This window comes from Balaenoptera musculus, chromosome 1 (genome assembly GCF_009873245.2).
Source record: "Balaenoptera musculus isolate JJ_BM4_2016_0621 chromosome 1, mBalMus1.pri.v3, whole genome shotgun sequence".
Taxonomy (NCBI): domain Eukaryota; kingdom Metazoa; phylum Chordata; class Mammalia; order Artiodactyla; family Balaenopteridae; genus Balaenoptera; species Balaenoptera musculus.
This window is the reverse complement of record NC_045785.1, coordinates 101,894,562-102,016,457: the sequence shown is the minus strand read 5'-3', so window position 1 is coordinate 102,016,457 and position 121,896 is coordinate 101,894,562. Positions and strand designations below refer to the sequence as shown.

The 121,896-nt window shown below is 44.9% G+C and overlaps 1 protein-coding gene across 4 annotated transcripts; it reads right to left on the bottom strand.

Moving 5' to 3' along the window:
* Positions 1 to 520: 520 nt before the first annotated feature.
* On the bottom strand, positions 521 to 48,879 carry VANGL1 (VANGL planar cell polarity protein 1). 4 transcript variants are annotated; one of them, XM_036825762.1, is made up of 9 exons: positions 48,752 to 48,791; positions 48,094 to 48,160; positions 39,469 to 39,675; positions 31,073 to 31,205; positions 26,721 to 27,328; positions 7,629 to 7,762; positions 6,046 to 6,178; positions 4,616 to 4,850; positions 521 to 821 (listed from the first exon to the last, which is right to left on the bottom strand). In XM_036825762.1, exons 3-9 carry the CDS (start codon positions 39,537 to 39,539, stop codon positions 561 to 563), a joined length of 1,575 nt encoding a protein of 524 aa, XP_036681657.1. In that variant the 5' UTR covers positions 39,540 to 39,675; positions 48,094 to 48,160; positions 48,752 to 48,791; the 3' UTR covers positions 521 to 560. The 4 variants fall into 4 exon arrangements, with proteins under 4 accessions (XP_036681657.1, XP_036681646.1, XP_036681666.1 ...); XM_036825751.1 differs by lacking the exon at positions 48,094 to 48,160 and having other exon boundaries at positions 48,752 to 48,879; XM_036825771.1 differs by lacking the exons at positions 48,094 to 48,160; positions 48,752 to 48,791 and adding an exon at positions 47,781 to 47,896.
* Positions 48,880 to 121,896: the final 73,017 nt, after the last annotated feature.

Sequence of the window (121,896 nt, the reverse complement as noted above, 5' to 3'; positions counted from 1 at the left end):
AAACTGACAGTACACGTTTGTCGTTGTGATCTTTCTCTGCAGAACCTAAGGCAACACAGAACAAAGATGAAGGCAGGCGTTTCGTGAACAGCCCGTGGCTCCCGTGGTGCCGGATGTTTACATATACAAACACGTGTGGACACGTCCTGTCTGGTTCCTTGAAACAGGACAAAGACATGTCCTCAGAGGCCCACGAGTGGGATGGCCTGAAGCCAGGGCAGGGCTGGGTGCTGGACGAAAGGCAGGGACGAGTTGTAAGGCGAGGTTCCCAAGACCCTCCAGCTCCGCTTTGGTTTGCAGCTGTCACAGAAACGCCAGGGAACGGCTTCTCGAGACGTCCCATCCCCAAGTCAGATGTCATCAGTCACTTTCTTCCAGGACGGACATCTTCTGCTTCCTTCCAAATAAAGTGCAGATGGTCAAAGGACCCTGGTCTCTCACCTGCCAGTTCAGTCAGCAATGAAGAATAATAAAAACAAAGATGCCCCTCTGGTATACATATATATCTCTCTATATATTCTTTTTTTTTTTTTTTTAATAAAGCCACAAATACAGAACTTTTAAACCGACGTCTCAGACTGTAAGCGAAGGACAAATTTGTGAGACTTGGGGTCTATGAACTCTTCCGAGAGCATGATGAACGGGATTTTCTTCACATTGACTACGAGGCTGAAGTCCAAGCATTTGAGGACAAAAACGAGTCCATCCCGCAGCCCGCTGGTCACGGCCTCATCACTGACAAGCCGCCACTGCATGGCGAGCCAGCGCTCCCGGTCGTACTGCAGCGTGGGGCCCGTGCTGAGGTACCGCTCGAGGAAGGCCTGCAAGGACAAGCGGAGATGCTGTTAGGGAGGGAGCACCCGCTCCAGGCCGTGCTGCTGGGGGCTGCCTGCTCTCACTCCTGGGAAATCATGTCCTCCCAACAAACCAGGACGGCCCCGCAGGTCACACCCAATTCCATCAGGCCTGCCCAACGGAGTCCTTGCTGGGGAGGGGAGGCTCCCCCACTTCCTCACTCTCCAACCAGAGGCTGCCAACGGTGGTAAGCACAGAGGCGAGGAAGGTGGGGTGGCTGGTACCCACGTCTGCCCAGAAGCCGTGGCTGAGGCACCAGCCGCCTTTAAGGGCCCGGGTCCCACGGCCCATGCCACGGCTTGTACCTGTTCATAGGTCGGCCTCCTCCCATCCCGAGAGCTCCTCGGGGCAAGTGTCAGGCACGGAAGAGCACTCTGGGAACGTGAGCGGGGATATACCCCGCACACACAAAAACACAGGGACACACAGGGATATACCTGCACACACAAAAACGCATGCTCTGCCCTTACTGCTGTGTGCCTCTGGGTGAGCCGTTTAACCTCTCTGTGGATGGAGGGCATGACAGTGCTAATGCACAGGGCTGCCGTGAGGACGGAGTGGCTGACTCTAACCATCTCACGGTGCCGGGCTGTTCTATGGTGGATGGAGTGTGCGCGTGGCAAGTCCAGGGGATGGCCGGGCCCCACGTCCACCTCCCTCTTTCTCGGCTCCAGCAGGGCTGAGCTCCGTGGGTTCCTCGACGTTCCCCTCGACGTGTGCTGTTCCTCCTGCTGAATGTCGGCCTTCAGCAAACTCCTCCTGGCCCTTTAAATCTTCTCACACCACTCCCTGAACCTCTCAGACAGGGGAACATGTCCTCCTTTAAGTGCCTATAATCATGGGCATGACTGCCGGGTGACATTTTGCTTTCTGAACAATTACTGCCAACTTGCTTGTCTGAGGCCTACACTAAACTATACTCTCCTGGAAGGCAGGAACTATTTTTTAAATTTGGATTTTCCATGTGCCTGGCATATGCTGGCGGGCTCAACAGCATGTGTATTGCATCAATAAATACATCCATTTAGCTTTGAGAAAGAAGAAGAAAAAACGAACCAGGGATCCAGGTAGAAAATATTAGGATAAAACATTCTGGTCCTAAACACAGGTCACAGATGGTTTCTAAGTGGTATCCTCTTCCATCCACACCTCACTGCTGCTGCCAGGTACATTAGTTCTCATCTATAAGCATATATTCTAAGGCAGAAGGGAGAGTTGTGCCTCTACTACAACACACACGCATATAAAAATAACTCCTATGTAGGAATTTCCTGGCAGCCCAATGGTTAGGACTCAGCGCTTTCACTGCTGGGGCCCAGGTTCAATCCCTGGTCGGGGAATTAAGACCCTGCAAGCCACGTGGCACGGTCAAAAAAAAAACCAAAAACCGACTCTTATGAATCATAAGGAAAAGAAACAGCTCAACAGTTAGAGAAATGAAATTAATAAGACAATTTATAAAATAGAAAATTAAGATATGAAAAGATGTTCTATCACATTAATAGTTAAAGAAATATGACTTCAAATAATAAAAATATATTTCCTTCCTCTTAGATGGGCAATGATCAGAAAGAATGATAACACCCAATGCTGGCAAGGGTAAGGGGGAAATAAACGGTCTCATATCCTAAAGGCAAAAGTGTAACACCCCTTAGAAGGACAATTAAGCAGGATCTGTACCTTTGATCCAGCTGTTCCTCTACTAGAAATTTATCCTTCAGAAATACTTGCATAAATGCACAGACATATGTAAAAAAGAGATATTCACTGCAACGCTGTTTAGACCAGGGGTTGGCAAACTTTTCTTTAAATGTAAATAATTTTGGTGTTGCAAAGGCGCACACTGTCACAACTACTCAACTCTGCTGTAGTAGAGAGAAGGCAGCCGTAGACAATCTGTAAACAAAAGGGTGGAGCTGTGTCCCAATAAAACTCGATTAACAAAAACCACCAACCCCTAGTTTAGACTAATGAAAGATCTTAACCCAAATGTGCATCAGTAGGCAATCCATTAAACAAACCATGGTATTCAGTGGAATAAGACGCAGCTATTACAGGGAATGAGTCAGATCTGTATGACGGAGATTGGGAAGTACTGACATGGAAAGATAGCCAAGAGACAGCTTTAAGTGAAAAAAGCAAGTTTCCAAACTTTACCTATAAGGTATGAGATCCCATTTCTGTTTTTTTTTTTTTTAAAATCCATTTCTGCTTTAAAAACACACACACACAAACACCTGAAAGAATATACCCCTAACTCTTTATATCAGTAAGAACCGTCTGGGGTAGGGGAATGAAAACTTCGCTTTGTACATTATACTTTTCCTTAATGTTTGGATTTTTATACAAAGATTATTAGTTTTAATTCAGAAAAGTATACTTTTTTTAAATGAAAAAGAAAGCAACCAGGAAACTTAAAAAAAAGAAAAAAACCTTGAAAAAAGGAAAACCACCACTTCCATTCTATGTGGTACGAGCTATCACTTTGCACATGCAGACATATTGTACTCACTTGCAACCACAGTGTTCAAAGTTTTTTGCATTCTGTTTTTTGTAACTTAATATTCTAACAAAGATTCTTCCATGTTTTAACAGGTGAAATACCGTAATATATAAGCCACTGTTCCATTTTTAAGTTATTTCCAGTTTGGAGTTAATACAGATAATTTTGCAAAAATCACCTGCATATATATTCATGAGTATAGTTGACTGTGCTGAGTACTTTTTCTAGGAGAGGGATTAGTGAGTCAAAGAATATGGGAAACGTTATGGCTTCTTACTGAATATTTCCATATTGCTTTTCTAAGGATCGTTACCGGTTAGTGACAATGCAACCAGCAGTTGTATATTTACAAGGCAATGTATGAACACAGGTCCTTATACTAATAACATCACTACCAAGTGTTATGTGTGTACTATATGCAAGCTCATTTACTTTCTACCACACGATTTACATGTCATGCTGCCATATTTAATATAATTCTCATACAACAATCCTATCAGGTAGATACTATTATTATCCCCATTTTATAAAAGAGGAAACAAGTGAAGAGTAACTTAGGCAAAGTCACAAACCAATTAGGTGGTGGAGCCAGGATTTGACCCCACTTCTGTTTGAAGAGAGGTCCTTTGCTGAACCCTTCCTCTACTTTGCCTCCTTGGCCACAGCCCTCTATTAGATGCATGGTTGGTTCTTGTAACAGCCCCAAAAGTGTGCTCACGTCATAATCCAAAAGAGCATTCAGTAAAACTAACCCCCTAAGCGCCAAAACACCAAAGTGATGGCACGTTTTCTATTGTTGATAATAATGGCTATTTATCTGGTCCTTATATTATGACAGACGCTGTTTTAAGCACTTCACAGGAATGGACTCTCTTAGTTCTCATGACAACCCAATGAGGTAGATATTAGTATTATCCCCAATTTACAGACTAGCAAACTGAGGCACAGATCCATTAGGCTCTTGGCCCAAGGTTTCCCACTAGTTGGTGGAGATGCCAGGTTAGAGTGAGTCAACTTGGCCCCAGAATCCGCAGAGTAACCTGAACTACTACCTGGACTGTCTCTAAGTGAAAGTCTTTCCTCTGCTTGAATCTAGAGGCCTTCAAAGGCACATTTTAAAAACGACTGTACCGAAACAACATAAAATAAGTGAGAATCATTAATTCTTATTAGTTGGTGCTTTAGAGAAGCCTTTGATTTTATCATTCCTGGTAATACCCTAAAATGGGACTTTCCAAGCTTGGTGACAAGTCACACCTTTGGGGTCATGCTGTTGGTGATGCAGAAGGCCAGGTGCTGCAGGATGCTCTCCATGCTGTGGTAGTGCTGTTGCCGGGTGGTGCGCAGGTACTTCTGCAGAGCCCGGGCCATGGAGGGGAAGATGGCCTGGGCGGCCTCCCTGGGGTCCATCACCTCCCCTGGGGCTTTCTGCTGCTCCTCAGCCTGGAGACGCTGGATGTGGATGAAGGCCTCCTCCACTGCAACCACCAGCCTGCAGGCGATGCAACACAGCAATCAGGACCGTGGTGCAGGGCTCGAGAACAGAGTCACACTGAACGTGGGATGACTCCTCCCAGTCTGCCACCAGCTCAGCCAAGGCTCCAGTCCTTAGCTGTCACTCCAGATGGTAGGGAGAGGAGGGGAGGGGAAAGGAAGGCAAAGGCAAAAATAATACGTGGGATGGGGGCTCCAGGGTGAGGAGGAAGGAGGCTGGGAGTCAGAGGTGACTTCTGTTCTCAATTCTGCCACTAATTTACTTGGGAGACTCACTTCAGTCCCTTTCATCTTTACAATGAAGGGTTAGATGAAAAGAGTTTTAAGGCCCCTCAAACTCTGGCTACAAAAGGCTCTGCTTGCACTGAGAGATGGCTGGTGGTGGAGAAGCAGCCTTACAGAGAGCCAGGGCTGTATCCCCGGATCCAGCCGCCCATACCAGCAGCCCCTGGGAGAAAAGAAGGAAGGGGCCCAGCACACATGATGAAAACCATCTTTGTCCACTTTGGCTAACGTGATCAGATCTTGAAAATCAGCAAGAGCCTGGGGATACAGGGCGGGCCACTCAAAGTGCGGGCTGAGGGCCAGCAGCTTCATCATCAGCTGGGAATTTTAAAGAAATGCAAATTCTTGGGTGGGCCCCACTCTAGACCTACTGAGAAAAGTTAAGTATCCGTTGCGGGTAGGGCCCCGGAACCTGAGATCTGTGTTTTAACAAGTCCTCCTGGTGATGCTTTTGAATGCTAAAGTTTGAGAAACACTGGAGCAAGATTCCCTCCAAAGGCCCAAGCAGGTCATGTTTATAAACTGAAATTTCATTCTGGTTAAAAAAAAAAAGTCTTACAGAGAACAGACTGTGGGTTGCCAAGGGGGAGGGGGCTGGGGGAGGGAAGGACTGGGAGTTTGGGATTAGCAGATGCAAGCTGTTATACATAGGATGGATAAACAACAAGGTCTTACTGTATAGCACAGGGAACTGTATTCAATATCCTGTGATAAACCATAATGGAAAAGAATACGAAAAAGAATGTATGTATATGTATAACTGAGTCACTTTGCTGTACAGTAGACATGAGCACAACACTGTAAATCAACTACACTTCAATAAAATAAATTTAAAAAAAAGAGAATTAGTATGCGATTCAAAAGAAAAGTGTTACAGGCATGCTAGTGTTGGGGGGTGGGCAGTGTACCTTGCTCTCCGCTTCTTCACTCGCCGTTCATGTTCCGCCTCCTCATAATACAGCTCGTTGTGGCTCGAGTCCCTGCGCCGAGCAGCTGCGGCGATCATTGCCCGGGACTGACCAGTGGCGTTATTACTGGGGCCTTGGGGAAAAGGGCGATGGAGGAAGGACAGTTTTAATGCCTTGGGGCTGCGAAACAGAGCAGAAATCTAGTCCACACTCTGTCAGCACCGTCCGCCCATCCCCTGTGAAGCACATACACAAATCCCAAAAGTAACTTCCCAGAAGGGTGAACAGGACCCCTGCTCTGCATTCAAAATGCTCACAAGAAGAAGGAAATCTCCCAAAACCCCAACTTGATGAGTGGAAATGGAAAAAGAACTCCGAAGGAGATGAAGAATGCTTGACGATTAAAATGCTGGCCAAAAATAGCACAGACTGTGCTGAAGATGTTACTTACCATCTGTTACATAAAGTTCCATTTTGGCCATAAGGGCAGCTGGAACATGCATTTCAGCGACAAGACAATGGGAGAGAATGAGAGGGATAGGGGGAACAGGACAGAGGAAAAGGAGAGTCAATGGCCACAGAGACATTGACCACACACGTGCTGGAGTGTCATGGTAGCCACAACTTTTACAGAAAATACCCATGCTTGGGGTCTTGCAAAATGTCATGTTTATTAATACACACCTAGAACTCCTGGTCTCGTTCCCCTGACCACGGACTGTCTTAACTTTTCAGAAGGACGAGGCAGATCGTGTGCTTTCTTATGCAGCATCTACTTAATGGCCTGGCTTGCTAGTGGGATTCTGCACTAGGTTTGTGAAATTTACCAATCCTTTAGGATTCACAAGCAAGTGCACATCTCATAGAGCCAAAAACAAAAAAAGGGGGAGGATATTGTCACTAAAACTGACACTGCATATAAATCACTCAACTTAACAACATGATCCTCTTCTAGGCTTTGCAAAGCTCTTGCCCTGACCCAGGGTACCTGGCAAGAAATGACACCGTGTCCTGTTTCTTGCACTTAACCATCTGATAGCCTGAAACACAGCTCTGATGTCTCCAGCCTGGCCTCTGGCCTCCAGCCACTCACTCAACTCTAGTTCTCAGCCAGGACTGACAAATGCCTGTAAGAATCTCGCCAGAGGCCTGAATTATAGTCTTCATGGATTGAGGTAGCTGAATCTTTGGTAATTTATCCAAATTTTGAAAAGCAGCCTTCTTTTCCTATGAGCTTTCAATGTAAGATGTTCACCACAGGAGGCAGGAAACCCACATCACTACTGTTTCATGTAGTTTTCATAAAATCCTCAAATGAATGAATCTCCCACATATGCAGACTATCAATCAACATTTCTCTAAACATATCTTTGTCAGAAAAAAAAAAAAAAAAAAGGAAAGGAAAGAAAGGAAGAAAAGACAAAAGAAAAAGAAAAAAAGGAAAAATTGTTCTGAAATGAGAACGTACCATAAAGGCAGACCCTGAGAGGGGTAGAACCAAATGGAACATACAGTTTAGTCTAAGTACTGGGTTGGTCAACTGCTCCCTGCACCCACCAGAGACACCACTTCAAGGCACGTACCATCTACGTTGTAGACTTTCAGCCCGGCCATGTGCTTGGCTGCTCGGAATTTGGAGGCTGTTAGGAGGTTGGGGTTATAGATGGTGAAATCTTTATAGTAATTTTCCAGAACCACCAATGCTGCTCGCTGGATACTGAGAAAAGAAGGCAAAATTAATGCAGTTTTTCCAAGCAGGTCCTATGTGAAAAAAAAATCCTCTTTTGGGAGTCAGGTAAAATAACAGATCACCAAGGATAACCGCACATAGAAGGCTCCTGGGTTTCACCACATCTTTTGTCTCCAGGACAAGAATTTAAAGATGAAACTTAAGTCCCATCGTTCAGTGGCTTCTGTGCCTTCTCCCAGGCTACATCATTAGCCGCATCCCATCTAGCCAATAGGCGAGAAAGGAATGTTACACCTTCTCATTTAGATTTGCTTAGGCTACACAGAACGTTCCTCATTTTCTCAGTTTACAGAAGAGCAAACTGAGGACCCCCAAAAAGGTCAAGGACTTACAGATGGCTGCAGAGCTACTGAGTGAAACAACAAAGTGTAGATTCAAGTTTGTCAGGTCCTAGAGCAGTGTTTCGACCTACACCTCATTGCCCCTGATGGAAGGAATGTAGGGTTTTCAGTTTTCTGTAGGTCAAAACAACACCCACACAGGGCAGAGTGCACTGGAAAAATACTGGCTGCAAACACTGGTTAATCCTGATTCCTACTCTTCGCTCCATCCATCCCAGGCCAGCGAAAACTCCCTCTTTCAGAGGAAACAAGACCCTTTTCCCTGAGCCCCCTGAGGCCTCAGCTGAGACCTCACTCTTCCTTGGTCTACAAGGCCTCCTGTTCCATGGGTTGCTGTCCCCAGTCCTCCGCAGGGGTGTGTGAAGAGGACCCTGCTTGCCAGTGTCCTGCGATCTCTAACCTGTTGCCAGCTTGGCCCCTCTGAGAGCAGCAGAGGAGCAGAGAAGAGGTAGCAGGGTGGGTGAAGGGGGCACCCATACTCAGTATCGGTCGCAAAAGAACATGTTCTTGGACACAGATACAGGACGCTCACCACTTCAAAGAGTGACCTGTAATAATACAGCCAGGGATTTTACATACCTCATCTCATGTGACCCTCACAATCATTCAAGGGAAGAAAACCAAGGCTCATAAATCTATGACCTGCAAACAGGACACATCTACCAAACAGCAGAGCTGGAACTCCAATCTGCTCCTTCTCCCAGATGTGTGGCCACTGTCGGACAGTGTACGTATGCACTGACCTCTCCAGGTCTCTTAGATGTTCACCAACCACCAGTGTGTTAAACTCCACACAGTTATTTGTATCTTGCCCTTTATATTTTTCTTCCTGTTTCCCTGCTAAGTAGGTGAGCTTGTAAGGATTATTTACAATAGCCTGGGCACCAGGATAGGGCTGCCTTCAATTCCTGGATGACCACACTGCCTTCTACAGCTCTGTGAGTGGCTCAGGGTTCCTCACACCAAGACAAGACAGCCCCTAACCTATCAGCTTGACACTCTGCCAACCCACTCCTCAGATCCCCTTGGGGCTGTGCCTCCAGCGTTTAACATGGAGTCAAAAAACAATCTAGAAGTCAATCAGCTCATCTCCTTGAGAGCAGAGTCCTGGCAATGCTTTCTTACTCATATCCCCACAGTGCCCCGATCCGTGATCTGCATTCAGTTGGGGCTTAGTATCAACCTAGATATGCACACTCATGCGGGGCTGGGGAAATCTGGGAAGACCAACTTCCAATAACAGAAGTATAAGATTCCTAAGAGCAAATCCACATTCAAAAGCCCTAGTCATTTAGTCTTCCAGTCGCCCACTCACCACTCTCATATTTAAGAACCTATGTCAGCCAAGCTCTGGGAATGCAAAGATAGGGTGGGAGGAGCTTCTCCTGGCCGGCGTATGTGGAACAGAAGCTCTGTGACCACCAACTGGAATACACAGGGGCTGAGGAAGCACAGAGGAGGGCTTCTAACCACCTGGGACTTGGGTAGGCATAAGAGCAACTTCCTGAGGAAGTGAAGTGGCCCTTGAGTTGAGGTTTGTGTGTCACAGACCTTTGTGCAGAAGTCCCCTTGGCTTCCACAGACACCCCTGCCCAGTGGATCCCCGGCTCAGCATGGCCGGCCTCCTCTCTGTCCCTCTGTCTGTGACATTCTCCCACGGGCGGGGCACGTGCCGCTTCTCTACCTCCTGCTCCATCCTGAGGCTGACGGCGGCCTCTGCCTGCTCACCGATCACACACGAACACTCCCTCCTATGCACCTCTACCCGCCTGCCCAGGCACTGCTTTTCCGAAGTCTCTGGGCTTCTTGCAGATGAGGAGCCCCTTTACACAGCAGTAGGTCTGTTCATGTGCACAGACTTGCCGCACACAGGCTACTTCATCCCAGGCTCCTGTGCTGACAGGGACACATCTCAAGGGGCCTGGATTCCAGCAGAGAAGTATTTCCCTGATCAAGATTTAAAACTTAAAAAGGCAACTCAGAGGTTATCCTCAGGCCCGTCTTCAAAGCAAACCCTCTTGTGGTTGTGGGGTTTGGCTTTTCTGTTCAGCCAGCCCACAAGGAGGGGGCCCAGGGCATCACACTACCTCAGCCGGGGCCTGCAAGGCAGAGAGAGAACGGCTGGACCGGAGCCTGGTGGCCCTGTTTCCCAACCTCTCTGCTCCCAAAACCACCATACTGCCCGGATAAGGGGTGTCTGTCGACACCCAGCTCTGGCAGGGGCCTTGCTCTCCAAACTGGGCAAGTCCACAATCAGCATTACGCCAGAGCCCTGGGCGGCCTGGGGAGGGCTCAGGGACTGGACACGAGCCTCCCCAGGCTCAGGAGCCTTTGCTCAGAAAACCAAACAAGGGGGAGAGCTCAGGTGATGTTTTCTTCCTCCAGCCCCGTCTCAACAGAGAGGCACCAGAAAGCCCCAGAATCAGCTGTGGACCTGCCCGCCTCCACAGGCTGACAAGCTAACACGGGAGCTAAAAAAAAAAAAAAAAAAAAAGTTGAGATTTGGATTGAAATCCAATCTGCCTTTCTTCACCTTTTTGAAGAGAGCAGACTATGTAATATACGATGTAAGTCATGTTGGTGAGTCAGGGTGATCACCAGCCTGAAGTAAGTACTGGGCTGTGCCTCGTGTGTATCAGAGGGGAGGTGTCAGAGCCCTTAGGAGGCAGGGGCTCCTCCTGGTGCCCACGCTGCAGTCACCTTGAGTACACACAGCCGTTTTTTCTCATTCTTCACCATGTTCTCCCTCACTACTGGCTACCGAAGTCATTCCTAGCTGCTGTCAACCTAGCTGCCTCAGGCAATGCTCCTCTGTTCTTGTACATCTTCAACCTCGGTATAAATAGAGAAAATGGGCTTTGCCGCACCGGAGTGAGGAGCTCTGCTCGGGCTAAGTGATATCCGCTCCAGTACAGCAGTCCGATGTCGATTTCAACCCCAAGTCTAAGGGCTTTCTCATTTCTGTTCTGGCTCCTGATTCATGCTCTGGACTGGTTGAGTTTGTTAGATAACTTCAGGATAAAAGAAATCTACGACTACTCTATCATTTGGCATCCACTGAGGGGACACCCTGCAGGGCACCCTAGCATCAGCCTAAGTTACGGTCCCACAATGCCAGGATGCAGGAGCAGCCCTATCCTCAGCCAGGGTTGGGGTTCAGAAGCCCCCTGCCTCTGCTCCTTGGTGTCTTCCAAATATGGCATCTCACAGGGCCAAAGCAGGGCTGATTTCTTTCAGGAAGCCTTTTCCAACCCTCCGGTCCCCACTGACCTGTCAGGGGAGTCACACGGGCGAGGCTCGCTCTCCAACAAGCCCCGGGAAAGTCCCCCACGCACAGGGACACCTGCGGTGGCTTCCCCACGGGGCACGGTACTCGTTGGCTCAACCTGCACATTTAGGAAACCCTAGTAACTGCCACAGGTATAGGATCAGTTCTGAGCATGTATAAAACCATGGAGTTTCAGAGGCAGAGGGGCCTCAGAGATGAACAAAAGCAAACCCTTCAACTAGCCCCAGTCTCCGGACCAGACTGCCTCTGGGTAAGGAGGGAGGCAAGAAAAACCGAGCTGGTGAGAAATTTGCTGCCTCTCTTATGACTACCACAGTCATAGACAAAAGACAGTAACCTGACTAAATGATCCTCACGCAGAAACCCCATATACAGGCAGGCAGAGCCTGATGTCCAGCCTGATTGTGGACATGGCCACACCAAAAACCCATGGCAAGGCACACTTTCCCAAGATACGGAACTCTGAGCTCAATAATTACTGTGTTCCAATACACCCTCCCAGGGAAATACCCCTTTTCACAGACCACATATATTTGTGGAAAACAGCGCATGGATACGCATAGCTTGTAACAGAAATTCACTTGAGACCTGCACATAAAAACACCAGTATAGGAATCCCAGATATGCCTAGAAAAGGACAACATGGATGACGGACTAGCCATGATCAGGACCAGAAGAAGTTGATGCTGTTCCCAGTGGGAAAGTAACCCCCCTCAACTCTACTTGGTCCGAACTTGAGCTCGTGGATGAGACAGGGCAGCAATGGATCAGCACAAATGTCTGAGGGAATTCAACAGCCACGGCTGAATCTGAAACTCACCCTTGACCATGTTGCCTTACGGGTCTATTTTCTTTTCAGGACAAAGAGGGTGCAATGTGAAATGCTATGTCTAATCAGCTACAAAACATCTTCCAGTGTTAGTGACAACTGTCATACAAAACTGCCATGGCAATGGAGGAGAGGGTTCACCCTCGTGCTACATTTCTAAAACACATTTGGAGAGAAGCACCTCCGAACACAGTTCAAATTTTAGTGCATAAAACTCTGAAAGACATGTTTTTGAAAAATAAATTCTGAAAAACAAAACCAAACTAATGCCCTACGTATCTGTACCTCCGCAGCCTCCCCACTCTCTCTGACAGTGGGTTTAGGATGCAGACTGTAAATGGTGCAGGCTCAGGGCCCAGAGAGCATGACCCTTGACTCTTCCATTTATTCTTTGACCTTGAACGAGTTAACTCATTTCTCCAAAGCTCAGATTCTTCATCTGTAAGATGAGAATATAACAACACAGAAAACCCTGCTATAACACGGTAAGTGGGCTCCAAAAGAGTCGACTGTATAAATGTATTACTAAAAGGTTAATGCAGTGACTTGGGCCAGCCTGGTGCAGGTAGCTGGTCAGAAAATCTAGTGACAGACTGCAAGACCCAAATATACAGGTTTGGGCTGAGGTCTGGAGTCACCCGTGGTAGTTGTCTCATGAGCTTAAATGTCAATGGGGACAATTCCAAATTCAATGACTTTCTGAGACTTCAACAGTTGGCACTGAGGCCAGGAAAAATACTGGAGACTCAGGAGTCCACCCTCCACTTTCCTATTTCCCAAGGAGAAGCTGCCTGCTTGGTTTAGGTTTTTGTTAAAGATTAAATGAGATAATATATTTTAAAGTGCCTGACCCAAAGCAAATGGCTTATGAATGGTAGCACCGTGAGCTTACACATCCATGTTTGGGGAGGCCAATCTGTCCCCTATGTGCACCTGCACTGCCCTCCCCACCAAGGGCCACCACGAGGGCACTACTACAGGAAATGAGCCAGGACCATTGCTTTCTTTAGGGACTTAGACCATAAAGTCATGCTACTCTCTGTGTTTATGCAGTATTTGCTGCCAACTCTCAGCCTCCTGAAAAAACAAAACTTTAGCTACCGAGAGGCATCTGTGGTACAAAAAGTAGAAAAAGCACTGCCTTGGAGTCAGAAGGCCTGGATTCCAGATCTGATCCTGCTATTCTGTAAACCATATAAGTTACTTCCCCTTTCTGGGCCTGTCTCTTGGCTGGTGATAGAGAGGGAATACCAACTACTGCATTTGGTTGTTGAGAAGAACAAATGAAATACTGCCAGTGAAAACATTTATAAACTTACAGGATTATACAAATATAAAATAGTATCATATTACTAACGAGTCTGAGCATTTTGTAGCAAGGGATGGGGTTGGTTGTTGGCTAAACTATTCACACAGTTCCTGGACATAAAAGCATGACCCAATCTCCACTTATATATATATATATATATATTTTTTTTTTTTTTTTTTTTTTCATTTATTTATTTTATTTTTGGCTGCGTTGGGTCTTCGTTGCTGCGCACGGGCTCTTCTCTGGTTGCGGCAAGCAGGGGCTACTCTTCGTTGCGGTGTGCAGGCTTCTCACTGGGTGGCTTCTCTTGTTGCAGAGCACGGGCTCTAGGTGCACGGGCTTCAGTAGTTGTGGCACACAGGCTCAGTAGTTGTGGCTCGTGGGCTCTAGAGCACAGGCTCAGTAGTTGTGGTGTGTGGGCTCAGTAATTGTGGCTCACGGGCCCAGTTGCTCCGCGGCATGCGGGATCTTCCCAGACCAGGGCTTGAACCCGAGTCCCCTGCATTGGCAGGCGGATTCTTAACCACTGCGCCACCACGGAAGTCCCTCCACTTATATAAATCAGAAAATTTTTGAAATGAAGAGAGTTTTAGCGTTCACCCAAGCAGAGACTCAAGAATTGAAGAAATCAGAGTCCATCCAGTCCCAACACGCAATCCAAGCACCAACTCTTTAAAACACCCCAGAAATCATTCAGCCTCTGCTTGAAAAGAAAATGTGCTCTCACTTTGTACTGAAATGACCTTATTTTAAGTTCTACCCATCGGTCCACCCACAGCTTCCTTCCGCACCCAAGCCCCTCCTTCTTGTGAAAGCCCATCATATACTTGAAGAAAACAACTGTGGACATAACCCTCCTCCCTTTTAACCTTCCCATTTTGCAGATAAGGGCCCTGAGGCCTAAAAAAGCATGTGCACACCACCCCGCGCCCCCCATACAGAGTTGTCTATTTCCTATTCATTCACTTTCCTCGGATCTGATTGTGGCTTCTGCAATTAAACTAGCACATGCTATTAAAATCAGAAATATTAAGGCTGTAAGAGCTCACCCAGTCAGAGGCCTCACACTCTGCAGCTTTAAGTTCTCCCAGAGCAGGGAGAAAAGGTGAGATAGGGCCAGGTGGGGAAGCCTTGTTCAGGTTTTAGCCACTTCTTTTCAAATGTTAATTGCTCCCTTGAGCTCTGTCAACAAAAACAGCTTTCCCACTGTGTGAAAAATGAGCAAGCATTTCCTACATGCCAAAGCCCCCACATAAACACTAGCTAGCTGCCTTTATTCTGACTGCCTGGGTATGTGCTGACAGGAAAGCTCTGGGGAGACAGTGTGCTGGTCATAGAGTGAAATCTGCAAAGGCCCCCCTTCAGGGTTAGTGTTCATTATCCTGCCAGTCAACTAAGGATGCTAACATTCAGAAAGATTCTAATGACCAGCCTTGACCACTCCATCCAAAGGCAAGTAGGAATTATGAGCACCTGCTAAGTCCTGCTACGTCCCAAGTGCTGGGATGGATGTGAACGACACCTCAAGGGGCTCACACTCCCGTCGGTGACAACCACCCAAACAGGTAAGTACAGTTGAGTGACTTGGGGGCCAAGACAGAGCATGTGAGTGGGGGTGGGGAGTTTCAGGTGAAGATCCACAGAGGAGGCAAAGCTGAGTCTCAAAAGATGAATAATGGTCACATCACATGGACGACAGCCTATAAAGCCAATTCCAGGCAGAGGAAGCAACGCAGGCAGAAACAGGCTGGTGTTCAACAATCCACCTAAATGGCTACAACAAGAGCAATGGGGTCACGGTGCTGAGTCCTAGGACAGCTCTGAGAAACCTGATGGGGTGGGTTGAAGAGCATCTCCCCAAAATCCGCATCTACCCAGAAACTCAGAATGTGACCTCATTGGTCTTTGCAGATGTAATTACAATTAGTTAATAAGATGAGGTCATACTGGTGTCTGTATAAGAAGAAAACAGGACACACAGAGAAGGCCGTGTGATGACGGAGCTGAGATGGGAGGGATGCAGCTACAAGCCAAGGAGCACCAAGGATTGCTGGCAGTGACCAGAAGCGAGGAGGAGCAAGGGAGGGCTCTTCCCTGGTGCAGAGGGAACACGGCCCTACCAACACCTACATTTCGGACTTCTAACCTTCAAAACTCAGAGAGAAAATTGGTTCAAGTCACTCAGTTTGTGGTCCTTTGCCAGCAGCTGTAGGAAGAGAATACACTTGCATTTAGGGAAAGCAGGATGGAGGCAGGTAGAGGGCAAGGCTGAGCTAAGGTTAGGTGGCCGAGGCGCTGCATGAATGGCAAAGGGGAGAGGGTGAGGAGAGAGGACGAGGGAGGGAAAGGTCGGTGGGGGCGTGGGGGGGGGTAGCAGAGAGGGTGAGCCAGCTGAGAAGACCCAGAGGACAACGGCCGTAAAGGGGCCTGGGTACCACGGCTCTTTAAGGCATGCCTACCCGGTAGGTGAACTTTAGGCTGGAACCCAGGTCTCTGAGACAACTCTAAAATGCAGGCTCCAAAATGAAAGTTGACTCAGCTTCTTGGGAAAATTCCCACCCTGGGAGACAGCTTGATGCCCTCGCTTTCACCTGACTGCTACTTCTCCCCGGGACAGTCAACAAGGGTTACATCTTCCTGAATGTGTGGGTTTCATGCTCCCTGGACTTGGAGATAAACTGACTTTGTGACTGAGAGTCAGGAGCATTTGCAGTAACATTCGTGTGAGTCCTGGAGACACACATATAATTAGCCCCTGAATGTTGCTGCCACCTCCTCTGCTGGGAAGCAGACACACGAGTGTTCACAACTCCTGGCCCTCCTGTCCTTCAATTAAAATGTTTGTCTTACAGCTGCATTGGGGGCAGTAGCTTACACAAGTCCCACACAGACAACAGGCAGTGATCACCTGGGAACTTGAGAACAGGGAGCGGCAAAAACTGGAATCGGTTCCTGTCTACTGACAGGTCTGAGTTAGGATGCAGGAAGATCTGGGAGAAAGGCAGGATGTTCTGGGACCTTCTCATGACAGAGCGGGGGGGACACACGTGGCTGCCTGAGATCTTGAGATGCGAGGCCCATCCTGAGAAAGGACAGTGGCCAGCGTCCCTGTCCTGCTGGGGAGGCCCATGGAGGCCCTTCTCCAGGCCACATGGATCCTCCAGTGACCCAGGCGTGCCGGTTCCTCAGCTTCAGCGACCAAGTTCTCTGAATTGAGATTCGAAAACTGGCAGGTGTCCCTGGACGAGGCTTTGAACACCAGCTGCGGACAAGCGCTGCAGGGGATCCCCATTGAAAGATAGCAAACTGAGACCAGAAGCCGCATAGTCCTACGGGGGAAGGAGGTGAAATGTGCTGTCTAGCGGGGCACACAGGGCACTTCTCCAAGCCCTTCACTGTCCCGCTTTAAGTTCCTGCTAAGAAAGTGTAACCTGGGAAACACCCTCTCTAATAAAACAAGCAAAGTCTGGGAGGAGACAGTCTGTGAGCACAGAAGTGGCCAACAGCTACATGCAACGCCCTGGTCCTCCTGGTCGCAGCAACTAAACAACGAGACGTGTGTCATTCCTCTAGGCTGCAACACGGAGAGACCACCGGGCGGTTCTGAGTGTGCTGACAGCACTGATGAGAAAGCCCCCACCTAGGGGATGATCCAGTCAGAGCTGGCTGTCCCGTAACAGAAAGATGCTGGCAGACCGCTTGCACTGGGGGGACCTACGAGTTGTGCTTCCCCTCAAGTGGCAGGTTTGGCTACGGCCACATCTGCCCAGAGAGCTCACAGCCCACTTCCAGGCCAGAGCAAAGGCCCCTCCCACAGGATCCAACCTGGGCTGCACCTGCCAGGCCTGCCATGGGAAATCAGCCTTCCAAGCTTTAAATCACTGAGCTAAATCACACCAGATAAACATCGAAGACGACCACCTGTTCTGGGTGCCTTGAAAAGCAGATTTAGATCGGGACCAAGAGCAGCTCCAGACCCACCCAAGATGCTCGGCTGGCCTGCCCTTATCCAGCCTCACATCCTCCTGACACGGGTACCTCTGGTCCTGGGAAGAACCGCAGGCACCCAAATAGAAAGGTCTGGAGGCCAAGGGCAACCAGTCTAGCCAATGGATCTCTGCTCACAGAGACCAAGCGAGGCCAATACGGAGCAGGACAGAGAAAGGGGACCCTGTTCACTTGCCCTCTTGAGTGTTAGCGTACCACACACACTGAACCAAATCACACCCATCAATCTGTGGCGGAGCGTGCAGAAAGCCAGGCAGGCCGAGGGGCGAGTCCTCGGGAAAACGGACCACACACCACTCCAGTGCGGATCCACCACCCGCCGCCAGGGGCTGGGGGTGGGGATGGGACCATGGAAACCAGGTTCACGCCCAGGGCTCCGTCCCCTTACTCTCCGCCTCAGAGCGAGGATCTGTGGGCAGACGCCGTGCGAGGGCAGCCTTCCCAGCTGTGGCTGCTGCCAGTAGGCAGCTCAGCAAACACAGGCCCGCAGTGTCCGGCACCTTCCACTCTCATTAAAGCCACTTTTAACAGGCACCACGGGGCCAAACCACAAACGGCAGCTCTGAGCCCGCCTTCGAAATTCTCCCACAGCAGAGCAGAGCGTGAGCGAAAATCTGCACACGCTACTCTTTAGCTCTTACTCGTTTTCATCCTTTGTTTCCTTAGGGAGTGGGGGTGGGGACTGCTAATATCTTTACTGAAAAGCAGCTACGCAAGAAGGCACATTTCCAAAACTGAGACTGCATGGGCAACCACGATCATAAAAAACATGAACCAAGACCTTTGGCGGTCATTTTAAAACACGCCCTCACTTCACAGGCGATGGAGCCAGGCCCGGGACAGTTGGTGCTGGTGCTGAACGTGGGAGGGAGGGGCCCACAGCCCAGCGTGACGGCCAAGCCTCATCAGTGGGGTAATCACCAGCTTTGATATCATTTGACCCAGAATCACAGACGCAAGATTTCCAGTGGAGCTGGATATATCCCGGCGTTACTGGAGTAACCTTAACCTCCCCAGGAGACTCTCCTTTTCTCACTTCTAACTAGAAAACCAAAGTGCCATGAGAGAAACAAGGCCCCCACTCAAGCTGGGAAGATGCAGGCGTGAGCTGGAAGAGAGGACAATAGGAGCTCTGTTTCAAGGGGTTAAGCTCTGCTCATTGATCCGTGGTTCCCTGGGGCTTTAGGGTCAAAGGTCACCAGGGCGCCTAACGTTCCTGTCTTAGCTCGGGCTGCCATAACAAAATACCAGAGACCGAGTGGTTTAAACAACAGAAGCGTCTTTTCCTACAGTTCTGGAGCCTAGAAGTCCAAGCTCAAGGTCCGGCCAATTCAGTTTCTGCTGAGGACTCTCTCCCCTGGCTTGCAGATGACTGCCTTCTCACTGTGCCCTCACATGGTATTTCCCCAGTCTGCGTGCACCAGGGGAGAGAGCGTGCAGGCAAGCTCTCTGGTGTCTCTCCTTCTAAGGCCACTAATTTTAGAAGATCTATGAACTCCCTTAACCTTATTTACTTCTTTAGAGGTCCTATATCCAAACATAGCCACACTGGGGGTTTAGAGCTTCAACCAATGAATTTGGGGGTAACGTTCCACCTCTGGTTCCCCCAAAATTCATGTCCTTCCTGCAAAACACATTCATTCCATCTCCACAGCCCCCAGTCTCTTAACTCATTCCAGCATCAACTCTCAGCCTAAAGTCCAAAGTCTCATCTGAATATCATCTAAATCAGATATGGGTGAGACTTGAGGCAAAATTCCTCTCCAGCTTCACAGTGAACCTGTGAAACCACACAAGTTATGTGCTTACAAAATTTCACGGTGGAGCAGGCACAGGATAGACATTGCCATTCCAAAAGGGGGAGACTGGAAAGAAGGAGGGAGTAATGGGTCCGAAGCAAGTCCAAAACCTAGCAAGGCAAATTCCATCAGATTTTTTTTTTTTTTTTTTTTTTGGCTGCGTTGGGTCTTCGCTGCTGCGTGAGGGCTTTTCTCTAGTTGCAGCGAGCGGGGGCTACTCTTCAGTGTGGCGCACGGGCTTCTCATTGCGGTGGGTTCTCTTGTTGCAGAGCACGGGCTCTAGGCACACAGGCTTCAGTAGTTGTGGTGCACAGGCTCAGCAGTTGTGGCACAAGGGCTTAGTTACTCCACGGCATGTGGGATCCTCCCGGGCCAGGGATCAAACCCGTGTCCCCTGCGTCGGCAAGTGGATTCTTAACCACTGCGCCACCAGGGAAGTCCCTACATAGATCTTAACGCTTGAGAATAATCCTCTTTGGTTCAACACTTTGCCCTTGGGGCTCACTGGGGTGGCAACATCACCCTCCTAAGGCTCTGTGGGGTGGCCCTGCCGATGGAGCTGTCTGCACTGGGCACCTGGCCCACTGAAATCCAGGCAGGGGACCATCCTCTGAAACCAATGGGGAAGCAGCCTTGCCCCTGGCCCTGTGGTAGGAGTGATGAATCCGAATCACCTTTGGAGTCATTCTTCTCTTTTCTTGAAGGATAATGCATGTTCATAGCATTCCCTCATTCCATCCCACTTTCTGTTTCCTTTAGTCCCAGCTGACAGTGCTTCTACTGGTATAATCCCATCTTTATTCCTGGGTTCTGCTGAGATGGCTGAGTCCATCCCTGATTCACACCCATATACTAATCTGCTTATCAAATGGCTGTCAGCCACCCCCTTGGTGTTCTCTTTAGTATATGCGTCATCATTTTTTTTGCAACATGGATAGGCTGAGAATTTTCCAAATCTTCAAGTTCTGGTTACCGTTTGCTTAACAATTCCTCCTTCAGTTCATCTCTTTCCTCCCATTTTACTATAAGCAATAAGGAGGATCCAAGCTGTACCTTCAATGCTTTGCTTAGAAATCTCCTCCGCTAAATATCCAATCTCATTGCTTCTAAGTTCTACCTCCCACGAAAACACTAAAACATGAACATAATCCCGCCAAGTTCTTTGCCATTTTATTACAAAGATCACCTTTTCTCCATCATCCAATAACATGTTCCTTGTTTCCTCATTTCTAGCTATGAATCTTTCAAGGAACACATTCAGTCTGTATTAGTTCCTTTTCAACACAATGCTACAATCATACATGATCATAAATTTCCACTGTTTGAAAAGCAATCCAAGAATCATTTCTTCTAAAGCATGGGTGGTTCTGTGATCAGTAACCAGAACTTTGATTAAATGGTCCACGGTCAGTGCCAATTTGTAAGATACTTTTAGTCTCAATGAATGAAGCATTGAGTTAAAAAACCTGCTGGCTGAATTAGGTACAATGGAGCTTCGGCAATATGAATATCTTACAGAATGGGTCACTGTGAATAGACAAGTTTCCCAGAGGACTGAGACGAGAGTTAAATCTGCTTTTGTGGTTTCTGTCCTTGCTGATGACTACCAGCGATCACCCTCCATTGATGTTCATGTACCTCCTTATAGCAGCTCTTTCCCTGACTTGAAATATGTTACTTCTGGATTCTCGGAGATCTCAAAGTCAATAATTAAATTTTTGAGAACTATAAGAATACGCAGGCTCTGAGAGTGAGGGTCTGAGGTTGTTGTGGGAGCCTGCCACACAGTGAACCCCAATGAACCAACGCTTCCAATATCCCCCACCTGGTGCAGTCTTTGCCCCTTAAATCTGGGCTGGGGCTCTGACTTGCTCTAAGAAGAGGACGCAGTGCAAGTAGTACTGGGCGAGTTCCAGGCCTAAGCCTTAAAAGAGAGCTTAGAGAGCTCTGCTTGTGTGTTCTTAGGAGCCCTGAGAAGTTGTCTAGCTACACTAATGAAGACACTACTCCCCCAGAGGGAAGGCCCTCTGGGGAAGGAGAGAACCACAGAATACCCTGGACAAGAAAGCAGCAAAATCCCAGTGGATTCACCACATGACTGCAATTACACAGGGACCACTGGCCAGAGCAGCCAAAGAACCTCCCAGCTGAGCCCAGCCCACAGAACTATGAAAGAAGATAATAATGTTGACCTAACTACTAAGTTTTGGGGTGGTTTTAACAGCCATAGATAAAAGAGGTCTTCTTTGGCAGGGGTTCCCAACCCCCAGGCCACGGACCGGTAGCGGTCCTCGGCCTGTTAGGAACCGGGCCACACAGCAGGAGGTGAGCAGCGGACCAGCGAGCAAAACTTCATCTGTCGCTCCCCATCACTCCTATTACCGCCTGACCCGCCCCCCACCCCCCCCCCCCACCCCGCTCATATCCGTGGAAAAATTGTCTTCCATGAAACCGGTCGCTGGTGCCAAAAAGGTTGGGGACTGCTATTCTTCAGGACATATGACAAACAGAAAGTTAAAAATGTTTGACCAGGGGACTTCCCTGGTGGCACCGTGGTTAAGAATCCGCCTGCCAATGCAGGGGACACAGGTTCGAGCCCTGGTCCAGGAAGATCCCAAATGCCACAGAGCAACTCAGCCCGTGCGCCACAACTACTGAGCCTGCGCTCTAGAGCCCGCGAGCCACAACTACTGAGCCCACGCACCACAACTACTGAAGCCTGTGTGCCTAGAGCCCATGCTCCACAAGAGAAGCCACCGTAATGGGAAGCCCCTGCACCACAACAAAGAGTAGCCCCCGCTCACCGCAACTGGAGAAAGCCCACGTGCAGCAATGAAGACCCAACGCAGCCAAAAATAAATTAAAAAAAAAAAAAGAAAAAAAAAGTTTGACCAGACAAAGGTTCAAACCTACTTACTACTGTGGTTATAAGGCAGAGGCTTTGTTTGCTGAGCGACTGAATAAAAGAACCAATGGAGCTAAGGAATGACCGTAGAGTGGGAGCCAGCCATCTCTGACAATCCTCTTCACACCCTCCTTTCCAGCCCTGAAGCTATGATTTAAATGAGATAGAATAAGGTGTACAAAAATATCTAGCACCCAGCCTGGTTCATGGTAAGCACTCAAAAAATGCTTACAAGTCCATTCATGCGTTCTTAAAGCAGTGACGTGAACATGAACACATCTGTTCAGGGGCACCACGGTGAAACAGTTAAGATCATTCTGGAACCAGCCTGGGCTCAGATCCTGGCTCCCACAATTACAAACTGTGTGGCCATAGACAACCTGCATAACTCCTCCAAGCCTCAGTTTCCTCACCTGAAAATGAGGGTAACAGTGCCTACCTCACAGGATTGCTGTGACGATTCAATGAGTTACATGTTAAGAGCTTAGAAGGTACCTGGCACATGTTAAGGTCTATGTCAGTGTTAACTGGTAAGGTTTCCATTGTTGTTGCTTTGTTCTGCATCTTGGATTCAGTCAGTCAATTACACTGGCTGCTATGCTCCAATATTTACAGGATTTACCTTTAAAGATTTCAAAACTGAGAAATCATTAATGAGGACCATTAAAAGTCATTTTAAGTCTCTTTTTTCTTCTGGGTTTCTCCCCAGATACAGTCAGATCAAAACCTAGTGTTTGCGCTCTTGCTCTAAGCAGGAATCGCACCAGCTCCTAGGGCACAGTGATAATCGTCCCTGCTCTGAGGCCATGAGGGCCAGGACCACAGGGCATCATCCCCAGGGCCTGACACACAGTAGATGCTCAATAAATATTTATTACAGTCTGCAGAAGCATTTTTCTTTATTGCTGATTAATTAAAATATACACATTAAAAAAAAAAAACAAAAAACCTAGTGTTTGGTGAAATCCTGGAAAAGTCAGCAACTCATTGCGAGAACTTGGCCAAGAAAAGTGACACGTGAGGTATGTGTGGAGAATTACGAACCCAATGTGCCAAGACCCCAGGATGCTGCGGAGAACACGGGGACAGAGTGTGAGGCACAGGAAGGCGCTGGTTCCTTGCGGTCTCAAGCAGGTCCCTGAACCTATGGCTCGGGGCCCTCAATTGTAAAGGGGCGACACCACTACAGCACCTGCCCCCACCCCTGACAGCAGCGAGGAGGGGAAAGGGAGACATCCCGAAGAGCCCTGGTAATCCCTACGGCACTGGGCAAAGGTTAGGATGTATCTTAATCTACTTTGGGGTCTCACTTTGTACAACTGGAACCTGTTACATTTCTGAAAGTTTTCAAATAAGCCCAGACCCCCGTTCCTGCCAACAAGCAAGGCCCCTGCAAGTACCTTTTATGAGAGCTAAGGAGAAGCATATTTTAAGACACTAAAGAATAGACATTTTTCTGACTATTCTCAAAAATAGCTCAGTTGACTTTATAAAATCACCTTTGAAAACCAAACAACAAAAGAACTCGCCATCGCTCTGCATCCCAGCCCAGTAGGTCGCTGCTCCGGGGAGGGCCTTACATAACAGGAGAGCAGACTGGCCTGATTCCGGGCAGGTCTGGGGATGACCTGCTATTCTGATCCCCGGGACCTGCTTTGTGTCTATTCCGATTCCCCCTTCCCTCCTGTTTCGACACTTTACAAAAGGGCTTAGAAGTTCTATTTCTGGCCCAGTGACTCTTCCAGCCACCGATGGGTTTAGACCAGATTTAGCCCAAGGCTCGGCGGGTGACAGGCCCATGGGGACCAGCAAGGAGAGGCGGATGCCGAGCCCGCCCCAGATCTCGCAGCCTGGCTGTCGCATGGGTGGCCGGCCCCGCCCGAGGGTTCTGGGAGTAAAAGACACCTCTCCTTCCCTGGCCATCTTTCCACCCCACAGCCAGGGTCTCCATGTGAGGGGCAAGAGGGGCCTTATGAAGGCAGGAGAGGAGGAAAACAAATGGCCCTGCAGAGGGGCCGGAAGGAAGATACGGGGCCACCCCCGGGCCGCCTTCCGTCTCCCTGGGGAGCTGGGGTGAGCGGCTTCAGGGATAGCAGGTAAGGACTAGGCAGCTGTTTGGTCATGGTGAGGGCAACCCCGAGGGGTCCGCGGCAAGCCCTGGGCCGCACGGCACCGTGGGCCCTGCGTCTCCTGCCCAGGTCTACCCCTGGCTGGCGCGGCCATGTGGTGAGGAACCGGGACCACCCACAATTTTCTGCACATACCGTGGCACACTGCCCTGGGGCTGTTTTGTGTGTCCCCTCCCCGCCTCCACCCTGATCCAGCACGCAGAGCTAGCAGTCCTAGAGGGAGGAGGGACGTGGGAGCCCACGGAGGGAGTCAGCCCCACTGCCTACCTAAAGCGGGAAGACTCCCTTCCCCTTTCCACCTCCGCAGGTGGGATTCACACAACTAGGGCTGAGCCAATACACAAAACCACGGCAGGCCTCACAACGGGCCAGGGTATTAGCTACTTACATTTACAGAGTCCCAAATGTCACTCATCTCTCTGTGACCACAGCTGGATTTCTCTCCACCCTCCTGACCTTTAGCAAAACCTGTCCAGTCCTGAGATCGATGTGTGGCCGGGCTTTATCTCTGTCACTGCCTGAAGTCCCCCCCTGCCCCGTCCTCCTGTGTTCCCGTTGCCCATTCCAAGGCCTGTGTCTGCAACTGTGCACTGCACAGTGTGGCACTGGTCCCCCTCCAAGGAATTCCAGGATAGAGCTTTGGAGGCAGGCACCCTCTGTCTCTGGAGCCCCCCAGGTCCGGGCTCTGTAGGCAGCAGACGTTTAATACAAGTCTGCTGGTCATTCTCCGATGTAAAATATGGGGAAAGAAAGCTGCCTGAGATGAATAAGCAGCAGAGATTTACTTGCCTTCAGAGCCCCTCTGGCATCTGCAAAGGACTCAATACACCTGATTTCGCTGCGTAGAGCCTGGGAATCAGACACCGATTCCCTCCAAGGATCGGTCAAAGTGGCACAGGCCTTGAATGCGAAACCACCCCAGTCCTCAGGCGGTACATCTGAGCCAGAGGAATGAAAGAAGATTCGTGCCAACACCGAGATGGTTTGGCAGGATCACGGACTCCAAACCGGGGTTGGGCCACCTCCCCGGGGCCCCAGCCAAAAATATGGCAAAGCCCATTCATTGTTCTGATCTCCACTAAGGTGCCCTTGCCATCTTGGCTGCTTTGCAGTATCACAGCAGTAACAGCTACAACCAACAAAGTGCTTACCATACGCCAAGCAGGTTACACACGTCGACACACGTGTTGATGCAGAGGAGGGAGGAGAGCCCTAGGAGAGGACAATGTCACACATCCCAGGTCATTCTCTCATCCGGTAACCATCTGAGTGCCAACCATGTGCTATGCTCTAGGCCAGGCACTGAGGATGCAAAGAAGAGTAAGACACAGCACCTGTCCTCAGGGAGCCCACAGTTTGTGGAAGAAAACATAGAAAAATAGGCCAATGACGCCACGTGAGAGATGCCATAATGGGGGCATTAACTTAGGTCTGGCTTCATGGCATCTAGTGGATCCTAAACAAAGCTAGTCATGTTCTTTTGTATAAATTACTTAAATTCCCTAAACCCCCATCTCCTCATCTGTAATATAGGGATTAATAGTACCCACACCAAAGAGTTCTGTGAAGACAATCTATACAAAGTGCTTACCTCGGGGTAAATAAAAACAAAATAAAATAAATAATGATGATCACTCTTTTAGTTAATGACAAAATAATTAGATTTTATGCACAGATTTAACATATGACATCTTAATGTATTTCTAACTTCTTCTCATGTGCATACATTTTTAAAACACTCAACTCTTCCAAATTTGTACTTGATTCTTTACTGGAGGATCACTAAGGTGACCATATAATTTATTGCCCAAACCAGGACACTTGTGAGAGTGGGGAGAAAAGGAATGATTAATAATTCCACTGGGACAATGGGGTAAACCAGATGTACCATTATGAACAAAATGGAACCGCTGATTACTCTATCGTTCACAGGCCAATTTCCGGAGCAAGGTCAGCAGCCATCACTAGGCTTCCTTTCTCCATCATTTTTAAGAGCTGCCAACAACTTTGGAAATAGGCCCAACAAAACTCCAAGCTGGAAGAGAGCCAGTACCTGTGCCACACCATCTAGAAATCAGGAAAGTCAATGCACATGAACAACCCCACCTCCACCCTGCCATACACACAGACACACACACAGACACACACACACACACACACACACACACACACACACACCTCCTCCCAAAACCTGAAAAAAAGAGTCAGAGCCCGGTCCTGGCTCTTGGCACCTGCCGTCACCCCTCACTTGTTGAAGACTAGCCGTCTTCTAGCAAGACATCAGTGGTCCTTCCGCCCCTAGACGATCCCCCTCACCTGAGGTGTCCAAAGCTGTAGAAGCGGGACTCGCCATCAGTGGAGCGGACCACCTGCAGCGTGAACATGGGCTGCAGCTGTCTGAGCTCCAGCAGGACAACGGCCAGGTAGTGGATGAAGAGGAGGGCGTCCACGAGGGAGACGGCGTATTGCACGATGCCCTGGTAATTTCGGTCCCGAGAGTCCAAAATGCGGACCCCGTAAAAAAGCCAATAGGAAACCACGAAGAGGAAGATGAGGACCAACAAGAGGGCACGGAACACGAAGATCCGCGGCACGTCAGCTCTCTGCTTACGGAAGAACAGCGCCCAGGTCCCAATGAGCAGGATGAGGAGCTTGAATGCCATGGAGATGAAGAGTCCCTCGCAGATGGTGCCGCAAGGCTCCAGCTCCTCCCGCCACAGGATGGGGGGCAGCAGGATGAAGGCGATGGGGGTGAGGAAGACCAGGAGTCCGAGCACCGTGGCGACGGTGAGGCCCAGGTAGCGCCTGCAGTCCAGCCCCACGCTGTCCTCCATGTCCTTGCTGATGCGGGCGATGTCCTCCTGCGAGATGCTGTGCTCCGACGTGCCCGTGATGGCCGTGGTGGTCTCCCCCCAGTTGTCATCCTGACAGGGAGAGGACAGTGAGGGTGAAGAGCCACATGGCAGGTCACGTGTAAAAGCCACAAAGCCCGCGGAGGCACGGGGGACAGGGAGGGCCCACCTCCTTCAACCAACCCACATGCGTGGGCTTCCTGGGAAATGGAGGCTTAGCTCTTTAAATAGAGGAAATTTTTTAACTTTAACAATTTTCATTGAAATTTTTCAAAATGTACTATATATTTACCTTTTCAAACAGAGAAAACATAATTTGACCTGTTTGTGTGTTTGGGTGATTCGTGACTACAACAGTGATTATCGTCCACTGTGTTGGCATCCCTGAGAGGCTCGGGGACAGACAATCCTGCTGTTAGACTAACGTGTGCGAGCTCACCTACCGCCTAAGGAGAGAACCCTCTGCATTTCCTTCCTGATTCATGGCTGGGCGATAAAGGCTTACTTTAAAGCCCAACCCCTGAGTGGGGAGTATTACTATGCCCTCCAGGAGCTCTGAGGAGGGAAGATCGTGCACAGGAGGGAAACTTACATGGCTACATACAAATCAAAAGCCACCTGTAGTTGGTACACACATCTTTTAAAACTCCATGATGTTTTCAATAAGTATCAAGCACTCTGACAACATTTCTCATTGAACAAGCTAAGCAGATGCAAGCAAGTATCTCTGGCCAGGACAGCTCAAAAATTCCTCCCTAAACACATGTTCTCAGGGCAAACTAAACATCCAGAGCATAAAAATACTGAGATTACTAAAATGTATGCCTTTTACTTTCTTGCTTTCACTGTCTCACTTTCTCTTGCTTTTTAAAGTCTGAGGTAGTTTGGAGTGATTGTCTCTTCATTTAACATGATTCAGTTGCCAGGGTTTTAAACAATTTCGCTACTTCTCTAGGAACTAGGATGTCGTTCCAAAGCAACAACAGAGCAAGAAGACAATGAAAAGCCACATTGGGTCCAAAGAGGTTTTTGCCTCAGAAATTTGTGTATATGATTTAACTTGGAAAAAACAGTCAGCCATGGTGGTAAGTTGGGTGCAATTAATGCGTAAGATACCAATTTAGAAAAATCTAAGTTAATAGCTGAATCAGCAAGATAGAGATCTCACAGCCAAACAATAACCTCAAATCTAGTAACAATCAAAAAAATTATGATTCATGAAATGTATAAGTTATGGCAAGAAATAGTGTTGGCGGCAGGGAAGGTCTGGACCTGCGAACAATAGTTCTTCAACTTGGAAAGTTACAAGTATCAAGTACTATGAGGGAAGTTACTAGTTAAGATAACAGCCAGAAGCAACCGCTACTCTCTCACTGCTGGTGGAAGTTTAAAATGGTACAATCACTCTTGAAAACTGGTCTGGTAGTTTCATATAAATGTAGATTTACACTTAACCGTATGGCCCAGCAATTCTACTCCCAGATTTTTACCCCAAATAAATGAAAACATATGTCCACAAAAAGATGTGAACCAGAATGTTCTTAACATCTTTATTTTCATGCCAAAAACGACGCAACCCAAATGTCTATCCACCATGAGAATGGATAACAAATTGTGGTATATTCATACACTAGAACACTACTCAGCAAAAATAAAAAAGAATGAATTGCTGAAACACAGCAAAACATGGATGAATCTCAAAGTTATTATGCCGAGTGAAAAAAGTCCAAAACAAAAGAATATGATTCCAATTATATTAAATTCTAAAACAGGCAAAACTAATCTACAGTGATAGAAATCAAAGCAGGGCTTGCCTTAGAGGGGTTTGGGGGGCAGGGGTTGACTGGGAAGCATAAGAGAACTTTCAAGAGTGAAAGAAATATATCTCAATAGGAGTGTGGGTTATATGGGTTTATTCAGCTATTACAACTTTTCAAACTGTACACTTAAGATCTGTTTATTTCTCTGTGTGAATTTACTTCAATTTTGAAAAAGAAAAAAACACAAGCACAAGAAGAAACAGCCACACATCCAAAGATGGACAACTTGCTTTAACATAAGGTGAGTTTACAGATTAGTAAAGTTACTTTGTAACACTCTTAGTGAAGGCAAATATTGGATTCCATGTTTTGTATTGGGCCTAATATTCAGTTGATGACCGGTGTTGAAATAATGATCACTAGTATTGTGGTCATTTTGTTACGTAGCTGATTTAGCTACTCACACTTTTTCCTGCCAAAGAGTTGCTAACTAAATCCCCTGCCCATTTTAAGAATATGTGCACATCTGTGCCTAAAAAATGAAGATGTCCAAGAATCTTCCCAAGACTGAGGTTCTTAGAAGAGAAAGGATCTTAGATCTTCTATCTCAATCCCCTGGATTTTCAATGAAGAGACAGAGGCCCACAAAGGTTGTGAATGCCCAAAGTCAAGTCACATAGCTGCTGAGAAATACAGCCTCCAAATGCCCACTTCAATGCTTTTCCCTGGTGTAAACACCAACAGCTTCCTAATGTAGCTTCCTAGTGAGCTACAAGATGTAGAGAAGATGACAGACGAAAATGCCTTCACAGTGGGCCACCAGCACCTCTGAATTCACATCCAGGAGGAAACTGACCCCTGCAGCACTTAAGGGTGGTCCAGTCTTAGGATTGGCTCCATCCATCCAACCATTCCTCTGGCCCTCTGGCTCTCCATCCCTATGACTGTCCCAGAGCCAAGGCAGGCTGTGCAATAGTAAGGACTAAAGACATTTACTTACCACTGAACAAACCCCACATTCAACCACAACTGTAGCTTTGGCTTCTAAGAGCATGTTGCATGCTCTGAAGAATTCCAATTTCAGTCCATATATCTGCTTATAAATGCACATCTGTCTGTACCCATAGGTACACACAGATACATGCTTATCTATATCTTTACAGTTGTGTGGGCACACATCAGTTTATTTGGGGCCAAGGCTAGACATGCATATACTTCAAGGGGCTGTGCAAACATGTTTCTGAGTATAGCTCAGATGTTTATTCAAATCAAGTAGACTGTGAGACAGTTGGGACCCAGAGAGAAGAACGCACACAATGTTTTAAAAAAATTAATAAATAGTCCATATTTTAAAATTGGATGATTTCACATAAAATCCTAACTTCCAGCTTTTCTTAAATATTGCAAGACCCAGGAATACTGAATTCCTGCATTCCTGCTGTTTCCTTGACAGAGGAAATGCATTCTCCAGGTGCCAGATTCCATCACTCCACGCCACAGCCATGACACTGACATGCCACACAGATTGCTATTTACTCCCAAGCTAGCCTGATATATTTTTGCCTCTTCTGTGTAACCCAGGGTCTATTTCACTCACCTATGTTTCCCTAGCAGGCATCTAAGTGTACAGCTCCAGGTTTAGTGAGGCTTCGTCTGGGCTGTCTTAACCTCTCAGCTCTTCTTCCTAACGTGACTTAGGGTCTCTGGAGAGTGAGTTTCCTTCTCTCTTACACTGCTCTACTTTGGAGTGAGTCTCAGCCTGCAGCCTGCAACTTTCCCTTCTCTGCTCTGTCGTCAGCCTTGCTGGCTTCTTTTCAACACCATTCAAAGCAGGCCAACCAATCACACTTCAGAAGAATCCTCAAGCTAGCCAACGGTAGGTCAGGCTGTCCTTAGACCAACAAGAAACCACAGGATATAGATAAACTAATTAACATGCTAGAAAAATAAAGATAAAAACCCAAGAGAACCTATTACAACAAGACTTAGGAAAACATTTACAGAAAAGAGGCTTGATCAAGTGCCAGCGTACTTACAGACTGCCTTTGATCCTTACCTGAGCTTCTTCCGTCCGAGTAGAATCATTTGCCAACAGGGGCTCTCCGGTGGGAGCCTGAATGGTGACAGATTTTTCTGACCCTCTGCCATCTTTATTCCGGGGTGATTTGTGCCTCTCTCTATTTCTTTCCCTGAAAAAAAATAATGAAAGATAATCAGCTAGCACATTTATGCCATGTTAATTAACCCTCGTCAAAACGTTATAGGACTTCCTTGGTGGTGCAGTGGTTAAGAATCTACCCACCAACGCAGGGGACACTGGTTCAAGCCCTGGTCCGGGAAGATCTCACATACCGCTGAGCAACTAAGCCCGTGCGCCACAACTACTGAGACTGCGTGCCACAACTACTGAAGCCCGCACACCTAGAGCCCGTGCTCTGCAACAACAGAAGCCACCGCAATGAAAAGCCTACGCACTGCAACAAAGTGTAGCCCTGCTCGCTGCAACTAGAGAAAGCCCATGCGCAGCAACAAAGACCCAACGCAGCCAAAAATTAAGTTAACTAATTAAATTAAAAAAATATATTGTTAAAAAAAAACATGTTATAAATTTCATTTTGAATTTAAGAAACTTCTACACACACACACACAGTGTCAACACCCACCCATCCCACCCCCCGGCAAAGAGTAAGCTGATTTTTTTTTTTTTAATTGAGTCTGCACTTTATTTTTTTTTATTTTCGGCTGCGTTGTGTCTCCGTTGCTGCATGCGGGCTTTCTCTAGTTGCAGCGAGCAGGGGCTACTCTTCGTTGCGGTGCACGGGCTTCTCATTGCGGTGGCTTCTCTTGTTGCGGAGCACGGGCTCTAGGCGCATGGGCTTCAGTAGTTGTGGCACGTGGGCTCGGTAGTTTTGGCTCTTGGGCTCTTGAGCAAAGGCTCAGTAGTTGTGGCACACGGGCTTAGTTGCTCCGCGGCATGTGGGGTCTTCCTGGACCAGGGCTCGAACCCATGTTCCCTGCACTGGCAGGCGGATTCTTAACCACAGCACCACCAGGGAAGTCCGAGTAAGCTGATGTTTACTCCCTACTTACTATTTTCTTTCTGCCACTCCAAGACCCAAAAAAAGACTATCACTTCTTCTCTATCAACAGTGATCCTATTTTTTCAAAGCCTAATACTGTGAACTTTAGAATTTCTGTAGGTAAGGCACATTTCATTGTAAAATTACTGACTTGATTTGATTATAATTTGCTGAAACTTATTTTCTAGGACTTTTTTTTATTGGGACAACACAGCAAAATACTTAAGCTTGGTCTGTCCAAAAAAATCTGGGACACACTGTCACCCTACACCTTTGGACCAGAAGAGAAGAAAGGAAACCCTAAACCAATACAGAGAATCAGTTACTTCTCATTCCTACAAATTCAAAACTAAAAGTCATTCCCATAGATTCTAGATGAACTTAAAGCACCCACAGAAACAGGCAAAATCTAGAGCAAATGACCCCAAGAGGTACACACACGGTTGTGTGTGTGTGTGTGTGTGTGTTTTCAGGCCCCCTAAGGAAAGCAGGCTGTTACATCATTTTACCCCAGATGAACTTCCTAGGTGGTCTTCCAGGGTGACTATGAGCGCACCCTGCTGTGGGTCAATGCTGAAATTAGGAAAGGAATCAACCACTGTGCAAAAGCCCAGGGGTCATGACCTGGGCATTACCCACGTATGGAGACTGGCACCCCTACCCCCAACTGTGAAGAGTCAACCCAGGAGCCCCACCAAAGGAGCCCCTCAGTGGCCAAGAATAAGTTCCCTCAAACTCCGACCCACAGGCCGCCCTGACATCAGTCCTCCTTCCTTCACCCATGCACCCTCCTCCCCAAGGTCTCCCAGGCAGGACAGAAGCATTGCACACACACACTACAGAGACAGACGGTCAGATTTTGGTTCTGCCCCTACCTGATGTGTGAGCTTGCACAAGTTACTGAACCTGCCAATTAAAGAATGTCACTCACCAGTGGCTCTAAAAGGATGAAGTCACTAGCCACTGCAGTTGCTGACCTTCGACACACCCTGAAAGGAGTTCAGGGCAGAGATCAGGAATGAGGCACTCTGTGCTCTGGGAAAACTGGCAGAACAGCCCTTCAGACAGACATTTTTAGGAGAAAATTTTATGAACCCAATTTCTCGCATCTTCTCATACCTAGAAAAGCACTAAAATCATTAATGGAGACGTCTGCTCCTCGTGACTAGCAGCAACCTTCTACCAAGATGTGTACTTGCTTGCATGTACCCCTTTCGTCAAGTCATATATATGCTGACCTCCCCCACTACCTCTTCGGAGCAGTTCCTCAGAGCCAGCTGAGAGGCTGTCTCCCAGGCTTTAGTCCTCAGGAAGCCCCAAATAAAAGTGACCTCACAGCTCTCATGTTGTGTGTTTTATTTCAGTTGACAAGCCTCTGAAAAACCTCAGTTTCATCATCTATGCAATGGGGATAATGATCTCACCACACAGACACAGGGATGTGAAATAATACACTGTAGCTATTATTACTGCTATTACTATCCGCACATGGCAAAGAATGGTGACTTGACTTGGTGAAGCAGAGTATGTGTTCCTTGGAGATAGATGAAAAAGCAGCTTTTAACACACAATCAAACCCCCTCCCCCTGCACCGCATCCCTCCTATTAACCTACTACTTAGCCAACAAAGCCACATGCAGAAAAAAAAAAAAAAAACCACATGCAGACTTTCTGTGGTCAAACTTCTGCTTTATCAGTATCTCCCTAGGATAAGCCCTGGTTAATTCCTTCAAAGGGCAAGGAGGCTTCAGTTGTCCCAGAGATGCTTTCAGTGATACCACCTCTAATCCCTGTAGCGTAATTTATCACTACAATCTATTGCTAAATTAGAGTCCAGAAATAGATGTGTTCTGGTCAACTCTGGTGTTTTATTTTAACTGGGCAACTAAGGAAACAGCTAAGAGATTTTGTTTGTTTATCCAGGGGTGTGTCTCACTGCCAATCACTCCACTGCCCATCCCAATTTAAAGAGCACTTTACCAAGTGCTTTCTTATATTAATCTTGTTCAATCCTAACAATAACCCTATGTGGTATTACTGTCTGCGTTTTATAAATGAGGACACGGAGGCTCACAGAGGTTAAGTGACTCCCCAAAGTCATAGTAAGTGGCAGAGCAGGATGTGAACCCGCTGCCTCGATTCAGACCCGCTATGCTGCACTGATTTGAGGAGCAACTGGAAGATTCTGTAGCGTAAGTATTCCTTACGCTCATTCTCACACCCTGAACTTGAGGAACTTACCAGAGCTATGGAATCTGCCTTTGAAGCCACTGCTAGAAGTCATGACTGGACCATGACCTTGGAGAACACAAAGCAGTGCACCCAACACTCTGGGCTGCCAAAGACAACCACTTCAAAAGGACTCACTGTGGGAAACAATAAGCAATTTGGGAAAGATTTCCCATGTGTCTGATCAGTCTTAGAATGAGCTGTTTAGACTAAGTCTGGAATCACTGTTCCCCAGGACCCCACCTTGGCCCGGCCAGACCGAGGCACTCCTCCTCTTACTCTGTTTCCACTTTCCCCAAGTGCTCTCACATCTATCACTGTCCTGCCATCTGCCAAGTCACTTGCTCCCCTAACCCATCCATCTCTTCACTAGTCCCACGGGTCAAACCCTGTGACAGCACAAATTCCACTGGAAATCAAATTCTTTCACTGAGTGCCAATTCCTGCAGGCTGAACACTACCAGGGCCAGAAGCGGGTAGGGAACCACCCAGGGCTGGAAACAGCCTCTCAGGGGCCAGCCATTCCTCGACCCGACCCCAACTGGCCCAGCCTGGCCCTTAAAGGGCCCAACAGTCCCCAAAGGAGAAGCGATCTCTACAGTTCCCCTGGTAACATCAGAGGTAAACCAGATAAGAGCCTATTACCTGACAACCCCAGGAAGGTTTCTCATCCTCCAAGCCCAAAACCCTAAACCAGTGCTTCTCAAACTTGAATGTGCAGACAAGCCACCTAGGGTGCAGATTAAGTACAGATCCACTGGTCCCATCCCCAGAGAAATAGTCCGGAGGGGAGAGACAACAGGAACCTGCCCTTTTCATCAGCACCCCAGGTGATTAGGAGGCAGGTGGTCCAGGAAACTTTGCCCAAGGCTCTCCCACCCAAATGCTCCTGGGGGACGAGGTTGCTGGAGTGACTACTCAGAAATTCCCCTGTTTGTAAAATGCCCTGTATACAGCGGGGGCTCAATAATGGGAGCTGTGAGTGCAGCGCTCAGCTATACAATGTTGCAATGTACAGTGTGGCTTCTATAGTAAAACAGCATTAAGTGGAGGAGGCTTGGGGCAGGACTCAGGATAGTGCATCAGGCCCAGAGCCAAGAGCCTTCCATACACTGTCAAGTGAGGGGCCGATGGAAAGCTCACCCTATCAACTCAATGTGGGCTGCGTGTTGTGCTGGTCCTGGTCAAGGGAGAAAGACCTGTTGCACAGCTTTTATAAAAATCACTGGTCCTGAATTACTGCTCTGAATTACTGTCTGAGCCCGGACTACATAGAGAAGTCCAACAAAAAGGCTGCCTTCCAAGTGCTTTCCGGCATGCAGAGCTATGAGCCCAGTACGGCTGCTGCTTCACTGCATCGGTACCCAAACGTTCATCCCCAGAGCTCCAACTGCCGTGATGCCAAGGACGTGCCAAGTACCCTCCAGAGAGGGCCCGCCAGTGGTGAAGACCATCATCAGTCCACGGTGTCTAAGAGAAATAGGAGACAGGGAGTAGGCTACCAAACCACTGAAAGGATTTTTCAAACACGTGTGCACTTGGTGTTTTTCCAACTCCACCCGAGTTGTCTGGGTCACCTACGCATCTTTGCTGGGCAGGTGTGTCAGCCACAGGAATCCTTGTATCTTTATCTCTGAGCCAGTCTCCATGCATCATCTGCCCGTATAAGTAAAGATAAGTCAGGGGTGGGGGGCAAGCAATAACATGCTGGAGGCCTGGGCATGCGTCTGTACCTGCACGTGTGTGAGTGTGTAAACGCTTGTATTCAGGCGATTCTAGAGCTGAGCCCTGGGGGTGCTGCTGTAAAGCCCGTCTCACTCCGACCAGAATCCCCGTCGATTCCTAGACCGTTCCCACTTACAGTCGGCATTTCCTGGGAAGATGATTTTGCCCTCTTTCTGTCATTTGCCTATTTCTATTTGGGGAAAGCCAGCCCCACCGGTTACTCTTCCCTTTCCTTCTCCACCACCATCCACGACCTGTCCTTTCTCGCCACCAGCTGCGACTGCCGGGGTCTGGCTGCTTCCTCTTGGCACTGCCTCGGGTGCGAGGGCTGGGCACAGCACAAACTGACTTGGAAGCGGCCTCGGAACAAAAGCACGGATCCCCCTACCGCTCAGGCAGCCTCTTTTGGACAATGCATTTTAGTACATTAGTCACGTGGCTTACCCTCCACTCCCTTTTTTCCCTATCAGTTACTCCTGCCGCTCTCCACCCAGCACAGCCCAGGGAGGAAAGCAGGGCTTCCAAAGGAGGAATAAATGAGGCCTTAAACCTGAGGGTCCCTACCAACCTCATAACTTCAGGCAAATAATGCTGTCTCTCCGTGTCTCAATTGTATCACCTGTTGAACGGGGGTCCCACCTCCCACCGTTCTGGGACTGCTGTGAGTAGGGGGGATAATGACCAGGGGTCCTAACAGGCACTCTCAAACTGGTCATGAACGGTACTGGCAGCCGCTGTATTGAACTCGGGGAACTGGTGCTCCAAAACCCAAAGGTTAGGCGAGGTCGGCTGGAGTCTGTGCCGTTTTCCCAGCAAGTTAACTGGATACCCTCTGGAGATGGCAGGTATCACAAAAGCAGACCACTAACCTCTTTGTTAGAAAAGAGTCACTTGTCATCTGCTTAGAACCTAGCCAGTCCTCCAAAGATGATCTCGGTGTCATCAGGCATATCAAGTTTGCCGCCCTTCATTATTCCCCTCTGACAGTTCTACTAAGATTCCCAAAGAACAAGCTCCCTCTCCTTTCCTACTCTGCCGTTCAAATTCCCAACAAATCCCTGAGCAAAGCAGCCCTCACAGGGACACTCCCGGGTGATAGAGACCCTCTGCTGGGTCCAGGGCACGCCTGTGGAAGGCTACTACTACTCCCCAATACCACCCTGACAAAGGACTCCTGGCACCTACTCTCTATGGATTACAACCTCTGCCCCACAGTCACTATGCCCTACAGGGCTGCCTGTCAGGGAATCCATCTCAGAGGCTGTTGCTTTTCTAAAGATGCCAGGAAGTTCACCTATAAATCTCGAATCTCTCACCCCGAGCTCTTCTGAGTAGGCATTCAGCAACACCCTTGATTAAATTATTAAAGGTCTCAGCTTGTATTATCATTTGCCAAGTACTTTCCGCAGGGGTCCAAGAAGGCCCTCAGAGCTCTGCATGCTGTTTTCATTGAAAGTTATAGTCTCCTAAAGTTACCACAAGAGCACTGCAGTATCAATTTCTGGGGGCCCCAAGGGGCCTGAGGAAACAGCAGCACAGAGCAATGACAGTCGGGACACGAGTCTAGATAAAGGAGGCCAGAGACAGTTCCTCCTCTGAACACTGCAAGGCGTCCCTCTCTACTCATCCCCAAGCACCAAGAGAACCCCGAATTCCCACTCCACTCATCACAGTGCAGGATGGGGAAGCTTGGCACACTGACAAGGGAATTGCTTTTTCCAGTTAAGTTCAAAGATTGGACATTTTTACACAGCTGTTTCTAGTATTTTAGAACAAATCTGATATGTTTACCCACTGATTGAAATTTGTGATTAAATGTTTCTCACCAGAGGTTTCCTGACTTTCTCAGGATCTGGGCTCTGGCATGTTACTTAAGGCCTCACTCAGCAGCCCTCCTTGCTGTTTCCCATGCTGACTAGAAAGCCTTGCCTGGGCTCCAGCACAAGCTCATTTACCTCTTTTCCCCAGATTGTTATGATTATAAGAGCCATACATGAAATTTAGAAAATAAGGAAAGTTAAAAACACACACACACAACTATAATCCCAATAGTTGCACACCTAGAGACAGGCATGGTCAATCTGTTACCATTCATTGTATCATAAGAATATATAACCATTATATGTATAAAGTTTTGAATCTTGTTTTTTAATAACATGGCATCATATATATTTTCTCATGTCATTAAATAATCTTTGAAAGTCCTTCTTTTACACTCATTCCATTTCTACTTTTAATCACAAAATATACACTTGTAAAAGACTGAACAAGTGCAGAAAGATAAAGCATAAATGAAAGTTCCTATCAGTCACCATCCTGTGTGGACCCCTTCCCTGTGGATGACCGCTTTGGGCAGCTCGGACACTATCCTTCCAGACCCCTTTCTGCATGTGTACATCCATACATGCTCACAAACGAATAAATCAATTAGATATCCATATTTTACTGCTGTTTTACAAAACAAAATCCTGCTCTGCATTCAGCTGCTTGTATGGGGAACTGCTCAGTCAGGGAAACACCACTATAATCACCATTCCCAGCCATCGCAGGGCTGTGACCCCAGGTGGGCCTTTGAATGTGGTGCTGAAATGCCAAGGCCATTGATGGCATTAATACAGCCACTGGTTAGTGACCTACTATGTGCTGTGTTAAATGCTTCACAAGCATAATCTCATTTAACCCTCTCAACAGCCCTGCTATACCCATTTTACAGATGAGGGCTCTAAGTAAGAGGTAGCACTGCAATTTTATCAACTGCACTCTTCACCAGTACAGTACCACCTCTTCATTCATTCATTTCCTCGTTTCTCTCCTCACCATTCTGCAGGTCTGTAATACTGCAGGCCTTATGAACACCAGTGCAGACCTGTTCGTTCCTCACAGAGGAGAGGAAATTTGGCCCCATCACCAAGGTCAAAACCCAGGCCTGCTCACTTGGGAAGACTAGTCAGAGAGAAATAAATAAGGCACCAGGCCAATCCCGCCACTTCAGTGGATAAGCCTCAGGCACATGCATAACGGACAATGAGTCAGCAGCTTTGGGTGAGAAGCAACAAATTAACACTTTTTTTTTTTTGAACTTTCACTTACATTCTTGGTAAAGCTTTGAGAGAACTGTCATCTGTGAAAAGTACTTAGAAATGAAAAACATCTCCACTGAAGGGAGAAACTTTAATTTAGAATCAATTGTGAGAAATTAAAGTCATCAACTGCAATGGTGGCTATAAAATGTGAATTGGTGGTGTAGCTCCTCCCAATGCCTGTTAAATGCCCTTAAAGCTCAGCTTCTCACGCACCAGTGGACAGAACCTCCGGCGACAGCTGCCCTGCAGTGGGACTGTTTGAAAGTGAGCAGGCAGCCTGAGCAACCTGCAAGTTTCCCCCAAAGGAAAAGTGGAACAAGCAGTAGCTTACATACCCTTGTCTGTGAGATTTTTTCGAATGACTAGAATAGTAAGAATATCCAGAATACGTGGATTCGGTATCCATAGCAATGGAGAGCTTGCTCTTGCTGAAGGAGCAGGTACTGTTTCTCCTTAGAGGTAGAGAATCTCACCTACTGCACTCCTCCTCAGACCTCAAAGGGCCTGGGAATCAAGGACTTACTCTTCTGCAGGAACGAATTCTGGGAAAACAGGAAAAAAAAAAAGATATCAACCTTCAAAGCCAAACCCAAGGGGCCAGAAGATCAGTGACAGTAGTAATCTCCTCTCTGGGGTCTCTGTGATGGAACAAGTGAGCAAGGGTGAGGTTCCTGAGTGCTAAATGCAAGCAGCCAGCTTGCCCAGGTGTCTGGGAGGGAGACAGGTGGGTGCTGGGCAAGTCTAACCCCCACCCCGCGGCAGCGGGAAACCGGAGGTGGGAGAGACCTGGCCCTTGGCCATCTCCCAGACACAGCCCAGCCTTCCTGGCATCCCAGCCCTAGACACCGTGCCCAGCTCCCACTGCCAGTGTGCTGGTTACAAAACAATACCCAGGGAAGCAGCTTTTAAGGGATTTGCTCAGAGTTTCCAAAAGCCACTGGGGGAAAAAAAAAGGTTCTCAATCTCTTTAATCCAGGAATCCAAAGTCCTGAGAATTTATCTCAGGGAACTAATCTCTTTTTTTAAAAGAAAAACTATGATTAGCACATTGTCTAAAATAGTGAAAAGCGAGAAACACTCTCAACGCCCCCCAAACAGAGGACTAGGTCAGGGAAACATGATTCATTCACCCAAAGAAACATCATAGAGCTGTTTAAAATGATAATTATGAAGAACAGAAATTTGTATGATATAGTGATAAATTTAAAAAGCAGGCTACATACAGCATTGCAGATAGACACTGAAATCTACATTCCAGGTACAATCACATAAGATCACTTATGTAAGGACAAGGATGACAGAACATCAGAAAACGAAAGCAGGTGATTTATTAGCTGCAGGTTCCTGGGTCTTTTCCCACATTTTCATTAGATATTGCTATGCAATAAAAATAAATTGGAAACGTTTCCAAGTACATTCCTGAGCCCCATATGCTAAACCTTTACCTCCAGAGAAAGGAGTTCTGCACCCCTCACCCCAGAGCTGGTCTCCACCCCACAGGGCTCCTCCTTCCAGCGCCCCTGGAAGCTGACACTGCAAACAGAGCCAGTGAGATCAGTGTGAAGAAAAAACAAAGAAGCTGCAAATGCCATACCTCTACCCCCACTGGGAAGAGGCCAAGGCTTCTGAGCAATGACCTGCCAGTCTGGAGGGAATCACCCACAAGCCACCACTGGCCAACACAGTCCGAGCCTCAGTACCACCTAGGTTGTGTTTGCCCTTGTCATTCATTCCCTAGGGTCTGTCACCTAGGGCTAGCCTCCCTTGTCCTGATGTCCTGACTCATTATTTCATGTCTGCTCTCCTGCATGAGCCCAAGGTGAGCAGTGGGGAGACACGGGGTCTAGCCAGGGCTCCTCACTGTCAAGTACAACGTGAGATAAGTCACCTGCCTTCTTGAGCCTCGGTTTCCTCATCTGTCAAATGGGGATAAACCCACCAGCCATGGACTTCACAGGGTTGATCTGGAGATATAAGCTGATACAGTATCGGGAGCTGGGTTCCAATCCCAGGCTTTACTCACCTGTTAGCTATACGACCTCAGTCAAATTATTAAATCTCTCTGAACCCACATCCGTAAAAGGTGAATAAAAGGGCTCATGCGAGAAACAAACAAGCTACAACTGTGACCACTCCCAGCACCGGCTCCGATACGCTGGATAAGGGGCATTTGGGGTTATCAGGACTCCCGTGACCAGTCCACAACCTAGAGGCTCTCCTTGTCTCTCTCAGTAAGAGAAAGGCATAGAAAGGAGCAAGGCAGAGCAGGTGCCCATGCTCACCTTCCCACCTGAGGCTCACCTGCGGCCAGACAGCGCTGGGCTTGCATCCCAGTGCAGTCCACGGCTTGCTAACTAGCTGTGTCCCGCCTCGGAGCCTCAGGTCTCCTCATTCGTAAAATGGAAATAAGGCAGCCTATTTTGTGCGGTGACTGTAAAGAATCAAATGTGGAAAAAAACCCCACTGTGGGCACTTTAAAAACATGTTAGTTTTGCTCTTGGACCGTCCCCCACTTTTCTAGAAGACTTTAAGAGGCGGCTCCTCTTTTTTTTCTCCCTACTCTTCCTCCCAGCATGTTCACTAGCAATTTCAATGAGCTTTCAGCACCTTAGACTCTCACTGCCTTTCTGCTCTGGGCTATGCTGCTTGTTCTTCTCCATACCTGGCAGACGCCAGCCTCAGGAGGTGAGTCAAGATCTCCAGACCTGCCCTGAATGAGCCTCCTTCCCCAAAGGCCCTTCACCCCAGCTCTCTGCTGACCTGCAGGTTCCAACACCCGGCTGCCTGGCCCAGAAACCTGACTGCTGTCTTCTACATCCAGAATTGACCATCCACAACGTCTATACTTTTTTCTGCCCTCCAATCCATTAACTCTCGATTCTCTTTTCCATCCCAGCTTCTAACTATTTCTGGCTAAATGCTGCTGGGGTGTCTCAGAGGCAGGTGGCCCAGGCCCCGAAGACCTGGGCTTATCCTATTCACGCTCCCCGGCCGTGACACCGTGGGGCAGACACTTACCCCTCTGAGCTTATCTCCCCACCCTCCCACCCCCCTGACCACCCCGGTAAAATGAGGCCATTTAAAATGATCTCTTCCTAGGGTTGCTGTTAAGCATTAAAGGAAGCTCCCAAAATAAAGCTTCTGGCACATGCTAATGCAAATTTCATTCTCCTACTGCAAGAGGACGTCATCCTTCGTCCTCATTAAAACCTCTGGCCATCCATTAAGGCAACTCCAGGCATGTCCCTCAAAGGAAATCATGGGTTCCCAAGTGCTCTTTGGGGGAAAGCTTTACCTCCACTCTACCAGCTGCCCTTGTCTGGTTTCTCTCTCACAATTCCTGCCTATACTTATCAAAGGGGTGGTTTGCAAATGCTGCCATTTCCTCCCTCTTGTCACCCCAATCCTCCATCTTCGACACTCCATTGAAACAGCTCCAAGTTAGCCAGAGATTGCCAGGAGCCAAATCCAAAGTTCCCATCCTTGTCCTCCTTCCCCCCAGACCTTCTTAACCCATGTGTTCATTCATCCGCCTCCACGTTTAGTGGGGCTATGAGAGACCTGCTAGGCGATGCTAGGTTACAGAAATGACAACGGCATACAGCACACGGCTGCCCTCGCGGAGCTCCCTGCTGCCTCTCCTCCAATTTGATGGTGTTTATGCTACTACTCCTCCAACAGTCCTTCCCCTCTCCCCCATCAAGTTATCTTTTAAGACTCAAAACTCACCCATTATTCTCCTCCGTCCATGGATTTACTCTAGGATAAGCTCCATGGAGACAGGAGCTACTGTTTACCTACCCCAGGATACACTGAACAGAAGAGGTACCCAACAAATACTTACTGAAAGGATAAATCCCCAACGCACATTTCCTACTCAGATGCCTCTTGCTCTGCTTGGAATTATCATCACCCCCGCGATGCTCTCCGGTGCCCCGGACTGTTCTTTTCAATTTCCTCCACTGGCGCCATACAAACATCCTACTGACCCTATAGAGCCAACCCAGCACCATTTTCACAACTCTCTCCCCCTTTCATCCCACACATTCTACTGTCACTAAGTGCCCTCTGTCCCCTGGGATCCACCCCTCACTCTCCCAGTTCTCAGGCCACCCACTTCCTCCAGGCTCCACGGACACAGGGCTAAACTATTACAAAGCCTGCAGGTTTCCTCACAGAATCCAGTCTCTAGAGAGTTCGGGTCCCTTCTGCGTCACACTGTCTCTATCAGAGCTATCAATTCTTGTCCAAGATCTCAGTGAGGATTAAGAAGCAGCAACCAGAGGCAGACGGACAAAATCCAGAGCGAACTCATCTCAAAAGCCAATGGAAGAGTTTCGACATAGTTAACAGAAAAACACATCCTGAAGCTTATCATTGCAGCAGTACCTTTACAAGATAGTTCCCTTGTATGCACAAGAAATTAGCAGAACTCAGATAAGGTCAGAGGGAGGCCTTATCAGGAAGATAATAAAGTAATGAAAAGGAATCAGGTTCTCTGGGTAATAAACTGATAGGCTGCTGCACTGGCTTGAATAGGATAGGGTCATATAAAGGTGTAAACGTGGATCCTGGAATCTGGAACTATCTGTCTATCACACTGACCCCTGACATGACCCAGACTGTGCCTGGCTCTGGCTGGGCAGCTGTCAGAGTGATCTTTCAAATCACAATGTGGACGTCACTTCCCTGCTTAAAACCCCTCCGTGGTGTTCCGCTGCGCTTCAAATAAAACTCAAAATCCTTCACTTGGTCTGCCAGGCCCTGCCCCCCTCTCCAGCTGGGCTTTCCTTCTCTACCCGAGGTTCTCTAAGGCACCCGGCTCTCTGCAGCCTCAGTATATCTGCTCTACTCACTCTTCACCCACCTCATTTTGCCCGATTCCTACTCATCCCTCTCAGATGAAATACAGCTTCTTTCAAGGGCCTTTCTGGTCCTCCGGCCTCGCCTGGCCCTTTCCCAGCTCCCTGTACTTCTTGATATCCCAATTTCCAATTACGCAGGGACTGGATCCTGTAGAGACAGTAAGCTCCACAAGGGCAGGGGTCTCTTTCATTACTCTCTCTCCAGCTCCTGGAGCACAACAGGCTCTCTGTAAATGTGTGCTGAATGAAGGAAGGGTTTAGGTGGCAGATCTTGGGACGTGCAGCCCATAGGTTCACTGCGGAAGAAACCTTAGAGGTCGTCTATTTTAAATCCTCAGTTTTACAACCGAAGAAAAAGATGCAGAGATTACATTCCACGGTATCCGAACCACCAAGAGTTGAGCTGCTCTGCTGCTTGCACAAGTCTTACTCAGCAGCAAAGATTATATGCCAGACACAGTAAGAACTGGCATCAGTCTCTGCCTCCCCCTGTCTTCCTGTCATTTATCCCTTCCGGGCTGCAAGCAAACACCAGGATAGGGCTAGAGCTTGTCAAATCACATCTCATGAAGGTCAGAAGGCAGTGCTGAGACAGGTGCAAGAGCACTTTTGACTAAGTGGCAGCATCTTAAATCTGGAATTCCCCGGCAAAAATGTCAGAAAATCTCCTTCACCCCTCCTTTATTAAAAGCAAAGTGGGGATCAGTGGCCTCGAAGAGAATCTGCCCCTAAAGTCACATTCACTCACATAAAATATACCTGACTCCTACTTAAAAGGAAAACACAGTGTTCGGAAAATCATATGAGGGAAATAATATGTTATGGTAATGACAGTGGTAAACATAAGCTAACCTTCTCAGAAAAGGAAGTTATAAAAATGTCAACAGCTCTGCCTAGAGCTATTAAGTGAACTTGGGTTGGAGGGTAGAAAGTTACCTTTCAAGGGGTACAGAGACACGTGCTGAATTTAAATAGCCATTCTGCTCCTTCTGCAGTGGATATATTTCCAAGGGAAGCAACTGTGTTTACATATACTGTGCACATCACTTTGAATATTTGATTTTTATCATATATATAATTCTAAAGGGTTTACACCATTTATTATTTTTATTGTTTTCAAGCTAACATGTTTCTCAAGGTACCCATTTTTAATTACGTGGCACTCAAGGGTAAAAGGATAATTCAGATAATTTTGTTTAGTCAACTTTTCTTCTACAGGGGACAAGTAATGAGCACAGGTTTTGAAGTCAGATTGTCACTGTTCAAATCCTGGCTCTGCTACTTATCAGCTGTGTGACCTCAGATTAAGTACTTAACCTTTCTGTGCCTGTTTCCCTAATTATAACAACAGAATTATATTTTACTTACCTTATAGGCTCAAGGTGGGTTAAATGAGATCATTCATAATCATTCAGACTAATGCCTAGAACACGGTAAGCACTCACAACGGGTAAGCATTATTACTACTTAGTAAAGTTAAATTCCTTCCATTGGAAAGAATACCTTTGTAAGGCACATGACTTATGTATCATTTTCATTAAACTTATGTACTGTTTTTGGTCCATGTGCGTCTACCTTTAATGAATCCCATTAGCTAGAGTCAACTAATTTATTGATTTCCATTCTTTTCCTTGCAGGCCTTCTTTTACCATCCCCAGGTTAGAAGTGAGCATCAGAGAAAACTCTGTGTGTTTTATTGGGTTTATCTGGAGGACCTCAGGGTTGTAAGGGAGGACGGGAAGAAGTATTTTGCTGAACTTGTGGTCTATAAACCATAACACATCATCCAGGCCACTGATGTGGGGATCAGAAGGATTGTGGCATTTGCAACAAACCCAGTGATTCTTTCATTACAACAGTGCTCTTATAAATGAGTGATTCCGGGCCACTATTCACAAGGAAAGAAAATGTCAACCTCATTTTACCTGTCTTGCCAATGATTTCAACTCACCTTCCCAGAATATCTCCTCTTGGCTCCAGTCATCAATTACCTCTGAAACACCCTTAACAGCTGGGTATAGATTTCCAAAAGCTGTGAATGGTTAATGTGTCTGGAAGTCTTACGATGTATATTTGTTTTCAAGTGACCCCCTTGTCCCCTGCCAGATTTTTAAGCTTCGGAAAAGTAAATTTCGTAAGTACTACCTCCCCTGTAAATTCCATGATGCCGGGTCCAATGACTGCTGCCCAATAAGTGGTATTCAGAAGGACACCGATGGAGACAGACCTCAGTTGAACATACATGCACCTTTTCATCAGGCTTCGGGTGAGACCAAAGCCACTACTAGAAACATGGTCCAACCCCACGTCCACCTAATCCTGTCTTGTCCACCTTCTGGAAAATGGCACAGCACGATGCCCATACACAACTAGTCCCCTAGCCACAGCTAATTCACTATAAAGTGAGAGAGAAGGGCCATAATAATCTAATGGCTCACAGTTAATCGAGTGCTTCGTATGTATTAGGAACTGTTTTAAGTCATTTGCATATAATATCTCACTTAATCCTCAGAACAAGGCTTATATGGGAGAAAAAATATGAATTTCATGTTACAGTTAAGAAAACCAAGGTGGCATACCTGGTAAGTGCTGGAGCCGGGCCTTGAACTCTGAGAGTCTAATTCCAGAACCTGTGCTCTTGACTATGGAAACTATATAGCAATGTAGCAATTATCAGACTTGTTTATTTACAGAGAGGAGGGGAGGTAACAATCACAAATTGTCCCAAACCACACATAACCCACAAAGAATTCTGCAATTTCAACTCCTACTCACAGGTTCAGTGTCCCAAGCATTGTGGGGAGTCCAAAAGAAAAGAAATGAATCTGAAATAGTTCTAACTCCAAGGAGCTCCCAGCCTAAAGGTAGAACCTGCCTATTAAAATACAATGTGATAAGTGCCCACTCAACCCAAATGCTGCTGAGGTCTGGGATAACAAACAGGGTGTGTGTTTGTGTGTGTTGGGGGATGGAGGGGAGAATACCTTCCTCACTCAACATTTGTTTATTCTCCAGTGGACCAGGGTGACCTGGCATTGCTTCTTGGTCAGGAAACCTTCCTTTACGGTTTCATCCTTTTGCTCAAGTACACAAGGCAATGAAAATGTATTGCCTGACAAGCAGTCCTTACAAATATGCTATTCTCAAAATTCTCCCATTTTACTTACAAATTAAGTTACAACCAAGTCACACTGCCAACACTGTAACAGTGAAAATTTCACCCTAGCTGTTTCACTAATTATACTGAGAGACACCAAAGTCTAGGAATGCTAAATGCTTATAGATAGGTGAAGAGTGTTATTTCTTTGAACTGGAGAATAAACCGTTTCCTCCCACAAATCAAAGCCCCAACTATATCACACTGATTTAATTCAACTCTAAAAACTCTAATTAGTGGTTACATAAAATGACGAATTACATCTCCCTGGATTCAGACAGTTTCTGCCATCTCACTTAAAGAGCCTAGGAGCTGTGTAATCAAACAACCCACCCACTGGAAGGAGAATGCTAATTAGCATTGTTGATTGGTGACACAAGTTATAATATTTTTCCAGCAACCCTGTAAAATTTATAAACACATTAGTGAAAATGCCAGATTCTTTACAGCTTGCTAGCTTTTGGAATAAATGTCTAAAAATACATGCATTTCCAATCACAGCCCCCCAAAAGGGGTTTAACAAAATGCACGTGCCAGCCACACAATCATCATAATAAAGAGCTCTGACATCTCTTAACGAGCGGCTAAACGAGCTCACAACACCTTCGCGGGGTGGGCTTTATACCTGGTTTGAAGCTGTGAAAACTGAGCCACAGGTTTCTCGGCTCCAAGTCTCACTAGCTCATCTCCGGGCCGCCAGGCCGCGGCTCCGCCCCACTCCTGCCTCCGCCACCGACGCGTATAAATTTTTATAAAGCTTCACACTTCTCCGGACACGTTTGCTTGGGGCAGTTTAAAGCCTGTAGGAGGAAATGAGGTCCTGCCCGTGGCGAAGGCTGCCCCGAGGCGGTGAGATTGTCTCCAACCCGGACGCCTCGGGCAGAGACTAGCCGGACGCCTCCCGCTCCACCCCGGCGTTTTTGAAAGTAAACTCCTACCTGCCTGTTGCGCTCTCCGATGCGCAACCGGACTCGCCCCCCGCCCGCCTCCAGGGCCAGCTCCCTTCTGTAAGCGAGGTGGGAACACAGGCCAGCTCTGTGCCGGTTTCTGGCCCAGGGTCGGGCGGGCCCCCGGGCGCGGGCTGTTCCCGGGTCGAGCCCCGCGGCGGGGTGGGAACCACGGAGCGCGCCCGGCTCCCGGGGTGCGCAGGGCGGTCCGGCCCCAGCCCCGCAGGGCCGGTGCCTCAGCGCGGGTGCCTGCAGGAACGCTCGGCCACTCCCTGCCGGCCGGGGCGCGCACCCCAAAGTGCAGCCAGGGTAGAAGCGAGCGTCCGAGGCGTGGGGAGGAAATGCCCGGACCGAGGAAGTGGGGTGCGCGGGGAGCGCGGCCCCAGGGCGGGAGGGGCGCACCTCGCGGGGATGGGAGAGGAGTGGGGTCCCAGGAAGCACGGCTCGGGCTATGGACCGCGGGAGGTAAGGAGGCTCCCGGCCAGAGGCGGGAGGAGGGCAGTGAACCGGGGTCTGAGTCCGGGGTGGGGCTGCGGGAGGAGGACTCAGGGGCTCGCGGGGTCGCGGGTCCGGGTGGGGGAGTCTCCCCGCGGGAGGTCTGCACCCCGCGCCCGCCGCCCCGCCGCGCCCGGCCTGCGGCGGGACTCACCTCCGCGCCGGCCGTGCGGGCTCCGCGGCCCGCGGTCTCGGCTCGCAGCGGCCCCGACTCTGCGGCCTGCACTGGGCTCCTGTAGAGGCAGAGCCCCGCCGCCGCCGCCGCTGCACTGCTGCTTTCCGCTTCCTGTCCCGGCGCCGCCCCGCAGCCCGAGCCCAGCCCTGCGAGCCCGGCGCGGCCGCGAGCCAAGAGCAGCGAGCGCGGCCGGCCCAGCCGAGGGCCCGGCCCACCTGCAGCGCAGGGCGGGGCTCGCCGGCGTCTGCCCGCAACCCCCAGGCTCTCCGCGCCCCGGACACACACACACTCACACTCAAACACACACACCGACTCACACACACACCCGCGCAGGCACACTCGTACCCACACAGACCCTAAGGGCTGACCACACACACACTCATCCACACATCACAAACACATGGTCAGGGATTGACCCCCCCAGCACCCCAACATACTTGCACGCTCAAGCTTACACACTCATGCACACACAGACTCCCAATCATGCACAAAATTCAAGTCTGTCTGCCCCCACTGGAGCCTCAAAACACATACATTTGCCCAGCAGCCCAGGGACTAACCCCCTCCACATACACACACACACACACACACACACATACACACACACACTCAAATATACATATTCCAAGAACCAGCCCACAAATATCCATATATACCCACACCTCAACCCACATACACACTCACACTTAAACTCACATGCGGCTCAGGAAATGACCCCGCATATAACCAGGCACACCCAGACCCTCTATAGGCCCCCAAAGCCGACCCTACCCCCCCTCCTCCCTTTAACAGCGTGGTCACTGCCCCCCAACCCCAGTATCCTAGAAGCTACTAGAAGAGCACACCTCTGAAGGCAGGCAGCCCCAGGTTCCAATCCTGATTCAACCAGGTCTGCTTCTAAGTCTTTGTTTCCCCATCTGAAAAGCAGAGAGGAAGATAAAGCCAGCCTTTGCAGGGTAGTGGTGAGGATTATGAAAAGTGGCTGGTGCCCAGGAGACACTGAACAGTTGCCAACTATTCATATGAATATTTACACTCTTCTTACTTAGTTGTCTTGTGTGGGTGAATAGGGTTAGGGATCCATGTGGAGAGTCTGGAATCTGGCTGGGACCCAAAGCAGCTTACATGGCAGCGCTGCCTAGTAGAGGTGGTGTATAATGAAGTAGTGTGGGCAGTGGGGTGGGGAAACATACCCACGCTGAACTAGCCTTAGTTACGGAACTTTAGCCCCCAAAGCCCTCACTCTTCCCTCACCACCTCTTCCCCATCCTCCCTAGTCCCCATTCTCTCTCCCATATATATTATATTTCTTGAGGACATTATATGTTCAATGTAGGTGATCTTCATGCAGCCCCATCCGGCCACCAGCCTTACTGCTCACTCTTGGCCGTGTAAGGCGTCTGACCCTCCCCGTCGCCAGCCTCTTACCTGTCTCCTGAGGGCAGCCAGCCTCCTAAGGGTAAAGCCCATTGTCTGTCCACCCGAATCAGTGCTCAGGTGCAGAAATGTAGAGTTTTATAAAAACATGTCTCTTTCATCTTTAAAGTGTAGACCCTTCAAAGTTATAACAGGCCAGGGATTTCCAATTGTAGTTATGACATTACTGAGTAGCCCCCATGAGATCTACAGATCCTCAATGGATTTCCATGAAAAGTGATTTTAGTACACTTTAGTGTATTATGTCTACCTTACCATGTGGTGCTTTTGTGGGAAAGAGAGGTAGTGCAAAATAAACCCTTTTTTAAGATAATAAATTCACCTTTAAATGCCATCTACTGTTTGTTTTTATCTGACAGTCTCAAGTATTCGAGTTTAAAAGATGAGTTGGAAAACTTCTCAGGAACTGAATGATTGTATAACCCGGCTCCCATTACCTGTCACAAAGTGGGTCAGCCTTAACCTAGGGTTCGGTTAGCAGGCTTACTGAACTCTTGCCTAGACTCTAGCTTAACCTTAATCAGTAAAAAAGGTAATATTGGGGGCTCCATCTGCCACTCCTTGGTGTTATCATTTGTGCCAAAGTCAGTTGGGGAAAGGGAGTACTATGTACTGGGTGCTCTCAAGACAACAGCGTGACTGTAATTCCACAAATTCATGCATATATCTCTCTCCCTTCCTGCCCATTCTTGCACATTTCCCAAACCCTAAAATGCTACCCACTAAAGTTCTTCCTGCTACCAAGGTCCAACACAAATGCTGTCTCTATAAAGCCTTCTCCAGTTCTCCCAACGAGAAAACGTTCTCTTCTCCTCATTTGAATTCTCTGGATTTTTATGTTCACCTTCTACCGTGTATTGGTTATTTTGTCTCACTCCTCAGTAATGTGTAAATGCTAAGTCTTTATCTCTTTTCTGTCACAGGTCTTTCCACATAGTAGTCATTTTGAAAACTACTTAGCGAATGAATGAATGGCTATAAAATACCACTTGCCCCGGGAAATTAATACTCTAATCAGGAAATAATCTAATTGGAAAGTAATCTAATTGGGAAGTTATGACATGTGCACATAAAGATAGTTAACAACAAAAGAATATATAAAATGCTAAATGCACTATTGGCACACTTTTTACGAAGTCACTTATCCAGCCTCAAGAATTCTGAATACACCTGAAAAACAGGAGTTAAGTGAAAAAGGCCTCTGATCAACTGAATAGGTTGCATAAATTTATGCTTTAAAACCGATAGACTTTGGGACTTCCCTGGTGGTGCAGTGGTTAAGAATCCACCTGCCAATGCAGGACACATGGGTTCGAACCCGGGAAGATCCCACATGCCGCAGAGCAACTAAGCCCGTGTGCCACATCTACTGAGCCTGCGCTCTAGAGCCCGCGAGGCACAACTACTGAAGCCTGAGCGCCTAATGCCCGTGCTCTGCAACAAGAGAAGCCACTGCAATGAGAAGCCCACGCACTGCAACGAAGAGTAGCCCCAGCTCGCCGCAACTAGAAAAAGCCCGCGCGCAGCAACGAAGACTCAACGCAGCCAAAAATAAATAAATAAAAATTTAAAAAAACCAAAACAAATAGACTTTATACATAGGAGAATCTCTCATGCCCTCACTTAAGACACTGTTTACATGTAGTTTACAAATATTTCTATAAACTTCGTCGTCTGATTCCTAAGCCCACTGTAGGTTAGAAACACATTAAAAGAGAGCAGGAGGTGACCTCAGGAGACCCCAGGGACCACAAAGGGGGGTCATTGCAAAGACTGTTTAACTCCAAAACTCATGCCCTTTCCTTTTACCAGTTCCTCCTCTTGGTACATTATCACATCACAGAATACCGATGACCCTGAGTTATAAAAGTTAGACGGATATTCTGTAGATAGTACTCTATTTAAGAAGACAGGGAAGGTGTTGAAAAAAAATTAGATTTCCATCTAAAATGGTTGAAATGTTAAGAAGTGCTGGTTCTTTAAAAGTCCATTTTCTGTAAAATCTACATATGTGTAATATCTGCTTCTAGGTTAATAATGCCAGTGATGAGGTGCTAAAATATGGGTTATTAGTGCCTACAGGGAGAGTCACATGGGTCTGAATGGTCAAGGTCAGCTTGTCCATGAGGACAAGAAAAGAAAAGAAGGAAAAGAGGAAAGAAAGAAGTGGAACGGGCACAGGTGGAGGACAGTGGCTGCAACAGTGACTGGCTCATCTCAAGTACTTGCTTAATCAATGTGAGTTGAATAAATGGGTAAATAGTATTTCTGTTTGGAGTCTGGGTAGGGGTGTGGAGAGAACAGTGTCTGAAATAGAGTCAAGGGCAGTGAGCAGAGTGGTTAAGCTCAAGAAAAGGGCTCATGCTGAGACATAGAGGATTCAAAGTTGAGTGGCTAGGATTAGAAGATGGAGAACTTGGAATCCAATATTAGTGTCTGAACTTTTTAAAATGTGCTAGCGATGTGATAAAGTATTCATCCACCCATCCATTCATTCAAAAACACATACTTAGTACCTACTAGAGGCAGGCAATGTATGAGCTATGGAGAAACAAAAGTAGATAATGTAACATTGATCCGTGATTCGACAAGTTAGTCAACAAATATTTATTGAGCACTTATTTTTTTTAATTAATTAATTTATTTATATTTGGCTGCGTTGGTTCTTCGTTGCTGCATGTGAGCTTTTCTCTAGTTGCAGCAAGAGGGAGCTACTCTGTTTTGGTGTGCGGGCTTCTGATTGTGGTGGCTTCTGTTGCGGAGCATGGGCTCTAGGCTCTCGGGCTTCAGTAGTTGTGGCACGTGGACTCAGTAGCTGTGGCGCACGGGCTTAGTTGCTCCACAGCATGTGGGATCTTCCCGGACCAGGGATCGAACCCGTGTCTCCTGCATTGGCAGGCAGACTCTCAACCACTGCGCCGCCAGAGAAGTCCCTATTGAGCACTTATTACGTGCCAGTCACTCTTCTAGGCTCTGGGGGTAACATCAAAATAGACAAAAGCTTCTGCCCTCATGGAGTTTATATTCTAGTGAGGGGGAAATGGGCAAATGAGCAGCATGTCAGATGGTTTAACAAGTGCTCAGGCGAGAACAAAGCGGGATGGGAGACGGGTGGGGGTGGGGTGTGCCCCTCGCTGTCCTGGAGGATGTCTTACTGCAGCTTCAACAGAGCCTCACAGTGGAAGAGGAGAGCGCTGGGACTGGGACCAGAGCAGCACAGAGAAAGGGGCCAGCTTAGCCTGAAGAAGCGGCGTGGCTTCACCCGGCCATGACCCTGGGAGCAAAACTTGAAGGATGAGTATTTGACAGAGGAAACGGGAGGAAGCATTCTGGCTACAGGCACAGAAGCGTGGCAGAGTACGTCCAGGAAGCCATGTCTGACAGTGTGCCGCGCGGATGCGCCGCAGGAGAGTTGGGGGCGGGGTGGCACAGGAGGCCGTGCAGAGCTGCAGGTCTGGAAGGATGAGGCACCGGAATGCCGCTGGTGTCCGGAAGGAGAGGAAGGAAGTTCTGAAGCAGCGCGGCTCCTCGGGGGCCTGCCAGCAGTTTGGCCTGGGGAGAGCATACGGGAGGAAGCAGGGCTGGGATGGGTGGAAGCAGGCAGCACGACCTGGAGAAAGGGGGCAGAGTCCGGAGCTCGCAGGGCTCTACGTGGTGAGCTTAAAAGCGTGGGTTTTATCTGGTAGGCAATGGGGAGCCATTGAAGATTTTTACGGAGAGGAATAAGATGAGCTGACTTTGAGGTTTGGAGAGTGGCTTCTTGAGGAAAGAGTGAAGGCAGAGGGACCAAATAGGAGAGACACAGGGAGCCTGAAGTGATGAATGGGCCTGAGTTACTGCAGCCTTTGGAGGCAAATATCAGTCACAAATGGGGAACAGAGAGGAAGAAGAAGTTCAAGGAGAAAAGGTAAGTTCAGTTTTAGGTATGTTGAGTGTAAGTATCTTTGGGAGGTGCGGGTGCAAACAATAAGAGGTCACATTTATTGAGCATTTATTATATGCCAGCACTGTTCTGAGTATTTTATAGGTCTTATTCATCCTTCACAACAACCTATGTTTTAGGTATTATATCATCTATATCCATTTTACAGAGAAGGAAACTCAGGCATAGAAAGGTTAAATAAACGGCAGGAGATCATGCAGCTGCTGACAGGTGGTGCCAGGCTTTGACCCCAGTTTTGCTGACCACAGACTCCCCGCCTTTAATCCATCAGCTATACTGCTTCTTAGGTAAGATTAACAAAAGATTAGACATAGTAGGAACAAAGATCAGTGAACTTGAAAACATAGCAATAGAAACTATCCAAGTTTGTTAACCTCTTCTTATGCAATGTGTAATCCGTTGTTAATCCCATCCAGTGTACTTCTTCATTTTGTAGTTTTCATCCTAAAAGTTTGATTTGTGTCTCTTTTATATTGTCCATGTTTCTACTTAAATTTTTGAAGCTATGAAATGCAGTTATAACTATTTTAAAGTCCTTGTCAGCTAAATTTGACATCTGTATCAATTCTTTGTCATTTTCAAATGGCTGATTGATTTCTTCCCCCTCATTATGGTCATATTTTTCTGCTTCTTTGGATGTCTAATAATTTTTTACTGGATACTAGACATTGTGAATTTTTTTGTTGACTGTTAGTTTTGTATTCCTATAAATATTCCTGAGCTTTGCTCTGGGATGCAGCTAAGTTACTTGGAAGTCGTTTGATCCTTTTAGGTCCTCCTTTTAAGACCTGTTATGTGGGACCAGAGTCATGTTTACCCTAGGGCTAATTGCTTCCCAATACTGAGGAAGACATTTCTGAGTACTCTACCCAACACCCCATGGATTATGAGGTGGGAACAGGCACTATTCCTAGTTAGTGTGAGCACCAGGTACTTTTCCCTCTAATCCTTTTGAGTGGTTCTTTCCTCAGTCTCAATACTCTCCTCACATTAATACACTCATCAGTATTCTGTAGAAGTCGTTAAAGGGACTCTCTGAGAATCTCTGAGGTTCTCTCTCTGTGCAGCTCTTTCCTCTCTGGTACTCTCTACTGGAAACTCTAGCTACCTTAGTTTCTCTGGACATTCAGGGAAATATCTCCTTATCTCATGCAGTCTTCTGGGCTTTTCCGGGTTTGCCTTTCCTAACCACAGTAGGATTTCTCCCAAGAGAGTAAGCCTGGGCAATCATAGGTCTCACTTTGTTTGTTCCCCATCTATCAGGGATCACTGTCCTCTGTTGCCTAATGTGAAATGTCTCAAAACCACAGTTTTGTGAATTTTGTCCAGTTTAAAAGTTTTAGGCAGGAGGGTAAATCTGGTCACTGTTATTCCATCTTAGTTAAAAGTAGAACTCCTGGATGATTTACATGTAATTTAATTATTGACTTGGTTGGCTTTATATCTACTATGTTGCTCATGGTTTTCTGTTTGTTCGATTTGTTCTTTTCCATTATTTTTATTTTCTTGCTCTCATTTGTATTAATTATTTATTCGTGATTTCATTTTATATCCATTATTAATTCATTCGTTACTTTTTTTAAAGACTTTTTTAGAGCAGTTTTAGGTTCACAGGAAAATAAAGAGGAAGGTAAAGAGATGTCCCATGTACTCCATGTATGTACACCATACATGCACAGCTTTCCCTGTTATCAACATCCCCCACCAGAGTGGTCCATTTGTTACAGTTGATGAATCTACAATGACACATCATAATTACCCAAAGTCCATAGTTTACCTTAGGGTTCACTCTTGGTGTTGTAAATTTTATGGGTTTGGACAAGTGTATAATGACATGTATCTATTGTTATAATATCATAGAGTATTTTCACTGCCTTAACAATGCTTGGTGCACTGTGTATTCATCCTTCCCCCTCCCCAACCCTTGACTTCCACTAATCATTTTTCTGTCTATATTTTTGCCTTTTCCAGAATGTCATATAGTTGGAATCATACAGATATAACCTTTTCAGATTGGCCTATTTCACTTAGTAATATGCATTTATGGTTCCTACATGTCTTTTCATGCTTGATAGCTCATTTCTTATTAGTGTGGAATAATTTTCCATTGTTTGGATGTACCACAGTTTATTTATCCATTCACCTACTGAAGAACATCTTGGTTGCTTCCAAGTTTTGGCAATTATGAATAACGCTGCTATAAACATCTGTGTTCAGGTTTTCATGTGGACATAAGTTTTTAACTCCTTTGGGTAAATATCTAGGAGCACAATTACTGGATCATATGGTAAGAGTATGTTTAGTTTTGTAAGGAACCGCCAAACTGTCTTCCAAAGTGGCTGTACCATTTTCCATTCCCGTGAGCAACGTAGGAGAGTTCCTGTTGCTCCACATCCTCACCAGCATTTGGTGTTGTCAGTGTTCTGGATTTTGGCCATTCTCATAGGTGCATGGTAGTATCTCGTTTCAATTTGCATTTCCTTGATGATATATGAGGTAGAGCATCTTCTCATACACTATTTGCCATCTGTATGGCAGTGCTGAAATGTCTTTTAAGGTCTTTGGCCAATTTTCTAACCGGGTTTTTTTTTTTTCTTATTGTTGACCTTTACTAGTTCTTTGTATATTTGAGTAACAGTGCTTTATCAGATATGTCTTTTGCAAATATTTCCCTCCAGTCTGTGGCTTGTATTTTCATTCTCTTGACATTATCTTTCACAGAGCAGAAGTTTTAAATTTTAATGAAGTCCAGATTTTCAATGATTTCTTTCTTGAATTGTACCTTTGTTGTTGTGTCTAAGTCATCACCATACCCAAGATCATCTAGGTTTTCACCTATGTTATCTTCTAGGAGTTTATAGTTTTATGTTTTACATTTAGGTCTTTAATCCATTTGAGTTAATTTTTGTGAAGGGTGGTCTGTGTCTAGATTCATCTTTTTTGCATGTGGATGTCCAGTTGTTTCAGCACCATTTGTTGAAGAGACTGTTTTTGCTCCAATATATTGCCTTTGATCCTTTGTCAAAGATCCGTTGACTCTATTCACACGGGTCTACTTCAGGGCTCTCTATTCTATTCTGTTGATCTACCTTTTCCCCAGTCATGCTGTTTTCTTGATATCAGTGTAGAATCCTGGACCCAAGATCTTTCTTGCTGTCCCTGGGGGTAGAGGATTTTTACTTCTACTCTTCTTCTAGCAGCGATGGTTCTTTGCCTATTTCCTGGGGGAGAGTTTCCTACCCTCTCCCAAGAAAGGTGGATTTTACTCCTCCTCTCAGAAGCCGTGCATCTATAAGGTACACTCTCTCTCCCTCAACAGCTTAAGGCTTTTGCTTCATAGGAGAAAAGGGTCCAGGGAAGCAACAGGGCTTTGTGCCTGTTCCACTCAACCATCATTACCTTCTTCCCTCCTGTGGCAGAGGAGACTCTCGTCAATCTGCTGCCCTGCACCCAATCTCTCTTGTGAACACCCAGTAGAGGTTCACGAAGAAGAGCTTACAAGTGAAGCAAGCTCTCCTGGTGCCTAGTGCCCCACTATTCCAAACTGACATGCTGACCCTCTCTTGGCCTCCAAGAATTTGTTAAGCTTTTAGCTTACTTTTTACTTGTTTGTTAAGCAGCCTCATCTTTCTCCCAGGCTCTGCCAAAGGAGAGATGCTGTGTGTGTCCCACCTTGCCTTTGAGGGTCTTGTTCCTCCTTGGAATCTGGTTAACTTAGTTGCCTTGTGAACTCAGATCACTTATGGGCTCTATAAAAGTTATAATTTTATAGCTTATCTAGCTTTTACTCATTGTTAGGATGGGAATAACATTCTTTCCAGCTCTCTTCGTCCTGAGAGAAAGCCTCATTCTCTTAGCATCGAATTCATTCTTTTTTAAAAAAATTTTGTTTAATCTTTTCAAATTATTATTATTTTATTTTTTTGGCTACATTGGGTCTTCCTCGCTGTGCACGGGATTTCTCTAGTTGCAGCGAGCGAGGGCTACTCTTCATTGTGGTGCGTGGGCTTCTCATTGCGGTGGCTTCTGTTGTTGTGGAGCATGGGCTTTAGGCACGGGGGCTCCAGTAGTTGTGGCTCATGGGCTCTAGAGCGCAGGCTCAGTAGTTGTGATGCACGGACTTAGTTGCTCCATGGCATGTGGGATCTTCCCGGACCAGGGGTCGAACCTGTGTCCCCTGCATTGGCAGGCGGATTCTTAACCACTGCGCCACCAGGGAAGTCCCCGGATTCACTCTTTTTCTTAATGGCCAGAAGAGGTGAGTCTCCCATTTCACACAGAGGAAACTGAGATCTTGGAGAGGTTATCTGCCTCGATTGGTAGGTGATGATGCTGGGACTCCTCAGCTACCAGAAATCTGTGAGGTCTTCATTGGGATGGAGGGGCAGGATGAGACAGCAGAAAGCTTGGACACCCTGGGAGGTGAGAGAGCATGGGGAATAGAGGCTGCCCAAGGGGTGAGGGTCCAAATATTCACACTTCTGTCAGAGGCAAGAATCTAGCTATCAACTAAAACCAAAAAGCCTGACTGGGTGGCTTTCTGAAACATCACTGGCCAGGAATTGACCCACCCAGGGTAGGGGAGGAGGATTGTGGAGGACGGTGATGATGCATCCACCACAACTCTGCTCTGCACTCAGGATCCAGGACGATGCCTCACACCCCCCCTCCACCGCCTGCCCCCCTGACCTTCACAGCTGTGCTCTCCCCACTCCCAACCTGCTCCATGTCCCTCCACGATGCAGACACACTAGCCTACTTGCTGTTTCTCAAACACATTCCTCCCTTTCCTGACATTATTGACTTCTTCAAGGTGTTGCCTGAACCTGTAATGCCCTGTCTGACTCTCACAAAACGCCCTCAGTTCTGCCTTCCAAAGCTGAAGATAGGGGGGAACAACTCCGTGTGTATATGTGTGTGTGTGTCCATCCAAGAGAGTGATGAGGGCAACAGTGTGCATTGTGTATGTGAAATGAAAATAAGGCTCTGGGTGTGACTGGCAGGAGGAGGGCACCCCAGGAAAGGTGAGGGATGGCTCAGAGGGCACTCAAAGGGGAGGAGAGACAGGCAGAAATGGGCTTGCTCATTTTATCACAATTCTAGAGTGTCCCTGGAGAGATGCATCTCATCCATCAGCGCTAATGTTTTGGTAAGACGCAAGCGTCTAGCTACAAATGAGACAAGAGTTAACACAGCAGGGTAACGATGACAGCTCTTGCTGGGGATGCTCTTTCAAGCCAACTGCATGAAAAGGGACCCAGTGAGGCTGCCCCTGCTGCAGACAGAGGTGCAGACAGGGTAGATGCATCTAGGTGAATGGCTTGAGGGGTCGCGGAAGGTCTAATGCTAGAGTGGAAGAAATCCCACGATTAGGGATTCAATACTTTACCATGTCCTCCATACCATGTCTTTTAAAATGCAAATCTAAGAAGGGTGATATGTTTGATTCCTTTGGTTTGGTTTTATGTGAACAGCATGGGCTTTGAATCCATTAGAAGTGAGTTCAAATCCTGACCCTACCAATTACCAGTGATGAGCGCTGCGAACCTTTTGTTTTTAGTCTTTAACCCTTCTGAGCATTCATTCCCTCATCTGTAAAATGAGAACAGTGATACCCATCTTACAGCTATGTGAGGATGAAGTGAGATGGTGAAGATAAAATGCCTCACGCAGCATATCCCACAAGAATCATCCATTCACCCATTCATTCACCAAATATTTATTGAGCACCTACTAAGTGCCAGGCACCCTTCAACATGCCGGGCATTCAACAGTGAACAGGGTGAATTCCCCACCATCATGGAGCTTGTATTGTAGAACAAGGTGATAAAAAAGTAAATAAACAGGTAAATATAAAGTATGTCAGATAGTAAGTGCTCCAGGGAACAACAGAGCAAGGGGGTAGGGAATATGGGGAAGGGACATCATTCCAATTTTATATGCGGTGGTCAAATGCCTCTTCCTTGAGGTGATATTTGAGCAGGGCCTGAAGGAAGTGAGGGTGTGAGTGCCAGCGATATGGGGAGACAGTTGGTAGAGGAGGAAAGAGTGAACAAAGGTCTGGAGCCTGTGGCAGGCTGGGCAAGTGTGAGGGATGAGGGAGGGCAAGGAGGCCAGGGTGGCCTGAGCAGAGTGAGGACGGGAGGCATGGGAGAGGAGGAGGGGCCGAGGGTGTTATATGTCCTGTAGGACTTGTGGGCCCGTGAGAACCACAGCTTTTACCCTGAGATGGAGCCATGGGAGGGTCATAAGAGAGGGGTGGCCCATGTTCACCCGGGGTGCTGTGTGGAGTGTAGATTGCAGGAAGGGGAAAGGTATAGACACTGGGAGACCATTCAGGGAGCCATGGTGATGTAAGGAAATGTTGTCTAGGACCTTGGTCCAACTGTGTGGCTGGCGAGAAGAGATCAGATCCTGGATAGAAAGTGGAGGCCACAGGATGTGCTGGTGAATGGAATGTGGTATAAGAGGTACAGCAAGGGGGACTACAAGGTGTTTGACTTGAGCGACCGGAAGGACAGATGTGCCAGTTACTGAAATGAGGAAATTGAAGGCTGTGGGCTACGAGTTGGTTTTGGATGTGTTTGTTGGACACCCAAGAGGAGCTGTCAGCAGACAGATGGAGGCATGAGTCTGGCATGCAGAGAAGAGGTTAAGGCTGGAGGGAGCAGTGGACAGAGGGAGGTAGGGCAGTGTTTGGGGACCGTCCCTTCTTTTTCTCCATGTAGGTGTGTCTGTAGGGGGGCATAAAGAAGGCACTGGAAGGAGGGCAGGGCTCTGACAGTTCACACCCAGACTCCACCCCTTCCTAGTATGTGTTTTTTCAGATGATTGTCTGCTTTGAGCTCATTTGTTTGTCCATGGAGGAGGAGGTGGACCAGATCATCTTAAGGTCTGACACACCATGGCTCTGTGCGTGTCTCATGGAGATTCAGACTCACTTAGAAAAAGAGGTAACACAGCAAACCATCCATAACCTGTGTGGGTCCATCTATCAGTTATCTACCTGGGAAGCAGGGGAAAGATCCTGAGGGTTAGAACCCACAGAGGCAGGTGGTAAGGGCGGGGGTGAGAGCCCATCTGGAAGGATGTGGGTGCTACTCTTCAGAGCAGAAGGGACAAAAGATGGGCTTTGCATTGCTGCCCAGAGCAAGAAAGAGTGGACTTCCCACCCCTGCTCTCCAGGAGCCTGGCCATCCCAGCTGCTGAGTGGCCTGTTCATTTTGCAGCTCAAACCTGAAAGCTCCATTTTCCTAAGAGAATTGACTGCCTTTCCTAAAGGAGGCTGTTTCCCTGCCTGAAAGCACTGATCACACTGCAGCTGCACAATTCGATACAGGCTTCCAGTTCTACAACTAACTGAAGGAAATAGTTCTTTGGTCTGAAACCCGCCAGTCTGTGATTGGTGGCCCCTCAGAGAGTGTCCTAATGAGGCGGAAACTTCACTTGCTAAGAGAGAAATTAAACCGTGTCATTAGTATTTCACGTTATCAAAAGGGGGGCACTTATGGAATAAATTATCGTGCAATAAAAAAACAAAAGCAGTCAAGTCAAATTAAGCAAGAATATAAGTTAAGCCATGAATACAGAGCATGCTGGGATTTAAGTAAAAATGGTTGAGAATTACACCCAAAAAGTGGCTCCTTGCCAGGGACATGCTGGTCAGAGGTGATGCCCACGGTCAGAGGGTCGACAGAGTCCTAGGTCCACGCCATCCACAGCAGGGAATCGGATGCCACCTCCATTGGTCCAAGGAAGGCAGAGACAAGGATGATCGAGGGCGCTCAAACTCTGGTGTACGGAAGAATCACCTTTCAAACTGAAGGAGTGCTATGTCCATCCCCAGAGATTCATTATGTCTGGGATGTGGCCTGGGATTCTGTATCTTAACAAACACCCCAAAGGAGTCTGCTTCAAGTGATCCTGCGCCACCCTTGAAGAAACACTGGTATAGGAGGGGAAGGTCCCACCCAAGGAGGCTGGGGACTAGGGGAGGGTTTCAGTGTTTTAGTAGCGGGTTTTGCTGGCAGTGGAGATGGAAGCCTGGCCCTGGACATACCAGCAAGGCAGCAGTAGGATCAGGTTGCTAATTGAACCTGTGAAGGCTCATCCCTGGTGGCCAAGTATTGGGTCCATGTAGACAAGACCTACTCTTAGCCCCCGGATGACAGGCAGGGGAGTGGAGAAACTAGGAAGGCCGGTGGAGGATGTTTGTGACTCCACCTGGGATGAACAGGGAAGGGAGAAGAGGACCATTGGCAAACTCTATGATATGCCAACAAAATTTATGAGGGACATGTATACCTATTTGTGTTTCAACCATGGCTGACTTTGATAGGAAAGGACTTTTTTCCCCAAAGATTCATAAACAGGAGTGTTACCACTGGGACTCCCTGGCTGAATATAGGAGGACTTGTTTTTAAACAAAGAGTCAAATTTTACAGAGAAGAAAGCCCGTCACAGAAGCTTCCTCGTTGATCTAAAATGGGAGGATGCATTCTCAAGGGGTGGGCTTGCATGGCATTTCCCTTCCTCCTGGTGTGGAGGAGAGGGTAGGCTCTCCCATGAGGATGCATAAACTCGCCAGCCTGTGGTTATGGATGAGGCCCCATTAGCTGGAGTAACCACCCCATGTAAGCTCATCACCTCCACCTGTGCCAACACAGTACTCTAGAAAAAGTGGGCTATGAGACAGGTCAGCAAGTAATAGAGAAAGAGGGTGCAGACGCATCTCAAACCAGGCAGTAAAATTAGTCAACTTTTCAACCTGCAGCTGGAATAGAATCATTCAGCTGAGATCATAATTTTGTTTCCTGAGGTAGCAATTTATAACCCTAGACGGGTATAAAATAAATATAGAGATAATGAAACACTGGATGCAGAATTCTTTCCAGTGGGTTATATTGTATGGGATTTGTAACAAGTCTTGAAATCATTCTACTGCTTTATATATGCTTTGTCTGCTTTTCTGTTTTTATGATGTTGGAAATGGATAAGAGAATCTGACACACCACATTTGCAAGACTGATTTATTAATTTGCAGTTCTCATAATTGCTGAGAATAATTTTGCTCTTGTTAAGCCTGCCACGACAGGAGTTTCAATTACCTGGAAGAATCCAATATATTGAATTTGTGATTGTACTTTTAAATGTCTGAGGAAGTGTGATTAATTAACAAATAAACGAAGTAAATGTTTAAGAAGGATTTAATCTGTTAAACTTAAGTTAGTTGACATTAATCAAAGAGCCAGTAGAAACAATTTTTATACTTCTTTTTCATTGCTGGATTTGTACAGAAGAAACTGATTTGTAGGTTGAGCTTGAAGGTTTAAGATAAACTAGGCTTTAAGAATTAAAACTTTGATATATTGCAAATTAGATTTTGAAAAAAAAAAAAACACAATGAACTGTAATTAGTGTTTTCAAGGTACAGAAGTCTCCTTTCTCCATATGAAGAAAAGAAAAGAAAAAAATTATAACCACGTTCTCATCAGCTCCCTGCAGGGTGGCTCCAGGTCTTGCCCCAAATTGGTTGTTATTGCTCTTATTAATTTCTGCCAACCTTACGAGTCAAAAATGATATTTCATTATTGCTTTAATTTACATTTCTGTGACTACAGAGAGGCTGAACATCTTTTCATCTTGAATTGGACATTTATGGTGGTCTCAGAATTTCTGCTGAAGCCTGAAAGCTAAAAACAGTACGTGATACTGTGTGTGGGAATGTAAACTGGTACAGTCACTGTGGAAAACAGTATGGAGGTTCCTCAAAAAATTAAAAATAGAACTACCATATGATCCAGCAATTCCACTTTTGGAAATGTATTCGAAGAAAATGAAAACACTAACTGGAAATGATCTATGTGCCCCCAAGTTCATTGCATCGTTATTTACAATATCCAAGTTATGGAAACAACCTAAGTGTCCATCAGTGGATGAATGGATATATAAAATATATATTATATAACTTAATATATATTTATGTATATTAATATGTATTATATTATTTAGCCATAAAAAAGAGTGAAATGTTGCCATTTGCGACACCATGGATGGAACTGGAAGGCATTATGCTAAGTGAAATAAGTCAGACAAAGACAAATACTATATGATCTCACTTATATGTGGAATCCCCGCCCCCCGCCCCCCCAAAAAACCCCCAAAGCTCATAAATACAGAGAACAGATCAGTGGGCTGGGCAAAAAGAGTGAAGAAAGTCAAAAGGTACAAACTTCCAGTTATAAAGTAGATAAGTGATGGGGAGGTAATGTACAGCATGGCTACTAGAGTTAGTAATACTGTATTGCATATTTGACAGTTGCTAAGAGTACATCTTAAAAGTTCTCATCACAAGAAAAACATTCTCTAACTATGTATGGCAAAGTCCTAGGACCCGCCACTGTGCTCACTCACTAACTGGATCCTGCCCCAGAAGGACACAGCTCATTCCAAAGCCAAGGCCAATCCTGTGGGCACTGCAGCTGGAGGCTGCCCTCCTTTCAACTAAATGGTAAATTCTTTCCTGAGGGGAGATCCAAACAGCACACCTCCATGGCTGCCACATCAGCCAGTGGGATTAAATTACATTTAAACCAGTGATGAAATACCCCCTCCTTCTGTCCCTAGGGCAGACAATGCTGTATTCTACAGGGCTCCACCGAGGGCCTCCAGCAAGATTGAGCCCTAGTTGCCTACAGCAGTAACCAGCTTGATGGCGCACCCTTGGCTTGATTTACCCTCCTTCCTTTGACTCTTTCCCTAGTCCCTCGCATCTGTTCCCTGAGATCACTTGTCAAGTGAGTGATCTGCATACAAGCCCTGGTCTCAAACTCTGCTGTGGTGGGAACCCAGGCTGAGAGGCTGGCTTACTGCGTCTCTTAGTTCAACAGTGCCCTCTTCTGTTGGTACAATGGAGTTCAGGTTCTTTGATGAATGGCGGAGGGATGTGTGCCATCGTTAGTGGCATGCTTCTGATTCTGTGATACTCTCTGTTTCTAAGGACACTTAAATTCAGATGTTTCTTCCTCCCTTCCTCTAAGGGATACCTCCTCCTTCCAAATTACCCCCCCATCCCCTAAAGTGCTTAAGGCTCACATACTTTCTCTGCTATTGTCATGCTATTATTGTTCTCCTTTTCTATTTCATAAGGCGTTATCATTATTACTGTACTATATAGTCAGTATTACTTAGATTTACTCACATCTTCGCTATTTTATTTTCTCATTATTCTTTCTCACATATCAGATATTTCTTCTGGAATAATTTTTCTTCTTTCTAAAGAATCTTCTGGATTTCTTTTTAGTGATGGTCTTTGGTGGTCAACTCCTTCAGTTTTTGTTTGCCTAAAAATTAATTTAGTTAATCTTTGTATTTGAAAAATATTTTTTATCGTTGTATAATTCTAGTTATTTTTCTCTCAGCAAATTAAAGATATAATTCCACTATATTCTGTTGTTCATTATTGTCTTTGAGCAGACAGTTATCTGTTTAATTGTCAATTTTATAGCCAATTTCTCTGCTTCAAAGATTTTTTTATTTGCTGTCCTGTAGTCTTTACGTGGATTTACTTATTTATTTATTGGCCACGCCGCACAACATGTGGGATCTTAGTTCCCCAACCAGGGGTCGAACCCGTGCTTCCTGCAGTGGAGGCACTGAGTCTTAACCACTGGACCACCAGGGAAGTCCCTGGATTTATTTATTTATTTATAAAATTTATTTTATTTAATAAACATTTAGCCCTTTACTAGGCGTTAGACATTTCTAAGCTCCTTGAATATCAACTCCTTTAAGTCTCAAAACAACCTTATGAGGTAGGTATTATTAAATGTCTTTTCATATGAGTAGACTGAGGCCCGGAGAGGTTAGGTAACTTCCCTAAGTTTACACAGCTAGTAAATGCTAGAGCCATGATTTCAACCAATGCAGTCTGAGGGGTGAGGAAGAAGACAGTCTAAAGGATAATTTCAAGTTTTCTGGTATGGTTTGGGAATATGGTGGTGCCTAAAAGATCTAAAAGAAGGAAAAAGTGTTGTGATGATTAATTTTATGTATCAACTCTACTGGGTCATATGGTGCTCAGCTATTTGGTCAAATATTACTGCCAGTACCAAAATCTGTATTTGTTCTCCAGAAAAACAGAAGCGATAGGAGATATTTATATCTATTTACTATTTATCTATCTATCTATCCCCCCCTCCACACACACACACACTCATTTTTTTTTTTTTAATTGTAAGGGATTAGCTCATGTGATTATGGAGGCTGAGAAGGCCCGGATCTGCAGCTGTCAAGCTGGAGCCCCAGGAGAGCTAATGGTGTAGCTCCTGTGTGAAGGCCGGCAGTCTTAAAACCCAGGAAGAGCTGCTGTTTCAGTTTGAGTCCAAAGGCAGGAAAACACTGATGTACCAGTTTGAAGACAGTCAGGCAGGAGGAAGTGCGGCGATGGGCACATGCTTGTGGAATTCACTGGTCTTGCCGTGTTCACCAGCACCCTGAAGCAGATGGCTCGATTCAACAGTGGAATGGCCTCTTGAAGACTCAATTATAGTGCCAGCTAGGTGGCAATATGTTGCAGGACTGGGGCATGGTTCTCCAGAAAGCTACATAGGCTCTGAATCAGCATCCAACATATGATGCCTTTCCTTCCATTGCCCAGGTTCACAGGTCCAGGCGTCAAGGGGTGGGAATGGGAGTGTCACCCCTCACGATGACCCCCTAGTGACCCACTAGCAAAATTTTTGCTTCCTGTTCCCATGACCTTATGCTCTGCTGGCACAGAGGTCTTCGTTCCAGAGGGAGGAATGCTTGCCCCAGAAGACACAACAATGATTCCATTAAACTGATAATTAAGACTTCCGCTCAGTCACTTTGAGCTCCTCATGCCTCTGAATCAACAGGCAGAGAAGGGAGTTACTGTGCTGACTTACGTGACTGAGCCCGACCATCAAAGAGAAATTAGACTGCGACTCCACAATGGCGGTAAAGAGGAATATGTCGGGACCCTGGGAGATTCCTTAGGGTGTTTTAAAATATTACCATGCCCTGTGATTAAGATCAATGGAAAACGACAGCTACCCAATCCAGGCAGGACTATGAATGGCTCAGACCCTTCAGGAATGAAGGTTTGGGTCACCCTACTGTGAAGCAAAAGGAAGATGGGATGAGTGAATGAGTAGTGGAAGAAGATATATATTATATATATTATAATTTGTATTATCATATGTAACATCTGTATATAAGATACATAACACATATATTAAATATGTATTTTTGTTTTCTTCCCTGTCTTATTCCTTTATCATGAAGCATAACATGTATTGACTTTATATGATAATATTTAAGTATTGTTAATTTAACATCATAGTATTTAAGCTACAAGATATCAAGAAGAAGAGTAAATGTCACTCAAGGACTTTACTTCCTCTTTTGGGGGAGGAGCTAATGCATTTTTCAGTTGTACATAGGACAGTTGTCTCGTGTGAGGTGGAATTATGACCATCTTATTGTCTTTATTTGGAAATTAAATATGGTTTAAGATGACGTGATAGGTGCCAGGTTGACAAGGGTGGCCTTGTGATGCTTACTTAATTTTACGTGTCAACTTGACGGGGCCACGGGGTGCCCAGATATTTGGTCAAACGTTATCCTGGTGTTTCTGTGAAGGTGTTTTTGAAGGAGCTTAACATTTACACTGATAGATGGAGTAAAGCGGATTGCCCTCCATACTGTGGGTGGGCCTCTTCCAATCAGCTGAAGACCTGAATAGCACACAAAAAGACTGACCCTCCCCTGAATAAGAGGGGGTTGTGGATGAGGTACAGAGATGACCAAGGTGAATCTGTGTGTCTATTTCTACTCATAGTTGTGAAGCCACCAGTCAAAAACACAAGCCTGAAACTCAGGAGCTTTTGCTGAAGATACAGATTTAGGAGTGGTCAGCACAGTTCTTAGAACAATGTCAGTGTATGTAATTATCCACGCAAAGCAGGACGCTTAGAAGATACAGTTCTTCACGAGAGTTGTTCTCAATGTGTGGGCCAGTGCCTTGCCTCACAAACATCTGAGATGCTAGTTAGAGAAACACATTCTTAGATTCCCTTCTGACTGAGTTAAAACCTCAGGTAGAGCCCAGGAATCCTCATGTTTAACAAGCATCCGGATGACTTTCCTGCACACCTAAGTCAGAGAACGTCTGCCTAGCGAGAAGGCAAACTGACTTCCAGGAGAGCTGCGTGACCGACAGGTAGACAGGTGGCTCCTGAGTCACTAGATGGCGCTAAACCCACATGAAATCCGCAGTTTTGCGCTCAATCGCTCAGCCAGCCGGAATGTAAAAAGGACATGTAAAAGGCTCCTCTGGATTCTTTAAAAGAAATTCTGTAAGAGGATTTCTGCCAACCCTTTCCCACAGTGAAGGAATGACAAAGACTAAAATACCTACACTGACACTGTCAGTCACCCCGAGGAAGGTCTGCCCCAAAGAGCCTAGAGTGGTTGGTAGGGAGCAGGTAGAATCCTCTACTGACTGACTTCCTTGGACCACACTTGTTCCATCACACAGGTCTAGGAGGTATTGGCGGGAGTCTCCTCAGACCCAGTGAGAGGCAGAGCTGTGGCGAGCCAGGGGTCTGCCTCCTCCCACCCGCGTGTCCATGTGTCCCCAGCACAGGCCAAGCTTTAAGTTTCAGGGTCAGACACAGGGCCTGGGTTGCCCCCCAGAACGAGGGGCATCCTGTATCCTTTTCCTCAGAAGCAATAGCTCCATCTTGTGTCAGAGGAGGATTAGTGGAGGGGGTCTGGGAAGGGAAGAGTAGACCCGGGGGACCACGGGGTATGTGAAGAGGGAAGACAAGGGTACCGCAAGCTAAGAAGAGGGAGCAAACAGGAGAGCTCCATCAGGAACCCCTGGGAGAGAGAAAATACACCTGAACAGGGTGACTGAGGAGGGTTTCATGAGGGAGCAGGGTACAAAGGAAGGGGCAGGATTACAGGAAACCAACGAGAGATGACATTTCCAGCAATGCTAGCAACAGCGGGGAGAGAGCCATTGCCATCCCCGGGCCAAGAGTCCAGTGCAAGGGCAGTGACTGGAATCTAGCGGCAGAGCTGGAGCTGTAGGAGAGAACCAGGACTTGGAGTGCCAGGGCTGGGGAAACGCCCCTACCTTGCCTTCCTCGCGTCTCCTCTGCCTGCTTCCTCCCATCTCTCTTCCTTGGATCTCCGTGGGGGCCTCCCTTTGCCAAGCCCAGCGGGAAGCTAGAGGGTAGGGGAGCCTTTGATGCTGGTGTGAAGTTCAGCCAAGACAGAGGGCAGAGAGGAGAAGGCAGAACAGGGATCGTGGAAGAACAAGAAGAGGCTATCAGCATAAGAGACTGGGACCAGGAAAGACACCCTTTGGTGTTCAGCCCTTCGCAATTTCATCGTGATGCCGGGAGCAGGTGCTGAATTTTGGGAGCCACAGGTGCCTGTGCCTGGCCCTAATACTTACTCCACGGTAGACACTTGGGGCAGGTTTCTTAATGCCAAACATGGAACAGCGGGAACGACCATGTGCATCTTCCATGTTTTGTGCAGATTCAAAGAGATAACGTGTGCCTATCACACGAGCCTGGCTGGGGACAGCGGGGGGGAGATGGGGGGACCCAGGGCAAGGTTCTCTCCTCTTGCCATGTCCTCCCTGTATGCCTAGGAATCCAGAGGGTTGGCCAGAGACTTCTATGCCCATGGCTGTGCCTAGTGGCTTAGAACTGAATCAGACTAGCCCTCAGCCTGGCCATTAGGTCCCAGGGCAAGTGCAAGGGCTCTCTTGCTGCATTCTCTGGACCAAGGACAGCGCAGGGACCGAGAGGCAGCAGGCCAGCTGCAGGCCTGGTCAGACTGGGCTGGGCCCATCCAGTGGCCCCCAACCCTTCCTTTCAACACACAGTCCGGGGGCCTGAATTCTACTTTCCTGAGACAGGGAGCCTTGACGTCTCCACGATCATCTGCGTGGTTGTCCGCCAATCCTCCCCTCGCCCCAGTGCCCTCCCACTCCTCAGTCCTGCCCTTCTTATTCTCAGGGCCCCGGGGAACATCCACAAGACCAGGCGGGCTGGGTGGTGCTCCTGGAGCCCAGGGCTGAGCTTGGGGATCTGCTCCGGCAATAAGGCGACCTGGCTGTGACCCCAGGGTCAAAGAAATGACCATTTACCATGACCGGAGGCTGGACTGGATTGGCTCCGAGGCTGGGTAGGGCTTTGCAAGGAGAACTGGGGTCCTCTGGTTCCCCGCACACCCAGACTGGGAGGAAGCGGTGTCCCCCGCAAGGCCCAGCACCAGCCTTGTGTTTCTACAGCCCGCCCACTTCCCATCACGTGCACAGTCCGCTCCCTCTGACACACGCCGCACGTCCCGCCACGTCCACCGCCGGCCGGGAGAGGACCGCACCGGACCGCAAGGACTGCGGAGGCAGGGCCGGGCGGGCCTGGGTCTCCCCTGCACAGTAAGCCTGAAATGTGACCCCCCATATTGTCTCCAAATGTGGTCATTCAGTTGGTGCTTTTTTGTTAAAAAGCATCAAAGAATAATGTATAAATTGCCCTTTTTATGATCCCATTTTGGCATTTATCCATTTCTTAAAAATAGAAACTTCAAGAAATGGAAGTAGATGGGGTCTTTCTCAGGTTGTGATGGCCTTGCTCCAGAGGGTCACAGAGGATCTGAAACGGAGCAGGTACTTCGTAGTATAGGTGAGTTCTAGCGCCCGTGTCCTCCCTCCCCTCTGAGTGAGCCCCTTAATTTAGGAGACAGCCATAAAGTAGATTCTGGTCCACCTGTGAAACAGAGATGGAGAGGGCCTGTGCCTGGTGGCGGGCGTTGGGGGGGCAGGTGAGGGGGGCGGGGGGAGGGCAGGGGTTGGAGGGGAGGGGTCAGGGGGAGGGCGGGGGTGGGGGGATGAGGGGTGCTGCCCAGCCTTCCCTGCTTCCTCCCGGTGGGCGGCTGGCTCTTCCCCAACACAGGGCCTCAGCGGAGATCCACCCAAGAGGCCGTGCCTCGCAGCCCAGCTTCTCCACTGCCAAAACACACACACACACACACACTACGCCCAGGGGATGCTGCAGAGAATTCTCCGGACACCAGCTCTGCAGACTGGGAGCAGAGTGGGCACCAGAGCCTCAAGAGTCTCAGAAACACACAACACCCGGCTAGCAAAAGTCACTAACTCCGGACCCTGACCTCCAGAGGGAGAAGACTTGGCAGGCAGAAGGGCCACTGAGGATTATAAATGTGTCAAGGGAGCACAGTGAGGTCAGGCTTCGTATTAACTTGCTAATAGGACAGGCACTGGGATTCCTGGACGACGGGGGGAGTGGCGACGATAACAATACAATAGCCAGCATTTACTTCTGGCCAGGAACCGGGCTAAAAGGTTTTACAGACATTACCAGCCACCCCAGACTGTGGATATCGCTTTTCCCACTCCAGAGATAAGGAAACGGAGGGCTGACAGAGGTTAGGTAACTTGCTGGCTCGAGCAGGAGTAAGGGATGGAGGATTACAGACTAGATGTCTCCCCAGCTTTTGACACCAGGGTTTCATGTCCCCATTCCTGGAAGGGAAGGAGAGAAGGAGGGAGGGAAAGGAGAGTCTAGCAGCAGACCCCAAAGTAGGCCAAAGTGGCTAAGACGTAGCATTATTGAGAGCCTAAGTCTGAGCTCCCTCCCTGACTTTATTTTTTTTTTTTTTAAATATGGCCTAAAAGTTGGCTTTATTTTAAAACTTTGAAAGTTACATTGATATTTATGCATTAGAAAACATAAATATTATAAAATATAAAGTGAAAATATCTTCCTATTTGATCATGCTATGTGGCAGTTCCATTTCTTTTTTTTTTTTTTAAACATCTTTATTGAAGTATAATTGCTTCACAATGGTGTGTTAGTTTCTGCTTTATAACAAAGTGAATCAGCTACACATATACACACGTTCCCATATCTCCTCCCTCCCGCATCTCCCTCCCTCCCACCCTCCCCATCCCACCCCCCCAGGCGGTCACAAAGCACCGAGCTGATCTCCCTGTGCTATGTGGCTGTTTCCCACTAGCTATTTTACATTTGGTAGTGTATATATGTCCATGACACTCTCTCACCCTGTCACATCTCACCTCTCCCCCTCCCCGTATCCTCAAGTCCATTCTTTAGTAGGTCTGTGTCTTTATTCCCATCTTGCCACTAGGTTCTTCATGACCTTCTTTTTTTCCCTTAGATTCCATATATATGTGTTAGCATACTGTATTTGTTTTTCTCTTTCTGACTTACTTCACTCTGTATGACAGACTCTAACTCCATCCACCTCATTACAAATACCTCCATTTCATTTCTTTTTATGGCTGAGTAATATTCCATTGTATATATGTGCCACATCTTCTTTATCCATTCATCCGATGATGGACACTTAGGTTGCTTCCATGTCCTGGCTATTGTAAATAGAGCTGCAATGAACATTTTGGTACATGACTCTTTTTGAATTATGGTTTTCTCAGGGTATATGCCCAGTAGTGGGATTGCTGGGTCGTATGGTAGTTCTATTTTTAGTTTTTTAAGGAACCTCCATACTGTTCTCCAGAGTGGCTGTATCAATTTACATTCCCACCAACAGTGCAAGAGTGTTCCCTTTTCTCCACACCCTCTCCAGTATTTATTGTTTGTAGATTTTTTGATGATGGCCATTCTGACCGGTGTGAGATGATACCTCGTTGTAGTTTTGATTTGCATTTCTCTAATGATTAATGATGTTGAGCATTCTTTCATGTGTCTGTTGGCCATCTGTATATCTTCTTTGGAGAAATGTCTATTTAGATCTTCTGCCCATTTTTGGATTGGGTTGTTTGTTTTTTTGTTATTGAGCTGCATGAGCTGCTTGTAAATCTTGGAGATTAATCCCTGACTTTAAAATCCAATCTCTCTTGAAATCTAAACCACACACTATTTCTTCTTAGCTGCAAGTCTTCTCTCCCTCCCTCCCTCCCTTCCTTCCTTCCTGCCTGCCTTCCTTCCTTCCTTCCCTCCTTTTTTGTTCATCTGCCATGTAATGCCATGTACTGTGCTCTGCTCTAGGCCACTTGGATAATGAAAATGTGCAAGTGCTTTGAGAATCCTGGAGGGAGAGTTCTATCTAGAGGAGGAGCCGGGAAGCCTTCCCTAGAGGAGGAGGAGTTTTAGTTCAGTCTAGAAGGATTGCTTGGCTTTGGTGTGGGAATCCTTCTGATAGAGAAGTAGAGGTAGGGACTTTAGGCGGAGGGAAGAGCATGTGAGAAAGCCAAACCCAAGAAATTCTCTCCACCAGACTCTACCTGCAGTATCCATAAACTAAAGGAAATCCCTCTCTTCTCCAGGTCCCCCAAATTGACAAAGGTTTCTGGCTTTCCAGGAAATGACCTTCTTTACTATCTGTGAGAACGGGACCCTAGAAATCAGGAACCCAACTTATACTTCCAGTAGGGCTTTGTGGGCATCAGTTTGATGAGTAAAGTCAGCCCTTGCTCCTTAAAAGAGGCTGGTCATACCTAATTCAATGAGGATCATTCTCAAATGTGACACTCCAGCTAAGGTCTTGGTTGCACAATCCATTTGTCCAACTATATCCTGGTAAGAACTTGTACAAGTTATTGCATCGCCACGGAAAGTAAGGAAAGTCAGAATTCAGAACTTCTGATTTGGGGTCCAGGGTTAATCAGATATCATTTTTTAAAATTAATTAGTTCATTTATTTATTTTTGGCTGCATTGGATCTTTGTTGCTGCGTGTGGGCTCTCTCTAGTTGCGGTGAGTGGGGGCTACTCCTCGTTGCGGTGCACGGACTTCTCATTGCGGTGGCTTCTCTTGTTGCAGAGCACCGTCTCTAGGCATGGGGGCTCAGTAGTTGTGGCTCATGGGCTCTAGAGCACAGGATCAGTAGTTGTGGCTCACAGGCTTAGTTGATCGGCGGCATGTGGGATCTTCCCGGACCAGGGCTTGAACCGTGTCCCCTGCATTGGCAGGTGGATTCTTAACCACTGAGCCACCAGGGAAGTCCCCAGATATCATTTTTAAATGTTTTACTTCGGTTTACAAAGGTAGAGTTTACTAAATTGATTTGGATTATGGAAAGTTTAGGAAGAAAGTAAAATGATGTTCTTAAATACATGAAAATGATATCAACAGTATTCCAAATGAATAGTCACAAAAATGTTTTTCATTAGTTCATTCAGTCTTATGTCATTAATTCTTGTTCTACTGGATCTTGGGTTAGTAGTCTGTTTTCATGAAGCTGTCTGTTTCTGAACTAAAAGCAGTTCTGGAAATCTTGCTGTTGTCTGAAAGTTGTCTAAGCAGAGCCAGCACAGAAGCCTGGACCTGAGAGATTAGTCTTTGAAGCATCAATAGTTCGTAGGATGTGGTACAGTCCATCTCCACAAGGTGGGCTCTAAGACTGTCCTTTGCTGAAGATACAAACGCTGGCCTGTAGCTTATAGAAGAGACTTCAAGCAACCAACTGAATGAGACAAAAGCTATCTGTAAATGATGATGGGAGACTGAATATACCAATGGACTAGGGCCAGACTATATATAACAATAGAACTCTGACCCACAACCTGCATCAACCAGCCCAAGAAGCCAACCCGTCCAAGAAGCCAAATGATAGTTCCTGTAGCAATCAGCCCCAAATGGCCAGCACTTGATTAAAAACTGACAGCTTCCTGAATTTTTGCCCCAGCTTCCAACTTAGAGCCAATCAGCAAAGCCAAATATGCCCCCCCTAACCAATCACACAGGATGTGCCATTTCTAGTTTGCCACCTCCAGTTTCTCCAGGTCAGCAGCCTCCAATCAGGGCACACTTGAAGCCTTCCCTTTTTTCCCACTATAGAGCTTTCCCACTCCTCTGCCCACCTTTGAGTTTCTGTCAAGATGCAAGCAATGGTGGCTGACTCCCTTGTTATAGTAAGCTCAGAAAAAATAGGCTTTGCTTATTTTCATTTGGGTGGTTTTTAAAAAAAATTTCCACAACACAGAAATAATAATGGCTATGGTTATTTTATAATTGACCGTTTTCAAATGTGAAAGGTCTGATGAAGTTTCGTAACATGAAAAATACACTGGTTGAAGAAATTTGGTTGTTTCAATGGCACATAAAATAAAGATAGAAAAATCTTAAGGTTAACATATAATAGTCTAAAGGCATATTTTTTTCTTAGAATATTAAGTAAAAAGATTCAATAGATAACTAATAAGAACCTGCTGTATAAAAAAAAAAAGATTCAGTAAGTGTAGAGGGCCTAGATATTTGAATTTTTATAAAACTCCAAGAATAAGTCTGATGTGTATCCCGGCTTGAAATCCACTGGCCTAGAAGATGCTTTATGCAAATAAAAGAAGATTGTGGCCAATTAAACATTTTAATAATATGCAAAATTATTATGGCTAACAAGATACTGTTGTTTTCTAATATCAGGCAAAGCACCTCCAGGATTCTGACAAGTATAGGAAAATGCTGCAAAACTACTTCATCAGAGTTTTGATCAGTTATCCTAGAGGGAAAAAACATTATAACAGCAAGGGTATTGATCATTACCCAGGGACTTCCCACAAAGCATACAATTCCTGGAATATTTATATTAATAACATTTTATCTATCCAAATTTAACCTACGGTAGAATGAGTATCTTTTCTGATGTGACAACTCTTCCCATGTAACTCTTATAGTAAAAGCACATCAAATAAGTCAAATTCTTTCTAATACCTCTCTTTTTATAAGGTAAAAGAAAAAATTGTGTGATTTTCCAGGGAACTGGAAAGATAGTTTTAGATGTAAGAGAGATCCTAAAGTTTTATTCTTTCCTATATGTAGGATTTAATTTTGAATAGGCAAACATTTTTAAAAAAAATGTTGTAAGAGGAGATTTGGACACTTGACTAAGATAGGGTCATGGGTGAAGAGAAACAGTACTTGGTTACCTACTCAATCAAAATGACAATCAAACATTAAAGGATAAACGTAGAAGATAACATGGGATGGAAAAGAACCTTAGTTCTTTTGTAAGTGAGGACTCTTTGTTTTTTCTTAAATAATAAAGACCTTAATACAGTCAATATAACGTTCTGAAAATTATGCTGTTAAGACCCAGAGTTTCTACTACACAGGAAGGTTATGAAGAAGCCAGAGAATAACCTTTCATGTTATAGTCAAATGCACTCGTTGGTAAACCAAGTAAGCCCATGGGCATTGAATGGACTTTGCTATAATTTTAACATATTTCATTACTTTTTATTCAGATGCAGGTATGTTAAACCAAGGAAAAAAAACTTAACTTTCCAAGCTTTGTTCTTCATTATGCTCTTTCACATTCTGGAGCAAACTGACACTTTAAGACAGCAGTTCTCTCTCAGGGGCCCATGAGGTTGAAATTATTTTAATAATAATGCTAAGATGTTATTTATGTTAACATGAAATGCATTTATCATTGCTATCTTTAAATGAGCCAATTAATAAACATGTGTAAAATTTCTGAATATCAATTTCTAATATGGGAAATATTGACAGTTCTATAACCCACATATATAAAAGCTCTTTGAGATCTGTGGTAGGCAGCCTCTAGGTGATCACTGAGTCTGCCTCCTGGTATTCATACCTTGTGTAATTGCTTCTCCTTAAGTGTAGGCTGGACTTACTGACTTGCTTCCAATGAATAAAATATGCCAGAGTGATGAGATGTTACTTCTGATACCAGGTTGCAAGAAGACCATGACTTCCTTCTTGGGTGCTTTCTCCTGCGCTCAGGCTCACCCTGAGGAAGGTCAACTGCCACATTGTGATCTGCTCTCTAGAGAAGCCCATGTAGCAAGACAATGAGGAAGGCTTTTGCCCAACAGCCAGTGCGAAACTGAAGACCTCTGCCCACCAGCCCATGAGGAATTGAGTCCTGACAACCACATGAGTGAACTTGGAAGCAGGTTCTTGCCCAGTCGAGATTTCACACGAAACTGCAGCCCTGGCCAACAGCTGGACTGCAAACTCATGACAGACCTTGAACCTTCAAAAAATAGGAAATCTTTCCATAGTCTTACAATGAACGATAAAGGCCTTTCTGAATTAGAGACAGACAGACACGCAGAGCGCTTATAGCTTTAAATCTGCAACTTCAGCCACAGATAAATACAGAAACAAACAAAAAAATTCACTGTTATAAATATACCAAAGAGCTCTTCTTCTCCCACTGTGCACTAAATGATAAATTGATTTTAGATAAAAGGACAAACAGATAAACAAACAAAAATCCCCTACTGAACTGAATTATCTGTCATCTGTCCCAACAGAGAATAGATGTCTATCATCCTTCTAGAGAAATCACCCGAATTGTGAGATTATAAAACCAAATTCCTAATCATTCCTACCAACAATGGGAGCTAACTCATTGGCCATAACAAAACAAAAACAAAAATCCAGTAGGGAAGAATAAAAATAAACCGGAGAAGGGGAGAGTTGGCAAAGTTAAATTCTATTGTCACTTGGAACTCACCTGTGGGCGTCAAGAAGAGATATATCTGAGTTAACCTCCCCATGGAGCGCACTCCTGAGGCAATGCAATTTACCTGGTTCTGTCAGGTAAATCCATTGGGTAGCTAGGCTAACCTCTGAAACTGTTAAAAAAATAAAAATTTTTAACAAAAGTAAAATCATGATAATAAACTCATGCCAAAGGCTTTAACCTATTTATTAATATGGGAAACAGCAGGACATTATAAGTAGTTCAAAGGAGAAATCAAAGAGGAGATACTTACATAGGCCATCAGGAATATAGAAATAAATTTACTTAATTATGTGAAACCACTTAGCATCCACAGGGAAGTAATCAAGTGCATCTTCACCAAACACAATTTGCTTTTCCGTGGACAAGAATAAAATGTATTATTCATTTCTACAACATACAGAGTTGTGTCACAGCACAAAGACAATGAATAACAGAGAGATAACCTAGAGGGTGGTCTAGATAGGACACTAGGTCCTCTTCTTTGCCCTTTTCCAAAGCTTTCACAATCTCCCCGATAGAGAGCTTTGTGAGCACTGGCTCCACATATGTTGCTTTTTTCATATCTAATTAAATGGGAATCTTTCTCAAGGATGGTGCTCCGTCTTTCTCTAAATAGAGTGGATGGCTTTGGTTGTCGAGTCAGTGTTTTAAATTATATTCTGGCAAAAAGAAGAAATTTAAATTAAACCCATGCAATAACTATATTGTTCAAGGAAAGTTAGGAGACTATGAGAGTTTCTGAATTGAAGGATGAGGGGAGAGGAGTGTCAGGGAGAATTGGGTACCATTTGTTTAATTTCAGGTAGCAAAGCAGAGTCTACTACAGTGAAGGTTAGAGATAGCTTAAGAAGAAAGAGAAAGGGTTTCCTGATGTATCCAATGAAGAAAAAAATACCTACAAACACACACACACAAAAGCAACATGAACAATACTCCAAACAAGTAGCTCCAATTAAACTTAGCTCATCAAGTTCACTCAATCTAATGTAATTAATTCTTAATATACTATAATTCACAATTAATAATATAATAAATTCTTCTGCTGCTGAGTTTTCTGTCAGCTGTTTGTTTTCAGAAAGCCATTTGCTTCCAGACTAAAATGAGTCCTGGAAATCCCACCCAGCCCACTGGTGTGGTCTGAAGTTGTCCAAGCAGTGTCAGCTCAGAAGCTTGTCCCTGAGAATCTATTCTTTGAAGTATCAATAGTTCAAAGTCCCTGGTGCAATACTTCCCATGAAGCTCTGAGACTCTTTCTTAGTTGACAAGAGAAACTCTGGTTTATAGTTTATGAGAGAGCCATCAGGCAAGCATAAAAGTAAAGCAAAAATTATTTGTAAATGACAAAGACAGAAAGGCTGAGGTTAATTTATTACATTAACTGATCATATCAGCATATAGAAAAATAAAATCCTCTACTGGGGGACATTTCATATGCGTTTGAGCAGTGATTTCCCCTGAAAGTAAAAACATATTATGGACAATGAGTACACTGAAAAGTTTCCAGGGATTTCACATAAAGCATATAATTAAAAAAATTTATATTAATAATAGTTTACCTATTCTGAATTCATGGAAGATTTTTTCATGATTTGGTAATTCTTCTTATGCAGCTCTTACAATAATGTTGAGCTTGTTAAGAAATATGGGCATGCCAAACAAACCTAATTATTTCTAACATTGCTCCTTTTATAAGGCAAAATAACAAATTGTTGCCATTTTCCATGGGCCTTTAAGGTTATCGCAAAGATAGGTTTAGGTGTAAATAATATTCCAGAAACGTTATTTTATTCTTTCTAAACGTAGGGCTCGATCTTGGGAGGACAAAATTAAAAAGCTTGTCAGAGGAGATTTAACCCTATCTTAATCACTTGATTAAAACAGGATCATAGGGGGCTTCCCGGGTGGCACAGTGGTTGAGAATCTGCCTGCTAATGCCGGGGACACGGGTTTGAGCCCTGGTCTGGGAAGATCCCACATGCCGCGGAGCAACTGGGCCCGTGAGCCACAACTACTGAGCCTGCGCGTCTGGAGCCTGTGCCCCGCAACGGGAGGGGCCGCGATAGTGAAAGGCCCGTGCACCGCGATGAAGAGTGGCCCCCGCACCGCGATGAAGAGTGGCCCCCGCTTGCCGCAACTAGAGAAAGCCCTCACGCGAAATGAAGACCCAACACAGTCAAAAATAATAAATAAATAAATAAATAAATGAAGTAGCTATTAATTAAAAAAAATAAAAAAGGATCATGGGTGACTGAGAAACAATACCAACTTACCAACTTAATCTAATTACAATAAAATATTTTAAAATAAACAGAAGAAAATAATAAAATTCTATAGAAACTCATCCTTTTCACAAGTAAAGAAACTTTAAAAAAATAATCAAAAACATCATAAAGTCAACATCGTCACAGAAAATTATTCTGCAAAGACATGGAATCTTTGATTTCTAGGTAGATGACAGAGATGGTAAATAACCTTTCACTTTGTAAACGAGAGCATTAATAAACCAGGGAAGCAAGCCCATCAAAATTTTAAGAGTTCATAAATTTATTTTCAGACTGAGATGCTTTAAACCAAGGCAAGGGGCTTCCCTGGTGGCGCAGTGGTTAAGAATCCGCCTGCCAATGCAGGGGGCACGGGTTCGAGCCCTGCTCTGGGAAGATCCCACATGCAGCAGAGCAACTAAGGCTGTGCACCACAACTACTGAGCCTGCGCTCTAGAGCCCACGAGCCACAACTACTGAGCCCACGTGCCACAACTACTGAAGTCCACGTGCCTAGAGGCCATGCTCCACAACAAGAGAAGCCACCGCAATGAGAAGCCCGTGCACTGCAGTGAAGAGTAGCCTCTGCTCACCACAACTAGAGAAAGCCCGCGTGCAGCAACGAAGACCCAATGCAGCCAAAAATTAATAAATTAAATAAACAAATTAAAAAAAAACAAAAACCATGGCAAATAAAATGTACTTTTCTCGAGTTTTGTCCTTCATTCTTATTCTGACTGTAACAAACTCTTATTTTAGGATGAAACTATTCTTTTTCCCTGGAAAATAAAAAATGCATAGAGTTGTTTTTCTTCATCACTATTGTTCTTATATAGTTTTAACCACTTATATTATCATTACTTTTAATCAAAGTAATTAATTTCTGTTTTATAAAGAAAACAGCACAATAGATAATTGACCTTAGTTGTATACAAGCATTTTAGCAGGCCAGAAAAAGATCTTGAATACACAAAACACAACTTTCTACTGCCACCCAATCCTTTTATACCTTCTTAAAGTGGTAAAAATGACCATGTTTATTAAATGACTCCCAATATAACCACTCTATAGCATATGAAAATGAAAACAAAAGTAAAATAATCAATGCTTGTGTCCAGTATTTTCCTTTTATTGGCTGAATTTAATATTAGTTCAAGGGATTTCCCTGGTGGCGCAGTGGTTAAGAATCCGCCTGCCAATGCAGGAGACACGGGTTGGATCCCTGGTCTGGGAAGATCCCACATGCCGCGGAGCAACTAAGCCCGTGCACCACAACTACTGAGCCTGCGCTCTAGAGCCCGTGAGCCACAACTATTGAGCCTGCATGCCTCAACTACTGAAACCCGCATGCTTAGAGCCTGTACTCTGCAACAAGAGAAGCCACTGAAATGAGAAGCCCGCGCACCGAAACAAAGAGTAGCCCCCGCTCGCCTCAACTAGAGAAAGGCCCATGTGCAGCAATGAAGAACCAATGCAGCCCAAAATAAATATTAAAAAAAAAATAAATTTATATAAAAAAATACTAGTTCAAGGTTTTAAGTTTCCTAAAATATCGAAAATTATGTGTAAGCTGACACACACAACACATAATTTTTGTTGATATAAAAAATTGAGGAGGGGCTTCCCTGGTGGCGCAGTGGTTGAGAGTTTGCCTGCCAATGCAGGGGACACGGGTTCGAGCCCTGGTCTGGGAAGATTCCCGCGTGCCGCGGAGCGACTGGGCCCGTGAGCCACAGCTGCTGAGCCTGCGCGTCTGGAGCCTGTGCTCCGCAACGGGAGAGGCCGCGATGGTGAGAGGCCCGCGCACCGCGATGAGGAGTGGCCCCCACTTGCCGCAGCTGGAGAGGGCCCTCGCGCAGGGGCGGGGACCCAACACAGCCATAAATTAATTAATTAATTAATTAATTTAAACAAAAAAACAACTGAGGAAAAATGTTAAGGTTCTATTGTCAGTTAAGGAGCAATCTGGGAGCAAAGAAAAGATGGCTTAGGCATAAGCAGCCCAGGAGGGAGACTTCTCTTGCAAAGCAGTTTCCCTGGCTCCCCCAGGAAAGTACACTGGAGCATCTTGGTGATGACTGACGAAATCCTCAAAATATTGTCAAGTGGTAAATTCATGACTCTCACAGAAATTTAAAATGAACATGTACCACGGATGTTATGTAATTCTTTAATTAATGAGGGAACCAGTAAGATGTTAAAATCAGTTTGAATCAAGATTTGACTTACAGTAGTTTGTAGTCTCTGTGAGACAAAATTTATTTGCGTAGTTATGAAAAGGAATCATTTGCCCTGTTGTGGAAGAAGACATCTGCATTACCATCCATTTTCCGCAACTTAACCTCTAATTCTAGAGTTGTGAAACAACCTCATCCACCAAAGGCAATCAGAGGCACACAGCCCATATAGACTTAGACCGTCCCTGACAATCACACTAGGCAAGGCCAGCGTTTCACAGAAGGTACTCTACTAATAGCTTTTCTTCATTTTTGAGACTTTCATGCCTTTTTTCCCTAGGAGCTTTTTGAAGGAGTTAAAAGTATCTGTGTGTGTGTGTGTGTGTGTGTGTGTGTGTGTGTGTGTGTAGTGTGGGCAGGGTGTAGGGGTGGAGGGGAAGTATTAACATATTGGAAATGAGATCACATTTGGACAGTCTTCTATGCCATGCCAAAAAATTTACTCTGTGTACAATGATAAAGTTCTGAACCACAGAAGTGACATGATCACTTTATATATTAAAAAAAAAATCACCCTGGTCTCAGTGGAGGATAGTTTATCAGGGTGGCCCTTGAGCCTATGCTTTTTATTTTACTTTTTTTTTTTTTGGCTGCATTGGGTTTTCGTCGCTGTGCATGGGCTTTCTCTACTTGAGGCGAACGGGGGCTACTCTTCGTTGTGGTGCACGGGTTTCTCATTGCTGTGGCTTCTCTTGTTGCGGAGCCCAAGCTATAGGCACATGGGCTTCAGTAGTTGTGGCACGCAGGCTCAGTAGTTGTTGCTCGAGGACTCTAGAGTGCAGACTCAGTAGTTGTGGTGTAGAGGCTTGTTGCTCTGCAGCATGTGGGATCTTCCTGGACCAGGGATCGAACCTGTGTCCCCTGCATTGGCAGGCGGATTCTTAACCACTGTGCCACGAGGGAAGCCCCTGGAGGATAGTTTAGAGAAGAAAGAGATAGAGGTGTGAGTCCAGTTAGTAGGTTGGTGTGATGGTCCTGGGAATTAATAGGAAGAGGATGAGATGAGGCATTTCCCAGGTATAATGAAGGTAAAACCCACTAGTACTTGGCAAGGTAGATTCAGAAACCCAGAGATAGGATATGTCCAAGACTACTTAAGGTTTCTTGTAGGTTACTTGTAGCCATTGTTGAGTCTGGGAATACAGGAGTGACAGTAGGTCCCAGAAGAATAAGTTCAGTCTTAGCCATGATGCCTGACTGAAGACCCAGAATCCTTCAATGACAACATCTAATAGAGAGAGGAAAGGGTGGTTGGGATTTAAGGAGAATGATCAGGGCTGGGACGAGGTATCAAAGCCAGAGTGGCTGGGTGGCTGGTGAGGGAGACAGAAGCGGCTGGAAAGTGAATCCTGGCAAAGAGGAAAAGGGGCCATGAAGAAAGCTGAGAAGCAGTGGTCATGGAAGTAAAAGATCAGTTCCTTCCTCTGACCCTTTATTCTACCACGTGTGACATTTAGTATCACTTCCTGCTTTTTGGAGGCTATTTGGGGATATGTCTTCCTTAACCAACTGTATTTGCCCTGTGTAGCTCCAGGACCTCACTGAGAACCTTGAACACAGCTGCCATTCAAGACATGTTGAGTAAATTAATGGAAAGAACAAGTAAACAAAGAAGAAACTAGAGAGGAGTGTTGAGCCACAGAGGAGAAACTGGGAAAATGGTCTGCTAGAAAGGTCTTAAGAGAAACATCAGGATCACATAGAAAACTGTGTGGGTGGGGCCCGGAAGGTGCCAATAAAGATGGGGTGAACAACTTACGCCACTCTGGTGGCCATGTGCCCAAATGCAGCCCCTTGCGGTCAGCCAGAGCAGTGCTGCCTGCAGTTGGGCCACAAGCCAACGCGTTGCCTTCTGACAACACGGGTAGCGAGCATCCTTGTAGGGAGGCTCCCCTGGAAGGGAACTGGTCTCCTTTTGGATCTCTCGACATCGCTAGTTGATTGATTGCCCAAAGAAAGCACAGACTCATTATCACCAAGGAAAATATCCAACTCACCAAGACACTTAAGTTCCCACTTCTGATTTCACCCCTCTGAATGGAATGGCCACTATATTCTCTGTCAATGGGCACATTCACTCACCTGCCATTTCCCCTGCCTTCTCTCCTATTACTGTTTGATGCCTTTCTCACTTTATAGTTATTGGCTGGCACTATAGAACTAGTATGTAAAAGTAGAAGGTTTATATTTGTCAGTTGCCAGCTTTTTACAATGTTGCTTTTTTTTTTTTTTTTTTTGCAAAAGTTGACTTTTGGTACTTTATCCTTGATTTCTGCAACATTAAAGTCATAGGAGCCAGGGGTGGGCCTGAGGCGTTCAGGGTGGCGTGCTCTGCCCTGGATGAGAAAGAACAAACACCCCATCTTATTTCTCTAGCAAAAGTGCAGTGATGTATTAACTTTTTAAACATTCTTCAGTTAGCACTCATCATCCTAATATGGTGGAGAACATAATAAATATTAAAGCAACATTTTCCAAATACCTCAAATCTCATCCCAAATATATCAATAAGATCAAATACTTTAAATTCCTTCCATCTCTTTCGACTACAAGGATCCCTTTAAACTGCCAAACAATTTAGTGGAGCCTCACAAGAATGTCTGAACTTTAATGAACATTCTGATGCTTGAGAGAACATTATGACCAAAAGCTCTTATGAATTCAGTAACTCTGAATTTGCAATTAATTAATCACACTGTTATAGATTGTCACACTATTGGTCCAAAAAAAATCAACCTCCTGGTTTAGTTTCCTGCCACGTTGACTCTGGATGGAGTGACCTGCTTGGCCAAGGGGACATCAATAAACTTGACACAGCAATAGCTTGGTAAGTGCTTGCCCTCTGGGGTTTGCCTTCTTGGAACCTAGCTGCCATCATGTGAGGGAGCTGGTCTAGCCTCACAAGGGGAAAGAGAGGCCCACCTGTCCCAGCTGAGTTATCAGTCCAGTCACTAGCTGATTGCCAGCTGAATGCAGCCACATGAATGATCCCAGGTAGAACCAGCAGGACAACCCAGGCAACCAACAGAATCATGAGAAATGACAAGATTATTGTTGTTTTTTTTTTTTTTTTACTTTTTGGGTTATTTATTTATTTATTTATTTATTTATTTATTTATTTTTGGCTGTGTTGGGTCTTCGTTTCTGTGCGAGGGCTTTCTCTAGTTGCGGCAAGCGGGGGCCACTCTTCATCGCGGTGCGCGGGCCTCTCACTATCGCGGCCTCTCTTGTTGCGGAGCACAGGCTCCAGACGCGCAGGCTCAGTAATTGTGGCTCACGGGCCCAGTTGCTCCGCGGCATGTGGGATCTTCCCAGACCAGGGCTCGAACCCGTGTCCCCTGCATTGGCAGGCAGATTCTCAACCACTGCGCCACCAGGGAAGCCCCTTCATTGTTGTTTTAAGCCATTAAGTTTTGGAGTAGTTTGTTATGTAGCCATAGATAATCTAAATACAATGGTATTTACATAATTTGAAATACACTAGTATGTAAATGAGTGAGGTGGTTCATTCATTCATTTAATAAATATTTACCGGTGCCTAGTGAGTACACATTGTCCAGACTGCTCTCAGGGCTGGCTCAGCATAAGGATCCATGGATACTTGATAATAACCCTGTGGCCCCAGAAAGTCTGAAATCACAGGTAGGGAAGGAAGTCCCAAATTAGGATAATATTCTATATAGGGTATTTTCAAAGTTAGGAAAAAAAACAAGAACGGCCTCCGCATTCCCACCCCAGGTCTGTAATGCAAGCCGACCCTTTAATTGTGGTGGTTTGATCACTGGTCTGAAAATAAAGACTTAGTTGTGGTTTTGTGTCTGCCTGAGCTAATCATTTTTCTTTGCTCTACCCGCCATTATTTGCTGTACTATGAGTTCTGTCAAACAGTTTGTCTTTAACAGTGACTAATCTTGTGTTAACATAGCCCTTTACAGTTTACAAAGTGTTCTTCATTCTACAAAGCACTTTCACATTCATTATCTCATTAAACCTGGGAACAACCCAGGGAAGTTTTTTGCTCCAGGCCCCTTGGAGCAAATGTGCATGTAGAGGGTCAGTGCAAATCTGTCACCACGGTTGGACAAATGGTTTTGAGTGCAGACCTTATGAGTGGTTGGGCATTTTCATAAACTTGTAATAAAGATGAGCTCTCATAAATGACATCATAATACAATTTGAAAGGTGATACTCCTTTATCGATAGTGTTAATGCTTTTCCAATTAGAATTTTAGATCAATTTCTGTTTTGTTCTCTGGAACTTTTAATTAAGACAGAAAAACTTTAACATCTCACATCTTTCACAATATACATTAAAAGTTTGGATTTTCCTCTCTTTGAGGCCCCTTTTCCCCCAGGGATATTTTAGCAAGAAGAATGTGATTCGAAGACTTCCAGATGTTACTTTTCAGATGCGTCTCAGCATGCATCTATAAACCATCTGGTGGCAGCAGCAGCTGGACTGGCTCCAACTGTAAATGTACATTCAGGTAAAAGGGTATTAATAGAAGAAATTGAGCTGATGAGTGGTTTGTCAATTAAGTTTGTGGTATTGTTTAATCAGTTGTTGAAATGAGCTCTCAGTAACCAAGGCAGGCTTTCAAAATTCTATAGTCGGTTTTCCTTTTTGCTCAAGATGGGTATTCCTTACTTGGATATTCCAAATCCGTGGCTAGGTCAGAAACTATTTGTGTTAGTCTTAGAGTTAACTCTGCTCTATTTAAGTGTTCTGAAGCATCCATAGTATTGCTTTTACAAATATGAAAATACCTTTGCATCCCCATGCCCTTTCCAACCAGTGAAAGAAAGGACTGTCTCTGAAATGTGCTGGGGACAAACAGTTAGTGGGTCTCTGGGGTGCTGGTAAATGTATATCTTGATCATCTGGCTTCTGAGTCAGGAAACTGCTTAAAGCATAAGTGAGTGGCAACATTCCCTAGTTCCTGGAATGAAAGATTATATTCCCTAGCCATTTGACTCTGGGACCTTCAACAGGGTAGGATCATCTCATGAATTCAGCTCCTTTTTGGGGGAAGTTTTGATGATATGCCAGGGGCTGGGCTGAACTTTTCCTAGCTATAAACTAAGCTTTAACTCTGCGAATTAACAACAGTAACAATAATTAGTAAAAAGTATGAAAATTAATTTTAAACATTTCAGGGAGAATATTCCATCTACATGTAAAAAATTACTTCCAAGCACCTCAAAAGTAATTGATTTCCTAATTTAAAGATGGTAATAATAGCAAGCATTTATTAAGCATTACTGTGAGCTAGATATTTTGCTACTTGATTTATGTGGATAATCTCATTTAATTATCACATTGAACCGATGGAGTTCTCTCATTAATCTTAACTGTATAGAAGAGGAAATCAAGGTGCCGGGTATTAAGAAATCTGCCCAAAGTCATAGATCTTGTAAATGATAATTGAACTGGGATTGAACTGAACTAGATTGATCTAAAACCCCACATCCTTAAATATTTAATTATAATGCTACTCAGTTATTGCTATTCATTCATTTATTTGTTCATTCATCCAAGAGAAGCTTTTTGAATACAGGGGAGTCACAGTTTAATAATGTTTAATCTCTCCTCTTAAGAAGTTTACAGTCAATGATGAGACCACAAATAAAAGACAGAATGATATATACAACAGCAGATATATGCAAAGTATGCTATGGGAACACCAAGAAAGGGGGTTTAAATCAGAATAAGAAAGTCTTCTGAGAGCAAAAGTCACGTATGGAGGAGTGTATGATGGTTATAGAGAGAAGAGGGGAAGGGCATAGCAAGAATATTCAGAGGCATGAGACAGCTAGCCATCCCGGAGCCCACCTGGACCTCCTAACCTTATTTCCTGGGTCTCAGAATTTTATTCATCTTTAAATCTTGAAGCAAAATGGAAGGGCTTAAACATGAAGGCAGAGGTGGAGACAGGCTCAAACTGTACGTTAGAAGAAATTATTTGGAAAGCATCATGGAGAGTGGATTTGAGAGGGGTCAGACCAGAGGCAGGAGAGTCTCTAGATTATCCAGGTCACAAGTGATGAAGGCCTGAATTAAAGCAGTGGCAGTGGGAGGTGATAAAGCGGTGGGATCAGCCAGTCTTGAAGACTAGTTGTATTTGGAGGGAAAGGGCAAGGATTGGGTGGTGAGGGAGAGGTACGCCTAGGAGGAGCCAGTAATTCCTGGCTGGAGCAGCTGTGTGAATGGTGGATGCCCTTCTACAAGGCCAGCCTCACAGGGGGAGCAGGAGGAGGCTGGGGGGAAAGGTGATGAGTTCAGTTCTGGTCATGGTGGTTTTCAATTTGGGATGGGGCAGTGGATAAGCTAATATTTCATAAAGTGTTTAGAGCAGTACCTGCTACAGAGTATATAAGGATTTGTTGAATAAAAATTGAGTTTTCTGGTAGACAATTAGTTACCATATATGGTTCTGGAGCTCAAAGAAGAAGTCTGGGCTGGAGACACAGATCTGGCACTCATCAGAATAAAAATGGTAGTGGTCACCACGGGCCTTCCCGAGGGTGTCCAAGGGTGTGTACAGCCTGAGCAGAGGAGACTGAGGGGGAACGGATAGAGAGGCATGAGAGGAAACAGGAATAAGTGGTGTTCAGAGGCAAGGCAAGAGGAGACTGCAAGAAAAAGAAAGTAATTAATATTATCAATGACTCACAAAGTCAAGATAAGATATAGACCGAACATTGTCCATTGGATTTAACTGTATGGACATCAGTGATCATAATGAGAACATTTTGGTGAAGGGAGGTTGGGCAGCAGTAAGGAATGAGTAAAAGGTGACAAACGGATGCAGCTAAGATAACTTCCTCCCAGAGTTAAATGTGGAATAATAGAGAAGAAGGGCAAGATTTGGAGGTAGATATGAGATTGAGGAAGGTTGGTTGGTTTGTGTTTTTAAGATAGAAGAGTCTTGAGCCTCTTCTTGGCTGAGCAGGGTGAGAGGGAGAGGAGGGACTGATGGAACATGAAGGAAGAAAGAGATGGTCCCAGAGTTCAGAGGAGAGATGAGCTATGGATGGCAGAGGAGGACCACAGGAAAGGGAGATGGATGCAGACGAGCAAGTGGTAGGGCTGGAGGAGAAACATGTCCACCCAATTCAAAGTCTCTTGCTCAGTTCTTATCTCTGTGAAAGTATTGATAGTTCGGCACCGAATACTATTACCACTCCTTCCTTGCAGGCAATGTCTTCACTTGCTTGTGTTATACAGGGGTGGGTTGGTTTACCTCTTCCCTCTCAGGATGAGTCTTTTCTGTCTTCTCCTCAGGTGCTTCTTTTTACCTCCCAGCCCTTGGGTGTCCCCTGAGGAGTCATCCTTGGTGCTGTTTTCCTATATCTCAACATTCTCTCTCTGCACAGTGATATCTATGCTTCTAGAGTCACCTGCCACCTGCCAGCTGATGTCTCTACCCGAATCTCCCCTCCTCAGGTCACTTCTCCTCACCAAGCCATTTTATGCACTTATGCACCACTGCAAGATTGATACATTTCAGGAGTTCTGATCTGGTCCTTTCCTTGCTCAGAAACCATTGATGACCAAATCCCAACCAACCCTTCCAACCCTACTTCCTATCACTTGGAGATTCTGCCTGACTCACTCATCAGTAGAGGGTTCTTTGTTCCTGACACCCCTGTGACTCTCAACATCCTTGTTTTTAGTGTATTTTATCATAATAAAGTATTAAAGTCATGAGAGGCAATCAATCTAGCAGGAGAGACTGGATTGCCTCCTTTGAGCTATCTGGAGATAGCATAGATCTAGGAGATGTGGGGCTTGGCTGCAGAGGTAAAGAATGAGGCAATAACGTGGAGCCAAGACCATGGGGATAAAGAGTAGAACAGCAAGGAGGAAGACCCAAGGGGAAAGAGCTCCCCTGCACCCTTGCAAAGTACAGTAAGCCTTACTTCTGACTCAAGGGGGACAGCAAAGCAATGCTTGTTCTGACCTCTGGACCCCTGAGGGTATCCACGGTTGACAACAATTGGGTCCTTTTGTATGTATTTTCCACCACTGTGGGTAGTATCAGTAGGGCTAGCCCACCCTCTATTTAAAGTAAATGGCTCACTGTTCCTTGTACACACCACTCCAGACTTTCCCTCCTCTATGTCCTCACTCATGCTGTTCCCTTTGCCAGACACCCTTCACACACTTCTCCACATCTGCCAATCCAGTCTTCAAGAGCTGACTCAGATGCCATCTAATGAATGAATATTCCTATCATTTCCCTAGGGTAGCAATTTCTCCCTTCCCTGAACTTCTATTTTGGTCAAAGTCACCTAGAGGTACATTTTTTTTTCAGAACCAACGGTTGTTCCTGAAGAACCAGGAATGTTCTTTATTCCTTAGCACCAGAGGAGCAAATGGAACTGGGGAATGGAAAGAGAATAGCCAACTCTCCTCCTCCCCGCCCCTCCTCCCCTTCACCCCCATACCTTGCTAATCACAAAGGAGAGCACTCTACCATAAAAACATGGAGGTCTGGCTTATCACCATCTTAGCCCTGGAATCAAACTTAGCATCATGATTGGGATTGACATATATACGCTAATACGTATAAAATAGATAACTAATGAGAACCTGCTGTACAGCACAGGGAACTCTACGTAGTGCTCTGTGTGACCTAAATGGGAAGGAAATCCAAAAACGAGGGGATATATGTATATACATGGCTGATTCACTTCACTGTACAGTAGAAACTAATACAACATTGTAAAACAACTGTACCCTAATTTAAAAAAAATTAGCATCACAGGAGACAGAAAGTGTGTGTGTGTGGCAGGCAAGCTGGGAGTGGGGGTGGGTGGAAAGCAGTCTGTTTTAGATTTTTAAAAATTTAAGAGACATAACAACCAAATGCATCTTTGATTGGATACCTATTCCAGAAAAAGTTACAAGATCTATTTTGGAAATAATTTGGGAAAATTTGACATTAAGTCGGTATTAGATGATATTAGGAAATTGTTAATTTGGTTAGTGTATAATGTTAATTTAGTTATGAAAGAATGACTTCTCTTGGAAATGCCTGTTGAAATATTTTGGGATGAAGAGTCATTATCTCTGCAGTAGTTCAGCAAATATATATATATACATATACACACATATATAACATAATATGTAAAATATATAATATGTATAATATATAATATGGCAAAATGCTAACTAGGTGGTAGATTGTTCATTATATTGTTCTTTTCACTCTTCTGCAGATGTAAAATTTTTCATAATAAAAAAAGTTAAGTAAAAGAGTAGAGGTAAAATGTGACACCAGACTTCTTGGCCAGCTAGAGAGAAGAAACCAGGACTAGGATTGACCGAACCGCACCATCATGCTGAGAGAGAAGTGGTCTCAGGTCTGGGTGCAGAGCTCCTCACTGGAGGTAATGATATTTCTTTCACCTCAATGGTGAGAAGGGAAAATGAAAGGGGACACCTTTATTCTTTCATTAAAGAAATTCATTTAACATTTGGTAAAAATCCTACTCTGTTCCAAGTACATTCACAGATGCCAATTTATGTAATTCTTACAATAGTTTTGTGAGGCAATTTTTGTCCTTATTACTTTCATTTTTATAGGTGAGGAAAACAAACCCCAAATTCAGTGATTTTATTTAGATCCCAGAACCAATACATAGCAGAGCAAGAATGTGACCCCAGTTCTGCAGATTCCAAGTCTTATGTCATTCTAAGATCCTTTCATTGTCTTTTCCTGGGGAATAAAGGCCAAAGCCCTCGGGACAGAGCCATTAAGTCCATGGAGCTTGTCTTGGGTGGATTTGGGGGAAAACAGAGAGGCCCCTATTTGGCTTAGCCCTAGTATCCTTTGGGTATGATACTTTGCAAAAATAGACCATTGGGCCTATCATAAGGACCACAGTATTTCCTGGTTTCATCCCAACAGCCCCTGAAATTGTGAGTTTGCTAACTGCGGTGTAGAGAAATGTTTGCTGATCCCTTGTCTAGCCATCAGGCCAGCATGTATCACATAGGGACTTCTGTGGTTGCACCAAGGGAGTCCTATTAGTGCTCTCCAAAAGCAGCAAGGAAATCCAGCTGCCTTTGGGAGTCAGGTTCTAATGAAGGAGAGATTTCTGAGTCACAGCAGACAGTAGACGCTCAACCACATCAAGGAAGAAACAGACACAGGCAGAGGTCGAATTGCAGTACTGGGGAATGCTGACTGATTAGGCAACCGCAGGGCGGGATGTTCCGATCTCCTGGGCTGGAGCAAAGCGGAAGGGTGAGGCTGGAAGGTGAGCTGAAGCAGGCAGGGAGGCACACATTGTCAGGATCTGTGAACATCTGGGGACGCTTAATCGGGAGGAAATGTAGACCTCCCACACAGTAGCACATTTATGAGCTCTGATTATACACTAAGGTACAGAAAAAAATAACAGAAACTAGTGCGCTGGTAAATAATACCCCTCCTTGATGCATAAAACCTGCAGCTTTCTTGCATCTTTCCCTTTCACCACGTTTAAAAGGCAAATGATGCCAAGTGTATCAGCGTATCAACGGGAAGGGGGCTGAGCTCCTGTTTAACACTGACCGCTCCTGGGAGGCCGTGCCAGGTAGGAGCCTCCTGAGCCACTAAGGGAACTGATGGCCCCAAGATTCCTCTGGGAAACCTGAAAATATGTCACTCAGGCCTTTAAGTCTCAGAACCAGTGCAGGAGTTGGGAGGCAGGGAGGGGCTGGAGGGTAAGGGATGAGGGCCTCACTCACTCACTTATTGACTCACTCATTCATTCATTCATTCGGTATAATGTTTAAAATGTGTGCCCTGGCGTCAGCACATCTGGATTTAAATCCCAGCCCCACAGCTTGAGAGCTCTGTGAACTCCGGCCAGTAACTTAGTCTCTTTAAGGCTTTGGTTTCCTCATCTTACACAAAGGGGTCCTGTTATGAGGAATAAAATGCATGGTAATACGATAATGCCCCCACTGGGCAGGCACACGGTGGGTGATCCATCGATGTATGCTATAATCGTTATTGAGTCTTTTGATAAATACGTAATGAGCGCTGGGCTAGTTTCTGAGGGAACAAAGATGGTGACTTTGGGGGCATAATTTTACCCCCACTTGTGGAATGAGACTTTGGCCAAATTTTTCTTCCAGGCTTCGGTTCTCCTTCCCTTCTATTTCCATTTTTCCCACTTTCCCATGTATGGAAAACTTAATGGATGTGTTAGGGGAGACACTGACCAAAACCACGCTCCCTGGCCAGCCCCAGTAGTAACCACTTGCATGAATTCTCTTACAACAGAAGTTCCTGGTAAGGAACGTGGAACTAAAAAGCTACCACCAACCAGAAGAATTCAGGAAAGGTCAAAGGAGAGAGGAGACGCCAGTCCATGTGTCCTACCAACCTCCCAGCATCCTCCTCGCTGGAATCCATCTTGGCTGAGCAATGCACGCCACCAGGAAGGAGCCTGAGTCAGAATGATTGGCCAGAGACAACCCGGAAACTAACCCCATCACCGTAAAACCCGAGACTGTGAGCCACGTGGCAGAGCAGTCCTCCTGGGTTCCCTTACCCTCCTGCCCTCCGCCCGGGCGCCCCTTCCCAATAAAGTCTCCTGCTTTGTCAGCACGTGTGTCTTCTCGGACAATTCATTTCCAAGTGTTAGACAAGAGCCCACTCTCGGGACCTGGAAGGGGTCTCCCTTCCTGCAACAGATGGAACAAGGGAGAAAGTGGGCTCTGTGGTCAGAGAGGTGATGAGAAAATGAGAACATTCTAGAATCCTCTCTGTGCCTGGCACACAGTAGGGACTTGGTAATTGAATAATGTGCCTCCAAATTCTCAGAAGGAGAATGGAAATTTTAATCCAATATTCCCGGTGTTTTTAATTAAAATGGAGTCATTCGTTTGGAACTCAGGGGTTGCAGACTGGACCAATGGATCAGGTCTGGTGCAGTGAAAAGTTTTGTTTGGCAAGTTTTAAAATTGGAAAATTTCACATGAAAACCTGGATTTCTGGCTTCTCATGGAAAATGTGAAGATCTGCAACCCTGAGTCTGCATTCCCATGTGGAGAGGGAGGGGGTGGAGGCTGCCACCATTCCGGGGAACCCTCCTGCCCTCTCCCCTGCGGCACCACCACCCCTATCCTATTACAGCCTCCCTCCGCTGGGGCACTACCTGTTTACACACTTTCCAAGTGAGCCACGACTTCATTTGCTCGTCTTGGCCACGCTTGAGGTGATCACAGTGAGGAGAGCAGAGCTCAGAGGACTCCAGGTGCAGACCTTTCTCAAACCCACGCTCTCCCCCTGCGCTCCTTCCGGTGCTCGGGCTTCCAACTCCCATGACTGATCTTTCTCTTTCCATGCAGATATGTTGGCCCCTTCTCAACACCGCCCTTTCCTTATGATTACTCCCCCTCCAGGCAACAAGAAAACGACTGAATGACAATTACTGTGACATCTGATACAAGGGCAATTTCCCTCTGGTTAGCCAACCCCGGGATGGAACAAAACTGCACATTCTTTGCATACCTTTAGCGTGACTGAGGGTGATCCTGTAGTGAAGGCTTTGCTGATTCCGAGATCAGGACATTCAAAAGTGAAGGCACAGGGGGCTCAAACATCATAGAGTACGGTGGCTTTCAAGCCCACTTCGTTCTTTTTATACCTGCGTTCCTTTCATTATACTTTTATTTATTTATTTATTTATTTATTTTATTATTATTATTTTTTTATAATGAATCTGCTTTTCTTTTTTTTTTAATTTAGGGAAGGCTCTTATTTATTTATTTATTTTTATATTGATTTTTGGCTGTGCTGGGTCTTCGTTTTTGTGCGAGGGCTTCCTCTAGTTGCGGCAAGCGGGGGTCACTCTTCATCGTGGTGCGCGGGCCTCTCACTATCGCGGCCTCTCCTGTTGCGGAGCACAGGCTCCAGACGCGCAGGCTCAGTAGTTGTGGCAAACGGGCTTAGCCGCTCCGCGGCATGCGGGATCTTCCCAGACCAGGGCTCGAACCCGTGTCCCCTGTATTCGCAGGCAGATTCTCAACCACTGCGCCACCAGGGAAGCCCTATTTATTTATTTTTTTTACCAAGTGAACTCTTACATGGGGCCTGATCAAACCAGAGCTTCACCTGGCAGTACCTTCTTGGATTCCTGGGGGCACAGAGATCGCAGATTGAAAAACACTGGTCTAATCACACCGTCTCTTATACAAATCAGGAGGCAGAGGCCTGGAGCGGGACAGCGGCCTGTCCAAGCTCACGGAGGGAGGAGCTGGCAGAGCGGATTCAGAGACGCCTCATGCCGTGTCTGGCACGCTTTGCCCCGCAGCGTGCTGTCCTCAGGGCAGCTCCCACAGCAGCAGCACTAACAGCTGGACCCCTGGGTGTCACTCCTGCTGAACCGGAGCCTTCACCTTACAGCACTCAAGTGGGGTCTCCGTCTAGCTGAGTGACGGCACTTCGGGAAGTGTCAGTGAGTTTCTGAGTTCGGGGTTCGTACAGTCTGAAAGCTGCTGCCTCCCCGGAGCAGCCAGCCCACCAGGTGGCCCTAGTGACCCTGCGTCCTGGTGTTCACACCCTTGTGCAGTGCCCGCCCACACTCTGCTAGCTTGGTCTTTGGCCCAGTGGAATATGGCAGAAGTGACGGGTGTCACGTCTCAGATTAGGTTAAAAAGACACAGCAGCTGGCATTTCTCTTTCTCTCTCTGTCTTCTGTCTCTCTCATCACTCACTCTGGGAGGAAGCTCTGTTGAGAGTAGCCCTATGAAGAGTCTCATGGTGAGACACTGAAGTCCACTGCCCAACGGCCACTGGAGGGCGCTCCAAAGCATGTCCTGCAGCCGTAGTCATGGGTGCAGGGACTCCTGCCCTGGCTGACAGACAGCGTGACAGAAACCCTACAAGTAAATATGAGCCAGAACCCCCCAGCTCTGCTCCCAGATTCCCGACCCCCAGAAGCTCTGATATAGCCAAAGTCTGTTGTCTTAAGCGGCTGAGTTGTGATGTGATTTGCTACCCAGCCCTAGATAACCTTTACGCAGCAGCACTGCAGTGATGTGGGGTGATGGGCATCTTTAGGAAGACTTCCAAATCCAGGCAAAAACGTAAATGTCTGGCTTCCTATAGCTTAAATTATCCTGACGACCTGAATCAAAGCCAGAATTAGAGTGTTATTTCATTAGATTTAACCAAAATATATATATTTGTGGGATTTGGGAGGAGGTTTAAAAAAAGAACTACACGTGGAACTAAAGACAGAGGTTTTTTTAAAAACTGAGGTATATTTCTTATAACAGAAAATTCATCCTTTTTTAAATAAATTTTTATTGGAGTATAGTTGATCTACAATGTTGTGTTAGTTTCAGGAGTACAGCAAAGTGAATCAGTTATACATATACATAAATCCACTCTTTTTTAGTTTCTTTTCCCCTATAGGCCATTACAAAGTATTGAGTAGAGTTCCCCATGCTATATAGTAGGTTCTTATTAGTTATCTATTTTATATATAGTGGTGTGTATATGTCAGTCCCAATCTCCCATTTATCCCTCCCCCCACCTCCACCAGTAACCATAAGTTTGTTTTCTGCATCTGTGACTCTATTTCGGTTTTGTAAATAATTTCATTTGTATTATTTTTTCAGATTCCACATATAAGCAATATCATGTGATAAAATTTATCCCTTTAAAGTATACAATCTTTATTGTTGTTTTTATTGTACTCACTGTGCTGTGCAACCATCACCTTTATCTAACTCTAGAACAATTTCATCACGCCAAAAATACGACTCTTATTTGTTCTTCCCATTTCCTGACAACCACTAATCTACTGTCTGTCTCTATGGCTTTGCCGATTCTGGACATTTCATAGAAACGGAATCATACAGTGTGTCCTTTTTTATTTGGCTTCTTTCACTAAGCACAATGTTTTCAAAGTTCATCCATGTTCTATCATGTATCAGTACTTCATTCCTTTTTATGGTTGAATAATATTTCATTGTATGGATATACCACATTTTATTTATCCATTGATCGGCTGATGGGCATTTGGGCTGTTTCCACTTTCTGACTACTCTGCATAATGTTGCCATAAATGTGTGTGTGTTTACACATTTTTGCATGAACATATATTTTTAGTTCTTTTGGGTATATACCTAAGAGTGGAATTGTAAGATCATATGATAACTCTATGTTTAACTTTTTGAGGAACTGCCAAACTGTTTTCCACAGTGGCTGCACCATTTTACATTCAAGTGGGTATTTTTAACCTAGTAAACAGTCTAATGACTATACAAAAAGGGAACTTCAAAATATGCATAAAATTGAGACATTTTATGTCTCAATTTTATAGAGAAATTTATTTCATTATATTTGAGTCTCTGCTTCTGACTTTTCATTATTTAGCATTTCATTTGGCATTGCACAGACTCAGGACTAGTGGTTATAGTTGAGACTGCTAGTTGTACCCTGACATCCATTCTTCCTTCTAAGTAATTGAACCCTTGGTTTTAAGCTGGTACTTCATAAAGGGGAGAATTCTCAGCTTCCTATGCAGATAAGTATATCCATTGACTAAGTTCTGATAAATGAGATGTAATCAGAAGTTTGGTATGTGACTTCCAAGAAATACCCTCACAGGGAGGAGACATGTCCTTTTTCCTCTTCCCCTCTTCTGCTAGCTGGAATGCAGATGCAATGGCTGAGCTCAAGCTGACAGTTTTGGACCAGGAGGTGGTGGCTCTGTGCTAAGGAAGGCAAAGCAAGAAAGTAGAAGATGCCTGTGTGCTTGACGTGGCAGAACCCTAAACTAGTCATGGATTGACCATCTTCAGATTTTTTAAATGTGAGTTAAAAATAAATTTTTATCTTATTTAAACTATTGCTATTCGGTGTTTCTGGTTATATTCAGCTGAACTTAAACCTGAAAAACCAAGTGCTTAAGAGTAGTGATTAAAAGTACAGTCTTTGGAGACTAACAGACCTGAATTCAAATCCTTGAAAGTTTTCTCTTCCTCACTTCCCCGATCCAATCATAGTCAATACCTATAATTTTACCTCTTTGCTCTCTCTCAGTTTTTTTCCATCTCCAACATTGCCTCCAAGCCACCATTGTCTTTCTCTTAGACTTCTAAAATAGCCAACAATGGTCATCCATCTCCACTCTTGCCACTCTTCAATGCGTTCTCCATACAGCACTCAGTGTGATCTTCTTAAACTATAATTTAGGTCCTGTCACTTTGCTTAAAACTCATCAATAGCTTTCCATTGATCTTAGGATAAAGACTAAAATCCTCAAAGGCCTTGCGGGTTCTGACCTCTTTCTTCTTCAGGCTCTTCTGGACCCATGCACCTCTCTTTCTGTTCACTTCAGCCTCACTGACCTTCTTTCGATTCCTTGACTAGGTCATGCTGAATCCCACCACAAGCTTTGCACATGAGCCTGCTCCTTTCCGGGGTGATGAAACCAGGGTGATGTGCTGGGGTACTGCCAACAGCACACAGGACAGTAGACAGAGGCTCTGCACTTAGCAGCATCCCAATCCTAAGACAAGCCAGGTGACGATGGGCCCCATGAGGTCTCCATGCCCTAGTCTCTTGGGATCCAAGCCAGGCCTGTGCTGGGCCAAAGGAGAGAGTCTACTGATAAAGGTGGTCATGCAGGAGTTCATCCCACCAGGGCTTGGCCTCTGCCCCCGTGAGCAGCACTTGCCCCCTGTGCTGGGGGCCTATTTGAGGGCCATTCTTGTCGCCTCCCCTAATCAAAGTTCATTCAGTCCCAATATTCACAGTCTTCCCCCGTGCCCTCCCCTGGATCCTACCAGAAGCAGTAATAAATTACACCAGAGCTCTCTCTTCCCTACGTCTTTCTAGGTCATTTCCTGGAGGGATGAGGGGAAGGCAGGTGATGAGTAGCAGACCTAGAAGACACAGGGGTGCTCTGCTGCTGGGACATAACCAGGAGCCGCCTTGCCTTGCCCGCCACTGTGCCAGAAGCATCCTCCTGGCCCTGTCAGCATGACTGGAGACATAATTTGAAGACTCCTCGTTAAAAAATTATTAAACATTTCAAGATGGTGACAGCAGAGCTTTGAACCAAGCACAGGGCCCTTTTAAGCACAAGGTTCTGCGAGACTATACAGGTCACACACCCAGGAAGTCAGTTCTGCCTTGCAAGTCCATGATGTTACGACAGCTGCCAAGTGAGACTGCCAGAGCGACTCTGAGTGAGCAGGAGAGTCTCCTGGGCCCGTGTTTATGCTTGAGATGACAACAGAAGGAGGAGTGAAGGCGGAGGGTTGGATAGTCATGGGCAAAACTTTGTGGAAGGCAGAGCCTGAGTGTCTGCATGCCCAGGATTGAGCCTGTTATACATGTCACCTCCTCATGTTGGTGGCCTGTCCTCATGGACATCCCCATTTATCATGATGGGGTGGGGAGAACACAAGTTCTGCTGCTTGCTGGCTGGGTGAGACTGTAACACCCATGAGATTTCCCTCTTCTGCTTGGATTTTTGATATCTGTGATCTCTCTTTATCCCAGCTGAAATTACGCTTCTCCATAGGAGCAGGGCTCTGAGAATTCCACACTTAAGGGGCAAACCAAACAACAGGCATATTTATTACCATGGATGGGCTATTGGGTACCTGATCGTTGGACTGGGAATGTTGTATACCCACTCACCCGTACACTGCTTTCCCCAGCAAACACATAGATCTCTCTCTCTCTCACACACACACACACAACTTACCTTTACCCAAGTGTCTTTTGGAGACAGGTTACAAGTCCATTTAAAAAAGTGAGGTCATGCTATGCTCTGAATGTTTATGTCCCCTAAAATTCATATTAGAAACGCTAACCCCCCAAGTGATGGTATTTAGAGGTGGGGTCTTTGGGAGGTGATTAGGTCATGAGGGAGGAGCCCTCATGAACAAGATTAGTGCCCTTATGTAAGAGACCCCAGGGAGCTCTCTTGCCCTCTTTCTGCCATGTGAGGAGACAAGATGTCAGTCTGCAACCTGGAAGGAAGCCCAAGGCCTGAACCTGATCTTGGGCCTTGAGCCTCCGGAACTGTGAGAAATAAATATCTCTTGTTTATAAGCCACCCAGTGTGTGGTGTTTTGCTATAGCAGCCTGAATGGGATTATAGAGGTCAGAGGGTGATGTGGGGTATACAGTGCTCCTCCTCCCTGGGATACCTCTCTCCTCACTCACTCCCACCAAATCTTTGTGAAATTCTACCATCCCTCCCAAAAAGAAAACTAACAAGATGAAACCAACCAAAAGCTCAACGCAGCCTCCCTCACATTCCCCCATCCAAGGGGTGGCTGTGGCCTTTTCGAAGGAGTCCATATGATTTGGGGTCAGCCCCAAAATGAAACTTGTGTTTGTATTGAGGGATTGTAATTCTCCAGAAACACTTTGAGAGAACTGAGGATGTGAGAGGGCTATAGCCATGTGGAATATTTACAAGACATCATTTCACATGGTCCACAATTTTCAAGATATAACAAAAATCAAACACTCAATTATTGGTCACAGCACAATAGTAAAGAAAAGAGGCCCACTAGCTTCCCAAACAAAGATCGTATTCAGCTTCCCGATCACACATGTTGAAATCTCCATTCCCTCATAACACTTGAAGCTGCTTCAGCCCATTATGGGGCCAGGGATCACTCCCTCTGGAGGCTTAGACAAACAGCCAAGTTCCTTAGGTGAGGGTCATCATCGGATTTGTTTCCCTACCAGATGGTTTCCAACCACCTAGATGTCATCCCTCCCAGCTCCAGGCCTGCAGCTGGAGTGACCACTCTTGCAGCCAATTTCACTTTGTCTCTTGTGAGCCTCACCCTTGGCAAGTCTTCCCAAGAAAAGTGAAACTTGATGATGGAATTTAAAGTCTTTAGAAATGGGAAATCAAGTTAGGAAGCACATAACAAGTGCTGGGTAACAGGAATGGATGAATGAATGAATGAATGAATGAATCTAACGCATGAGCCAACAACTTCACTAATAAGGGGAAAAAAAAACTACATTTCAGGGTTTTTCATGTTTGTTCCTCAGCACACCTATTGGAGCATCAGCTGACGGGTTTGTTAACAGTGCAAATTTCTGGGTCCTACCCCAGACCCACTGGATCAGAATCTTTGGGAGAATTTGCTGGATCCGGCATTGCTAGCAAACTCCTCAGGGAGTTTCGTGGGTTTACAGAGTTGGACTAGCAGTGTGCCACAGGCACTGTAGCCTCGAGAATTCTGGACCAAATACTGTCAGGGAGTTCTGCCATCATGATTAATATCAAGCGGTTCCTTTTCTTGAATAGCGGTCTGGGGAAATATTAACAGATACTCACTTTGGTTTGTGGGCTGAGCTAAAGCAAAGAAAAGCCTAGAAGAGCCAAAGGACTCATAAAAGTGCATGAAATATGCTACTTTGCATCTCCTCAGTGAAAGAGAGCTCAGCGCCACTATGACCCAGAGAAAAACAGATGATGTTTAACAATGCATTAAAATGATGCCTGGTTCCTAGTAATTTCACAGGGAGCCCCGAATTTCACTTCACGCAGACAGCAAGCAGAGTGGGGAAAAAAAGAGGTGCTAGTGGCTCCGGAGCACTCTGATCTCAGAAAAAGACAGGAGGGTTTTCCTTGAACAATTACTCTCTTGCAAATACCAACGGCCAGCTACAGAGCTGACGTCTAGACTCAACAGAATGTCGCTATCAGTGGAAAGGTCTGTAAGGAATAAACCCCTGTGACGTTACACAGTTCAGTTGCATTCAGTAGAGCTTGCTTCCCATAATTTACCTTCTTGAATAAAAATTCGTCGCTGCTCCACAAAGGGACCATCTGTAAGGAGTTCCCAGAATCTCAAAGGAATTTCCATGCTGACCAGTGTCCTCACTTTATTCAGAAGCTTTGGGGACACAAATTGCAAGTTCTTACTTGCTAGACAGAAAAAAAGCACTGATTCCTTAACTGCTAGGGAGCAGAATATTGTGGAGTTTCATAAAGTCATAAAGTTTCTACTGAAGACTCTCTCACCTGTTCTTTGCACTGCCAATTAATTGTCCATCACCCCTTCCACTCCCGTACCTCGACCCTACCCTTTCTTCTGTGGACTTCTCACTTTGGACAAAATTGGGAAATAAGTGAGCTTCGTCTGCAGAGCTCCTCTCTTGCTCCCACTTCCCTGCCTCTCCCCAGGGCTGGAAACCCTCATCTCTCCCTCCATTTTTGGCCTCCATCCCTAGCAGGGTCCTGCCCAGAGCCTGAGCCTGGGCTCATCCAGAGAGGCTCACAGCCTCTTCCATACTGCTCTCCACCAGATTTCATGAAGACAGAGTCTAACTGTTAGTGACTGAGGCTGGCTTACCATCCTCTTTACATGGATGACTTCTAAATCACCCACTACCCTGGCTGTCAATCTTCATCTCGGCAACTCAACTACTCATGCCAACAGGTGATCTTGAAAATGGGGCCAAGTTAAACCAGCCTCCTCCTTTCCTAGGAACATCCTCCTGATTCCACTCTTGGCTACTGGAGACAATGTGAAGCAGGGGGATTTGATCTTTGGACCCTGTCTTCCATAATCTTCTCTTCATACTCCCCTCCTCCAAGCTCTTTTTTTTTTAAATTTTTAATTTAATTTTATTTATTTTTTTATACAGCAGGTTCTTATTAGTCATCAATTTTATACACATTAGTGTATACATGTCAATCCCAATCGCCCAATTCACCACACCACCACCCCCACCCTCCTGCGGCTTTCCCCCCTTGGTGCCCATATGTTTGTTCTCTACATCTGTGTCTCAACTTCTGCCCTGCAAACCAGTTCACCTGTACCATTTTTCTAGGTTCCACATATGTGTGTTAATATACGATATTTGTTTTTCTCTTTCTGACTTACTTCACTCTGTATGACAGTCTCTAGATCCATCCATGTCTCAACAAATGACCCAATTTCGTTCCTTTTTATGGCTGAGTAATATTCCATTGTATATATGTACCACATCTTCTTTATCCATTTGTCTGTCAATGGGCATTTAGGTTGCTTCCATGACCTGGCTATTGTAAATAGTGCTGCAATGAACATTGGGGTGCATGTGTCTTTTTGAATTATGGTTTTCTCTGGGTATATGCCCAGTAGTGGGATTGCTGGGTCATATGGTAATTCTATTTTTAGTTTTTTAAGGAACCTCCATACTGTTCTCCATAGTGGCTGTATCAGTTTACATTCCCACCAACAGTGCAAGAGGGTTCCCTTTTCTCCACACCCTATCCAGCATTTGTTGTTTGTAGATTTTCTGATGATGCCCATTGTAACTAGTGTGAGGTGATACCTCATTGTAGTTTTGATTTGCATTTCTCTAATAATTAGTGATATTGAGCAGCTTTTCATGTTCCTCTTGGCCATCTGTATGTCTTCCTTGGAGAAATGTCTATTTAAGTCTTCTGCCCATTTTTTAATTGGGTCGTTTGTTTTTTTAATATTGAGCTGTATGTGCTGTTTATATATTTTGGAGATTAATCCTCTGCCTGTTGATTCATGTGCAAATATTTTCTCCCATTTGAGAGTTGTCTTTTCATCTTGTTTATAGTTTTGCTGTGCAAAAGCTTTTAAGTTTCATTAGGTCCCATTTGTTTACTTCTGTTTTTATTTCCATTGCTCTAGGTGGTGGGTCAAAAAAGATATTATTGTGATTTATGTCAAAGAGTGTTCTTCCTATGTTTTCCTCTAAGAGTTTTATAGTATCCAGTCTTATATTTAGGACTTTAATCCATTTTGAGTTTATTTTTGTGTATGGTGTTAGGGAGTGTTCTAATTTCATTCTTTTACATGTAGCTGTCCAGTTTTCCCAGCACCACTTTTTGAGGAGACTGTCTTTTCTCCATTGTATATCCTTGCCTCTTTTGTCATAGATTAGTTGACCATAGGTGCATGGGTTTATCTCTGGGCTTTCTATCTTGTTCCATTGATCAATATTTCTGTTTTTGTTCCAGTACCATATTGTCTTGATTACTGTAGCTTTGTAGTGTAGTCTGAAGTCAGGGAGCCTGATTTCTCCAGCTCTATATTTTTCCCTCAAGATTGCTTTGTCTATTTGGGGTCTTTTGTGTCTCCATACAAATTTTAAGAATTTTTGTTCTTGTTCTGTAAAAAATGCCATTGGTAATTTGATAGGGATTGCATTGAATCTGTAGATTGCTTTGGGTAGTATAGTCATTTTCACAATATTGATCCTTCCTATCCAAGAACATGCTATATATCTCTACATCTGTTTGTGTCATCTTTGATTTCTTTCATCAGTGTCTTATAGTTTTCTGAGTACAGGTCTTTTACTTCCTTAGGTAGGTTTATTCCTAGGTATTTTATTCTTTTTGTTGCAATGGTGAATGGGATTGTTTACTTAATTTCTCTTTCTGATCTTTCGTTGTTAGTGTATAGGAATGCAAGAGGTTTCTGTGCATTAATTTTGTATCCTGTGACTACCAAATTAATTGACTACCTCTAGTAGTATTCTGGTGGCATCTTTAGGATTCTCTCTATATAGTATCATGTCATCTGCAAACAGTGACAGTTTTACTTTTTCTTTTCCAATTTGAATTCTGGGGCTAGGACTTACAAAACTATGTTGAATAATAGTGGCAAGAGTGGACATCCTTGTTTTGTTTCTGATCTTAGAGGAAATGCTTTCAGTTTTTCACCATTGAGAATGTTTGCTGTGGGTTTGTTGTATATGGCCTTTATTATGTTGAGGTACGTTCCCTCTATGCCCACTTTCTGGAGAGTTTTTATCATAAATGGGTGTTGAATTTTTTTAAATTAATTAATCATTGTATTTATTTTTGGCTGACTTAGGTCTTTGTTGCTGCGCGTGGGCATTCTTTAGTTGCAGCGAGTGGGGGCTACTGTTCATTGCAGTGCACGGACTTCTCATTGTGGTGGCTTCTCTTGTTGCAGAGCACAAGTTCTAGGCACACAGGTTTCAGTAGTTGTGGCATGCAGGCTTCAGTAGTTGTGGTTCACGGGCTATAGAGCGCAGGCTCAGCAGTTGTGGCACATGGACTTAGTTGCTCCTCTACATGTGGGATCTTCCTGGATCAGGGCTCAAACCCGTGTCCCCTTCATTCACAGGTGGATTCTTAAACACTGAACCACCAGGGAATCCCTGGGTGTTGAATTTTATCAAAAGCTCTTTCTGCAGCTATCGAGATGATCATATGGTTTTTATTCTTCAGTTTGTTAATAGGGTGTATCACATTGATTGATTTATGTATATTGAAGAATCCTTGCATTCCTGGGGTAAATCCCACTTGATCATGGTGTATGATCCTTTTAATGTGTTGTTGGATTCTATTTGCTAGTATTTTGTTGAGGATTTTTGCATCTATATTCATCAGTGGTATTGGTCTGTAATTTTATTTTTTGTGGTATCTCTGTCTGGTTTTGGTATCGGGGTCATGGTGGCCTTGTAGAATGTGTTTGGGAGTGTTCCTTCCTCTGCGATATTTTGGAAGAGTATGAGAAGGATGGGCGTTAGCTCTTCTCTAAATGTTTGATAGACTTCACCTGTGAAGCCATCTGGTCCTGGACTTTTGTTTGTTGGAATGTTTTTAATCACAGTTTCAAATTCATTACTTGTGATTGGTCTGTTCATATTTTCTATTTCTTCCTGGTTCAGTCTTGGAAGGTTATACCTTTCTAAGAATTTGTCCATTTCTTCCAGGTTGTCCATTTTATTAGCATAGAGTTGCTTGTAGTAGTCTCTTAGGATGCTTTGTATTTCTGTGGTGTCCGTTGTGACTTCTCCTTTTTCATTTCTAATTTTATTGATTTGAGTCCTCTCCCTCTTTTTCTTGATGAGTTTGGCTAAAGGTTTATCAATTTCATTTATCTTCTGAAAGAATCAGCTTTTAGTTTTATTGATCTTTGCTATTGTTTTCTTTGTTTCTATTTCATTTATTTCTGCTCTGATCTTTATGATTTCTTTCCTTCTGCTAACTTTGGGTTTTGTTTGTTCTTCTTTCTCTAGTTCTTTTAGGTGTAAGGTTAGTTTGTTTATTTGAGATTTTTCTTGTTTCTTGAGGTAGGATTGTATTGCTATAAACTTCCCTCTTAGAACTGCTTTTGCTGCATCCCATAGGTTTTGGATCATCGTGTTTTCATTGTCATGTGTCTCTAGGTATTTTTTGATTTCCTCTTTGATTTCTTCAATGATCTCTTGGTTATTTAGCAACATATTGTTTAGCCTCCATGTGCCTGTATTTTTTATGTTTTTCCCCCTGTAATTGATTTCTAATCTCATAGTCTTGTGGTCAGAAAAGATGCTTGATATGATTCCAATTTTCTTAAATTTACTGAGGCTTGATTTGTGACCCCAGATGTGATCTATCCTGGAGAATGTTCCATGTACACTTGAGAAAAAAGTGTAATCTGCTGTTTTCAGGTGGAATGTCCTATAAATATCCAGTAAATTTATCTGGTCTATTGTGTTTTTTAAAGCTGTTTCTCCTTATTAATTTTCTGTCTGGATTATCTCTCCATTGATGTAAGTGAGGTGTTAAGTCCCCCACTATTATTATGCTACTGTCAATTTCCTCTTTTATATGTGTTAGCATTTGCCTTAAGTATTGAGGTGTTCCTATGTTGGGTGCATATATATTTATAATTTTTAGATCTTCTTCTTGGATTGATTCCTTGATCATTATGTACTGTCCTTCTGTGTCTCTTGTAACAGTCTTTATTTTAAAGTCTATTTATGGGATATGAGTATTGCTACTCCAACTTTCTTTTGATTTCCATTTATGTGGAATATCTTTTTCTATCCCCTCACTTTCAGTCTGTATGTATCCCTAGGTCTGAAGTGGGTCTCTTATAGACAGCATATATATATGGGTCTTGTTTTTGTATCCATTCAGTGAGCCTGTGTCTTTTGGTTGGAGCATTTAATCCATTCACATTTAAGGTAATTATCGATATGTATGTTCCTATTACCATTTTCTTGATTGTTTTGGGTTTGTTTTTATAGGTCCTTTCCTTCTCTTGTATTTCCCACTTAGAGAAGTTCCTTTAGCATTTGTTATAGAGCTGGTTTGGTGGTGCTGAATTCTCTTAGCTTTTGCTTGTCTGTAAAACTTTTGATTTCTCCATTGAATCTGAATGAGATCCTAGCTGGGTAGAGTAATCTTGGTTGTAGGTTCTTCCCTTTCATCACTTTAAATATATTGTGCCACTCCCTTGTGGCTTGTAGAGTGTCTGCTGAGAAATCAGCTGTTAACCTTACGGGAGTTCCCTTGTATGTTATTTGTTATTTGTTCCTTGTTGCTTTTAATAATTTTTCTTTGTTTTTGATTTTTGTCAATTTGTTTACTATGTGTCTCGGCATGTTTTTCCTTGGGTTTATCCTGACTGGGACTCTCTGTGCTTCCTAGACTTGGGTGGCTATTTCCTTTCCCATGTTGGGGAAGTTTTTGACTATAATCTCTTCAAATATTTTTTTGGGCACTTTCTCTCTCTCTTCTCCTTCTGGGACCCCTATAATGAGAATGTTAGTGCATTTAATGTTGTTCCAGAGGTCTCTTAGGCTGTCTTCATTTCTTTTCATTCTTTTTTCTTTATTCTGCTCTGTGGCAGTGAATTCCACCATTCTGTCTTCCAGTTCATTTCTCTGTTCTTCTGCCTCAGTTATTCTGCTATTGATTCCTTCTAGTGTATTTTTCATTTCAGTTATTGTATTGTTCATCTCTGTTTTTTTTTTTTTTTTTTTTTCTGGGTGTTTTTTCTTTAACTCTTCTAGATCTTTTTTTTTTAGCATAAATTTATTTATTTTTATTTATCTATTTTTGGCTGTTTTGGGTCTTCATTGCTGTGTGCAGGTTTTCTCTAGTTGTGGCGAGCGGGGGCTACTCTTTGTTGCAGTGCACAGGCTTCTTATTGCAGTTTCTTGTCTTGTTGCAGAGCATGGGCTCTAGACACGTGGGTTTCAGTAGTTGTGGCTCATGGGCTGTAGAGTGCAGGCTCAGTAGTTGTGGTGTACAGTCTTATTTGCTCCACGGCATGTGGGATCTTCTCAGACCAGGGCTCGAACCCATGTTCCCTGCATTGGCAGGTGGATTCTTAACCACTGCACCACCAGGGAAGTCCCTCTTCTAGATCTTTGTTAAATATTTCTTGCATCTTGTCGATCTTTGCCTCCATTCTTTTTCTGAGGTCCTGGATCATCTTCACTATCATTATTCTGAATTGTTTTTCTGGAAGTTTGCCTATCTCCACTTTATTTAGTTGTTTTTCTGGGGTTTTATCTTGTTCCTTCATGTGGTACATAGTCCTCTGCCTTTTCATTTTGTCTGTCTTTCTGTGAATGTGGTTTTCGTTTCACGGGCTGCAGGATTGTAGTTCTTCTTGCTTCTGCTGTCTGCCCTCTGGTGGATGAGGCTATCTAAGCGGCTTGTGCAAGCTTCCTGATGGGAGGGACTGGTGGTGGGTAGAGCTGGGTGTTGCTCTGGTGGGCAGAGCTCAGTAAAACTTTAATCTGCTTGTCTGTTGATGGGTGGGGCTGGGTTCCCTCCCTGTTGGTTGTTTCACCTGAGATAACCCAGCACGGAAGCTACAGGCTCTTTGGTGGGGCTAATGGTGGACTCTGGGAGGGCTCATGCCAAGGAGTACTTCCCAGAACTTCTGCTGCCAATGTCCTTGTCCCTGTGGTGAGCCACAGCCACCCCCCTCCTCTGACAGAAACCCTTCAACACTAGCAGGTAGGTCTTGTTCAGTCTCCTAAGGGGTCACTGCTCCTTCCCCCTGGGTCCTGATGAGCACACCACTCTGTGCGTGCCCTCCAAGAGTGGAGTCTCTGTTTCCCCCAGTCCTGTTGAAGTCCTGCAATCAAATCCCTCCAGCCTTCAAAGTCCAATTCTCTGCGGTTTGTCCTCCCATTGCCGGACCCCCAGGTTGTGAAGCCTGACGTGGGGCTCAGAACCTTCACTCCAGTAGGTGGACCCTTGTGGTATAAGTGTTCTCCAGTTTGTGAGTCACCCACCCAGCGGTCATGGGATTTGATTTATTTTGATTGTGCCCCTCCTACCATCTCATTGAAGCTTTTCCTTTGTCTTTGGATGTGGGGTATCTTTCTTGGTGAGTTCCAGTGTCTTCCTGTCGATGATTGTCCAGCAGTTAGTTGTGATTCTGGTGCTCTCGTAAGAGGGAGTGAGCACACATCCTTCCACTCTGCCATCTTGAACCAATCGCCAGTGTGAATTTAAAATAGTTCTCATGGACATTTGCACTTTAATACTTCTCGGTATTTGTAAATGAAAGTTAATTCCTGCTTGAAAAAAGGCAGACATCAGTAGATAGGATGAATAAGTATTTTGAGGTGCAAAGAAACAGGTTGTTCACTGTGACCTTAGAGGCTTGTGGAAAGTAGAATAGGCCAATCACAGCACTTATCATACTGTATTGTAATAATCTGTTTACTTGTTTGATGTCTCCTCTTTGATGTAGCACTTGAGGGCAGGGACCATACTTATTTCTCTCTATATATCTTTCTATATCTAGACAACTGTCACGTTAAATATTTGTTGAGCAAGTGAATAAAGCAATGATCAAAGGAATGGAGAAGGAGGTGAAATGAGTCTACCAGAGTATGACTAATGTAAATAATAGTCTCATCACCTTGAACTTAATCAAAGTCTTAATGGAGGCTTGCCAAGAAGCAGTAGCTCTTGGAGGTATGAAATGTTGAGCTGCATTCATAAATGGCAGCAAGACCTTTCTATTCCTGCAGGCCCTTACAGACAAGATGCTAACGCCTCTCAATTTTACACACAGACTATATGGACTAATCATTTGAAATAGAATGCTTTAACTCTAATGTAAAAGTAGTTTGGTATTTTTTATCAGGTAAAATACCAAATTCCAAATATTAATTGTCCCTGTTTATTGAATATCTGTTGTTCAGAATGCCCAAAAAAGTAGCTTTCTACCCACTCCTGGACATAAACCATATGATTTGAACAGGATTTGCCATTTTCTTTTAGATTCCACCCCACTGGCCATAGTGATTGTTTCAGAAGTCAGTATCTAACCTAAGCCAGACCAATCATATCACCCCTCTTTCTTGGCCACAACAGTTTATTCAGATCTAGACATGAACCAAGTCTAAGATGAGCCAATGAGAGCCCTTCGCTGGGGCTACTTGGAGAGTCTCAGATCTGTGGGAGTGGAGATATGAGCCTGTGGATTGACCACACTGCCCACTGTGCAGAAGGAGCTGTTCTCAGCAGGAGAGATGGACACCAACTTGAAGAGAAGCAGAATCAGAGATGGCTTGATGGGTCTCCTTGGGTCCTTCCTGCAGTATGTGAAACCTCTGTCTCTCAGAAAGTTTGAATAGGTTTCTGTCATCTGAAGAGACCTAACTCACTCAGCTTGATGCTCCAGACTCAGTAATTTCAGATGAGGTTAATGCTATTCGTGATCTAAAAAGATGATTTTCTTGCATTTTCATGAGTTAATCATTGTCCTCATGCAATCATTAGCATCCAGATGCTAAAACAAGTAGTTCTCCATGTAATTCAACTCCTTGTGGAACCAAACACGAATGACTTATTTTCAAAATTCAGTTTTGTTTGTTTTGAAAAATACAGCTTTATTTTTTGTGTCCTTGCAACATTTTATTTTGATGGTTGAGGAATTCACTTTAAAACTTTCAAATGACTCTTGTCTGCATTAAAATATTTCCTAGACTATATGTCAGTCAAATCTTGATTTCTGTTTTTTTATATATATTTTGTCCTCTAGGAACTTCTGCAGCTGGCTGCTTCAGCTTAGCTACTTTGCAAAAAAAAATGATATTCTTTTTTCTTTTGATTAAAATACATACAGAAACTGTTTGAGCTGTTCCCCTCCTCTCATGGATTTCTTAGCTCTGTGCCACACATTTCTGTTTCATTTCAGTGAAAGACAGGAGAAAACAAGAAGTAGTGAAATAAATAATGCTGAGATACAAAGGACATAATTTTTTTGTTTGCCTACAAGATTAATGTCGCTATCAGTTACTGAAACTACCAAGAAAGCTAACTCAATCTTAGGCAGAATAATGAAAGAATACAACAAGGAAGATGATTGATAGTTTTTTACTTTTCATTTTTCAGCTCCATGTACACCATTATGATATGCAATTCAGAATGCTATGTCTGAGGAGTGATATTCACAGCTAATTGATGAAGGCCCAGTATCTAGGAAGTTACAGATCTGAAGTCTGTGACATTTTGAGGAATGGGTGAGAACACAGAGGATGAGCCAGAAAAGAAAATAAACTGTAGGAAAGTGAATACTATGTTCCTGTCCGATGGAAGAGAGTAACTACTTATCAAGGATCTTACAGAGGGGATTCGGGCAGAGTGTAACGATTTAGACTTGTAGAATCCCTTCTGCCTGCTCTTCAGTTGCGGATAGCACAGCATAGAGAAGGGCAAGTAAAGACCAGGGCTTGGACCCTAGCTCCGCCACATGTTATTTACGTAGTTCTGGGTAAGTTTTTAACCTTGGAGAGTATCTACTTCTTCACATGTTAAAATAGCAATACTAATATTAAACCACTGTTGATTTTTGTGACAATTAAATATGATAAGGCAAGCATCACCCAAATACTCCCAGTCATTCAGTCCTCTGGGTCCTTCACCCTTTCCTTTTGTCCAGGTATAATTTTCAAAAGTTAAAAACAGGTCTCTCATACAGATATAAAATGTACACACATCAAAGACTTATGTAACTCATTGATGAGGGAAGCACCAGAATGGCAAAGCTATTTCAAAGGCTTGTAGTAGAGACAGAAATATTTACAGTCACTTAAATAAAGACCGATGACTAAGATTGCTTGATTTGTGACAAAACTGGTTAATGATCCACAGGGCAACAAAACAGTAACCTTTGGGGAGTGTCTTTTCTTTGGTTGGAAATAATTTTCATTTCTATGTGTAGGGGAGGAAAAAATATTTTCCTCCACCCATCTTAGATTATGCAGCTGAAGCTCTGTAAATGAGACTGGCCAAAGAGAGATTAACAGGAGAAAAACAAACAGAAGTTTATTAGCCTGTGAATCATGCTTACACATGGGAGTACCCAGAGATGAGTAATTCAGAGGGGTGATTAGAACTTGGATTTATATATCATGTTAGGGTAAAACAAAAGAAAAGGGGTTTGGGGATTCTGGGTGGTTGGGGGGTCGGGAGGGGAGGAGGCAAGTAATGGGAAGGTGACCAAGAAAAGCATGGTAAGTAAGGGTCATTTCATAAAGTTGTTTTCTATATCTTCCTGATCTGATAGGGAGATACTTTTTGCAAACTAAAATTTCCTTCATAAGTGTTAACTTCCTTTACAAAAGGAAAACTTGTGCTCTGCTTTTAGAATTTTTCTTGCATCTGCTGGTTCTCAGTGGTCTATAGCTCAAAATAATCCGTTTGTCGAAGAGACGTACTTTGGAGTAGCATCTTCTTCTAGACATACTTTGTTTTGTGTGTGTGTGTGTGCGTGTGTGTGTGTGTGTGTGTGTTTTAAAGAGACACTTATTTTCTACATAGATTTTTTAATATAAATTTATTTATTTATTATTTATTTAGTTTTGGCTGTGTTGGGTCTTCGTTGCGGTGGCCAGGCTTCTCATTGCGGTGGCTTTTCTTGTTGCAGAGCATGGACCCTAGGAGCACAGGCTCAGTAGTTGTGGCGCACGGGCTTAGTTGCTCTGCAGCATGTGGGATCTTCCCGGACGAGGGTTCGAACCTGTGTCCCCTGCATTGGCAGGTGGATTCTTTTTTTTTTTTTTTAACATGTTTATTGGATTATAATTGCTTTACAATGGTGTGTTAGTTTCTGCTTTATAACAAAGTGAATCAGTTATACATATGTTCCCATATCTCTTCCCTCTTGCATCTCCCTCCCTCCCACCCTTCCTCTCCCACCCCTCTAGGTGGTCACAAACCACCAAGCTGATCTCCCTGTGCCATGCAGCTGCTTCCCACTAGCTATCTATTCCACATTTGGTAGTGTATATATGTCCATGCCACTCTCTCACTCCGTCACAGCCTACCCTTCCCCCTCCCCATATCCTCAAGTCCATTCTCTAGTAGGTCTGTGTCTTTATTCCCATCTTACCCCTAGGTTCTTCATGACCTTTTTTTTTTTTCTTAGATTCCATATATATGTGTTAGCATATGGTATTTGTTTTTCTCTTTCTGACTTACTTCACTCTGTATGACAGACTCTAGGTCCATCCACCTCACTACAAATATCTCAATTTCATTTCTTTTTCCGGCTGAGTAATATTCCATTGTATATATGTGCCACATCTTCTTTATCCATTCATCCAATGATGGACGCTTAGGTTGCTTCCATGTCCTGGCTATTGTAAACAGAGCTGCAATGAACATTTTGGTACATGACTCTTTTTGAATTATGGTTTTCTCAGGGTATATGCCCAGTAGTGGGATTGCTGGGTCGTATGGTAGTTCTATTTTTAGTTTTTTAAGGAACCTCCATACTGTTCTCCATAGTGGCTGTATCAGTTTACATTCCCACCAACAGTGCAAGAGTGTTCCCTTTCCTCCACACCCTCTCCAGCATTTATTGTTTCTAGATTTTTTTGATGATGGCCATTCTGACCGGTGTGAGATGATATCTCATTGTAGTTTTGATTTGCATTTCTCTAATGATTAATGATGTTGAGCATTCTTTCATGTGTTTGTTGGCAATCTGTATATCTTCTTTGGAGAAATGTCTATTTAGGTCTTCTGTTCATTTTTGGATTGGGTTGTTTGTTTTTTTGTTATTGAGCTGCATGAGCTGCTTGTAAATCTTGGAGATTAAACCTTTGTCAGTTGCTTCATTTGCAAATATTTTCTCCCATTCTGAGGGTTGTCTTTTGGTCTTGTGTATGGTTTCCTTTGCTGTGCAAAAGCTTTTCAGTTTCATTAGGTCCCATTTGTTTATTTTTGTTTTTATTTCCATTTCTCTAGGAGGTGGGTCAAAAAGGATCTTGCTGTGATTTATGTCATAGAGTGTTCTGCCTGTGTTTTCTTCTAAGAGTCTGATAGTGTCTGGCCTTACATTTAGGTCTTTAATCCATTTTGAGTTTATTTTTGTGTATGGTGTTAGGGAGTGTTCTAATTTCATACTTTTACATGTACCTGTCCAGTTTTCCCAGCACCACTTATTGAAGAGGCTGTCTTTTCTCCACTGTATATTCTTGGCAGGTGGATTCTTAACCACTGTGCCACCAGGGAAGTCCCTCTAGACATACTTTGGAGTAGCATCTAGCTCTATGTGTGAACCTGGCCATATTATGGTGTTCGAATATTCAATCTAACATGAATCTAGGGGTTGCTATGAAGGTATTTTGCAAATGTGGTTAACTTCCACAATCAGTTCACTTTGTGACTTTGTACTCCTTATATCAGCCAAAAGTTGTTTTCATTGCAGTCAGATAAGAATCATCTTCAGCAAGTTAACCTCCACCCTTCCAGAGTTGTAAAATACCCTAATCAATAGTAAATCATGGGCCCTGGTGGTTCAGTGGTGAAGAATCCGCCTGCCAATGCAGGGAACATGGGTTTGAGCCCTGGTCCGGGAAGATCCCACATGCCGTGGAGCAACTAAGCCTGTGCACCACAACTACTGAGCCTGTGCTCTAGAGCCCATGGGCCACAGCTACTGAGCCCACGTGCCAGAACTACTGAAGCCCGCGTGCTTAGAGCCTCTGTTCTGCAACAAGAGAAGCCACCGGAGTGAGAAGCCTGCGCACCACAACAAAGAATAGCCCCCACTCGCCCCAACTGGAGAAAGCCTGCACGCAGCAGAGAAGACCCAATGCAGACAAAAATAAATAAATTTTAAAAGAATTGTAAATCTTGAGTAAAACACTTACATGCCTCCAGAGGATGAGATAATCCTTGGGTGGAGCTGGTGGTGCTTCAGGATGACACTCATAGGACATGCAGTCATCCTATTGCCTATTTCCAAATTGTTGATCTTTTTTTCCTTACTACTTTCATAGACAAACTGTCTCAAGCTCTATCCCAGAAAAGTCCAATTCCATTCTCAATTTTCCGAGGATTCCTGGGGTCTTAGATTCTTCTGGCCACTTCAATTTCCTGCCTGTGATGGATAGCTCTATGTGTGAAGCTGGGCAGATTATGGTACTCGATTATTCAATTGAACATGAAACTAGGGGTTGCTCTGCAGGTATTTTGCAGATGTAGTTAATATCCACAATCAGTTGACTTTGTGACTTTATGTCGATAATGTGAGTGGGTCTGATCCAATCAGATGAAAGGCCTTAAGAGCACAATTGAAGTTTCCCCAAGGAAGAAGGAAATCTGCCTCGGTTTCCAGTCTGTTGGTCTGTCCATAGATTGTGGACCTGACAGCTCCCACAATCACATAAGCCAATTTCTTGAAAATTTATTTATATAAAGTATATATATATATTTCAATTTTCAATATATATTGAATCCTCAATATATATATTGAAATATATATAAATATATTTCTCTCTCTATATATATATATTTATATTTCTCTCTCTCTCTCTGTATATATATATGTTTAGCTACTAGTTCTGTTTCTCTTGTCAGCCCTCTTGCTCCCTGTGGCTGCCATCCTCACTCTGCACCAGTTTGCTCAATGCATGGACACTACCAAACTTCACTAATCTAAGGCTGGGTGTGTCAATAACTTTAACAGAAACATTGGGGATAATGGAGGAAAATACAGCAGAGCAGAGAACTGAACTACTGGAAATCATTTTTCTTAACGGTCGGCTGTCAGCACAAGAGGATTTCCCACTGATCAGCATTTCCTCGATTCCAAACTGCTACTGTGTTGTAACACATTCTTTCCTAAAATCTGTCTTCCTTAGCTGTCTTCTTGGATGCTGGGCCTCTAAACTTCAATCTCTTGCAACTGCCAAAAGAAAACACACACACAAAAAAAGAAGAAAACTCACAATCGTCACCATTCTATTACACAAAGAATATAAATTCCATGGAGGCAGGAAACTGGGTCTGTTTTATTTCCTGATGTATCCCAAGCACCAAAAACAATAACTTGTAGTAAGGCATTCACGACTTGTCCAATGAATTGAGTGAATTAGTGTGTACAAATCATTCTTCTCCCAATGAGTCCCATTCTAGTTTAGCACCAAATGGGCTATTTTGCATAACTAAAGAATCCATGAACAATCTTTGCAGAATAAAATGTCTGCTATGGTTAGCAGTAGGTAGGTGTGATGGTCAGTTTTACATACCAGTTTATCTTGGCTACAATCTCCAGTGATTCAAACACCAATGTAGATGTTGCTGTGAAGGTATTTTGAAGATGTGATTAAGGTGCACAGTCAGTTGATTTTGTAAGGGAGACTATCGCTTAGCTATTCTGGGTGGGCATGACTCAATAATTTAAAAGGTTTAAGAACAGAACTGAGGCTTCTTTGAGAAGGTAAAATTCTACCTGTGATAGCAGCTTCAGCTCACGCCCAAGAGTTCCAGCCTGCCCCTCCAGAAGGCATGCATCCTGGATTTCAGACTTAACTCATCAGACCCCACATCAGACCCCACAATTGTGTAAGCCAGTTCCTTATAATAAATCTCTTAATATATATCTCCTGCTGGTTGTTTCTCTGGTTGAACCCTGACTGATACAATAGGTTGTAGGGTTGGTGGCCACGGTAATATTCTTTAAGAAAATTTTCCCCTTTTTCATGTGTAAAGACCCTGGAATTGTACCTAACATATAATGAGCATTAATTAAATGGTAACTATCATTACTATTCTAGAACTCAGAGATAACCATCTAAATCCAGGATTTATTTTGATTTCGCCAGACTTTGAAGTTCTGGTTATTTCTGTCAGAAAAGCTTCCCACATGTAATTGACAAATGGTTAACTAAAGGATAGTCCAGATCACTGCAATCATTCATTTTCAATGTGACACAGCACGATTTTGGAATACATTTTTTTCTCTGATAAAATATGTTTAGTTAGTAGAATCCCAGAGGCAGTAACCTGTAGAACCATGTAGTGGATATCTATCGCCTTTAATTGCCCTTGTCTTTTAAACTGAACCTCTCCACATTTTGGTATTTCCCACATTGTGAGTTCTGCCTTCCTAAGGAAGATTTTTCTTTTTCATCCTTGTATTTCCTAGCTCCTTGCCAGAGGACAAACATGTGACTGAGATCCCATAGGTCATGGCTACCTGAGTGAGATGGGGTTTGGAGTGAGTTCCATGAGGTTGGGCGTGGGTACCACCCTGGGCTGGGATGGTAAGGGTGGTGGCAACTCCCTCATCACAAGTCTGTGGCTGTAGGAATCATTCTTGGAAATCTGGCCTAGAACCCAATGCTCCAGGCCTCCCAACAATTCTGTGAGTTATCCAGTATCTCATAATAAACCCCTTGCTATTCTAACTGACAGGAGTGGATTGACTACGAGTAACTAAACACCCTGAATGATACAAATGACTTGGGACATGGAAGATGATTTATACAACTTTGCTGAATTAATTATATATTTCCTATTTAAATTTATTTTAAATTATAAATATAAATTGTACCCATGGGGGAAAATTTTCTAAAAGTTCAGGTGGGCATGAAGTGAAAAATAAGTCTCCACCACACTTCCCACCCATCTCACAACATCCAGTCTGACTCCAAGGGGCAACAACCACTAGCAATTTTGGGGTTCATTCAGAAAACATTGGTGTATACACACACACACACACAACCTACATTTTTAAAACTCAAAAGGAACTTAATATACTCTTCTGTAACTTGATTTTTTTCTTACTTGATAGTATATCTTAGATGTCTTATTATTTTAAAAAATTAATTAATTTATTTATTCATTTTAGCTGCTCTGGGTCTTCGTTGCTGTGCGCAGGCTCTTCGTTGTGGCATGCGGGCTTCTCTAGTGGCTGCACGCGGGCTCTAGAACACCCAGCCTCAGTAGTTGTGGTGTGCCGGCCTAGTTGCAGTATGCAGGATCTTATTTCCCTGAAAAGAGATCGAACCCGGGACCCCTGCATTGGGAGCATGGAGTCTTAACAACTGGAACACCAGGGAAGTCCCTAGATATCTTTTTTTTGAATTTTTGAATTTTATTTTATTTATTTATTTTTTATACACCAGGTTCTTATTAGTTATCTATTTTATACATATTACTGTATGTACGTCAATCCCAATCTCCCAGTTCATCCCACCCCACCCCATCTCCACTTTTCCCCCTTGGTGTCCATATGTTTGTTCTCTACATCTGTGTCCCTATTTCTGCCTTGCAAACTGGTTCTTCTGTACCATTTTTCTAGATTCCTAGATGTCTTTTAAAAATCATACATATAGATCTATTTCATTATTTTAATGATTATGTGGTAATCTAGTATATGAATGTTTTAATTTATTTAAACAGCCCTATTGATGGACATTTATGTTGTTACCAACTTCCTGCTCTTCCAATGCTGCTACAACATCTACTATAAGTTGGTACAATGATGTGTCTATGTGCACACACACACACGCACACACTTGCACATTTGTGCAAGTTTATCTATAGAATAAATTCCGAAAAGTGGAATCAAAACATCAAAGAGTGTACAAATTTTAAATGTTGATAGATATTGCCAAATTCCCCTCCAAAAATGTTACTGAAATATATTTTACACTCAGCAGTTTTCCCTCCAAGCATTAATGAGCTTTAAACTGTAGCAGCTGGATTTTTTTTGTTTGGTTGTTTTTAGAATTTTGCCTCAAACATTGCTTTCTGGGTTTATTTGCCTACTCAAACAAAAGAGCAGAAGCAAGGAGATGAAAATGAGACAGAATGGAAGGGGAGACAGATAGGCTTAGACCCAAGAGCTGAGGAAAGCACAGCCTAAGAAGCAAGGTTCAGGCAAAGAAGCTTGTGTTTGCAACATGGAGACCAGGAAATGGGTTCCTCAGACAAGAGGGCAGTCTGCAGGACTTGCTTCAAATCTTCAAATGTAGTGCTGCAGACACAATAGACTTAATTATGTGAAATATTTCAGTACATATGATATAGGAGCTACATGAAAGCAACCTACACTTAACGTGTCATTTCCCAGGATGTGATCCAGTATTCTGTAATGTGAACAAAACAAGCTATGTGTGTTCCATGCCTTTGGTGAGACACCTGAAGCCTGGATTGTATAAAATGCTGTTACTGAACTCAGGTTCGGCTGCTCACCACTTGAAAGCCAATACTCATGACACAAGTGTTGGTTGGAAATGAAAGGTTGCCTTATTCAGGAGGCTGGAAGCCTGGGGAGAAGGCAGACTCATGTCCAAGAACCAACTCTGAATATTTTGCTTGACTATAAAAGTTTTGAAAGGGAGAAAGGGGAAGTTAATTGCAGTTAATCCTTTGGGGAGGGGGTCAGAAATTTCATTATCTTCCACTGTGTGCAGACTTTCTTCTGACTGGCTGGTGGTGAGGTAACAGGGTGGTACGCCAGGATTCTTGTGCTCAGCCTGAAGTTACCATCCTCCACCTGGGTGAGGGCCTTAGTTCTCAAGACCAAAGGTGTTGTTATGTATATCCCTTGAGGAGGAACCAAGATCCTGCTTTATTGCTGCACTACTCTTTCTTGATTGCTGCTCCTTTGTTCCTGCATTCCCTCACTTTTCTGATTAGCAACTGTTTGGATCTGCCCTTTGGAACTCCGGGAAGGTCACGGAGGCTGAAAGAAGCCTATTTCCTACAGACAATAAATGAGGGAGAGGGCAGACAGCAGAAGAAAGAAGAACTACAATCCTTCAGCCTGTGGAACAAAAACCATATTCACAGAAAGACAGACAAGATGAAAAGGCAGAGGGCTATGTACCAGACAAAGGAACAAGATAAAACCCCAGAAAACAACTAAATGAAGTGGAGAGAGGCAACCTTCCAGAAAAAGAATTCAGAATAATGATAGTGAAAATGATCCAGGACCTCGGAAAAAGAATGGAGGCAAAGATCGAGAAGATGCAAGAAATGTTTAACGAAGACCTAGAATAATTCAAGAACAAACAAACAGAGATGAACAATACAATAACTGAAATGAAAACTACACTAGAAGGAATCAATAGCAGAATAGCTTATAATCTTGTGTGCCAACACCAATTGTTTGGTGATGGCTTCCTAGAGGGCTGTGTGGAAGAGTGTATCTACTGAGCACCTAAGCCTGAAAGGAAAAAAGTGTTATGTCTGCTCTGGATGCAACTTGAAGGAGTAGTTTGATCACATGCCATATATTTGCAATTCTTGACCTGGCCTGTACATTTCTCAAAAATAGAGACTGTGCTTATTCATCTCTGTAACCCCAGTACCTGGCAAAGTATTTGACACATACTGGTTCTGTCAATAAATCTTTTTTCAAGGGTTAAAAAAAAAAAAAAAAAAAAAATAGCAGAATAGCTGAGGCAGAAGAACGGAAAAGTGACCTGGAAGACAGAATGGTGGAATTCACTGCTGCAGAACAGAATAAAGAAAAAAAAATGAAAAGAAATGAAGACAGCCTAAGAGACCTCTGAGACAACATTAAATGCAACAACATTCTCATTATAGAGGTCCCAGAAGGAGAAAGAGAGAGAGAAGGACAGAGAAAATATTTGCAGAGATTATAGTCAAAAACTTCCCTAACATGGGAAAAGGAAATAGCCACCCAAGGTCTAGGAAGGCGCAGAGAGTCCCATACAGGATAAACCCAAGGAGAAAACACGCCGAAGATACACAGTAGTCAAACTGGCAAAAATTAAAGACAAAGAAAAATTATTAAAAGAACATGGGAAAAACGACAAATAACATACAAGGGAAACTCCCATAAGACTAAACACTGATTCTCAGTCAGAAACTCTACAAGCCAGAAGGGAGTGGCATGATATACTTAAAGTGATGAAAGGGGAAGAACCTACAACCAAGATTACTCTACCCGGAAAGGATTTCATTCAGATAGTCGATGGAGAAATCAAAAAGCTCTACAGACAGCAAAAACTAAGAGAATTCAGCACCACCAAACCAGCTCTACAACAAATGCTAAAGGAACTTCTCTAAGTGGGAAACACAAGAGAAGGAAAGGACCTACAAAAACAAACCCAAAACAATCAAGAAAATGGTCATAGGAACGTACATATCGATAATTACCTTAAACGTGAAAGGATTAAATGCTCCTACCAAAAGACAGGCTTGCTGAATGGATACAAAAACAAGACCCATATATATGCTGTCTACAAGAGACCCACTTCAGACCTAGGGACACATTCAGACTGAAAGGGAAGGGATGGAAAAAGATAATCCATGCAAATGGAAATCAAAAGAAAGCTGGAGTAGCAATACTCATATCAGATAAAATAGACTTTAAAATAAAGACTGTTACAAGAGACAAGGAAGGACACTACATAATGATCAGGGGACCAATCTAAGAAGAAGATATAACAATTATAAATATATATGCACCCAACATAGGAGCACCTCAATACATAAGGCAACTGCTAACAGCTAGAAAAGAGGAAATCGACAGTAACACAATAATAGTGGGGGACTTTAACACCTCACTTACACCAATGGACAGATCATCCAAAATGAAAATAAATAAGGAAACAGAAGCTTTCAATGACACAATAGACCAGATAGTTTTAACTGATATTTATAGGACATTCCATCCAAAAA

Coding starts and splice junctions, on each gene's coding strand:
- VANGL1 (XM_036825751.1), bottom strand. CDS start 39,539: ATGGATACCGAATCCACGTATTCTGGATATTCTTACTATTCTAGTCAT. Junction 27,329..31,072: donor CTCGGACGGAAGAAGCTCAG/GTAAGGATCAAA, acceptor TCTCCCTGTCAG/GATGACAACTGGGGGGAGAC. Junction 822..4,615: donor CCAACAGCATGACCCCAAAG/GTGTGACTTGTC, acceptor TTGTCCTTGCAG/GCCTTCCTCGAGCGGTACCT.